The sequence below is a fragment of the Passer domesticus genome, chromosome 3 (assembly GCF_036417665.1).
Source record: "Passer domesticus isolate bPasDom1 chromosome 3, bPasDom1.hap1, whole genome shotgun sequence".
In the NCBI taxonomy this organism is placed as follows: Eukaryota; Metazoa; Chordata; class Aves; order Passeriformes; family Passeridae; genus Passer; species Passer domesticus.
The window spans coordinates 12,080,703-12,196,875 of NC_087476.1; the positions used below are offsets into that span (position 1 = coordinate 12,080,703).

Genomic DNA, 116,173 nt, shown 5'->3' on the forward strand with positions numbered 1-116,173 from the left:
TAGAAAAGTGTCCCAGGGGGTCTGGTGAAAAGCATGTAGCAATGTGCACTGCCTGACAGCTTTGCCACTCCTAGAGTTGTGTCACCAAGGCTGTGCTCCTCCAAGAGCACTGGTGACCTCTCCACAGCCACTCTTTCAGATGGGATTCACTGATTTGCAGAGCACCTCAGCAGTGACTCAACCAATGCAGCCAGGAGGGTCTTCCTTGATGAGTAAATATCAGAATAAGAGGCAGAAATTACATGTTGTAATTTCACATACTAATTAAGCACCATACTAATAGATCTACCAGCATGTGATGGATCCTGAGGGCTCCTGTGTAGATACCAAAATGGCAATATTGTCACTTAATTCCTTGGACATTTTCTTCCTTGTTTAAATCTCCTGGTTTTCTTGTTGTTTTTTGGTAGTTGACAGATCTGAATTAGAGTGAATTACAGTAAGTGCCTAAGACCCAATTGTTGGTCTGTCACTGTGAAGAGTAGCTCTTATCACTATCCATGGTGTTATGCAGCTGCATTTTAAAGCCAAATTCCTCATCCAGTTTTTCCAGCCAAGGCAGTATCTGCTAATCTATTCACTGAAATTAAACTATTCCTAATTTTCTTTCAAGATCTCATTTTTTTTGTATTACCCAATGGCCTCAAATTTTATTTCTTCTAGAGAAACACAGTACCTGCTTTCCTCTTCTTTCCAGGTTTTATGTTTCTGATACAAAAATTTATCAAGTAGAAACAAATCAAACCAACAAAACACTCCTGAGCATTTGACCTGCAAAAAAAATTTGGGTTCTTATGTATGCTTCTATTAAAGAAGTTCTTAGAATTCTTCAAAAACTGTGCATTCTGTTTTACATTTGAGAAGGATATTATGACAAGTAAATCTGCACTACTGACAATGCTCATTAATTTTCTTAACATATTGCCTAAATTCCCACCCTAAGCTAAGAGGAAATAGCAAGTGATGGTTCTGATCTACACATAAATCCAGCAGCTGCTGACAAGGAGCAAAGAGGGTATTTTGGACTCATTTAAATTCTGTGCACTGTCTCTTGGAGCCTCAGGAGTGTTCCCAAATAAGTTTCCCAAAAAGTTGTCTGAGCCTACAAAGACATTTTTAATGGCCATCACTTTGTATGTCTTAATGAGAGTTATTAAGTTTATTTATCCTTTAATTGTATTAGGATCTGTAATGGATCTCTACTCTGTAGAACAGTATTCCTTCTTATTACAATACAAGAAGTAGCCTCTTTGTGACAGTATTTCTGTGTTATACATTCCTATAGCTTTCTTTTCTTTCTTCCACAGGACTGAAGTGAACAGAACAAAAGCTAATCCTTATTTTCATATACCTTAGCATGAAAAACAGTCTTCATTTTATTTTTTTTTTTCTCAAAGAATGAGCTTATTTTAGTTACATTTATTGTCTTGTGCTTTGGTCATAGAGGAAAACATTTGTCTTAAAAGTGAAGTGTGTCTTGGTCACAGTTCTGATGCTTAAATCAACAGCCTAAGAAAGAGACAGTCTTTTGGTAGGAAGGTTAACTTTGCAGAGTTTGCCTGAATGAATGAAGAAAAAGTATGATGTGGAACTGTTCAAGTTGTGAGATGGCATAACCTTGACCATACCAGGGTTGGGCTTTTTTGTAACAATAAGAGAGGAAAAAAGTTCCATTGGAGAGGAAAATACCCAGGGAGTCTCCAATTCAGAGTCTAATTAAGAGCATGAAAAGACAAGTTTCATTTCAAAAATAAGAGATTATATACCTCATTACAGCACTGGAAAATGTCACTGCAGGAAAAGAGACAAGAGAGCAGAAGTTTAGCCTTAAGGTCCTGTATTTAAAAAATCTTTACCAATTTTTTTTTTTTTTTAATTTTAAGGCAAGATTTATACACAAATACACACACACACATGCACACACACAGAGAGAAAGTCTTGATCCCTAGAAGAAATGGATTTTATTATGTGTTTTGAGTGAAAGGTATTTGGAAAATAATTTGGATTTAATTTGACTGTATCATTTTGACAAAACAACTTAAACTCAGTGTACATATACATAAAAAACATCTATTGATATTAAATTTTCCTTCATAGAAAAATAAAAAATTCCAAACACTTTTAACAGTTTATATATTTTAAGTTTTTAATATCTCATCAAGACTGTTAAGAAAACTGATAGATCAAAATATTGATCAGTAATGTAAAAGATTCTATTTTAATTTTGTTTAAATTAAGCAAAATTAAATATGCAGATGAAAACTGCATATTCACCTTTTAAAGCTTCTGCATACCTAATATTAAACACCATAAGAGAATGAACTTTTGTTTTTCCCTCTGCACTGCTTTGACAATAAAAAATTAAAGTCAGAAAGGAAGGAGTATAGTTTTCTCTGAAGGCTCTTGGTGTATTTCATGCCTTGTGATTGATACTTGAGCTCTTGCACCTGAGGTTGATATCTTTGGACTCTGGAGATTCTGCAATGTAGACATCAGCATCGAGGGGAAGGACCACAGCTCCTTATCACACAGTAAATGAACATTCTGAAAGTACCCTCCTTCAGAAACTGTAACTACATCTAAATTTTATATTTTATATTTTTTATCAGTTTGGCAAACAAGCAATATTAATAGTTTTGCTCCTAGTTGCTTGCATTGACTGCAGAAAGGGCCCAGATGACTTAAGGTAGAGGACTCTTTTTAAAGATCCAACCTGTAATGTTTTATCTTTATCCAAGCCGCAAGATATACAGCTCCTAACTTGGATCCCACTTTCATCTACAAAATAGGTAGAGCAGTGAGGGATTTTAAAATACATTAAATTCCTATGATGAAAGGTACTACAGAAGTGCAAAGCTGTTATCACCCCTGACTACACATTTGCAGCTGCTTATAACATATTTGCTATGTTATTATTTTTAATGTCATTGCTCTTTTACTCTCAGATGACATCTTTGATGTTCACATGATTTACTGCCAGTGTTGTTTTATTTATTATTCATGTCTCTGTGCTACCTTTTTAAAACAACTGATTGATTTCACGGCGTTCTTTGATCAGTGTTCTTTTGTCCATAGTTAAACTATTAACTTCACAAACCAATTATTTTTACAATAGTTTTAAATTCCTTCTTCATTCCTGTCTGTATTGACCTATTAAGACATTTTATATTTTCGTCAGAGTATATTTTTAAAAGTCTGTCATGACTTCAGGCTAGAAGGGACAGATGTTACAGTGAGCAGAAACAATCTTTTACTGTATTTTCAACTAGATATTTCAACTTATTTTGAAACTGTATTTATGACAGATAAGAAAAAGGACTGAACATCTTGAAATGTTTTCAGTGCACACAGAATACTCCGTAAAGACAGAGTATGCACTTCTATATTTTGCCCTGGCATTCATTTCTCGTAGCATTTATTAGGTTTTATGCAACTTTTTAAATAGTCTCACAGTAACAAATCAGTACTTTTCAATATTTTAAATGTATGGGACAGTAGCTATTTTCAGGCAAATTACAAGTATTTATAGAGGTTCCATGTACACAAGACTCAATATAGAATATATTACTTTTTTTTTTTTTTACATTAGTTCTGATCTCCATAAAAATAATTTACAATGTGTCAGGGATATAGAAAACCAAAACTGTAAATGAAAAAGTTCATCATCATTGCCCAGTAGTAGATAGAATATTTTTAGACAGTTATTTGAGAGTTAAGTAAGGAGGCTTTTTATGTATTTACTTTACTCTTGACAAGGATACTACAGTGCTGCTGTTTAATATATTGTTGTACTTTAGCACAGTTTGCCAGAGTTTGCTGCAATGTAGAATTTTTAATCCTCCAAATAAGTGGACTTTAAATTTTAACGATCTATGTCTCCAAACTGGGAGAAAAGATCAAAGTAAATTAAATAAACAAAAAACAAACATCCCCAAAACCACCAAACAAAAAAAACCCACAAAAACCCAAACCAAATAAAAAAACCACAACAAAACAAAAACAAAGCAAAACCATAAACAGAATTCCAGTTCTACAAATTTAGTTTAATTTTTCTTGTTGCTTGAATTTCCCTGCCAGGGTGCCAACCTTCAGACACTTGAAAAGTCAGGAAGCATGGAGACATGGATGTATGAAGTGCCAGGAAACTCCAGAGGGAATTCCTGCAAGTGTTTCATTCCTGAGGGTCTGGAAGCAGGTGAATGAGGAACTGCCTGTGGGGAGATGCTTCCATGACACCCCAGGAAAAGCAACAGAAGGCAAATCAACCCAATACCTGCTTCCAAGCAACTTTCAGCATATACTGTGTCCTTCTAGGTCCCTTAATACTATGACATTATTATGCTATGGTGGGAAATAATCAGTGAATATTGAGTTTTCATGCTTGAAAGCTGAAGAACTTCATGATTTCTGAAGCAAGAAGGACAGTTCCATCCTTTTTCCATTAGGAAAACTGTGAAGTCTTTTACCAGCCATGGAGACATGCCTGACTTCTTGGAGACATGGAAACTTCTTACACATAGTACTATCTAATCTATAAGTGGTTACCAAATTTGACATCCAAACCTAACCTTGAAGACACAATGCTCACATTTCATATGTGGAAGGAACAAGATAAAGCAGTGGAATTCTGCTTATGCTTCCCTTGTAGCATTTATTGCCTTTCACTTGAAATAGTTATGAATAAGACATGACTGGACAGATAAATGTTAAGGTGCCTTGGTGAGCATCTGTTGAGCTCAAAAATCACTAGGTAATATTCACTGTTAAAAAAAAAACAAAACCAAAAAAAACCCCAAAAGCAAACAAACAAAAAACCCCACCACTCAAAACAGAAAGATTGCATGCAGGAAAAACAAAAAAGCAAAGGAAAAATGCAATATTTTAAGTAGTGCTTATGGTTTAAAATATTGCAGCATCAAATATTTTGCCCTCAGTGAAGAAAATTAAGAATTAGACCAGGCAATAAGCAATCTCTCATTTGGCTCTTATTCTCCAGATTGCTGACAAGGTCAAGCATGCCCACTAGCTCAGATTTCCACAATCACCGAGAAGTGGGAGATATTTTTATGGTGGACACATTCATTGACACATTTGCAATGTGGAAAGAGGTAACTGCAGCTCTAATTATGAAAGATTACATCAGTCTGTAGAGACATTGGGACCTGGAGTCAAAGCAGCGAGCAGCAAGGAAGAAAAAGGGCTTCAGGACATTTGCAGCACTGTATGACAGTCATTTCACCTTGCTAATATATTTAGAAAACATGTAAGATGATATTGCACAGTTTGGGAATATTGTAGTGCAGAAGCCAGTGGCCTAGGTATTTAAATTGGAATCAATAATTAATTTCCAAGAATGAAGGTCTGATTCCATCTCAGCTAACTGCCCAGTTTTAAAATAGTGCTTATTAAGCATTGCAATTTCTTACAGATTACCCCTACAAATGGAAAAAAGAGGAGCTATTTCAGCTACCATCTGGATATTACCACCCTGTTTCCACAGGGATAGGATTTTCTTAATTTGGGATGCTAACTGAGCTTTCTCATGACAGAGTGCAATGCTGGATAGTTAATCCACATCTGTGCTTCCACTATGAATCTCACACCCACATATCCCACAGCTACCTATGCTTCACTGCAGCACACAGAAACAGAGAATGTCTCAGAAGGGAGGGCTGCTCAAACCCTCAGGGGATTTGTGAGAGCTGGCAGTGGATGCAGGAGAGCAAACCCACCCTGGAGGAGATGGTGATGGTGCCACCAGCATGTAAAGATGAAACCATGTTGGTGTTTCCAGCCTGGGAAGGCTCAAGCCCCTGTCACCTCCTTCCTGGGAGAATGCTCCATCCATCAGGGTGCAGAAAGGACAGGGGGACTGGGAAAAGGGGCCTTTGCCCAGATTCTCAAGGCTTGCAGCCAACAGAAAGCTAAGCCAGGAAAAGCTTGATGCCAGGAAAGCAAAACCAAACCAGAGACTCTGTGGCTTAGATACTGCGCTGCAGCTCCTGCAGAGGGAAAGGGTTTTTCCTTCCTCCAGAATTTAGTATAATTTTATCCATTAAACCAGAGTCCACAACAGACCTGCAATGCAGAATTATGCTAATGGCATAGAGACACAGGGACCTCCTCCTACTTTTGGTATGCAATAGCCATTTTTCAGTACTCTCAAACCACAGAGACCTGAGTTCTGGAAAACTGAAGACTGGCACAAATTGCCAGCACTATGCCTTAATTTTGATTTACATTTCCTTCACACCAGAAATAAAGGGAATTTAAAAGTGATAAATGGTTGCAATATATCAAGGTCTGATTTTCTTTTCTGGAATTCTCTTTGTTCTGTAGAATATTGTGAGAAAAATTACAATTATGCAGGCTTTAAACCTTGCCTGCAGTGAACAGCCTTTTTGAATATTAATGAGAACACACATACACAGTAAAATTTCAGGCAGAAGTTACAATTGGGCTAAAATAAAAGAATAAAACAATTATTTGCTACCAACAATGAACAAGCTGATGATCTTCCACGGCTTATTATAAATAAATCAAATAAGCAAATGTAATAAATGACTTATTTTGGAAATATTATTTAGAAATAAGTAGAAAACACAAGTAATAAGATTATTATATAAAAAGTGATATATTACTCCTACCAGGAAAAAAATGAACTATGAGAAAGAGTTTACTGAAAAAGAAACAGGTTCATAAGGTAAACACTGTGACTTTGAATCAGGACAGCAATAGCACATTGCACAGAGCAGCAAATTTGCTTGTTAAGCAGGTTAATGCAGCTCATTTAGTCTCTTTGCTTTTCCTGTACATACAAATACAGCCTAGGAATCCAAATTGCCATTTGGTGAAACTACAAAGAATATCAATTCCATGGAGCTGCTGAAGAGAACCCTGGGGTTACATTTCCTGTCAGAAGTGCTGAAATTAGTTTTTTTGTGAAATTTCATAAATTTTCATTTCAGTCTGAATTGGACTGGACAAGTAATCCTGCTTTCTTGCCAGTTATAACCTGTGATGACATTCTGGAATAGATCTGTATTTTCTTTGCTTTTTACCAGTAGAGACAACTTAAGGTTTTGAAGCATATGAAAGATAATGCAGGTTAAACAGAATATTCCCATGCCATTTACTGAATGATATCATAGAGATACTGTGTAGTCTGATACATTTATTTTATTTATACAATGTTATACAAGGATTTTGTTAATCCTTGTCTACTGTGGATAAGCACAAAGGTAGTTTGGGCATCTGTATTTTAATGTTGACATGATTACATGTGACTACAGTGAAGCCAAGGGAAAAAATGTTGTTGATATTAAACAAAAGAGAAATCTCTCTAGCAACATCTGGGATAAAGTGAAGATTGCATAACTTAGAGCTGCCCATGGTCACACTGATTTTTTATTCTGTCTGCTAAACACACTTCATCACTCCATAGTGAAGTTTGTGAATACTGCTCTGCAGAGTTGCTATAGAAATAGTTATATATTTGTCAGCACACTTCACAAAGCCAAAGATCTAAACCCAACAGAGACCCCCCTACACCATGATTATCATCTTCAGCAAGTGATTCTAATACAGACAACCAGATATTTTTTATTACTTCATGTTGCTTTAATAATGCAGATTCATATCCCTGAAGATGTGAATAGCTGCAGTGAAACTTGGCTTTCCAGAGCACACATTATATTTTGCAATGTTAAGAGCTACTTCACTGGCTTTGGGCCAGTAAGTTGTGTTCTTTTAGGGAAAATTCCATTTTCCTGGTTTGTTTCTTTTTCATTTCTGAGCGATTTTTGTAAGTATGCAGTTTTTTAAAACAGTACTATACCAAGAAATTAGAAGAATAGTAAAAGTATCATGGAGGGAAAGATAAATATTTAATGTGATGCAAACATATTGCATTTTGAATCAAGACTCTTGGCTTTGAAGAAAGACCCTGAAAGAAGTATTTTTCAGTGTAAATCCAGGAACTTTATTGGCATTATCAAAATAATTTTACCATGGTCCTTGGTTGATGAGATAATTTAATTCTTTCTAGGGAAGAGCAAACAATAGAGTAGAAAGGAAGGATGGAGAGGGATAAAATTCAGAGTTGCAAATCATGGTGTGCATAATGCATAATGTGCAAACCATCATGCTTTGATGGCTTGTGTACCCTGGCAATTCTGGCATGAGAGCAAAACTGAATCTCTCAGTCAACACTGGAGAGAGACTGCTCATTTTACATACTGTAGAATCAAAAAATGGTTTGTGTTGGAAAGAACATTAAAGACCATCTAATTCCAAGCCCCCACGATGAGCAGGGACATCTACTAAACCAGGTTGCTGAGAGCACCATCCTATCCTTGAACAATTCCAGGGATGAGGCATCCACAGCTCCAGGCAACCTGTTCCAGTGCCTCACCACTCTCACTGTAAAGAATTTCTAACCTGAACCTTCCCTCTTTCAATTTAAAAACATTATCCCTTGTCCTGTTATTCTCTGCCCATATATAAGGTCTCTCTCCAGCCTTCTTGCAGGCTTTCTTTAGGTAGTGAAAGGAATAAAATGTCCCCAGAGACTTCTCCAGGCTGAGCCAGCTGAACTCTCTCAGCCTATCTTCATAGGAAATGCCCTCAGAAAAAACCCTTGGAAGGAAAACCCCAGAGGCATTTCAAGGGTCACTAGTTAATATTGAGAGTTAATATTGAACTGTCAGTCTGCTCCAATGAATCTGCTCCAGACCAACTCTTAAACATTTGGGTCCCACTGCATCCAGAAAAAACAGATTTATCACATTTCTGCATGGGAGCTGACAACTACACGAAGGAGGAGCCTCACATTTTTATTCTTTCCCTCACTCACATCAGCGCAGATGGAGAGCCTTTGAGATGACTAAAGGTGCAAAGAGGCATCATATTCCTCACACACTGAGGAAGTACAGAACTCCGAGGGGTCCTTCCTGCTGGGTGGCTTTACTTGTGAGGTGGTCTAACTTCAACATGAAAATGGGATAGTCAAGGCTAGAGGTGCTTCTGCAAAAAAAAACTGTATTAAAAGAACAAAAACTCATAGCAATTATAGTCAGTGATGTAACATTTTTAAAGTTTAATCAATTTTCTCCCCATTTTTCATAGTATATGACAAAATTTATTTTTTTTTATTTGTGTGTGTGAAAAATATTAAACCAGTTGAAGTCTAGTTATATCCCTTTAGTCTGGGGTTGGGAAATATCCAATAACAAGTAGCAGAGGGGCAAGCTAACAAGAAAGTTTCCTAAAATAATCTGTTGCTTGATTTCTTCAGCAGCTACTCATAGTCCAGGAGCCAGCTTTGTGCAGTGTCTGCTCAGCAATGCACAGACCTTTTCCCATGTATTTATTCCATGTGTTATTGTTTTGGGGAATCCTTAAATAGAGAATAACATGTAACGACTTTAGTGATTTCAGAAGGTTGAACAATTGCTTTGTTAAGCTATACTATATTATATTACATAATATACTATACTAAACTATACTCTACACTAAACTAAAGAAAAACCCGTGACACTTTCTAGACAGTCACGACACAGCTTTTGCTTAATTGGTTAATCAATCAAAACAACTATTATTAGTGGCTAATTAACAAATCACTCTCCAGTAAGCAATCTCTATAACACATTCTATACGTGCTAAACAGATCCAGCAAGTGAAGGCAAGAGTTATTTTCTTTCTTTCTCTGAGCTTCCTCACTGCCTTCCCCAGGAAAAATCCTGGCAAGGTTGTGCCTGCTGCTCTCTGTGAAGAGAGCTGCAGCCACACATGTGTTACATGGAAAACAGTTTCTCCCTGGCCTTAAGTGTACAGTGCTCTTAGGTGCTCTTCCAGAGGCTACAGAGGAGGACAAGGAGCAGGGATGATAAATCACAGTACTCTTTTTAGGTGGAAGAAGGAAAATATTAGAGTCAGGCTTCCTGAGGAGAGAGATGGGCTGACTCGCAATGTCACAGGAGCTCTGAGAAACATCCCCAATGCTTCGTGCAGAACCAGCCTCCAGTCTGGGCACTCAGCACATTTACCAACGCCACCATTTAGACACAGCTGTTTAGCTTCCTAAACTAAACTCCCTGCTTTAACTTAGGAGCTAATGCCATTGTAAATATTTGACAGCATCTCTCCCGGCGTTTCAGCAGCCTCCAGGAGAATTCAGGCACTCCACATATTCAGCCCAGGGACGTGTCTGTGCTGCAGCACTTGAATTGAGACTTTTGTCACTGACTGGCTGAAATGAACACTGGCCTGTTAATTTTATTGATCATTGACTGATAACTTGTGAATGCTTCCAGTAGTCCACACACACCTCTGTAATGCCACATGAAATGCTGCAGGATGTGAAACCTCTCTGGGTGGGACCCACATATGTAACACAGGATTTGTGGGAAATCAGCTAGAAGCCAGGTGAGCTTTCTGATACAGAGCAAGTGACAATGTGGCTGTAACAGTGTGCCCAGTAATGCTTCCAGGTGGATTCATAAGGAGCTAAACCCTACAAGACTTGGAAAGAAAAAAGACAATATTATTATTTATATACCTTTTTTTCATGGTAATTGAAAAATTAGACTTTCATCAGCAGTGTCTACATGCATTGTCATTTTAGATGCAGAGTTTGATATCAAGGACTGGTACTTCTGAGTAGCAATGAATTTTTGTCAGGAACTACATGATCTCCTGTTTGAAATTTTTAGTCCACTTTGATATTAATATGAATTAATTATGTCTAAATATATATTTCAAAGTTTCTAGTATGGCTTATTCAGAATAGCAAAATTAATGAGATCAGCAGTACATACTGCAGGATGGAAAATCTTTAACTGAAATGAAGGTCAGTATTTTGTGTTTGAGAAAAACTCTGACTGACTCCTTTTGTATATGTCAAGATCGCCAGAGAGCACAAAAGCTTTTGGTCAAAAACTCTGGGTAAAATCCTGCTCACAGCATTGTATAAAAAAGGTAATACTCAGTTAAACCCTCTTTCTTCTGTTGTTCACTTACAGTTTGCCTAGAGGTCTGAGCTCAAATTATTTGGTTGTTTGCATTTTGAACAGATTAATCTATTATGAAGGTGGGTGTGTTTATTTACTTTGAACTAACATGCACTGTTCAGGTAAATTGAGTTGTTTTCCTATTTAACATTTTAGGATTTTTGGTTTAGTGTTCTCAGACCCCTCTAGGCAATGGAACAAATTGGTGGAAAGTAAATTATTAACATACATTCAGCCAGGCACACATAATCAGCCCAATTTAAAGTCATTATGTCTTATATAAACAAGTACTGTATATATTTAAATATTTATCATAATAATTTATAGAGTGGTTAGGATGCAGAATACCCAAACTCTTTTAAAGAGGTTCTGAAATGTTATGTACAACTTTAGCAGCTGTAAGCACTACAGAGCTCTATGAAGGGAAGAGTGAATAGGTGGAAAACCAATTTGTTAATGGTGAATTGGGTTGTGGTGGTTGAAAAAGGGCATAGTCATCTGTTGTGAAGATAAGGCTCAAAATTATATTCCTCTTCAGGCATTTAATTTCTAATTTGAACCTTTTTAACCACTTTTTCCAAAATGAGGTTAATGACTAGGTGAGAAGTTAGAGACAATGTAGAGCTTCCTTCTCATTTGGTAAAATTTACTTTTGGCTAATATTGTGTCAAATAAAAGGAAAGAAAGAAAGAAAATTTGGCAGAAATTCTCTTTGATATATTACAGGGAAGCATATCAGTTCCAAATTTTATTCCTTAGAAAGATCTTGCAAGGAAACATGAGTACAGTTGTATGGCTGTTAAAACTGGTTTTGAGGTCTTCTCCAGAAACCATATTTTTTCAGAAGAGGTTTAAACCTGTAGTAGAAATAATTTTATTCCAATAATATCTTCCAAAGAAGGAAACCAAATAAGAATCAATACCTTCCAAAGAAGGAAACCAAAATTAACAGAACATAAAACAAGTCAATGCTGGAATCTCACAGAATATTCTGAGCTGGAAGGGAACTATCAGGATCATTAAGTCTAACTCGTGGCCCTGTGCAGGACATCCCAAGAATCAAGCCATGTGCCTTAGAGTGCTGTCCAAAACTTGAATTCTGCCAGACTTGGTGCTGTGACCACTTCTCTGGGGATCCTGTTCCAGTGTCTTTGTCTGGTCTCTAACTTAAACCTCCCCTAGCACAGCTTCAGGCCATTCCCTCAGGTCCTGTCACTGTCACCACAGAGCAGAGATCAGTGTCTGCCCCTCCTCTTCCCCTCACAAGAAGCTGTGACTGCAGTGAGCTCTGCCCTCAGTCTCCTCCGGGCTGAACAGACCAAGTGACCTCAGTCACTCCTCACACGGCTTCTCCTCAGGGCCTTTCACCATCTTTGTTGCCCTTCCTTGGACACTGCAATAGTTTAATGCCATTTTTACTCCGTGGCACCCAAAACTTCCCCCAGCGCTGGAGGTGAGGCTGCCCCAGTGCAGAGCAGAGCAGGACAATCCCCTCAATCCCCTCCCTTGCCCGGCTGGCCATGCTGTCCCTGATGCCCCCAGGACAGGGATGGCCCTCCTGGCTGCCAGGGCCCTGCTGGCTCGTGTTCAGCTTGCCATCAGCCAGGATCCCCAGTTCCTTTCTGCAGTGCTGCTCTCCAGCCTCTCATTGCCCAGTCTGTGCACACAGCCAGGGCTGCCCCTGCCAGGTGCAGGACCCAGCACTTCCCCTTGTGAAACTCCATAGGATTGGTGATTGCCCATCTCTCTGATTTGTCCAGGTCTCTCTGAAAGGCCTCTCTGCCTCTTCTATTTCTCTCTAAAATTCATTAATTCAAAAATATTTTTGAAAATGTCTGTCAAATTTTAATTTTCATATTTCAGCTTTAAAACTGAAACAGAAATAAGAAATCTTTGGTTTGAGGTTTGGGTGAATCTGTCTTTGATCCCTCTTTTCCCTACCATTTTGATTTCTGTTTTTTCTACCTGTGTTTTCTCCTAAAGAATGGACAAAAATGAAAGAAAGAAAGAAAAGGAAATTCATAGCAAACTTGGAAGTAATTTTAATACCTTTCAAACTGACAAAAAGCTGAAAATTGTTAAAGTAGAATACCTAATTTATAACATTAGTTCTTCAATAAATATATTTGCCTCTCTTGAAATACCTGAGAGCTTACTGTTATTTAAATACTCTTAACACAAAATCTAACACAGAAACAGAATGAAAAATCATTATTGAATATAATTTTTTATACTGGTCACAAAATAAAGCTTTAAAAGCCTTCTTTCAAAATGTCTACAAACCTCAGAAAGACAGATATTCATGGAATATTGCTAATATCTCTGAAACCATAACTTTTACTCATGGTGTAAAGCAAGATATCAAAAAGATTTTATGCTAAAGTATAAAATAGTAAAAATGGCTGTGAGCCCTCAGATGCATGAGATATTGCTAACCTGAAGGAACTGAAAGGCTGGCAAAGCTTCAACAGTTCTCCTTTGTCTTCCAAGTGTTATTAAAGAGCTGGAGCAAATGACATGATTAAATAAATCCAGTGCACACCAGAAGACCTCTACGACTCAGGATATGATTGTTTTGCCTTGGATGCCTTTGCTCAGTCAATAACATTAAAGCTTTTAAAGATGAAATGTGGCATCAGCTAATCAAAATATTGGCAAGCTTTTACACTGAAGTATCAACTTTATATGGAAATAATAGAAAAGTATAATTATTAAAAGACATTTTTGAAGATTCTAATGACAATAATATTCTTACATGTCTGTTTTTATTAATGAAACATGGCATACATTTATTTAACTGTCTTCACAGTTTAATTGGGATTGTGTGGTAGCACCTGCAGGTTGGAAATCTTGTACTTTCTCTTCCCTGTATTTTCATATCTAGGTACTTTATTTTAACATTTAACTACATTATATTTATCATAAGTAATTGGTAGTAACTATTATCCAAATTTAAGAAAATATTTTTATAATAATTTAAGACAGCATCAGCAAACCATACTCAAGAGAAATACTAAATTCCTTCCCATGCTCTTTGTACTATTTTCCTGTTAAAAATAATAAAACATGACAGTTTGGACACAATATGTGTGAAGTCAGTTTATGATAACAGCATACATAAGAAGTAATGTTTTAGGAAAGAAGAAAAGAAGCTGTATTTAGATTTCTTGCTACAAATTTAAGAAATACACATCCTTGAGATTTCAGAGCGCTTGTGAAGGATCCTCTCACCTTCAAAGTCTAAGAATTTTTTTTCTAGGGTAACAAAGTCTTTCCTATGGAACATGGTTTGTGACATTTGTTTCAGCTACCTATTTAATCTTCTAGAAATTTTCCTCTTTCTATAGAAAGGTCCCAAATGATGTGGCTTAGACTTGGTTAGCTGAAATTACTTTATTTAGTCCTTTTCATTTTTATGGTGTTTTGCTGAATTTTTAAAGCAAGCCCAAGTAAAGATGGCCTTGAGATATAAAAGTGAGTGTTTTTTCCTTTGCAAAATAAATAGGCAGCATTACTAAGGTTTGGCCCATATTGGGAACTAAATTGTTGTAGTGAGTGGCAGTTTATGGAATTGAAAGGGAATTCTAAACATCACTTACAGGTATATTTTCAGTGGATGCCCTGTCTAATTCCAAATGTACCTCTAAGCACATTTAAAATTCATGTTTCTGTGATGATAAAAATCATGTGATATTTGTAGGGAAGTGTTTATAAAACCTAAAAAGCTTTATTAATATTTCCTTGATCAAGAAGAGTTTAAAAAAAATCTTATATTCTGCCATATATACAAAAGACTTGACACTTAAAAGGAGATACTTGGAAGGGAAAATAAAAATTGTTTGTGAAGCCAGACCAGATAACAGGAAAGCATAAATGGAGACAGGCTTTGGAGATGTCTTTGAAGTTTCATAATGATAAAATTTCCCCATTAGCCTAGAAAGCTCAACTTGAGCAAGTAAACAAAAGCTGTCAATGATGACCATATCTCTCAACCAACAGTAACAAGACTTTGAACAGTTCTCTCAGGAGGACTCTTTGACCAGGCACCAAAAGTTAACATAAATATTAGAGAACCGTGGAAGGTGACAGGGAGGTTACACCCATAATTTTCTGTAAACTCACAAGTGTTCCAAACTATCCTGAAACCAGAGTTCAAAAGCAGAATAAGTACGAGGTCTGTTTGCTCTCCAAACGAGAGACACACATCACATAAGGCCTGGTACTAAACATTTCAGAGTGAGTAAATAATTTCTGCTACCCCAAGCAGATTATGTGCCTGTGGAATAATAAAAGCTGCTGCAGTTTCTCTCTTCTTATTTCTGGTTCTTGTTTATTAACAAAACATGAGAAAGAATCAAATATTAGATTGGCAAAACTGAGTTTGTAATTGCCTTGAGAGTTTGTGCATCAATATTTTACCAAGAGAATTATAAACTCAGTCGATTCTCTCAGATTGCTTAGACATGACAGTCAAGACCTTAAAACAAGTCACTCAGGTAAACCTTGCAAAATTAAACACGACAAAAAATGAGAAATGCTGCTGGGGGGCAAAATGTAATTTCATAATTTCAAATTTAAAAGTACATTCCATTCCCTTGGACAAAGACAGGTCTATGGGTGCTTAATGAGTGAAACAAATTACAACAAAAAATTCTGACGTTGCAAATACTTTGGAAGGCTAAAGAACAATTTAGATTAACCACAAAAGCTTTATTGTTTCAGTAAGGTTCCAAGAAAATATGATCCATGTAAGTCTCATTTTAAAGACACAGTCCTTGTCGTATTTTCTCTCCTAGAAGAAGCAATTATACTTACCCTTAACCTAACTCCTGGGAGCTCACCCACTGAAAATATTTGAGGAAATCTGACAGGAGAGGTAAGAAAGGTTGTTTACTTGTGGGTTATATTGACTTTTTGTTCCCTCTGCATATTGAAAAGAGTGTTTGGAGGTTTATGCCTTGCAAGATCAGAAAGCTGACAGAGAAGGGTAGGCAGTGCATTCATTATCATATTTTGTGAGGTTGTTTGCTCTTGTATTCTTCCTGCAGTACTTGAAGTGCACAGATGAAACACTGATATGATTATCTGCTCATCCACATCTTTTTGCAGTGTAAGCCCTACAGGAATCTGAAAACAAAAGGAAACCTCCCCCCAAAAAATCAAACCTGATAATGTTTCACAGCCCTTGTTGTATATATCAGGTTGCAGTAGCTCTACTTTTTTTCTGAGACCCTATTTTATACCACTGGCAGAAGCTGTGAGAATGGAAAATATATATTCCCTCTAATACACACTGTAAACCTGCATAAAACCAGGGGAAAATTAGGTCTAAGAATAGTGATTCTTTTATCTATAAGAAGAAAAAAAAAATCAAGCATCTGGGCTGTGAAAGGATTACCTGTAACTTCCATACATTTAACCTGATAATTATTAAATTTGTAGCTCACTTTCCCAGGTCACCAAATCTGCATTCCAAAAACTAATTTTTGGGAATAGTCACCTGGGGTGTCTGACAATCTTCCAGTGCAGGACAGCAGATTGCTCATTCAGAGCCTGGACTTTCCTGGCAGGAAAGGGAGACGGTAGCCAAAGGGTAAAACTCAAAAATAGCAGTTGGTGATTGTTCAAAGAATATAAGGATCTCTAAACAGAATTCTTAACTAACAACAGTGACTTCTCCGTCCTCCTGCCCACCTGATATTTCCCCTAGAAATGCCTTATACTGTTGCAATTGAAAATTTCTACACAAAAAAGACAATAAATTATTCAAAAATATCTATTTCCTTTGTTTTGTTTTGGTTTTGGTGTTTGTTTGGGTTTTTTTTTCACATTCCCTTTCAGTTTTAGACAACTGTTCTGTAACTGTGTTACAGAACTGTGCAGGTATTCTCCAAATACTTGAATACCTGCACTTAGGACTTGTATGGTATTAGTTGAATGGAAAAAAAAAATCATTCAACTAGGGCTACGCTGGTTCAAATCAGCAGGATTTACATCTTCCACCAACAAAAACTGCTATAACCTCCAAACACACGAATTGAGATAAATTTCTCTCCACTTTTACTATTACAGCCACAAAACTTCCCAAACTTAGTATAACTGATTAATAGCTTGCTTTTAATTAAAAAGGGTTACTTAAAATGTCTTTTACTTGCTGTGGAATTTTTTCCCATGATAACTTGCATGTCAGTGTGAGAAAACAATCAATCAAAAATTAATCCCTAGCAGCAACAGATTAGTGGAAATAAATTAAATGAAAACAAGTTGCCTGTTAAGTGAAGAAAAGGACTAAAAATGTAGCTTTTCAGGCAGAACAGGAAACATTAGTATTGGGCAAGCAGTATTTTCATTTGAAGATAATGTATTTTGCAAAATGGTTAAGACTAGCAATTATTTTTTCTGTATTAACAAAGCAACATATGCTACAGGAGGTAATTCAAGGGTAATGCCTAGGTAATCCATAATCACTGTTAGAATTTGGCATAAGTGTAAATGCTAGAGCATTGACTCCTTTGCAGTTACTATTACGAAAAAAAATCAATATAAAATTCTACATTTAATTGGAAAAGTTTGTACTAATTCTACTTCCTAGATGTAATTATTTTCAAGGATTTTTATCTTTTGCGAACACCTTGCAAGACAGTCATTGGTTTCCGGATGAGGCAAAGAGTTTAACATTTAAAACAAATGTTCATACTTTTAGATTTATTTTATAAATAGTACATAAATAAATGCCTTCTAAATAGTAATTCAGGCTAAAAAGCTGTAGCATACATCTGCACGGTGAATAAAAAGGGGAAGCTGTGTCTCTTTTTTTTATTCTTCAACGTCCGTGTTGCTCCTCCTGGTTGATCTAGATTATGTGATAAATGTAAGATAGACTTTCAGGCTTCCTGAAGCATTTTATAGGGTCTTTTTTACCTCAGTCTTTAATAATACGGGTAAACTTGGGCTGCTCAGTCCTCCAAGGACCACAATTACAGGAACAGTGATTTTTAATTTGTGGATGCTGAAATTGTAAGGGAAGAGTTGCATCAGTCAAGGGCCTGATGGAATTCATCCCAGAGTACTGAAGCAGCAAACAGAGGTTACAGCAGAACTTCTCTCAATCGTCTGCCCAAGGCTTTGGGCATCTTGGGAGGTCTGCAACTGCATTCTGAGGTGCATCAAACACAGCATAACCAACCAGTAAAAAGAGAAAAAGAGGTGATTTTTTACCTGTATTCAGTATTTGTGTGACCTTTTCTTGAGCACTCTGCAGTTCTGGCTCTCACAACTTAGGTAAAATACTAAAGTGCTTGAATGCCCCCAGAGGAGAGCAACGGAGCTGATGAGGGGCTGGAAGGGATGTCCTGGGAGGAGCAGCAGAGGGCTCTGGGCTTGGCCAATCTGGAGGAAAGGAACCAAGGGCAGCCTCATTGCTCTGTGCAGCTTCCTGGGAAGGGGAGATGGACAGGGCAGTGATGAGCTCTTGTCTCTTGTCCCTTGTTCCCAGTGACAGGATGAGTGGGAATGGCTCAGTGCTGCACCAGGACAGGTTTAGACTGAGATTTTTCCTATTGAGGAAACATTTCTTTCCTAAGAGGGTGTGCAAACACTGGACCAGGCTTCCTATAGAGGTCACCAGAGCTCCAGACCTGTCAGTGTTTAAGTCCTTAAGGATATGCTTTAACTTTTGGTCAGCCTTGGAGAGGTCCAGTTGGACTGGATGATTGCTGTAGGCCACGTACAAAATACTCTAGACTGATCTATTCTGCTCTACTCTGTTCAATCATATTTGTCAATTGGTGTTTGACAGAAACATGATAGTATAAATTCTTTCTTTGGAACATGGGTGTCACATTCATATTTTCTGAAAAATCCCTTTGCCCAGGATTTTTCTCCTGAGAAACCTCAGAGAAAAAATGAAAACAATAATTATCTCACCTGCTTCTCCTGTATTTTTCCCATTTGGAATGTGGTTGGAGATTGTTTACCAACAGGTGGTTGTTTCATTGGTTTTTGCTGTGAGTTGTTTTGACTCAATGGCCAATTAGTGCCAAGCTGTGTCAGGACTCTGGAGACAGTCATGAGTTTTCATTATTATATTTTTAGCATTCTGTAAGTATCCTTTTAGTTTAGTATTCTTTAATATAATATAGTATCATAAAATAATAAATTAGCCTTCTGAGAACACGGAGTCAGATTCATCATTCCTTCCTTCATCTGGGAGCCTGGCAAATACAATACATGGGCACTTCTAACTATACACTATTGCCAGAAAAGGAGGATCTTCTTCCATGTTTGGGAGAGTTACCATTCTGCAGTTCTGATGCATGCTGAATTACAAGTAATTTTAGGAAAATATCAAGTTTGTTTGTCCCTTCTCATAAAATATCATCACAGAAACTGTATTTTATTAATATATAAAAGCATTAAAGGAGTAAAAATGATCTCACTCTTCATAATGCCAAAATTATAAAGCTGCATATGAAGCCAGATAAACATCAACAGTCCCTCTTCATTTTGCCTCCTTCTCTGAAATGCATAACATCCTATATAAACATCCTATATAAGACCTTGATTCTCTACACAATATCTAGATCCAGCCAAAAAAGCCCCCATATCTGCCATAAGGCAGAGCTTGAAGGGTTCCCTTGAAATTGATGGCACAATTCTCTAGGTTTAGAATCAGCTGCCTGAGGTAATGTGACATCTGTTGCTACTGATGTTGAGAGTGTTTGTGCATATATATCCATCTATAAGGTGCATATATTTTGTTTACTTTTTAAGTCAACAATACCAATTCGTAGTTCTTTGAGAAAAAAAAGCAGTCTTAAGTTAATTATTCATGCCTGATAATAAGTTTATAAATTGACAGAAAACAGTACTTCCTTGATGCAGTATTGGAATTTTATTTTTTTTTTTCCAGAAATGTTTTACCTGTAGACACTCCAAGACCCAAGGAGCAGAACTTCAAACATAATTAGGTACTTAATCAACCAGTCAGCTGCCTAGGAGAGGCAGAAACTCCTATGGTCTTTCTCTCACTGAAAGATAAGTGAGTAAATGTTAGCATCCTGTTAAAGCAAGGCATGATAGATCTTTCCCTTGCCCACGGAGGTAATGAGGCACTGCTGGAGGGCTGTTCATCTTGTGGGACAGACATTTCTCACTATGGGAGGAACCTTCCTGTGCACTATTTTATTTATTTTTTCCCTTCATTGACTCAAAAGGAAACCTTTTAGCAGATTGACTAATTGACTCAAGCCTTGAACTAGCATAATTAATGCCAGATCTCACCAAATTCAATGCTTTATCCAATTCTTAGAGGTCTTGGAGGAAAAAAAAAAGTGAACTCCTTTACTTTCCTGTTGATATGCAAGCAGTGTGTGGAAACTATTAACTACAACAGACAAGTTTCCTCAGGGAGGGAGACAGGCATTCCCAACACAAACTTGGAATTAAATGAAATTCAAAATGATACAACTTTGGCAAATATGCAGTTGGGTCTGAAATATTGCTCTTTCTTTTGACCCCCATCCACGATGTTTTGCATTGTCACTGGCCCAGTGATTGTAAGATGTGCTCAATGCTCTGCTCTAAACAAGGAACAACAACAACAATTATCACAGCTCTGTCCAGACAGCTGTAAAGCGTGTGTCCAGCTCTGGCAACACCCATGCAGAGCTAGAAGACCCACAATTTCAAATTTTCACAGGAAATTGATTCATTATCTTGTCTTTCACCACTTTTTTTTCTAATAATAAACAGTTATTTCTTACTTTCTTGGTTTTCTGTATATGATCTCAGATTTTATTAAGAGGGACCAATTTAATCAAAAACCTATTCTTCAAAGCACTAGATAAGAACAACCAAAGAGGAAGTATGCCAAATATATTAAAGACACAAGGACCTCACTGAAACTAATTTTTTCTTGAACATTAAGAGATTTTTCAAGAAGACATAATTTTCACATATATAGATATAAAACATAAATTAATTGTTCTGCATTACATTCAGAAAATATGCAAAAACATCTTATTGCATCTTTAATAAGATTTCTGTTAACTTTCAGAGTGTTATTATTGCAAACATCACAGACATACAGTTCATCTTATGCAACATTCATGAAATATCAGTATGGGATTGATCAAATGAATAAGTGGATTATAGAGAGATCTGGCCTCCAGTTAGTGAAAATGAATATAATGTCTGCAGATATTTGGAACCATGTGTTTTTCCAAATGATTGCTGTAGTTAGTGAGCTTTTTATTGATAGTACTGATGGTTTGAGATTATATTTATTTCTGTGTGACAATTATAAATAGTTGTTAGGGTTAACCCTGGTGGTCAGCTGAGCTGCTTGAGCTGCTTGCTCACTTCCCCTCCATCAGCCCCACTGACAGGGGAAGAGAAAAGAAAGACCAAAAGAAAGAAGTGTTGGAAGGTTTAAAAGAAAAAAACAAAAAGAAAAATTGTTTAATAAGTGCAGGGTAAGAGGAATCAAAGAAAAAAAAAGAGTGAGCAGAAAAGGCACTCACCTATGGGTAGACTCTTGCATGGACAGTTCCTGAGCAAAAGATATCTAATAATCCTAAACTTCTCTCTTTTCCCTTTTATTGCTTGTTAGGATGTTATGTGATATGGAATAAGTCTTTGGTGAGTTCAGGTAATCTGCTCAGTCGTGCTTCTTCCCAACCAACTGTGCACCTCCAGTTTAATCACTGCAGGGGCTGAGAGAGAAACCAAGGACTTGATGCTGTATGAGATAACAAGATCTCTCTGTTGGGACTTGCTGCCTAAATAAAACACATATAAATATTTTCTCTTCTCTTTCAGTAAAGATTTTTTATGTTGAAAATGTGTAATGTTTTGACATTTGTATTAAAATCAAAGAGGTCACCCTGTGACTAAGTAAGTTGAATAGTTAATCTGACATATATGTAATAACCCTCTTGTGGTTGTTATCAGGCTGGAAAAAGTACAATTTATAATCTCAGAAAAGATACCAACATGAGGTCTAGCATTCATTTTCAGTAAAAAGGTGGCAGAAATAACAGGGGCTATGATGAATGTAGTAAAATAATAATTACTTTGTTATGTCGAAGCAAATCCAACTGATCATATTATTTTATTTTACATACCTATAACTGATAAGGCAAGTCATAGGATTGGAAGTGCAATTTCAGATCTGGCAAAAAAATGACTGAAAAGAATTTAGTATATTGACTGTGAATAACTGCATAATGCACATTATGAAGATAGAATCAGAAAGAAAAGGACTACAGAAACAGTCTACATTTTTAAGCACTTCTCTGATCAGAGAGTGAACAATTTGTCATGGAAGTCTCAGACTTACAGAACTGAGCGTGAGAAATAAGATGCCTTTATTTAAACAGGTACAGCAGTGGCAACAGACAAAACCCGTGGATTACTTTTTAATTGTTGCCTCATAAAACACAGCCTGGCAAAGTGGATGTCCTACTTTGTATATACATTCATTCAAAATTTCCCATTCTAGATACATTTTAGTAGTTAGAGCACTGAATACTTATATCCTGTACAGGGGGGTTGGGCTGGACTATCTCTAGAGGCCTCTTCCCACCTGATTAATTCTATGATTCCATTTATTTATTTATTTACTTAATGCTTCTTAACACTCTGTAGAGGTGCAACACAACCTTGCAAGTGACCACAACTAAAAGCATTTCTAGAAAAAGACTCAAACTTCCTAAATTACTTACTCTTTCTGTTTTGACCAGCAAAATTTTCTTCTAATAAGAATAGGATTTCCAACATCTGCATATACATACATTAATCTACTTGTTTCAAAAAAATCCCTTTTCCTCCTTGTTGAAAACTGAAGTGTCAAAAGCATCAACAATAGCAGTTACATTCTAGGGCATCTTTATATGTTTTGCCAAAGGTAATGAAACTGTCCTGCTTCAGCCTGTACTTCCAAGTGACAATGTTCCGCTTGATTTTCCACAGAAAAATGTGTCTGACAAGAGGCTTGGAGGAGGGAGCATTCCCCTAGGTGTCACACTTGTTTCTGTCCCCATATGCCTAGAGGAAAAGCAGCAGAAACCATGAGGACCCTGGAGATGCATCTGGATATTTGTTTTACAGATTACATATGCCGATGGCCAAAAAATTCAAGTGACCACATACTTTTTTAGGTATAAAAAACTAAATCAGAAATCCTTCAGGTTTGCTCTTGACCTTGAGCAGGCAGGCAGAAACATCTAAATTAAGCTCCTATTTTCTCATAAAGAACTCTGTTCTTTTCTTTATTACCATTCATATCAAAATCAAGAGGATCATTTGACCTCCTATTTTAGGCAATCCCTTCTGATGTTGACATGTTGATTTTCATGTGCTATCATCAGAAAAATCAATTTACTGAATATGAAAAACTACAAAATTAAAAGACCCCAAACCTATGAAAGAAAGGATAAATGAAGGTCTCATCATGGAATTTTAATCCTGGAAGACTAACTTTTCTTATCTTTATAATCCTTTTGAGATTCAGATACAGTTTTCTAAGGCTTTAAATCTGATAAACAATGTTCACAGTCTGCTGATGAAATGAAACTGCTGACAGTCATTAAATGCAAGAGAGGCAAAGATTTCTGATTCAATTAGATTGTTTTGCACAGCCAAATTTGAATAGAGGGGTGCACACTGATTTGTAATACTTACACTTTGATTAAGGTTAAAAATGAACACCTAAACTTTTAATATATTTCTGTATAAATACATTAAATTATTTTTATATACAGAGGTGAAGACTATAAATATACACATAAACTATTAATTACACAATTCTAAGTGGAATAAGAGGGTGTTATGTAATTCTGACAGCTAATTGAATGATCCAAGAATTAAATTAACTGCCTGAGTGCACTGGGTATCACAGATATTTTTATTATCCACATGGCTGTTGGATATTACATTAAAATTTAAAATGTATTGATCAAATAATTTTCCATGCAGCAAGGAGTTTTGCTTAGCCCCTTTTTATCTTCCTTTGAGTCTGACTGCTCTGAGTGTGAGCAGTGTTGGGGTTTCTCCACTAATAAACTGCTTCTTCTTCCTTGGATGGATGCTGCCATTTCCACTGAGACAGTGCCAATTACCAGTGTTAAGTGAAATGTGCTTTCATCCCAGAAGCTGCAGCTACTGCAGCAGAAGGACAGCAAATACTTTGGAAGACCTCCACAATTAAGATCTTGGCTACTTGAAGCCCTACATGTCCCATGACATTTTTCCAAAGTGAAATGAGGCCTTAGCTTGATTGCCCAGTTGAACTGTAAACATGAAATGAGATTTGGCCTCATTTAAACTCTTCTGTAGCCACAGTCTGCCATGTACAACATTAGGTTTGTCTGCAGTGAATAAAAATAGCAAAAATGTTCAGCTTTAAATTTGGTATTTTGTAGAAAAATTCAGGATATGTAAGGTGGGGTTTTTCAGAAGGGAATTTATTACTATATTTAAAGTATTGTCAATACTCCCTGTTTCTACAGCAATTTTGCAGTTTATAATATCCAACATATTTCATTCAACATATTTCCCCTTTCAGGAAAATACTTACACATGTGGCCAGGTACAACCTACTTAAGCATAGCTGAAGGCATCTAGCACTCTAAGCACTGTTCAGAGATAATACTTGCATTGAAGATGTAAACAGAAAAACAATGGAGAAAAAACACATTGTGGTAATTTTTTGCATACAAAGTCAGTGCAGAAAATAAATACTGCGTTGAATACAAATGAAAAAAAACCTCTGGGAAAACATGCATATGTTATAAAATATTTGAAGAAGGCAGACTACAAAGCAAGAAGGAATTAACACTTGATTTTAATTACAGCTGTTTGAGCTTTACTTTGAACACTTCACCTTTTGCTCTCCCAGGCTATACAAAAAGAGTATTTGAATTTTGCTCATCATTGACTTGATTTTTGAAAATAATGTGATTAGCCTGCAGCTTTTTTTTTGCTAGTGTATAATAAAACAGGGTTTGTGTACTCATGTATACAAAAGGCAAAGTGCTAGATGAGCCTAAAACAAATTCACATTTATCAATGGCTCTAAATATAGTTTGTTGACAATATGTACTCTGCATGATCCTCCAACACCAGAGGCCAACAGAAGCTGTTGCTGGTAAAGCTGAAATATATTTATGCAGAACAAGGTCAGATATGCAGAGGCAGCATATTCCTCCTCAGGTGATGTTGCCAGAAAGCTAGAAAAGATTGAAAACCACTGACTGAAATATATATTTTTTTCTTTTTTTTTAATGTAATGTCTGCTTCTGTACCTATCTCAGTATCCCTTCCAGCTAATGGGCAATCAAAACAAAGAAAGTCAAAGTTTAAGGTCTCAAACCCTAGTTACAAGTCTTCTGCTTACTAAGATTCATTTTTTTCACCATAACCTAGACCAAAATCTGCTATCTGGTAGTTCAGAAGCACAATCAGAACATTTCAGAATTAATGACCGAAGGATGGTTGGTGAAATTCAATATAATGGTACACAGTTGGTGCTTGGCAGAGACAGCTGTTTTGTTCCAGCTAATCATGTATAATAAAAAACATTGCATGTGAAGAAAACATTCCCAAACTTTTAAGCCATTGTGCTGATATTTGGTATTCAGGGAATTAGCATTTGTGCTTGCTATACAATTTCACCCCAAACTAAAATGCAGTTTACATTTTCTCCTTCATATCATAACCACATATTTGCGTCTTGACATGCAAATTAAGAAAAATATCTCATTTATATGCTTTAGCCTTTGCTAAAGCATATAAAGTAAAGTAATCCTTTGGGTTGTCTCAGAAGAAAAGCAAAGGGAAACTTGACTGATGTGATCACAACAGAGAAACAACAGGTTTGCATCTGGTCTAATGTCATAATCCCCGTAAATATTAAATTCCATAGCATTTAGATAGCTGGGCTGCAGCAGGGTACTATTAAAGCCTTCTCATTACTGCTGACTGGATTCAGCAAATTTTCAAGTGTCCACAGATCACCTCATCAAAATGCAGACAAAGACTACAGACCTTTGCAAGATGGATAAACAGGAGCCAAAGGTTTAAAAGAAAAATAAAATTTTGGATGACACGGATAACACAAGTTTTATAACAGCGACTGAAGAGAATAAGAACCCATTTGAAATAAAAATATGGTACTGTTTTCAGTATTATGAAGGTCTATACAAAACAGCAGAATTATGGGTTTCATCCTTTTTTTTTTCCCCCTAATATCCTAGAACACAGATCTCTTTTTTCCTCCTATCCTAATAAAGAATATTAACCACACAGACACATCTACAGATGGATTTAAGTACAGCTTTTGGAAGGCTGCTGTCTTGTGTGCACATATAACTAATCCATGCTAAGATTTTACATGAGATGCACAACTGTACATATAAAAATTAAGGTAATTTAGGCCCTCACTAAGGTATCATTAGCACATTAATGAAATAGTTGTCGGTTTAGCTTCCTGCCCTGTTTGCCATTTGTCTGCAATGTTGTAAAGACCTCTCTGCCCTGCCCTTTTGCTCCACACAAGAGTGCTCTGAGCCACTGCACAAACCCCTGTGCAAATGTGCCGTGCTTGCCACTTTATTCTGACAAAGCAAGTCAGATGAAGGGGAGAGAGAAGGCTATTATCCTTCTACATAGGACGCAAAATGAAGAAATATTAAGTAGCTAATATGAGGTTTCACAAGAAAACTTTGTCTGGCAGAAACTAAATATAGATCACAAAACCTTAATACTCCATCTCCCTCACAGGGCTGCTGCCTCCACTGGAACCCACAAGTTCTAAGATGCTTTGATGTTCTGTTCTTGCTATGAGAAATAATAAAACAACATTAAAATACATTCAAAATATGTATTCCAGATTCAGTATGGTTCAGGCATGAAATCTACTTCCATAGGAGTTTAGATCTGGATCAAATAAAGCTTTTATTCAATGCTATAAAACAAACAAGGGAAAAAAAAAGGCTTTTGATATGAGAATAACTGGCCTGTTCAAATCTGGTTTGGTTTTGTTTTTTTTTTCCCTATTTGCATGTCTTCCCAGAAGTGGTATAATAAAGTCTCTGATCAAAGTAATTAAAGATGCTAATTAATAGGGAAAAAATCACATTCGCATATGGTATCACTCCAAATTTCATTTAATTGCTTTAGACAAGAATTTACTTCAAATTCTCTTCCTGACAAGCTGCAAAAGTCATTTTGAATAAGTGAACTTTTTTCAAACTTGATATACTGATAGAAAAGTAGAACTGTCATTATTCTAACATCAGATAACAATAAAATTTTAAATTAAATAATGTGCAAGTGACAAACTTTTCATACCTAGGAGTGAGTTTAGCTATCAGTAACTGTTCTGTCATGTTTTCAGATAACTCTTCAATGGAGAATCTGGATCCACTGCTGGAAATCGCAATGCTGTTCCTTGAGAGTTGGAACAAATAATGAATTATTTGTATTTATACAGTCATTTCTACCATAACATTTACTTACCATGGGGTCCCTGGAAATATTCTAAACCTGTTTCCCAACAAAACAGGATCAGTTCTCTGCACCTGTGGACAAATTGCCTTTACAGGAAGTTGTTTGTAAATACAACCTGTTCAGATATTCATGGATCATCCTTTCTGCTTAATAAAATGAACATGTGACATATGAAGATGAGTTTGTCGTTGGTTTTGTTTGGGCTTTTTATCAAGAGAACTGAAATTAATCCCCTGTCAGTTATAATCCCCCCTACATTTCCAGACAATCCTTATTCACTCATGGAATTTGAGGCAGACCAACACAAATGACATTTTCTGTCACTGCTTATGCAAGTCTAACAGACTCATTCACATGACTTATTTTATGGGCCTGCAATTAATCAAATTTGATTGAAGTCATATTATTTTCTTGCTGTGTAGTTTCTGAATGAAACACTGATTAATTGTGATCCATGATATGTTTTTACTTCTGATTCATGCTCAGCCCAAGATACAATTCACTAGAAGCTGTTCCTCAGCAATGATTATAAGAGACTGGGGAGATATAAGGGATCTGTCTGTTCTTTAGCTCTCACAAATCATCTATCACATCTCTGACACCTTAATATTCTGTGACAATCTGCCCCCAAGCATGTGATTCTTCCCTGATTAACAGGCCACAACTAGTTTTCTGATCTCAGATAATCACTCTAAATCACCCTAAATTGCACCACAGTCAGTAGTGAGAACAGGATAACCTAAAACGAGATTTTTCTACCACTGTCCCTTTTAGGTTAAGGGAGATTCTTGTGATTGGTTTAGGTTTTGGTCTTGAAATTACATATGTAATTGGTCTTGAAATACATATATGAAATTACATATTACATAAAATACTTTATTTGAGACTACATCTGTTCCACTGCAGTACCCTTGCAGTAAATAGTGCCAACCATCTGGACTGTTAATTATTACAACACACAGCATTGTCTGTGGGCAAATCACAGTATCCCAAATGGTTTCTGGAAAGATTGTGGTTTAAGTTGGGCAAGGAACCATTCTTAAGAGAAATCCTGCATGCAGCATACCTTTTTCAGGAGGTTAAAAGAATTTAGCCACATGGCTGTGGCCTGCCTCTGCCAGCTAGCCCAGCTCTGGCCCAGCTCTGCTCAGCTCACTAGGATAGATGAGCTGCAGGCCAGTTCTAAAGAGGGATTTAAACAACACCCCAGACTGAGTGCCACAGCTGTAACCTCTCTAGGCTGTTCATGACAATCTTCCTCAGGCAGCTGAAGATGCTGTTGACCACCTTTGCCATGAGATCACACTGCTGACCCTTGGTCACCATTTTGACTACCACAATCCTCCTTTTCTGTAAACATTTTCCAACAGCTTGGTCTCCAGCTTGCCCTAGTACCTGGAGCTATTTCTTTTTATTATTTCATGAGATTCCTATTCATCAAGTCCTCCAGCTTGGCAAGGTCCCTCTAAAGAGCAGCAAAACCCTCCTGTGTATCATCAGATTCTCAGAGTTTTGTATCACTTGCAAAACTGCTGAGGTTTGTAATAAAATTATTAATGAAGCTCTTAAATAGTATTGGCTCCACTGCTAACCCCTCAGGTGCACCTCTAGTGCCCAGATTCCAGCTGAATTTGATGCTGTTGATCACAACCCTTAAAGTAAAGCTGAGTGCACCTCACTGCTCACTTTCCTAAGTTGCATTTGAACAGATTCTCTGAACAATGTTGAGGGAAGTGTCAAAGCCTTAATACAGTGGAGGTAAATCAATTTCTCTCCTGTCCTCCACCAACACAAACATATCAACATAGAGAGAGATCAGTTTGGTTAAGCATGATTTCCCTTTTGTATATCCATGCTGACTACTACAAATCACCTCTGCCAATTTCTTTGCTTAAAGAAATTGCTACTGAGGCTGGCAGAACCTGACCCATCAGTGAGGACCTTGTGATTCCAAAGCAGCTGTGGTATATGCCAAATAATCAGGCAGCAAGCCGAAGAAGGTAAGCAGCAGATAAGGAAGAGACAGGTAAATTATTAGCAAAAATTATAGGAAGGAGTTTGTCATTAGAATTACAGCATGAGGAATACAGAGTACACAGGGGACATCTCCTGTGCACATACAGGCTGTCAGGCACCACTAGCTCTGCTTCTCATAGAACAAATTGTTCTGATAAAAGTGGATGACACTGAAGTTTTTGTGCTGCAGTGAATCTTAGTACTTACCCAATACAGAGTCTTCAGCAGGCAAGGTGTCACTCTGCTTAATTTCTCAGTCTCTGCCCTACTACACAGTGGGATGACTGAGTGTAGCTAGATGGAAAACTACAGATGCCAAGTGGCCTTTCAACATACTCAGTGAGGTACTTTGAGAGCTCACGTACATTCAAGTTTAGGAATTCACATTACAAACATTTTACGGAATACAGCTTTTGGTATAGAAATATATTCTATATATAATTCACCTACATTTTATTGTATAGACCTATTTTTTAGCTTCTCTCTCTTTTTTTTAATTATCATCTCAATACCTTAATTCACATTACATATTTGTAGTAATATCACATTCACATTTGATATTTTGACTTAAAATGTTCGTTCAATAGATTTTGAAGTGGACTTCCTAAACCTCATGAACCTTCCTAAAGAGCCATCTAGTTTTAAAGGGATGTCAGAGCTGCAAAATGCCACACCACACACATTGTGAGGAGCACATGGTCAGGTGGTTCAAAGGACTCTCTTGTATCTTCATTTCTGCTCTATTAAGCATCTACTTTCTCCCCAGCTTGAACAGCTCCATTTCTGTACTGGAAATTTTCAACAGGCTGCAATCCAAGTTCTGCTTATGGCAAGCTTGATCAGGCCCTGCACACAAGAATAATACCACAACATAATATGTGTCATACAGAACCATGTATAGACATATCACACTAAGAGAAAGTAATAAAGACCATATTCAAAACCGACTCAGAAAGAAGGATTAAGGTGCAATTTTGATAGTGACCAACTTCTTGGCTTGCAGTTTGGAACTGTCAAGCTCACATACAGCAAATAATTTGAAAATTCTGGCACTTACTTTTTCTAATGTCCAGAATTTTCAGAAAAAAAAAATAGGAGGAAATAAAAAAAACCTTTTTAGCAATTTTCTCTGTGTCATTCAGTTCTCTGTTTCATTTAATACATTCTTTCTGGCCTTTTATACCTGATTTACAGCACCTGACAATGTTCCTCAGGATAATGTTGTCAGGAGGATGCTGTCAGCTAGGAAAAAAAAAAAAAGAGAGGCTAGGAGGTGAATGCAAACAAATCATATTTGATTGCATGGCTTGCAAAATGTGAATTATCTTCTCCTTGTCTTAATTGTATGGCTTGGAAAACAAAAGCGAAGATATATGGGACAATGGGAAGGAGAAAAATATTTTAAGTATAGGTGTAACTCATCAAAGGGCCTGTGTGTTGGTGACACCAGCTCATAATAAGTGAAGAAATACTGTGTAGAGGTTCTGAAATAATTATGCAGGTTAGTGCAAGTTAGTTCTTAACAATTGTAGAACATTTGTGATGCAGAACAAGAATTGGTACCTAACCAATGGTGTGACAACTGACAGATGTCAGGAGACAACTGCCCCTGGAGAGGGTATGAAATTATCTCTATATATGGATGCAGGATGGAGACCAGAGGCAAACAACAGCCTGTCAGAGGACGCAGAACAGTTTATCTTAAACCCCAGAATTTTTTAATCTATTATAATAAAATATCTGTCCCAGGATTTATTTATTCCCATGCTGGGGAGGTGTTTTGTCCAGCAACAGAAAGCATCATCTCCTACATTTGTTTTACAGTGTCTAACGAAATAATTGGAAAATATTATCCACCATATGCTATTTCATGTCAGTGAATTATAAAATGTACAGAAGCACAGGCATAGAAATTATTAATAGTTAGCCCTGTTTCAATGAATACAGATTCTGGCATGGTAAAATAGAATGATATCAATGCTGCCTGGCCAAGATTCCTTGCAGCATTAGTACCAGTGGAGCAGTAGGATGTTATTAACACTGCAGAGGAGGAACCAGATTTCTCTTTTGGTAGTAGAGGCAATCCTTAAATAACATCTTCTTATTTACCAGCATATGTACAACTAGCTCTTTATCTGATGTTATACCCTTGGTATTTGTTTCTCATTGTGAAATGCTCTCTGCACCAGTTTTGTAACCTGCTCCTTAATTTCAACATGACTCTTCTGAGGCATTTGACTTTAACTGGCCTCCAAGTGATAAAATCTGCCTTCACGTCTGTGGATCTTCACATCATAATTCAGTGGCCCAACTGTCCTGTCTTTGTTAGTTATTGTCCTACATTCTCTTTCAATTTATTTGTAAAAAGAGGCTTTGGGCAGCAATTAATTCCTGTACTGTCTTTAGGCAGCACATAACATAGATGCAGAGGGGTTTAATTCTCATTATATTTTGAGCTCCACTAATTAGCCTGTAATTTTTCAGTTTAATATTAATATATACTTGCTTATGGAGCTAACCTAATTAGAATGTTGTGGGAATGTCTAGCAGAAGTGCAGGCCTGTCTAACAATCTCCACTCCAAATCCCATATGCTCTGTGTTATTGTGAGACTTGCTTTGTTAGTGCAGTCAACAAAAATACTTACTTAGGAAGGAAAGAATCAGTGCTTACATATAAACATAATTGGAAAGTATAGATTAAAAATAATTTTTAAAATCTTCTTATCCGTAGAAAGATAATGGTAGTCCATAATTTACCCAACCACAACTGGAAGCTGGAGCATCTGGCACCTCTTTGTAATGTGATATAAATTAAATTAGATTCTAAACTGGAAGTGAAGGAATCCAGTATAATGCAATTTTATTGTCAAATATCTATTTTGGCATTGCATATAAATAATTATATATATTTTATATGTATCGATATTACATATAATTTAGCAAACCTGCATTGTGTCCATTTCAAAAATACTGGTTTATATTGTCTATAGAAACACATAACTGCTTCATCAGCATTTTTGACAACACTTATTTTTCTTCCACAGGTTCATGAGAAGAAAAGATAAACCAGCTCTTTCTGGTGCTCTGCTCCTGCTATCCATTTCAAGCCAGATACATTATTTACCCTTTACCTAAGAATCTTTCACAGCCTTGTCTCCCTTAATAAATTGAAACAAAAGACATTACCAGAGCTAACTGCTAAGACTGAGCAGTGGGGATGACATCTGGTCACTGTCTAAATTTCATGCAGCTGTACCAGCAATTTTTTCTGTTGCAGCTGATGCTCTTTGTGTCGAGTTGCAGTGAAAAGCTAGCAGAAGGAAGGTGGGACAAAAAAGGTGAGAAATAACCAGATACAGATAGAGGAAAAACAATTCCATTCTTCAGGATCCAAACAAGTAAAATGCTTCTATGTAGATTTAAACACATACAGAAAAAATGAAACAGGAACCTTGCTTATTCCTCTTTTGTAGAACTGCAAATCACTATTCTCTTTGTAATTGCCTTAAAAATATTCTGTGTCATTTTGTTAGTTTGAGAGAATGAATTGCCTCAGAGCTCTCTGCCCTCTTACTTTTGTAGTTTGTTCTTTTATTTTTTCACCTATGACTGCAAACTTCAATTGATGTGAAATACGTGACTCTGAAAGTGACAGAGGATTAATTTCTTTAGTGATTGGCTTAAAGAGAAAAAGAACCAGGAGCACTGAGAGTCAAAGCTAGCTCCCTGTTTCAGGGGACTACTTTTCCCTGTAGTACAAGAAGTATTTCTATGAGCTTTATTTCTTTTCCAAGAGAGCACAAAGAGGTCAGCAGAAATCAGTAGCTAATATTAAATTGCATTTCAAAACCTTAAGCTTCCTGTGCTAAAGATTCATCATTTCTGTGGAAAATTTGGTTCCTTCTGGCAGCATTATACATCACTCTGATTACTGCTGCAGCAAACTGCCGAAGGTATGGAACAAATGAAGCATTAAGGGTGCTGGATATTCACATCTTTTGCTATGGGGAAAATCAATGCTAACAATTCTTCTTTCAGAGGCCAGAAATTCCTCTGCAAATGCCTTCCCTGCAGGTCTCCTAAGACCATGCATATATCTTTGATAGATTTGGGAGTGATGCCTGCTTGTGCCAGTGGGGAGGAGAGCAAGCAATGCTGTATTTTCTAGGCTAAGTGCTGGCACTGGGCTCATTGATTCTGCCACACGAGGAGAGAGAAGAGCTGTCCTGTATTAGCAACAAACAAAAAGCTATGACTATGCATTGTTGGAACAGTAAAGGCTTTAACTCTCCCCAGACATGAGCATCTCAGGGATATAGAAAAACTTTCCCATATTTCATCTCAGGGATAAAGAGATTGTTCAGATGAGAACAGGAGGTAGGAGCTGATCCTGATGGGCTTGGATTATTGTATGTTTCAGCTGATCATTTGCTCTCTGGTGATTTCTAAGTTCTAACATTTATCTTTGTATCCCCTTGGCAATCACAGAATGGGTAAATCCTGTTCTTTCTACCCAGTGTGATTTTATGTGGGCTTGTACAATCATATCGTCTTCTACACTGGATCTTCAACGATTAATGCCTTCATTTACATTTTATTTGTATTAGGGTGATGTGTGAATTTCTACTCTGTCGAAATAAGATTATGGAATTCTGCAGGACCAGAGAGACCATGTAGTTATTTTAATGACATTAGTGTGCTGGGAGTGAGGACAGTATTATTTGTCCCTGTGGAAAAGAGACCATAATTGTGAAGCCTCTTTTTGATCTCTGGTTCTTGTTTTTTTCTTCTTGTCTCCCTTTGTGAGACTGGAGGTGTCAAAATCAGAAACACAAAACATTTATTACTCTCTTGAAATTTCTGGTGGAAACTGGCAAATTTACAAGTGACGAATCAACTCGTTTTGGTATTCCACTGGAGACTACACTACTCAGCAGGCTTTTTACAGTGCTGAGAGAATTTCTGGCCATTCTGAATGAGGAAAATAGGAAATACAGAAACACAGGAAATAAATGCATATTATATGGTGCATGTATTTTTAATGTATCTTGAGAAAAACATAAAAAACCCCTTGAGTTGTTTCTCAGATCCTGGCCTTTCTGTTTTAGCTGTTTGGTCAGGGAGATGTTAACGATACTGCATATTAAGACTATGACTTTATTGGAAAACAGCCTGTTTGAGTTGATACTGCTGTTTTCCAAGAGTACAAGCATCTTTTATTTCATGAATAAATGCTACTTCTCAGGTCATTATCACCATCTCTTCTTAATTACTGAGACTTGGTTCAGTCATGCTCCTTGCCCCTGTGAATGAGCTTCATAAAAGGCAAATCCAGTCTTGTCAAATGCCCTCGGGATTTTGCCAACTTTCTGTTCTGTTCGCATTCAGTCACACAGCTATGAAGGATGATGATGATCTAGAAGACACAAGTGTCTCCTCAGTGGCATCTATTACTGAGCTGCTGTGCTTCCTAGAGCTGCGTTTTCTTTTCCCTGACTGACAAGAAGAGCCTTGGCCTGCTCCAGCCTCTCTTGATCACAAATATGAGGAGGCAACATGGGCTTGTACCTTGTTATTAGAGCTAGACAGTAGTGACACCTGTGAGAACACACACTCACCCAAGAAGGCTGAGCACATGAAGAATTGCAGAACAGATGCAAGGAATAATCTGAAGAAGTTTCCAGTAATGATTATAGCTGTCATTTTTTCTCTCCTCCACTCTTCAGCTTGTAGTATAAATAAGTTTATCCATATTCCAGGTAAATAACAAACATTGTGAAAATAATTCAACTGGAAGAGACCACTTTTTAATTTTTTAGGTTTTGGGGTTGGTTTGGGGTTTTTTGGTTTCTTTTTTTTTTTTTTGGTGGGTTTTTTTTGTTTGTTTTTGTTTTTATTTTTTGTGGGTTTTTTGTTTGGTTGGTTTTTGGGGTTTTTTTGGTTTTTTGGTTTTGGGTTTTTTTGGGGGAGTTTTTTGTTGTTTTTATTTTTTGTTTTTTCCTTCTTTCTCATTTTTTTTGTTTGTTTGTTTGTTTTGTTGGTTGGTTGGTTGGGGGGTTTTGTGTGTTTTTTTGTTTTCTGTTTATTTTTGGTTTGGTTTTGTTGTCTGGTTTTTTCTTAATTAAAAGCTTCTTTTGCCTGGCAGTCACTTGCAATGTTGCTATGTGTACATATTAGCACATTTTTTTCAAGAAAATTGTATACTGCTCCATAAGTATACCCTAAGACACTGAGTCACTGAGTGCCATTTGTCACAGATATGTGCTGTCAAAAAGGGCATCCCAACACAAGGGAACAGAAGCAGTTGAGCTAAATCTTTTGTGGTCCACATTTTTCCTCCATTTTTTTGAGGAAAAATGATAAGGGCACAAACATGCAGCAGTGGGAGACAGTGAATGAATGAAGGAGCTGCTTGTTTTCTGGAGATCTGTGTGTGCTGTTAGAGCACCTCAGCTGAGCAAGGCTGACATTAAGACTGATGTAACTTTATGGGTCTGGAGCTTCCCTGAGAGCTGTTCCCAGTCTCTTTCAGGGGGAAGGTTGCAGTGAATTGTTCCATGTATTTGGTGAGGCGTGACATATGCTTTAATGGGGTCTGATATGCATGTTTCTCCAGGTTCATCCTATCAATGCCTTATTTCAGAATGCCATTGTGGGAATCCATAAAATCAGAGGGTTTTGGGAAAGCTGCAAAAGGCAGGCCTCAGAGAGAGCAGAACTGTGATTAGAGTTAAGCAGTAGCCATAAAACAAGTCAGCAGAAAAAATATGTATAAAGTAGAAAAGTAAGGACAAATGGAACAATGATCTGTGTATTAACGCTGATCTAGAATAACTCCCTAAGCTGCAGAAAAGTATATCTAGCAAGATATTAGGAAGCTCTAAGCTTAATAATGGAGGTCTGTGCATTGTGTTTTAAGGCTTACAAACAGGTATTGTATTTGAAACAAGCAAGCATTGTTTTAACCAAAGGTACGTGTGCTTATAGGGTTTGGATGGAACTACTGTCAATATGCTTTTGTTTTGTGCAATTGGTCAAAAAACTTATAAAGTTGTAACATTAAGTTCTTGGTCTGCTGCCTGGGATGTAAGCTGCTGCCATCTTCCCATTGTCACAACCATGCCATGAGACTGATGCTGGAAAATAAAATGGCTCAAGGCACGTTCCTAGCAGTCCTGTCCCGTTCATGATTTGTACATAGCCCCCGGACGGCGACATGCCATCGTTTTACTTGCTGCTCAAAGTCCTAGACAAGATTAAATCAGTGTAAGGCTGGTTTTTCCAGCACATACTTCTTTTAAGAATGAGAATTATTTCCTCTGCCTTCAATGTTGCTATTCATATATCTCACATCAATTGCATGCTTGCTCATCTTGACCTTTTTGTGAGCACATCTCAATTTTCACTGAAGCTAGTGTGAACTTTTACATTACATTTGATAAAGCTTTGGATAAAGCATTTCATATACATGCACAGGAAATTAATGTCTACTAATTGTAGGGCTTTCAAAATACAGTAAAGGCTCACAGAGCTCTTACAGCTGAGCTAGTTTGACTTAATTATTTGTGTTAAAAGTTTGGTACAAACAAGATGTCAAACTATAGAATTTTACAATGAGCCTGTAGAATTAAGTCCAAATTTAGATTCCCTGTCTCAGGGAGAAAGATAAACATATGTCTCAAACTGCCTTGAAAGCTGGTGAAATTTAAACTGGGTCTCATTTTTCAAATCTGAAAAGAGATTAAATCTTATTAAGTTTTGATTTATACTACACTATTCAGTTCATCTTAGATTAATTTGTCTGAGATAGAAAACTCACACTTTGTAACCTGATTTTATTATCAGTGCAAGACTGCAGGGCAGTCATTTTTAATACTCATATTATTTTTAAAGAATTTTAATGAAATATTTACAGAAAATTATGACTAGTGACTTAAAAAAATACTTCATTAAATAAATCAACCATAACTCAGATAGCTGCATGCAATAAAAATATTTTTTTAATTGAGACAGATAATTATACTAATTAACTCAGTATTAGAGATTAATACCAAATTCTGGTTACAGATAAATTGGAAAGCATTAATCTTAGATTGTAGCATGTATTTTTCAGCCTAAACACAATTTCTGTTACAAATAAAAACTTACTTGATTTGTTGAGCATTTATTTTACTTATAAAGGATTCAGATGAGGACTTTTCTGTACATCTCCTGGGAAAACAAATTTTCTATTTTATGTAAAATCAATCTTCATTTCAAGTTTCAAGATAGTAAAAAACATACTTTTCTCATAAAATAAAATTTGATAAATAACACAGACAAAGTAATAGAATTATTTTTCTTTTGAATTATTTTTCTTTTGTCCAGTTTGACTTTTTAGTTTATAGCATCTTAAAAAAATCTGATTTGTCTAAGCTGTGCAACACTCTTGAAATCTCTTAAAATGCCAGCTTGTAGTACTGAGTTTCTGCATTCAGTCTGAGCACCACAAGACGAAAATGGAATTAAGTATAACATAACAGTATAAAATAAGGCTGCAACAAATTTATTACAATTCTTTTATCAAAAAAAGTATCAGTAATTTTTTCCTTATATTTACAATTACAACATCATTATTATTATTCCTTGAGTTTTCAAATATTTTAAATCAAGATAAGGGTTATTTTAATGTCATACTTGTGAAACTGGAATGTTTACCAATATTATTAGCACATTTCTGCTTGACTTGAAGAATTGTGATGAGAATTTTTAATTACTTTGATTTATTTGAATCCATGTATCTGAACCTATCTGCTTGGGGAATTCTATATCAGTCAGGTACATGAACACAGAAATATACTGAAAATATTGAGACACACAACTGATAAAATGACAAACAAAAAGAAATCCAAAAAGGAGACTTGACAACAATATATATGGCAACAGTTTAGAGTTGCTCACACCTTAAAAAATGCCATGTATAATGGGTAAGATTTCTACTTTCTTGAAGAGATATAAGAGAAACCCAATACTTTATGAAAACATGCTACAAGCACGATTATTTCTCAATATTATATTAAATAGATGACAAGGAGACAATTAACTGATCGAAATAAGCAAGTCAGCTCTATGTAAGGGGAGTCAGCAAAGGACTCCTTAGAAAAAGGCAAATAGCATCAGACATTCCATAGTAGGAAAATCCTGCAGAGTGATCAGTGCTTACCAAGCAAGACCCAGGTATTCTGGCTTCACAACAGGCTTGGAGACAGAACTACTACAAGCCAAAAGCTTTTTTAATAAGGTTAACATGTTTTAATAACACATTTTGTTTGCTGAATCTACAAATGTCTTCAGTCATGAAGAAAACATTTTATGAATATTGCTGCTGTGAAATTTTAGTGTTTATGCAGCAATGCTGAAATGCAGGCATTTGCTATTTACAGGCACTTAACGTTTTGTCTCAAAAATTTTAGATATGCATGCTGTGAAGAATGAAAAATAAGACTTAATTTGGACAGGAAATCTGACAGATTTTTATAAATTCTCATACAGTTTTTTTCACACAACCAAAAAAAAGTAGGCTTTTTGCAACATTGCTCTGTCCAACAAAAATGGAGACAAACAACTGCAGACACCAGACACCCAAATATGAAACTGTCTGTGTGTAAATCATTTCCCATCAAATGCTGCATCACCTGATCAATATTTTTGTCTTTTTTTCCCCCTGACAGTTGGAATCTGGCATCATCAATTTAGTTTTCAGCATTTGGTCTTTTTATTCAGATTTAGGTAAATATGTTCCACAGTGTGCCTGCCACATTGTGGCACACACACATTGATCAGTCAGGGGTTTTTATTCTAAAAGGAATAATTACAGCTTAAATATTGCAAAGCAAATCTCAGATCTTCCAGGGATTTTTAGATACTTATCTAGTGCAAGTACTGGGTGTCCCATGTTAGTCACATGGAAACACACTTTCTTTACATGTGTGTATAAATACCCATGTAAGAACTTGTGTATTTGAAGAAATATACAAATTTCAGGAAAAAAATGGCTAATTGTTCCCAGGGAACATCAGTGTAACACAGAGGTAAGGATTTTACAATCCATGTTTTACCCCTCAGAGTAAGCAGAGGAGCCATAAACCTCTTTTGTCACTGGCTTGTTCTTCAGTCAGTGTTTATTGTTGAAAAGAGTATGGACTGAAATGCCTTTGTATTTCTTGACACATTTGCTGAAAGTTACATGTCATATAGATTACATATATAGATATAGAATATGTATACTCTAATCACAGTATAAGGACTTGGGAAAAATATAATGGTTTCAATCTGAGGTATGACATTCAGTAAGTTATTTAAGATGCTAAGACATAAATTCAACAGAAAAAAAAATGATGTTTCATGTGCTAACAAGTATTTGGAATACCATGGTGATGGAACAGAATCAATAAGGCTTAGACAGAAACTTAATTTCTGCTTTATTTCAGCAATATAAATAATTATAATCTGAAAATGCCAGCATGCTAAAATAAAATTGTTATGTTTATAAGCTATACTATGAAGCAGGTGCTTATAGGCAGGGTTTAAATATTTTGGCTCTGAAAAGTGGCTTAAAAAAGCCACATATGTCAGGTAAGGTATCATTAATTTACACCTTCACCATATAATTCCATATGCATTGTTTTAGGTGTACAAACTGTTGGTGGAATGTCTTAACCAGTGAAGCACAAAGTTGCATAATTGCCTTGATCTTGTTTCAGTCTTCTACAATTTGGAGTCAGCTCCAAATTCTAGCTTTCCTTCTGATATTTGATATTAATGACACATTTTGTAATTTCTGTATGAGTTGTGTGAGCTCTATTACACAAACATTGCACCATTATCTTAGTGTAGAAAACCTGGAATAAAGTGATGGATAGCTTCAAATTTTGCATTCAAATGTTAAAGAAAAAGCCAGCTTCTAGATAGTAAATTAAAATAGACTGCTGCTGTAAAAAACATTTTATATGCTTTGTTTGTTTTAATAAACTAGAGAAATGGCCTAGCCATTACATTTGATTTCTTATTAACCTAATGCATAAGCTCTGAATAATACAAAGATCCCATAAAATACAATAATTAACTTTACACATTGCAGTTTTATAAAATGCTTATTTATATTACAAAAATTAGATAACCATTCTTGCAGGGACTCTCAAAAATGTGCTGAACAAAATGTAAAATAGGCAATCCAAGAGAAAGGTGGTAAACAAGGAACCTACTGAGACTGGAGAAGATGGATCTGACAGTCAAAAGATGCACAGTTACATGAAGTGAGTGACATACAGTTGCAATTTTTGATAGCACACAGCATAATTACACCATATGTCCCAGGAATAAAAATTTTAAAATTTACATTGCCATGATATTAGGAAGAAAAGAAGTAATGTAAGATTACCAAGTCATTAGGCAAATATTAAACAGAGAGAAAAAGTTTGAAAACCTACAAAATAAATACAATACTTCTAGAAAACATAACTCAGGCATGTGAAAAGTTACTAAGGAGACAAAAAATGGAAAAATAGAATCTCTCAGTGCACAAACAGCAAATATGATAGTGAGAGGAAATGAAGTCACCAAATTAATGAAGCAAATGATGCAGCCTACAAAGTTAATATTAAAAGTAACAGAAACATCAAAAACCTTCATAGCTGGCAAAGCAAATGATCATTGCCACTAAAAGGAATAGGACAGTATGCTTGCACTTGTGATTAATGCATAAAACGGGTATTTTTTTTCAAGGGATTCTGAAAAGATCAGGATAATCTTCCCATTGCTTCCCAAATCTATTTATCTGCAAAGAGTGATGCATTACAAAGGTAACTGCAAATCCTACTCAGAAGTTGAATTAACTTCTTATCAATAAGCACAACAAATTTATAAAGGTGACCAAAATATGTCTGTATACACCATTTCTGAAAAAATGTTTGAAAGGAAGAGAAAGTGGGAACTACAGTGGTTTTAAATGTCTTACTGCTGAAGTAAAATACTTGCCAAACTGCAATTGCTGTTATAGCAGAACTTTGCTGACAGATCATTGTCTACAGTGGAAGAATCCAAAGACAAGAAATAAAAATTAAAATGAACTCTCAAAATGGGAAGATCATGTATTTTGAATCATATAGAAAGCTTGGGAGTAAGTTGCTAGTCATCATTACCAGCACTTTGATGCTTTGATGCTACTCACCAGAACATTTTATGGCAGGATAGTGAGCAACTAGAGAAGGAAGTACAGGTTTATTTTTTTTTATTATTAATATAAACACCAGCAGAGTACTCACATGTTGTATGTGTTATTCCATGAATGGCATACAAACATTTTCCAGATAAATTGTACCCTGGCCTGAAATAGAAGATGAGCAGTAATAACAAGTGCAATCTTGCTGCTGAGACCAGTGTTAGACTGACTCACATAAGAGAATCTATGGGATTTGGAGTGACAATAAAAGGCCAAAGATTTGTGGACAGGGTATCTCCTCCCTTAGTTGCTATATGCAGTATATACACAAAATCCTAAAAAGAAAGAAATTTCCAATGACTAATCATGAAAGGTTTCAAATCTAAAATAATAATAATAATAATAATCCTCTTAGAGAAGTTAAACGAAAACAGATGCTGGAGCAAAGCTTGCAGGAATGAATGACAAGTACTGATGAACCTGAAATAAAGTTAACAAACTATTAGCAAGTAAATCTTTGTTCAGGTCAGTTTAATTATATAAATTATCTCTACCACTGCGTCATGATTGAACTGAAATGGAACAGAATTCTCCTGAATGGGAGAAACAACAGAAAATTGATTTTCTTCTTAAGTCTGAAGTTTTTAAAAATATGGCAATAAATAAAATATGGCAACAAGAACTGAACTACGAATACATACCTCTATCAAACACTGAGGATTGCACAAAAGAATAGCAAAATAGATTTTTTGCCTTGTGCTGGTGACAAATTTGGAGCAATGACATTCACTGGTGAGAAAACAGAATGCTGAAGAGAGAGATGGCTCCATTTATTCCAGTCACAAATAAGCCACTGAGGATAACAGAGAAAAGCATAAACTAATGATGGGAAGGACCAACTAAATTATGACACTATGTCTTCAGCAAAGTTTCAACACTATTAATGATTCTTTCACAAAAACAGAGGAATGTTGGTTGGGATGGTGTTTTTGGGTTTCATCCTAGGCCTCAGGATTCAGGAACAAAAGAAAAAAAAAAAAAAGAAAAAAAAATTTGAGGCCCACATCAGTACAGAGAGGCTACACAGTGTCACAGAATTGTTCAAGCCCCAGTCTCATAACATAAGGCTCTGTCCCCCTCAAGGCTGTCTCCTTGAGAACCAGGTGCAGTTTTGGCAACCATAATTTAAAAAATATATTAAGCCATTATAGACTGCCCAGATGAGGTTCACAAGGATGGTGAGGGACCTTGAGGGGAAGCCATATGAGGAGCAGCTGAGGGCATTTGGTCTGTTCAGCCTGAAGGAGACTGAGGGGAGACCTCACTGCAGCCTTCAACACCCTCACAAGCAGAAGGGAGGGGCAGACACTGATCTCTTCACTCTCCTGACCAGGCACAGAACTCAAGAAAATGGCAGGAAGCTGAGCCAGGGGAGGTTTAGGTTGGAAAGTTGGATATTAAAATATGTTCTTCCCCCAAAGGGTAGCTGGGCACAGGCTCCTAAGGGACGCTGTTACATACCAAAGCTGACAGAGTTCAGAAAGTGCTTGGACAAGGCTCTCAGGCACATTGTGTGACTCTTGGGGTGTCTGCACAGAGCCAGGGGTTGGACTTGGTGATCCTGATGGTTCCCTTCTAACTCAGCATGTTCTGTGAATTTATAATTCTGTGATTCATCTTGACATAGTTTGCTTTAGAATGTGGAATAGAAACTGCTGAAGCATGAAAACTGATATTTAATTCTTTTATTGTAAATTGTTCTTGCCTGCAAGTCATCTACCAAGGAGGCATGAAGTACAAACAGAAAAAGAGGGAATGATCAGTTTGTCTTCCAAATGTTAATTTTACAAGCCAAAGAAACAGACAAAGGAAAATAGGATGATAGGAAAAATAACAGCACACCTAGCTGATTGTTAAATACTGGTTTATCATTAGACACTGTGCCTTATCTCAAGGACCCATGTGTACTTGGTGACTAATGCAGAAAGACTGGGAGGTTTGTGCCTCTAAGAAATTTAAGCTTGGGGAAAAATAGTCTGTGATGTGGGTGCCATGTTGTAGAAAATAATGTAACAGGAACAACTTGAATAAATGCAGAGTGAGCTTCCAAGGAACTGGGCAAGTGAACTCAAGCCAAGCTGGGGTTTGCACCCAACAACTGAACATGTTCTGTCTTCTGGGCTGATCACCTGCCTTGACAGATAGGGTCCAAGCCTTATAAACATCTAGGGGAGGGGTGGAAGCTCATGGAAGTGGGGAATAGTATTTATCTGTTAAGGGACAGGATATAGTAGTTGATGAGAATTTATTAATCTGCACAGAGACAGTATAGTGTAAATGTTGGTAAAAAGGGACTACATTTCTGAGACAAATGTAGAATATGAAGAATCTCATTGCATGTTCCTCATGTCCCACACACATTGGTCTCACAAAGGACTTCCCTGACCAGGAACCAAACTGGGACACAGCAACGAGAGTGCCAGATCCTAACTAGACCACTGGGGAGTACAGAGATTTAATCAAAATAAATTACAGTAGTAGCTTCAAATAGACTACTCATTTATGGGTCTCCCAGGGAGGACTGATCTCACATAAAATTAACTATCTAAATTTTGTCTAATTTAGGGATTTTACTTCCCTTAATAGTCCTTGGAGAAAGGGAATTCTTCTCACACTTCTAAAATACACATCTTCATATGACATGAGTCTCTCACCTGGTCTACCTGTTTCGCTACCAATTACTGTCTAGGTGAGCAGGTTAGACTAGTTGTTTTATATTTAAATGTCCAGAGGTATATTAAATTATTCTTACTCTTGGGGTTGATTTAATTCATTTTAAGATAGGTATCTAAAGAGTGAATGCAACACTCCTGTCAGACAAGGGAGTGCCAGAGGTGCCTGGAGAAATCCTTCAGAACACTGGGAGGTTAAATCCCACTGAATACCTATCTTTAGGCAACTAAATTCCATAATAATGTAAAATTAGGTCTTAGCTTGCACAACTGCACTGCTGCTATGGATGGCTATAAACTCTTCAAAAGGGGTATCAAGGTGGAGAGGGATTGTGGGAGAAAATTAGGGAGTGTTTTCATCACCTAGAGCTTAAAGGTGTTGAAGAATAGAGTTGAGTGTTTGTGCATAAGAACTAAGCCAAACAAAGTAGGTGCTGCTTGACCAGGAAGAGAAGGAGGTTGTATGAGATAGGGGTCAGCCTATTCTCCCATGTAGCAAGTGACAGCATGAGAGGAAATGGCCACAAATTGCACCAGGGGAGGTTTCAATTAGATTTTGGGAAATATGTCTTCATTCCAAGGGTGGCGAAGCCTTGGAACAGCCTACCCAGAGAAATTATTGAGTCCCTGGGAGTGTTCAAAAAATGTGTTGATTTGGCACTTAGGGACATGGTTAAATGGTGAACATGGTGTTGATGCTGGATTGACAGTTAGGCTTGATGACCTTAGAGATGTTCTCCAACCTTAACAATTCTATGGTTCTATGTGGCACCTGGGGACATGGTTTAGTGGTAGATGTGGCAGTGGTAGGTAAACTGTTGGACTCACTGGTCTTACAGGCTTTTTTCCAACCAAAATTATTCTATCTTTATTTTATAAAATTAACAGGTTCTGTTTTAATTTAATCTATAGCTTTTCTATATTTGTTTTTCATTAGCAAAGCCAAAGCCAGCTGTAATTAAGATCCTCAGTGTAGCTGAGGCATTCAGACATATTTCAGTGGAAGCTGAATCAAGCTCTCTATTGAGATTTTCTGTGATATCAGTCCAGCCCTTCAGACTGAATTTGTATGGATCTGAAGGAGATATCTTTTTTTGGAATGTTTCAACTCTCATAACTCAAATGTTAAGCTTGTAGGAGTAATCTTTTCAATCTCCATGTGCCTTTACAAATTCATCTGTATTTGCAATATATACTCAAGACAAGTCAGGAGCCATAATTAGGAACACTTAATTTTCTTTCTATGTACATTTGTGACAAGGAAGGGTCAAAAACATTATTCACTTCCCTTCTGAATTTTAAGAACTATTATGGGAGTGATGACTGTAAAATAATAGATAACCAATATTTCCCTTCCATCCCATCAGTCAACATGCTCTTTTCCAGAATGAGTTTCACCAGTCATTGAATACATTTTCTCAAATGGAACAATTCATCTATTTCTTGAATGCTGATTAAAGAAAATTATAAATATTTTACAAGTAACACTAATCCCCTTCAGATTTGTTTGAGATGTATTTGATTAATTTAGTCTTAGTTTAATAAATGTGGAACCACTGGTACATTGCAAAGGTCACCAATCTGTCATTCATACACTGAGTGATTTAAACACTTTCTCTTTTACATTATGACATAAATGAAAACTTCTTTTGGGCTTGAGAGACTGCTTCTGAATACAGCAGTTGCTCTTTTTTTTTATTTATTTTAATCCTACCATGTTTTGTGTTGCAAGAGGGGAAAAAAAGCTGAAAAAACTCAAGCTATATAAATAATTGATCTATGAAGATTTTAAACTATTTCATTTGGAAAAATGTTCCTTTGCATCCTTTGTATAAAACCACAGGCATACTCCAAAGATATGCACAGAAATATATGTAGTCCATTAGCAGTGGTTTTGGTTTTTTTTTTCTTAACTAGCATGAGAATTTAAATTAGTACATTCTTTTGGTTTTAATCCTTCAGTTCTATATATGTAAATACTATTCAGAATACTTTTCATTAAAGGATAGTTAGGTATATTGGAATGAATCAATTTTACAGGTATAACAAAAGAACATATAGTTTATTAGTGGAAATATACTGTGAGGAGGTCAGTAGAGAATAATGTTGCACTGCTCTCAAGAGGCAACATGGTACTAAATGACTTTTTCAGTATTTCATTTCTTGGACATAATGCTGATACAAACTGAGCTATTTAATTTATCTATCTACAAAACAAAACTGTGGGCAGATACAAGAAGATATGCTGTGCAATAGTGACTACTGCAAAACCTCAGTGATTCACAGAAACTCTAAGGGGAGAGTCATCTAAGAACAATTTCCAGCACTGAAAATAGGGAACAATTTCAATGGATTCAAAAGAGATTTAGTAACTACAGTACTAAGATTTAAGCACCTTCTCTAATGTTGCAAGAGGGAACAGGGATTCATCTTCTTTCAGAAACGTGAGATGGGGGTTTGAGTCCCAGCAGGCTCAAGACAGGAATGAAGCAGCACCACTGACATGCTTTTAATCACTGAGTGTATTGGACAAAATATATCACCTTCATTCCAGTAATGTGTGTAGAGACTGTTAGGTGTGGAAGCTCTAAGAACCTTTCTTCACTGAGGCTGTCAGCAGATTTGGGAAGAAAATATACTGATGTTTGTAACTTTGAAGAGGTGGGCATGAAGCTAATGCCCACCATGAAGAGAAAATAGTTTATATGACTTTTATGTAAAATTATGGAAACTGGAGAGCTTCTGCTGCTTCTAGGATTGAATGGTAGCTGAAAATGGTTTTGTGAATATAAATTATGGATATGGGGGTATAAAATGACAGCTGAAAAATTCAAGACAATGTTGTGAATCTAGTTTCCCAAACACTAATTTGATGGTGAACCCCAAATATTTTGAAGTCCATTATTTTTATACAGTTTAAGATACCAAGAACAAATGAATGCAGTCTGACCAGAAACTTTTCTATAATGAATTTTCTTCTTGTCAGAAGAACAAACTGCATTCAACTAAATTTAGACATTTTAATTTGGAACTGAATTCTGCCATTACAGTCTGACACTGAACATAAGGGTATAGAGCAGTATTCATATATCACCTTGCAGATGATATATTTTATTTTTAACAAAAATGTTGCTATAACCCTTTGGGGCTTTTTCCCCTTGGCCTCTGAAGACTGTACTTATCCAGTGGAAGCTAGAACAGATATATCAGACAAAAATATTAAGCATGAAATTCAAAAAATACATCTAAGAAAATAAGAAAACCACATTTAAAATGCCTGTGTTCATTTATGTCTGATGTAAGAATAAAAAGGAATAGTGAATGAAGTGATGATTCAGCTAAATTTAGTCAGTATTTTTTACACCAGCATAAATTCTAAAAAGCATTCATTGACCTAAATGCATGTGAGCATATCAGTTATTCACTGGGGATTGCACTGCAGTCTTTTTTTCCGTCTCTGAATCCTGAAGCACTGCATAAATTAAAAAAGAGAAGTGCTGAAGGATTTTTGAATTAAGACTCTTAAAAACAAGTTGATTGATTTGTCAGGCTTGCAAGATAAAATAAGACTGCCTTTCCATAGTAACCAAATTTTGCTGTTATTGCATAATTAGTGTGTAAGGAAAAGAGAGCTTCAAGAGGATGTACAGCAGTCATGAGAAGACTGTTTTGATATATGGCAGTCATTTGTGCTGCTATCTTCTGCTTGACTGTCTAAATTCATACATTATTCCACCCTTTCATGTTGAAATTATGCAGTCACAGTCTTGCATTTTTATTGTATTTCATCAGACTTATGAAAAATTTTATAAGACGCATGAGCAATTTTATTTTTTTAACTTTTTGAAGAAATTAATTCTTATTCTATCATTCTAGCTTCTCTGATACAAAGGAGATATAAGTATTTTCCAGAGATAAATGCATTTAATGTTAATTTTAATTATAAAAGAAGTTATTCATATAGGAGATTGTATTGATAAATAAAAGTAACATGAATTAAACTCAAAATTGAAAATGCATGAGCTTTACAATTTCTGAAGATTTTGAATAGACTGTAAATTAAAGCTGTGATTATTACACTACCTTTCTACATTGACAGACATTTTTACATGGACAAGATTTTCAAAATGTCCTCAACATTTTAAGACATACAATTATTGGAAAATTGGGCATGAAAAGTGGTAAAAAGAATGTTCCTCATGTGAATAACAGCTTGTTTTTGTTCCTCCTAATAAAACTTATATATTTTATATTTAAATGTATTTTTGTGATGACAGATGAGACCCCCTGCTCTTACTAGGTTATGTTCAAAAAGCTAAACACAGTGGAAACAAAGACTCAGCAAGCATCCAAGGAACAACAGAAGGCCAAGGCACCCAGCAAGTAACCTGGTAAGTGAACATGGAGCACACCAAATCAGATACCTTAAGATTGTCAAAGACAAATAATTAGATCATTATCCCTTGTCCCACCTGCCAAAACAACTCTAGGAAAGATTGTCTTCCTGGAATACGATACAAACCAAGGGGGGATGGTTTTCCAAAGGAGTACAGTACTTATTTTGAGATGAAGGCAGAAGAGAGTTTTGAGGAAGAACAGAGAGAATTTGAAGATGGTATAAAACTATAGGTTGCCTACAAGAGGACTGTAAGAACATGTGAAGCATTTAGAGGCAGGAACAAAAGTAGGGGAAGAGACAGACCAAGATGGGTCAGCAAGAAAAAAGTGGAATCAAAAGGAAAAGTAGACATAAGCCTGGTAAATCAAATGATTGATTACCACAGCCTGTTGTAACTTCATATTAAACAGATTCTATTTTCTGTTTGGGTAACTCCCTGAGCCTCTGGGTGAAACTTGCTCTTGGACTTCAGATTAGACCAGTGTTAGGTAGGAGGAGATCCATAAAGGGAAATACCTAAGGCTGCAGTCTGTGTATGGGAGTGAGCCAGGGATATTGGATGGATTTCAAACGTGTGTTAAGACTCAAGATGTGTTTGTGAATCCAGAGTGAGGGTGTGTATACACCCTGACTGCAATCCCACCTGTCCTGGAAGAAGGAACAGGCGAGGCCATCTCTGATCTCCATGCCAGAGTGAGTGCTGTGGGTGCTTGTGTGGCTGCTGCCACCTCTCCATGCTGCTCCGTGTGCTTGGCCGTGTGTGTGTGAGTGTGTGCAAATGCACCAGCAGGGAAGACATGCTCAGGCTCACTGGGGCAGACAGAACATGGACCTACAGCAGCTTCCTTTCTCTCTCACAGGGATGAGAGGGACCCTGGAATAATTCATATAACCCTAAAATTACAAAGTATGACTAAATATCATATATTGCTAGTCTGCTTCCACAAGGTGCAGATGCAGCTCCACAAGCTCATCCTTAAGTACAACATTTAATTCCTCCTAGTAAGGAAATGAAAGCATTAACTGAAAGCCAGTTTGTCTCAAACTGAAGGTATTATTTCTTTCCATTTCTGAGAAGAGTATAATAAGAAACTTGGTGAATTGGTACATTTCATTGTCAAAAGTGTTGGCAATGAACAGGCATTGAAGCAATGAGAAATTGATCGTGTGGATCTCATAATCACCCAGGGTGCCATTGTGTGTTGCTTTCTCAGATGAGTAGCACAATCTGTTGCACAGCAAAGGACCTGAGAGGCAGCTTGTGTAAGAGAATGTGTTCCCCTGCAGATATTTCTTGCGATGGCTCTCCACTTTATTTTGTAAATCATCCTTTTTCATGCACCAAAGAGATTGGGGATTAAAATGATGAGGGTGTTTCCATCATTGCATCTCTGAAACAAGATTGCAGAGGGATATTTTGTGCAAAGATTGATCAGATAGAATGAAATCTACTGTTTCATTGCACATCTGTTACTGCATCCAAAAAGAGAATGTCTAAGCAGCTGACACCACTGAGTTGAAGGCTCTAAATTCTTTATTAAAAGTCTGTCATTAAAGCACTGTCTTATACCATCCCTGCTTAACTGGGGAAACCAGATGGGATGATATATGTTTCAAATCACAGAATCACTAGGTTGGGAGATCTTTAAGATCATTGAGTCCAACCCATGCCCCAGCACCTCATCTAAACCATGGCACAGAGTGCCACATCCAATCTTTTTTTAAACACATCCAGGGATGGTGACTCCACCACCTCCCTGGGCAGACAAGCAAGATATTCCCAGCACATGCAGTGCTGCCAGAATTAACAAGTGTGTGTCATTCCTGCAGTTACACTGTTGACAGAACACTGACACTCTTGTTAGTGACATGCAGGAAGTGCTCTTGGAATTAACTTACTGACAGAAATCTATCAATTAAAAACAGCAACAGCAATATGTCATAAAATGATGTGGTGCTGACAGTCTACTATTTGAGCTTTAATTGAGAGAAGAACTCCATGAAGTTCTGTAGGGTACATATCTCAGCATGTTAAAAAGAGCCATGGAAATCAATCCTATTCTTTAGATTTCTTTATTTACTCATGTGCTTTATGTTGTCTCGGGGGAGTTTCTGAGTTTAGTATTAATTTGTTCTACTTCATCCCTCAAAAGAAAAGGCCACATGTTATTTAGTTTCTCTCCTCAGAATTCATCTTCTCCACCTGGCTTTTAATATAACTCCTGCAAACCTGGAAATAAACTGTTGATCATTCTGAGTTAAGAGATTTTAGGCGAGTTATCAAACATCTACCAGTCTGGGTTTTTTCACAGACTTCAACACTCCATCAGATTCTTTAAGCTCTATTTCCCACTTCATGAAATCATGATTTTGAGAATCTTCAAAATCTTCTAATCCCTGATTAGTTTTCTTATCTGCTTCCTTTCCTTATTTTTCTTGATTTGCAGGTTTCTTCTCTGGTTTCAATACTAGTGCAGCTATCACTGTAGCAAAATTATGGAGAATAATTCTAAGGACACAGTTATATATTCTCTAGAATCACATTTGTGTAGGGAAACCTCAGTTCACATGGTCTTAAGGGTAATGCTTTAGGATAGGATTGAGCAAGGAGAGAGGAAAATAATATGTGTGTTACAGATAATCAGGAATTTTGTTCATGAACTGTGGCATTCACATTCTCTGAACAAATTTCTTCGCCCAGGGTTTTTCTCCTGGGAAGCTGAAAGGCAATGAGAGGCCTCAGAGAAAAGAAAAATAATTCTTCTCTCATTTTCTTCTCCTGTGTTGTGCTCGCATGGAATGTGTTTGGAGATTGTTTTACCCAAGGTGATTGCTTGATTGGACTGTGGTGTAAGTTGTTTTGACTCATTGGCCAAGCTGTGTTGGGACTCTTGGAAGAGTCACGAGTTTTCATTATTACCTTTTTAGCATTCAGTAAGTATCTTTCCTGTATTCTTCAGTATAGTATAGTGTTCTTTAACATAATATAGTATAATAAATAATAAATTAGCCTTCTGATAAGATGGAGTGAGATGCATCCTTTCTCTCCTCTTCATCGGGGGTGCCTTGCATTTACAATAATGAGCAGGAAATACCAGTGGCAGGTTTGTTTTCTGAATACAGTCACGGAATAGAGAGGCCATAAAAGCTGAGAGAGTAAGTAGAGGCACAGTTCCTTCAGGATCCTAAGCCCTGTTCATGGAGCACAAAACAGCTGCAAGGATGTGCTGGAAGTAAGAAGCAGGTCCATCACTACACTACAAACCAAAACAGGATTTTTTTTGTTTTCCCATGCATCTCTTGGCTATTTGGGTCACCAAGACAAACATCTGTGAGCCTAGCTGCAGATACCCATGAAGTCCCATGAAATGCAGTTGGTGAACAAAAGCTTCTGTAAGCAAGACAGAAGTCAGTATTGAGAATACAGCACAGCAGCAGAACAGAGGAATGAGGAATAGAAAGGAAAAATACAAAAGAATACTCACTTATATTCAAGACACCTTGAAATAAAAATTAAGATTAAAAGCTGCACAGTAATTCACCACACACAGAATGAAAGATTTATTTCATTTAAAAATAAAGTTGATAATGCTCTCTGCAATAACTCCATGCCTCAGCATTTAATCTTGGAAATATGCTCGTTCTCCCAGATAACAGCAACGTAAATAATATCCCACAGCTGGTAGCAGCAAAGTGACTCTCTATTCTCTCAGGTCAGTGGGAGTTTCAATACTTTCTTACAAACCAAAATAAGAATCTTGAGTGTTCCAGGACAGATTTGGTGCATCAGTGGAACCATTTATTAGTTTTTGTAAAGAAAAATCTTTGAAAAAAAGAAAAAATAATATCAAGTTAAAGTTAACAGAAAATTACTCTTTCTGTTACTAAAAATACAAATCCTGGTAGAATTTTGCATTATCGTGAATTGCAACTTGCCAGGTTTAGGTGAAAAGCCCTGCCCAAGAGGAGTTTAAAAGGTAGAATATTAGACTTAATGTAATTGAAAAACATATGCTTTAAATTCTTTACTATTACAAAAGCCTTTCAAGTGTTGGACTTCGAAGACAGACAACAAATTTCACTCCATCAAATATCCTTTACCTTCCTATTGCCTACCACATGCAAATGAGTGATATCAGGGTAATATTTATCTGTCATTAATACACACAGGAAAAAGCTTAAATTCAGAATTTGACACACATTGTGGATACACTGGATGTTGAAAAACCACACCTCACTCTGTAAAGCTATTCTTTGTATTTTACTACCCAAGTTTTACTGACATGATAGTGAGCTTGACTAACTCTAGAACAGATTGAACTCATCAGGATATTTAGGTGTGTGCATATGATAGTATAGGGATAAAATGTTTCTAAAATCCTGGAATATTCAGGGGAGTTAGAAGGGAGGGACAGGTCTGGTAGGCCCTGGGAAAATGTTAGGCTGCACCTGTATAATAATTTAATGACTATGATAAATGATATGATAGATGCAATGATTGTTTGGTAATTGGATATAATTACTGTTTAATCTTAACAAGAATCATGAGAAACTGTGTTGGGGGAGTTTGATGGAAATTACAAAAATCCATGCTTGGATGAAATCAATGTATACAATAGAACTATTTAAGTTTAGTAACTAATATGTAGTTACGTAACAATAAGGGTACAACAAGTGTTCATGCTGAACCCATGTAGGAGTCAGATTTGGGTCTGTATCCCTGACACCCAGAGATCTTCAATAAAAGCACCTGCATATAATCATTCTGTGATTATGTGTTCCTGAACACTAACACACGTACATCTCAAGTAGATTTTTGATGAAAAATGTGGAGTGGGGAACAATCAAGTATCAATGCCTGGCAAAAGACTCCACCCACAGAACAAGAGGTCAAAGAGTTTGGTGAATCATTGTGTTGATATGCAAGAGTCTTGGTAACCAAATCATGACTCACACAGTCCTTCTCATCTCCCACATAGTTTTGGGTTTTCAAGCAATTTTCCCTACAATAAAAGACAGCCAGAGAAAAAGTAAAAAAAGCCAGAGAAAAGTAAGTCAGATCTCTCTAGAGGGAAGAAAACAATGAAACATATCAAGAAAAATGCCACATTTTTTCCCCAAGCTTACTCTGAGGATATATAAGACAGGTAAAACCTTTATCAACCTGCACTGACATTGCCAACTACACAGCAGGATTTATAGCAGGTAACAATTCTGAAAGCCACAATGTGCACCCAAATTAAGCATCCAGCACAGGGAAGTATGTCATCCTTCTCTGCTGAAAAATTCCATTTTCTGGAATAAAGCACACTTTCATCCACATTTCCTTGGCTTAGTGAGAGTAAGAGAGAAAAATAGATGGCAAACAGTAGTTAGGCTTCTTAAAGAACGACTGGCAGGAACTTAGATGCTGACAGTGAGAGCAGAACTAGAGGCAATACAGACATGGTAACAAAACTAATCCTCATTACATGGCCTAACCGTGACAGGAAAGGGGGAAAAGGGTACTGTGAAAATTAATTTCATGATTAATGGAATTCAGCAGCCATTCTGCTTTTGTTCTATTTGCGTTGATTAATGCTATCAGATCTTTCTCTTCAAACACTGTGGCTAGATTCTCCCTGTGCACAGTTAAATCATAGAAGGGCCCATGCTCAGTTTAGTCCTGTGTCTTGCAGCGTGGTGCAAAAAATAATGAAAATGCTGCTATAGGTTACTTCACTGGTATTTTAATTGCAGTAATATACTTCTGCTGCCATAAAATTTTAGATACAATTTAAACTCGGTGGAGCTGTGAGACATAAACTAGATAAAGGAGAAGATTTATAAGTAAATTCAGCACTGAACTGGAGGATTAATGAAAAATGAAGCATTCTGGTTGCAACATTAGTCTCTGGAATGGCATTAATAATGTTATAGAGGAAAAAAATATATTTTATATTATAATCAAAATTTCATTAGCATTTCAATAAACTGAAAGTCAGTGCTTAGAACACCAGCAAAACTAATCATTTTTAAAGTCCACAGTAGGTCTGCAGGAGACTTGGTTCATTTATTCTAAATGTGCATTTTAATGGTCCATTTTGCCTTTGGAAAAACAAAAACTTTGACAATTTCAAGATTAATCTTTGCAATTCAGCGTGCTGTAAATAAGGAAGAAAATGAAACAGAATAAAATGTCCATCTCCCTCTTCTCTTTCTCCCTTTCCAATTCCCCTGCCAGGAACCACACATGAAAACAGGACCCCATTTTATTTCTAATGTAAAGTGCCTGTACATATTTGAAAACAAAGAATAAAGGAGAGAATCCTGATTAATAAATCACTCAAAGAAGAGGTCCAGCATTACTGGGTTACTTTTTAGTGTGTGTTGGACTGACCCTGGCTGGATGGCAGCTGCCCATCAAAGCTGCTCTGTCACTCCCCTCCTCAGCTGGGCAGGGGGGAGAAAATATAACAAAAGACTCATGGGTAGAGATTATGGCAGGGATAAATCACTCATCAGTGACTGTCATGGACAAAACAGACTTGACTTTACAATATTTAAAAACTGATTGCCATGTTTAACTCAGTTTTAGTTACACTTTTCATTCTTCAAATCACCAGCTAACTCATAAATCAGTCAAGGTCTTACCAACAATAACAACAAAAAAAATCTGCTATTGAATATTGAAGTCCAAACAGATTTACCTTTAAATGTAGTAGAAAGAAACAGACATATCTGTTGATGATTCATCTAGTCTAACAGATGTCTCAAATGAGAAAAAGCACACTCCTGGAGTAATTCAGACATCACAGAATTGATGACCACACAGAGAAAGTTCTCTTCAAAAGGCGGTTCCTGACCCTGAGATAACCATCTTTCCTCCCTCACCTGCCTGGAGACAGCCACAGGAAGAGCCTTCATTAGATGTTTACCCTCCTCTATGACTCCCTGGAAATCCTCTTGCATAAATGTCCCTGTGAGTTCCTGTGTGCCCCCCTTCCATCCCTGCAGGGGGTCCTTAGACAAACACGAGAGATTTCCAGCAGCTGAACACCCAAAGGAACATACTAATGGGGAAAAGGGGGGAAAATGGGGCGTGGGGGGTGGCATTTGGGGAAAAAGGCTGCATACAACTGCCATGAAGGCTTGATTGAAAAAGGAAAAGGCTCACCAGGACTCATTCAGGTAATATCCCCAATCAGGAGGAAACTGTTGGAGGACGTGATTTGAGTCAGAGGCCTGATTACATACTGAAGTTCACCAAATTAAGGCCAGCATGTTTCAGATTGATTTTTTTTTCCCCTAGATTAAGTGGTTTTTATGGAAAATATGAAAGTGGGATGGATCAGGACATCATTTACAGAACAAAATGCATTTAGGATACCTCTGGTCTCCAGCATGATCACAGTGAGAGGATTACACTGAAAGACACCTCAATCAATCAGGTGTGTGAGGAATCCTCCTCTCCCTACTGCTTTCATCTATATTTTTCTTGTCACTCCTATATCTTATAACACATTGTACTAAATTAAAAATAAAATTAATAGCATTTATTCTATCTGGTTTTTTTCATGCTTCTCTCTTTGCCTACAGTACATAAAGTCTATTAATCTGATTTATGTTTCTCCACTTTTTCCTCTGTTTTTATCATTTGTAGTTTCCCCCAAGCCAGAGAAGTTACAAGGTGGCAGGGATTGAATCCTAGTTTATTTATGTGGAAGAAATAAAAAATGCACTTCCATAACTGTAATTTTTCTCTTGCAGCTCTGTGAACCCCTGAAGAGTTACATCATTCAAGTTACTAGTTTTCAGTAAACAAGCAGCTGGATTTTGTTGTATTTATTCCTTCCTGATAATTCAATCTCATCTATTATAATGATGTAGAAGAAAAATAAAATCTTGGGTAGTATATTTTTAACAGAAAATCTCATGTAAGAGACCTCTGAGACCATGTTTAGTGTCAACTTTATAGTATTCTCCACAATTTAGTTATGGAAACATCCACATTATCTGTAGAAAATGATCCTAATTTACAAAAGCAGAGCTGCTGTATGTTGAATGTATTCACACAACTAATTTGCAATGAAGAAATATTTTTTCTGGAAATTTCTAGGAAAAAACCCAAGCTATTCTTTTAAATTTCTTATACCTATCAAAAAAAAAAAAAAAAAAAAAAGAAAGAAAAATTTAAAAAGGACAGAGGGAAATAAAATCTGTCTTGCACTTTTTTATCTGAACTTTGCTTCAGACAAGAGACTATAACCTTTGAGTGAGCTGAAGTGATTGAGTGCTAGGGGAAGACCCCAATTAGTGTGACAAGTTACTGCCTTGACCCAGACCCTGTGGGAATCTCCTCCCTGTCCTATGAATGGCTCCTCCACTGCTGCAGTCCAAATAAGCTGAGCTAGCAAAGAGCTGTTTCTTTTTCCAGCCTCTCCAAAGGGCAGCACTTGCTTAGGTCAGCAATTAGCAAGGGAAGGCTACAGGCTGCAGCCTCTGGTGGTGACATATTTGCAACAAAAGGAGTTTCCTCTTCAGAGGAGCAGCCACCTCTAAACCCCAGCTCCCTGGGTGACTACAAGTATAATCAGTGTTCTTGCACTATGCAGTTTCCTACAGCTGACTATCCCAGGTTTTGAGAGCTCAGCCTAAAGAGTCTGTGAAACTTTTGACATGAGTTGACCTTCTGACCACACACTTGAGTAAAACCTATTAAATAATTCACCATAAGTAGTACTCAGTGTGAGTTTTGACAATTTATTGCAGTAGACATACCCCAAATAATTCTACTACTAGATATTTTAATAGTCTAGAGCTTTGACTTTTAATTTTCTTTCAATTCTTTGGCCAGAGTAGGGGCAGGGATGTTCCTTCCATGACAGGAGATTGCCACAAGTTCCAGTGTGTGTCATGACTGATGGATTAGCTGCAACTGCATTTTTCTGGATAATTTGATTGCACTCACTGAGGGCTTTATCTTTGTCAGTACATTTATTCTATATAAAAATAAGACATGGGGCAGAAATACTTCCTTAGAAACTCTGAATATAGAAAAAGCTGGTAATAATATGTGTTGTCTTTAATGCACCTTAAGCTTAAAATACCTCCTCCAGGAATCACAGCTAACTGTTCTCAGTCCCTCAGCTCTTAATTTGGTATTAAACTCAATTTTTCTTACTTTTACTCCAGAATTGCTTAGGTATTTGTAAAGAAATTCCAGATCCATAGGAAACAATTGAGGCTTTTTTTTCCCTGAAAGGCCTCAGATGTATATTTTTTAAGTAATATTGTGTAAAATGTTATTAATACCCATTAGATGAGGACTCTGACATCAAGGATTTTGCTACTTGAAAAAGAAAGATGCTTTAGTATAAATCAAAAAACTGAAAAAACCTCATAATTTTTATTCTGAATGCCGAGGTTTTTGCCTATGACAACTACTTTTTCTAGTGTCTCCTCCTAATATGAGTATGTGATTCTGGAGTTCCTTCCTAATGTTAAACTGAGACAATGCTGGTTCTGGCCAAACATACTCAGAACATAGAAAATAAATATTTTGACAATTTTTTAAAACTTTCTTCCTTTAATCTTTCTTCTTTCTACATTTCTGTATCATCTCCTGCAAATTAAAGTGCAGGTTTAATTATTATTACTGTTACTGTTGTTGTCAGCCCAGCAGTCCCCAGAATGAGGACAGAATAATCACTGGTGTCCTGAGGAAAGTTACTGGATTGCATAACTCTGATATTGTTGTTCCTCTGAACAATTTCTCTGCCTATAATATATTTATCACACAGGTGTTCTCACATCACAAGCGGGAGGGAGAAGGGGATTATTGGAAACGTGGCACACACTGAAGCTGTTACAGAATCATAGGGTTCCAGACTTGTAATGCTAGTTATATAACACTACAGAAATAATCGGCAATCATGAAGAAATTTAAAAGGATATGTAGCAACACTGTGTGCAGTATCATGTTCTGTTTATTTGTTGTGTAGCAGCATTAAAGATTGAAAATAGTTTCTGTAGAAACTCTTCACATATAAGCAGTATTAACACGTTGTTTGCACTTATGAGAAAATCTCGGGGGTTCAAAAGCTGGCTCTGTTTTTTTCTAAGCTACAGAACTTATCCAAATGTTCATCTAGAGACACCTCTGGGGAACTGGCTGAACAGTGGGACTCTGCAAGGGCTTTGACCTTGATGAGACAGACCTCTAGATGAAAAAAAGAATAATAAAAGTTGTAAATTGCTAGTAATTGGAGAAGAGCTAGCTTTGCAGAACTCTAATGAATGTAAAACATAATTAAACCTCTTAAGATAGCATCACTGGCTGCAAATTTCTTATAAGTATAAACATAATAAAGCTTCTTTAGATGGTGTCATTTCTAACAGTGTTAGCCACGGTCTCATGTGAATAGCATGGATATAAGAAAAATTTATGTAGATGAGATTGTTCACATAGCCTGTCATAAAGTCGGTAAGGATCCCAAAATATAGTAGGACAGGTAATGGTATATTTATAAAAACTGATTGGGAACTTGAAGCTTATTAAATGAGAACGCGTGTGTGATGTAAACCTGGAAATCACAAACTGAATTCTGTTAACCAGTCTGATAATAATCTTTTTATTAATATTTTCATCCTATACATCCTATAGCACTAGAAAATTAGAATATATGGGTTACTTTTAATTGAATTTCTTAAGAACTTTAATGGAAGAAACTAAGTTCACAAACGGGACAGTGGTCAAGATTATTTTTGTTTTGTGAGTAGGAGCTTACATACATTCTTAGAGGAGAATAGCAAGTTAGGACCCAGGCTCACAGAAAGATTTTATTTTTGTTTTATATTCTCAAATCAAAGGTTAGAATGAAGACAAACTCTGTTTATCAGAATTTTGAAACATAATTCAATAAAGTTCAGAGAAAGGAGACTGTTGTCACTGTATTTGCTGCATTGTGAAAGTGTTCCTGTTAAACATAAGCTTTGAGCTGGCATTGTTTCATTTTTCAAAAATGAAATAACACATCCTTCCTGATCTTTAAGAGAGTATAAAATAAAAAAGATTTTTTTAAATCCTCTTTCTATCAACTTTCAATTCTTAAAATGGGACATAGGTAATTATTTACATTTTATGATTGAAGGAAGATGGACAGTTTATAGCACTACAATTTTGACTAGATCTGATTTAAATCAGCTAGATGCTGGGATCTAAATGATCATTCATTTGGTGCACCATTTCTTTAATCAAAGTAGAGTTGTGCCAGATTTCAAATGGGTATGTGTTTCAATGGAATATGTTTTTTTCAACATTTGATAATTTTAAAAATTACCATCTCTTCTTTAGTTTTAAAACATTTGGGGGAAGGGGCAGACTAGATGAAATATTGTATATAATTTTTATATAAAATATATATTTTTATATACATATAATTCAATATTATGAAGTCAAAATGCATCATCCAAATTAAACATTTCAAATCAATGGGAGCAGAATTCCTTTTCTAAAGGAGATCTTAGTCTTCCTTTCCTGTGTGACACACCTCATCTGTTGGGTTTGCCAAGTGCAGGACATCGTTGCCCACTCCATGTGTAGCACAGGAATATGTAAGCCAGGCCTTCTAGCATCTCTGTGGGAAAGTACTTGATGGCTGGCAGAACAGCTACAAATTGTGCTCTGACTATTACAGAGCTTCAAAGACTCTCAAGATCATATGTAGTTTGTCTAGGAGATAAAATGCATATGTTGTTTTTCACATCAAAGCAAGTCTTATTTGTTCCCCTTAATTTCCAAACTAAGTATATATATGGATATATATTTTTATATTGCATATTTTTCATTAAAAGTAAACCATTATCAGATAGTTAGCCTCAGTTTTGACCTCTGTGAAGTCAAAAACCATATGTATTCCTTAGAATGTATTTCTGTATATGTTTTATGAAAGCCTTGGGACTGGTACATTGAGTATATACAAATAGTTTTGAAATAAATTTACTAAGGAACTATCTGTTTATTACTGCATAGATTACTTGCTTACAGTAAGCAAGTTTTAAGATAAAAGAACTTCCAGTGAGGGTTAAAACTAATTGACTTTTGTTTGGTTGGTTTTTCATTGTAGATCCTTAGGAAGCTTGAAAACATTGCTTTAGTCAATTTGCTGAAGAAGGCTTTCATTAGTGATATACTGAGCAGTGCTTTAATCAGTACATAAATCCACCAATTTCAGATAATTGGTGCTAATCATCATTTCTCAACATAAAAGGACTAGAGCAAGATTTTTGTCAACAGCCGAGTTGAATGATACACGAAAGCACAAGGCCTTGTGTCACCTTGCAAAGCTCACCCTCACTCCTGGAACAGAGCTGTTCACTGTGCTGAACTTGCGCTAGACTTACCAAAGACCACAGACTCACAGGAATCACGTATCTGGAATTATGAATCTTGGCCACCTTGCAAGAAATCTGTCCAGTGTAGGCACCTATTGGGGTGGTTTCCACACGGGCTATGCCCGGTGGGTGCCTTGGCCAGGATAGTTCAGGGAGGCTCTCAGCACAGCGTCTGAATTACCAAGCAGCTCCCAGCCGCAGGCAACCTTAAGCAAGCTATAGTGATTTCAGCTCTCAATGATTATCAGCTCTTTGAGATTTCAGCTCTTTAGCTTGCTGGTGCCACAGCAGCAGATGCAGGGAGAGAGAAGAGAAAAGCTGTATAAGATTCTGCAGGAATTGTTTATTGGTGTCCCCCACAAAGGTTCTCAGTGACAGCTTCTTCTGCCAAACCAGGAAGAAGTAGGGGGTTTTATACCCTACAGGGGTTTTGGAAATTGTCCAATAGTAAGGATCAGGGGAAAGTGACCTATAGGCTTACAGAGATATAAACAGGGTCTGAAAGTGGAAGAGAGGGGCTTCTAAGGCCCAGTCATGATGACTTGGCATTTCCTACCTCAGGCTTCTGGCCTCCAAGGAGGCCTTGCAGACCCTGGTCCTGCTACAGGCGCCCAGCACTGGGAGAATGGATTATAGAATAATAATAGATAGTGCTAAAGGCAATCTCACCCCTGGGGAGCTGCAGATGTACTAATTACCAAGAATTAGGAACAGGCCTGCCCTTAATAGGCCACAGGTATATCCAGTGGGGCTGAGTGTTATAAAAGGGTGGGCTAGCAAGTTGGGAGAGGGTTGGAGTCAGTTGGCTGTGCTGAGGAGGAAGGAGCTAGCTGGCTATGAGGTGGTGCCTGTGAGAAATCACAGAGAAAGTAGGCAAGTTTTACAGTAAGACAACAACACACCTGCATTTTCACAACAGGAAGACAGGGCAGGTAGCACTGGGTGCCTCATATTCAATTATGCTTAGTCCCTCCTTGCCAAAGCAGGATAATTGCATCCTTTTGGACTCTCCTCAGTCCCTCCTCACCCTTGAGCAGTGACCAAGTGGTGTTTGGAAAGCACATGAGTTTACACTGACCACAGTTTTGCCATGGACTCTGCCAGCAGTTCAGCACCATATTTTTTGTTCTATTACAGATATGACCCCTTTTCACAAAGTCAGAAGTGCCTGACAAATACTGTCCAGCCACTCAAAAAAATGGATCATGGTTTGTAATATAAAAGTTGGGACCAGTATATTTATGCTGTTTTAAAGGTAGATCCCTGCAGTGAGGTTTTTCAGCTGACTAAAAACTGGAATCTGTTCTCTTCTATCATGTAGTAATGGCATAAGGAAGAGAAAGTATTTGGGTTTGTTTTAAATGACTGTTGGCTATCGTGTTTGAAGATATACTAATTATTTCAAAGATCATTTACTTGAAAAGAATATTGGTTAGTTCAATACCTTTATTAGCCCTGAAAAATTTCAAAGGCCCAACTCTGTCTATTAAAGACTATGCTTCCCTCAGGTGATTCTGAAATGAAAAAAAAAAACCAGAGAGGATTATCTTGCCTTACTCTAACTAAAAATGATTTACTTATATGTGACAGAGGAGAAAAAATTGTGTTACTGCACAGAGGGACATCAGATTGCAATAGGACAACTGTGAACTAACCAACTGCTCTGGAATGCAGCCTCACCACCCACTCACAGTGAGAGTCAGAAAGGAGGCTCCAAGCACACCTTGTACCTCATTGCAGACCTTGCTGGTAAGATTTGGGCTATAATTGTCTAAATGCTTCTCCTCACCTGACCCAAACAATAGGCTTTTGGTTAGGATTGCTACCAGCCATGGAAGTATTCTGGGCTTAAATCTCTTCAAGGCTGAAAAGGGAATTCAACAGATCTCTTTTCTTCAGGATAAGTGCTTTAGACCATAGTTTGTAATATAAAAGTTGGGAGCAGTATTTTTATGCTGTTTTAAAGGTAGATCCCTGCAGTGAGTTTTTCAGCCAACTAAAACAAATGTAAGTTTTCTAGGACAGGTAGAAGAGGTCTCAGCAGCCTTGTAAATGAATGCCCAGTTATTAGACATGTCCAGTCCACAAAGTTGTGTTATTGAAAGCACGTTTTTGTAAGCAAATATGTTAGATTTTAAAATGCAAGTATTTTTTCACATGTTTGAGATTTAAATTATTTAAGCCTGGCTTTATGCCTCTCAGATGGCTTCTATGAGAAACAGATGGCTTAAGTCTAACAATAATGTACATGACATGGTCTCTCTTGTTAAGTAATTTTAAAAATGTCTATCACAGAATTCAAAGATTGGCAAATATTGCACCAAAATCTTCTAATGCACCAACAGTTTTTAGATGTTGTTTCACAGGACAGGAAGTATTCTTCATCCACATGTCTGATTTTGAGGCCTTTTTTAACGTTAAGAACATAAGAATCACCTTCTTGGAACAGATCAGTATTCCATGCTGTCTGCCAGGGAGCAGTGTTAGAGGCTTAATGTCATAATGCTGCATCTGAGACATCAATGCATAATCATTTCCAGTGCCAAAGCATGCAGATTTTGGCTATACGGTAATCTGTCTAATATCATATTATGTGTCATAAGATGATGCTCTTATGTATCATCTTATACATGCTTCATTTTTAATTATCCACTTTGTAAAATACAAATCTAGTTTCTGAGCAAAATACTGTCTTCCCCAGAATCAGCTTTTCTTCTGCAAGATGAAGTAATCACCTCTTCACTGCAAATATGTCTGAAATGCTACAGTCAGGAAAAAGATAGGTCAGAATAGATGGTCATTGTGGTGTTTTCTGGTGTAAAAATCTATGCTACATAATACTGGAACCATGCATCGTGTGATCTTAAACTACCTGAAATCCACATGGGCTTAGCTAAATTAATGCACAGGTTTTACAGCCTATGTCATCTTCCATTCTGCAAAGTTCAGCTGGCAAAATATAACAGGATGAATTTGGGGCTTTGTTAGGCATATCTGAATGGAGAGAACATAATGTTTTTTAAGTAGAATGTGGAGCTTTAGCCACCTGTCTCCAATTATACTCAGTGTGACTGCAAGATTAAAATGCCAACTAGCTCACTGTGAAAATATGTCCCATAGCATCTCCTTTTAGCTCAGGAGCATTAATGTTAATAACACCCCAACAGAGAATCAATTTTATTTTGATACTCTCAGTGATTAAATATTTTATACAGAGTTCTGGCAACACTTTCATAAACTCTCAAACACAAAACTGGAGTTGAAAACATGTACTTGCATTGACAAAAACTGTATGTGAAAGAGTTTTTGCTAATTGAATGACTAGCACAAATGGTAGCCAAGAGAAGTACATTCACCTGAAAAATTCATATGAAGCAGAATGTGGAATAAAAAAAAAAACTGAAAATGAAAAAAAGTGAGTATTGATTTCAAGTTAAATTATGAGACTGGAATGATGTTGTTGTTGCTGTTGTTATTATTTTGAGTATATGGCTGCTTGGCCCTTTGAAAAATCTATGCAAAACTGGCCAGGACTTTGGTTACTACTGTACATAAAATTCTGTAACTGGTATTGACGCCAGATTTACTTTCTAGACTTCCTGTATCTTTATTCTGAGTTACAAGACTCCAAAGTCACAAGACCATTGAGAAATCAAGTGAAAGCCATAAAAAAGCCATTCACAGTCTTTCAAGTTGATAGTTAGGTATTATTTCTGATATACTCACAACCGGAAGGTAAAATGATTAGCAAACCTGGGCCATACTGACAAAAATGTTAGCTATGGAGATACTGCTGAAGGTATCATTATTATATTTAGTGTTTAAACATGAATTTCCATTTTAAGTTTCAGGTGTTTAATTTCAAAGTACAAACAGGTACATTTGCATTAACTTCAGCTGTCTAAGATTTTCTGTGCTGTTTAACAAGTGCTCCTCTTTCAAGTCCTTTCTAGAAACAAAGGCCAAAAGAGACTCTGAAAGAGAGAAGCCATTGAATCAGACAGAAATTTCTACCTCACATTTTTCATGAAAGATTCTGATCCTAAACAGGACAGTTTGTCTTTACTACCTCGTACAGTCACATACTTCAGAGATGATAATTCTGGAAAAGGTTAACAAGCCAAGTACTAGACTATTTCACAGCAGGGATCTTTGAATTACCTTTGCATCAATGCTGGGTTTTTTAGATAGTATTTCATAATCAGTTCATAAGTTCATAGAAAAAATCTAACAGTCTGCCTTTGGTATACAAAGCACTAGAGATGCTAAATTTATAGGAGCACTTATATTAGGAAAAAAGTTGTTTTAATTTCTGCTCCTTAGTGCTGAAGCATTTAATGTCTTAACATCTTCCCATTTTGAATGGGGCAGATCAGACATGCAGAACTGAATCCCTGAGTGTCTATAAAGTACAAAATTTGGCTTCAGATCTTGTGATGCCCTGTTCCAGTTCTGCAAACAGCAAAGACTATAGCTTACCTGATCTGTTGAGAGTTATAATATATAACCTCCCCTCATGGTGCAAAAACACAGTGGCAGAGATAGAAGCAGACCTCACATCTTTTCTATACCTTTACATCATGTTTCATCCTTCAGCACTGTACTCTATATAAAAGAATAAATTTCAAAAGGACATAAATGGTCTATTTGTATTACCATTATTTTTCAGAACAACATAAGCCCAATGCCACTCCCTGTTAAAAAGGAAGTGTATCATATAAGCCAGGACAGTATTTGAACAAATGGATCCAAATGATCAAGTGCATGAAATATAATTCATTGCAGCACAATTTAGGTAATTGAGAACACCAAAATATAGAGGACCCTGTACAGATGACTAGCACAGCTGTGTTTTTTTACCCTGATGAATGAAGGAGTTGTCAATATCTTCTAAATGCTAGTGGGGCTATAGAATTGCTCTCAGTGCACTCTGGCATTTTCTTTCAATATGCCTTTGTGTTTGTTGGACTTCTTGTTGTGCCAGCCCACTGCCATCTCCTCTGCCCACTCAAACACCTTTACTCTCATCACTCATCGCCTGAATTTTGTGTGGAATTATCAGCACTGGAAGGATTCTCATACTCTTGTTGAGGAAAGGAACTTTTTATTCTTGTGCACCTGCTTGTTTTTGTTTGCCTTTCTTTACAGATTTATACCAACTCTGGAGAATATTGACACACTCCAATTAAACTACACATGGTCATAAAATATTCATAAAATATTCTGGGTTGGAAAGGGCACAGAAAGATCATTGAAGTTCAACTCCTGGCCCTACACAGGGCACCCCAAAAGCCACATCGTGTGCCTGAGAGCATTTTCCAAACACTTACTGAGCTCTGCCAGTCACTCCCCTGAGGAGCCTGCTCCAGTGCCCAACCACTCTCTGGGTGAAAACCTTCTTCCTGATTCCCAGCCTAAACCTGCCCTCTCTCACTTCATGCTGGCTTTTTTGGTCGTGTCACTGTCACCACAGAGCAGAGATCAGTGCCTGCCCCTCCTCTTCCCCTCACAAGAAGCTGTGACTGCAGTGAGCTCTGCCCTCAGTCTCCTCCGGGCTGAACAGCCTCACACAGCTTCCTCTCCAGACTCTGTCCCATCCTCATTGCCCTCCTTTGGCTACTCTCTAATAGCTTAATATTTTTCTGATACTGTGATGCCCAACACTTCACACGGGGTTCAAGGCAAGGCTGCCTCAAGATGAAGTGTGGAGTTATTTTTATGATTTTTTTTCATAAATATTCCATTAGTTTTATTAATCCACTCTTTTTACTATTATTAAGTTTTCAATACCAAGTGCTCAAATAACAGAGGCAAAAGTGTTACTATGATCCCTCTTATGCTCTTTAGTATTACACCACTATTTTTTCGTGTAAGAGGACAATTCCCCTGGCATCTGTGCAACTCTTGTACTTGACAACTTAGGTAATAATCCTGAGTTTGGACTTATGTATCATGGCCCTGGCTAAGTCACTTGACTCCTGTTTATCCTCCTGTATAACATAAAGAGGAATTTATTTCTCCATTAATTCAGTTGATATGCAGGAGTACAGTAGAGTATTTCTGTGCCACATATACTGGCCAACATCTGTGTCACAACCCTCTTACTGGAACTCAGAGTAAACGTTATTGGTAGACAATTCCTAGACAATTAAAAGATACACTATTCACCATCCTTCAGCTCATACCATTTTTCCACATTCTTGTTCATCTCTGTCTAATCTCATGTTGCTACTTCTCATTGCACTTTCGACCAAACAGTGAGAACAAAAAATTCAGATAATGTCTGCTTTAAATGAGTTATGATAATATAAGGCTTTGTTTAACATAAAGCACATAGAAAATCAGCCTTTAAGTAAAATTCAAAGCTAACTTCAGATGAGAGTCCATATTGCTGGCATCTTTGCAGAATTTCAAACCTACTCTTGCTACAAGTCTCAGGGACTCAATGCTGTGACCATTTCTCTGCATAAGGTTTGCTTTGTGCTTTACCTCACAGTTTACATGAAACATCTCAGGGCTTTCAGATGTTTGTGAAGTAGCTGGCTCACACACTTCTGGAAAAATGTGTCCTTTGCAATGATGTATCACCCAAACCAGGCAAAGAAGCTCAACAAGTTCCTTCATTGAATGGCCTTCAAAAGAAGGAATGGGGTCTGTAGACAGGCTGAGTAAAATCAGCCTGCAAGGGCAATGGCTAGCTGTATAAACCCCTATCTGGCAGCTCTAAACTCATCTCTCACAGCACTGACCTGTTAGAGAAGAACACACAGTAATTTGTTTTAGTTTGAGGTTCTTTTACTAGGATACCTGAGTGTGGTGTATAATATATGTATCTAGCTTGCCAGAAAATAGGGACAAAAGCAGAACTATTTACCATTTTGCTTTTCACTTTTTTTCTGTACTTTTGCTTCAAATTTAAATCAGTTTTTGCATTTACCTAGAAATATCTTGGAAAACACATTTAATATTTTAGATGTTCCAGTTTTTAAAGGGGGAACCAGCCAACCAATTTAAAACCTGTGTGTCAGGCTTTTACTGTTATCTTCAAACTTCAGCAGTCTCTGCTTGTGGAGTCTCAGCTGCAGACATGGGGGAAATGTGTGCAGTCCAGAGACTTCAAGAGAGTTACAGGACAGCTGGTTCTGGGAATAGGATACAAAGACTGCTAATAGCATGGTGGTACATCCAAGGAAAATTTGTAAAACCTATTTCCAGCACCATGGCACCATGTGGATGTCAGAGTGTGGTTGGTTTGATCTTGTTGGAGCAACATTGTGCACTGCAGACATATTTCATTCTAAAAGAGAACTCTGACTATTTTTTATCTTAAATTAGAGGAAATTACAAGAACACAGATAAAATGTGGATATTTTTAGCTTCTCAGTATTATACACTTTAGCAGCCTGCCTATTATGAATAAAAATAGTTCTGCTTTGCTATCCAGCAGTTACAACCAGTCATTCAGGTTTTTTTACACTCAGGAAAAGAGGTAAAAAAATAGCAACCTTTTCAGCAACAGAAATGGCACTCTGACACAGGTTGCTTTTGGTAATGCCATAATCTGAACAGATTTGTCTCATTCAGAGATACATATAAAACCAAATAGAAGATAATTTAATGTCTGGAAAATCTATCAGCTGCCCAAAGGATATTTATAAAATAGACAGGCAAAGACAATTTTGGGGCTTTTCTTCTGATTTTCTGGGCTTTTAGCCATTTGCTTCTTTCTGCTTTCCCTGCACCTTGCTGTGAAGTTATATGTGTCTCAAAGTCAGAAAGGACTGGAAGGTACACTTAAAAGACCCGTGTCTGCTGGATTTCAACCTGAAACTAAAATATCAATTTTTTCTTCCTCAGCAAATGAAATGCTAGTAACAATACAGTTGTTTTCTTAAATCTAAAAGTAAGAAAGAAACATGGCAAAGCCTACTGTTTTAAGTTTTGGTGACAACAAACCTCTATCCAATTAAAGAGGAGACCTCAGTGCTGCAGGGGTCAGGATTTATAACTGTCAGGTAAATGCACGTATCAAAGGAAACCATCAGGTCAGAGTTGGCCTCTGTGTAGAGAATCACTGCTGACAATAGAACAGGAGTTGTTCTTTTTGTATCTGTAATTCAACCTGACTTACATCTATAAATTCAGTTGTACTGTTAAGACTTAGTGTCCCATTGTTTCAGAATGAAATAAATGTTGTGCTTCATGAAACATCTCTGTATAATATTATATTTAGAGATCTACTTATTCCCTAGGCTCAGCCACTGATCCAGGATAGACTTGCAAAATGGATAATATTATCTGTATGTCAAGGGACCAGGAACAATAAAGCCCAGTTTTGTTGCCATTTACTTTATTTTTCTCTGAAACTGAAAGAGAGATACAAAACAAGTGAAAATTATAGACAAAACAAGTGAAAATATCCTCTGTAAGCAAATATACATCATAATAAAATACACAAGATGAGTTAAATATAGAGGTAGATGACTTGAATCCCTGATAACTGGACCATCCACTGCTGGAAGCTGTTCCTGGTCTGACCCTCACATCAGAATAAAGAATCACCAACTCCATTAACTTTATCTAGGCATTTTCCAATTTGTAATTTAACTATTCTTCTGTGTTTAGTGGGCAATCAGCACTGACGCCTTGGCAAGTAAATTCTTGCTGTTTTGGTACTTTTTATATTCCTTTATCAACAATCATTCATGATTTATAAGATGTTTTTGAAAATACAGTGTAATTGAGTAATTAAGTGTTTTCAGCATCTTAAAAAAATAAGCAGCTTTTTCTGCATTGCATTTTCAAGTTCTACAGTTTGCAAACATGAAGGGGACCTTTTTATATGGAATTGAAAATTAATGCTATTGAATGATCTGGGTGGCATAGCATCTCAGGAAAGGGAGATTTATAATAATAGTTAATACTCCAGTGGAGGAAGCCGTAATGGAATCCAATGTTTGAAAAATGAAGCTGCAGGGATCCAGATTAATATTGAAACATAAAAGTTTAATCAAAGACAATTAATTGCACAAACTAGCCCTAAACCATTGTTGTAGTTTTAAATCAAAACTGAACATATTTCAAAAGCTTTCTATGTAGATACAATATTGCAATTATGTGCCTGAGATAGATATTCATCAGTTCTTCTGTCTTGAAAAATCTGAGAAGCAACCACTGGTTCTTACAGTGTTTTACAATTTAAGTACTTAAAACTGTCATTGATATTGTGATAGATGAGGATTTAAAGATTCCATTAATGAAGTAGCATTGTTACACGTTCGAGTGCAAAAGTTGCAAAATGTCATAACCCCGTTTGTCAACATAAAGATTTATAAATTGGACAAATTCAGCTATATTTTTGTACCAGCAATGACATCTCTGAGGCTAACCAGCACAGTGTAATATCATATAGCTTTTCCTGAAGAAGGCAATAGGGATTTATTAAAAACACCTTGACTGACTTATATATATATATATAAAATGGAATATAATTTTGTAAATTTCATTTTAGACATATCCGTTTTTTCTTGGTTGAAAGTTCAAAAATATTAATGGGACATTTCAGCTTATATCATTAAGAGGGACTAAGAAGAAGGTGAAAGTGCTTTTTTACAGAGAAAAATCTTAATCAGTCTGACCTATTAAACATCTACAGAAATTTGTCTTGATTCATACTGAAACAAGACTGGTTATTTTAGCCCACCATGTTTGCTCACTTTCAGAGGGACTGGTCTTACCCACCATCCTCTCTCAAACAGTCTAGTCCAAGCAAGTCATGCATCCTCAGCAGGCAATGATAAAATGCAAATGTCTTCAGTGATTGATTTGTCCTGTTGACATCTAGAGATCAGGGTGGCAAATATACAGCTTCTAAGAGAGCTTCTCCCTTGTTGAACATAAAAACAGCATCAGTGATAAGCCTAAATTGAACTTTCAGCTTTTAAATTGCAAAAGTGATAGGTGAAATTCCAACAGTTCATGATCTTTCTTAACAAGTCATTCATAAGAAATATTTGGCAGATCACAACCCAGACCTACAACACATTTTTATGTTAATAAATTCTAATTAATGCAAATGCTTGAGTACATGAGTGTTTGCAATGGAGCTGTTCCTTCCATAGTGTAATGACAGTGGTGGGTGGCAGAGCCAGGACTGCACCACCAACCAGTTCTCATTTGTCCTCTCAGACCCAACAGCAAGTCCTCTGACAGAGATCAGTGTTTTCTTATGTAAAAACCTTTAGATTTTATGTGCATTCTTCTCTATGAACTAAAGTGTTGATACAGTAAGTTCAACAATAATGACCAGCATCAGATTCACAGTGGATTGTTGGTGTGCTGAGAGCACATTGAGCCAAATGCCTTTCTAAAGTCAAAGTAATTAATCTACACTGTTTTCAATCTACTCATGCTGCTTTGAGTTATCCTGCAATTTTGCGGATAAAATAAATATTACTGTTCTCTAAGTAGATTGTAAAAATAAATAATGGAGTCCTTCATTATATTACTAGCAGCTGCTAGTGCAAATGTGCATTTGTGGAAGTTGTTTCCAAACTTTTTATAGCACTAAATAGAAACTAACTGTCATCTAAATTCGCCATTGGCAGTCACTATATAATACCAATTCACCTATTTGTATACTCAATTATACATGAACAGACTAACAGGTGGAACACTACAAAAGTTAATTTAGGAAATACTTTAAATGCTTTGTGACTGGAAAATTGTGACTGTGATTGAAGCCATTCACTGATAAGATGACAAAAAAAAAAGGTAAGAGGCATGTCAACCTTGGTACCTCAAAAGTATTACTTCCTAACTGAAGGTGAGTCCAAAATATCCATAAAATCCTGTCCTCACTGAAAGGTAAACCTGTCATACCCTAAAGGAAAAGGAATTACTTTGTTTGTATCAAATATCTGTCAGCAAGTGAACTACAAATTAGAATTCAAATCAATCAGCAAAGTACAGAAAAATAAAGGAGTAAGGGGCAATTTTTTCCATAAGTTTTGATCAGGAGTTACCATACTGAAATTTAGCCAACTACAAATTTAAGACTTGATTTAGTAATTTATTATTTCTCTCTAATCAATGTATGGAAATTGGCATTAACAAAGAACAGGAGGGAAGAGAAATTTCTCTCCCTGTGTTGACTTAGAATTCTGATTCTAACAAACTGAATACCTGACTTTGAGATGGCTGCTTCATTTCCTCAGCACCAGGAGTCATTTCTACTGATGAAACAGGATCTTTGAACCATGCCTCATGTGCAGTCTGAGCTCCTCATCACTACCATAATTCCAGAGTTTAAGGTGCCTTGGGCACTGTGGCTAACTCCTGCTCAGGGTCACTGCTCTGCAGCTGCACTCAGCCCAGCTGATCTGCACAGAAGGTCTTTGCCATGGATAACCTGCTGGAAATTTGGCAATGACAGCCAGTCATTGTTGCAGGGCTTGCAACACCACACCAAACAGTGTAAGACAATTACATCTCCTTCACTCCAAACTGTTTTTTCTCCATGTTAACTGTCAGATAAGCTTCAGATGTCTTAGGGAGGAATGAGAATAACTGGGGGTTTGCTTTGATTTCTTGGTCAGCATTCAATACTGTATTTACTGATATTCTTAGAAGTGCTGAAAATGAAGTATCATTACTTTTTCTTTCCTCTGCTAGCATATTTTTTGCAGCTACCAGATTAACCTTTTTTTTTTCCTTAAATTTTATATTTGAAGTTTAATTTTACTCTGTCAATGTATTTTTCTGACATAAAACTCAGAAGTCTGAAAATCCACCCACTTCAGACAGTGGTCCAGAAGGTGATAAAAGCTTAAAGTATCTGCTGTCCTACAACATCAGCTGAAAATAAAAATTACCATCCATGCTCATTCCTGGGTCCTAGTCAAAAGTGACTGCTTCACTTTTTTGATGCTCCCCCAGGGAACGTTAAAGAACATGTTATTCCTTCTTCATTCATGTTAAGCTAGTGAGGAGCATTCAAATGTATCTCCAGTTCCTGTAGGTATATACAATATGCCTGTTCCTGAGTGGGGTTGTCTGTAAAGATAATTGTTGACATTTATTTTCTAAAAAAAATTATTTCCCCTGTGTGAAGTGAGGGCAGAGAATGCATGAGTGATCACACAGAGGGAGATACTGAGATGTGAAGTAGCAAGTATGTATTTGGCAACAAAAATTATCCAAAATTATAAAATATTTACTTTATCCTGTGTTGTTGTGAGTGAGGGAGTTACAGAAACAGATTCAGCGATGGAAAAATAAGGAAGTGAGTAATTTATATTTATTAGGGGGATGATGAAAGGGATGATGTGCATTACTTTGATGAACTGGAAGTCGCCTTGGCATATCTGTTGAGTCATCTGTGTGGTACCATGTTGAGTCATAATGTACTGTTGGGTGGCACTGCAAGCACAGAAAGACTTACTGAGCAGAAGTAGGTTACGTAAGAAAAATTCAGCTTGTGTGCTCAGTGTTTGGAAGAGTCTGGAGTGACTGACAGCCTTGGCATATCATACAATATTTGGGTGCCTCAAGGCTCCCCCCTTGGGGATAACACCACTGTAGGCAGCTCTGTGTCACACAGCCTGAAGTGTGGGCTGCCTGGAGCAGTGAAAGCTGCCCCCTGGAAATCCCCTCCTCTCCACACAGAGCACAGCACAGCCACAAGCAGCAGCGATGTTCACTTGTAATAGTGAGTGAACAAAATACAGCAGCAGGATACTTTATTGTACGTGTTGTAACCCAGTTTAATGCACTACTACCTTGTCTACTGAAAAATACAAGCCCATTTTTTCTTCTGTTTATTATTAAATGTGGATTATGAGTAACTGAGATGATGGCACAAAGGCCAGTCACTAAATTTGGACTAATTTTCAGTGGGAACGGAAGCACAGAGGGAAACAAATTATACAAAAATTGTAGGCGTACCTGCAGCTTTTTATCCTAGGAAATCAATGATTCCTGCTAAATTAAAATGGTTTTATTATTCTCCTTTGAGCAAAGATTTTGTAGAAGATTAAGCAGATGTGTAGGTGTTGCCTCAACTTCTTTGAGGGCAAATTTGAATTCTGACAGTACAGTCGAGACAATTTACCTGGTTTAAGGACAAGAATTCCTGTCAATACTAAATTCAAGACCTTTTGTCTGGATAAAGTAACCTGATTCTTTAATGAAACAGGCCAACAGTATTGGGCTTTTCTGTTATTTGGTTTCAAAATAACTTTGTACAGGCTCTCAGAACAAAATCTTTAAAATCTTAACCATGATTCAGTGAGATCACAAATTAAAAGGAGTTTTGTCTGAAACATAATAATTAGCATATATGTTTCTTCCCTGTTGTATATTACTTTCCTTCTTTTTTTTTTTTTTTGGTTTGGATTCACTTTTATTTGACTGCTGAACAAAATTACCCTAAAGGTTTTGCACATTGTGAAAAAAAGATAATTAGCTTTTTCTGGCTTCTCTACTCACTGAGCCCAGTTGCTATGACAACCAAAATTTTACCACTTTCTTAACATCAGTTCTTATGATTTCTGCAGTTTAAATTAAAAAACAAACCTTTAAACTGTGTAAAAAATTATATCATTTCAAGTATTTATAACATTATTGTTCACCTTCATTAATAGTCACCATACATAAGAATTTTCTCAATATCTGCTAAAAGTCAAAAAGGTCTTTTAAAAGTCAAAGAGGTTTTCCAAAGGCTACTGATAGTGCAGTGAAACAAGTGTTTGTAGCTCACCACTGACCATACATTGATCCTACACTGATCCTACAGCTCACTTATAAAGGGATAATACAGACATTACACTTGAAATAAATAATTGCTGTAGTTCTGATGTCAGAAGATGTCATGCAGCACATCCCAGTCTGTCAAACAGGGAGCTTTTATTATTATTATTTTGACTGCACTTAGGAAATACAGATAATGAGGCATTTTTGTGATGGGGTGATGTGATGCTCATTTTTTCAGATACAGCTTTTCCTGGCTGGGAAACTTTCAATTTGCTTCCAGCTGTTCTTCACACTACTGTAAAAGCAAGTTTCATTTCCTCTTTGAAAAAAAACTCCTTTTAGAAATGACAGACCATGTGATCTTTCACTGAAAGAGAATAAAACATTTATGTGCCGAAGGCTAGAAAATAGAGGATTGTGTTGTTCATCACTGGAGATTTGTGTAAGATCTTGCAGATTTGTGAGGTCCAGATAAAGAAAAAAATTTAGAATGGAGATGTTTCATTCTACTCCGCTCTATTAATCACATGGAGAGTAAAGCAAAGGCTGATGATTCCATGAACATGGTCTGGAAAATTAGGTACTTCAAAGTACAGCTGTGTTGAAGTGCACAGAATCATAAATAATTTAAGTTGGAAAAGACCTTTAAGGTCATCAAGTCCAAGGGTTAGCCCAGCAGTGCCAAGTCCTCCACTCTACCATGTCACTAAGTGCCACATCTACACACCTGTTAAATACCTCCAGAGATGGTGAGTCTGTCATTTCCTTGGGCAGCCAGTTCCAGTGCTTGATGTCCCTTTCCATGAAGACTTTTTACCCAATATCCAGTCTAGCTCATGCTGGCACAACTGGAGGCCATTTGCTTTCATCCTGTCATCAGGCTGACTCCCACCTCACTACAGGCTCCTTTCAGGGAGTTGGAGAGAGTGGTGAGACCTCACCACTCTCTACAACTGAACACCCCCAGCTCCCACAGCTGCTCTTTCACACTTGTGCTCCAGGCACTTCCCCAGCTGTCCCTTCTCTGGACATGCTCCATCCCCTCAATATGTTTCTTGTCATAAGGGGCCCAAAACTGAGCACAGGATTCAAGGTGCAGCCTCACCAGTGCCAAGTACAGGGGTACTGGCAATCACTGGTCAGCCCTGGTCCTGCTGAATTCCTGATACATGGAATGGTTGCACAAGGTATTTCTGAAAATCAGGTCCCTGTGATCTTTTACACTTAAAATAAATGGGAAACTAAAGAAGCTATCTGCCCACAGGGGCTGAAAGTGCTCTGCTCGAAAAATATCTACAAGATATGTCTTTTAAAAAGAGATACGTTTTATGTTTTGAAATGTGGTAGCCCAAAAATGGTGACAATTTGGCAGAGCTGGAAATGTTGCTTCATCTCTTCCAGCTCTCTTTCTGGAAAAGATGGAAAAGATATTGTTTCAGGAGGAACTTCAGGCAAAGCAGCTCTTTGTGAATTTTTAACTGTATTGCAGTAAGTTGAATGCAAGTCTAGAGCTACACTATATGAAGCAAGGGCACACTAGAGCACAAACACGATTGTCCATATTGCTTAATTTGCACCCAGTTTCTGTCAGTTTTGGCCTTTGAATGGTTTCCTCTATTGTGTTTTAATCACAGCAGTCACAGAGAACACAGCTGCTCCTTCTCTTCACTCATCTCTCCTGTTATCTACTTCCTGCCTCCTATACATGATTTCTCAAGCTGAAGGCTGTGATATTTTGTGAACAGCCTCACTGCTTTGCTGACAGAGAGATCAGACTCACTGCAACCTTTCCAAATGCATTGCTTCTTCATTTGTATGCACCACAGGCACCTCTTTCTCTGCAGACTAGATCAATCTCAGTATTAGGGAGATTATGCTGCTGTCAGTAAGCCCTCAGCTTTTGCCTCACATTGCTCTAGCATGAGGCTACATACTGGAGACTAGATGAGCTTGTCATTTCATTTCACCCATACAATATACCAAAAAGGAATTTTGCTTGAGGAAAAAGTGATTCCAACAGAACCGTACGTGGTTTGCAGGAAAAAGTCCCTCCTCTTTCTGATCTAGTTAAAAATAAAGGTTCTTCTTGAGTACAGGTGACCAAGAACTCATTTAGTGTTTAGCCAAAAACAACCTGCAAATGTTATGAAGGCAACATTTGGTAGAGCAATGGAAAAAAATGGGGAAATACAGTCAAGATTTCTGAGTTCTGATCCTCTCTCTGACTCAGTCTATGATGTGGCTTAACCTGTCACAAAGTAATTCTTTCTCTTTCCTTCTCAAATTTTGGAGAAACTTGAAAGACTTTTATTGTTTTTTGATGAAAACCTGCCACATATTTTGATATCAATGATATTTTAAAAAATACAAAGCTACATAAACTTACCAAATTTGTCTCCCCAGCAAAGCTACATAAACCCTTACAGCTTTGAGATTTCTGGTCTATGGTTTGGAATGGATGATATAAACAATAAATTTCAAAAGAAATGTCAAATTTGAAAAAGTACTTTTTCAAAATAAATCACACATTTACTCAAGAGCTGCACACTGGATAACAATGTAAGTCTGTTCTTAGTAATGTCTTTGTGGTAGTTGAACTTTTTGTTTTGGCTTGGTTTGGTGATTTTGTTTGTTTGTTTCATTTGTTTCATTTCTCTAATATAATCTTTCACTCCTGAGGGGAAAAAAATCTAAACATTAATAATCTCAGTTACGTATTTAGGGAAAAAAACCCCTAAAAAAATAGAGAAAGAGCAATGAGAAGATTTGCCCAAAGTAATAAAGGGACTGGATCATTTCCAATGTGATTAAAAGAGAATTTAGGATGTAATTAGAAGAGAAAACAACACTTAATTTAGAGATATTTACTCTGTAAGACAAGATTCTTCTATCTTTCACTGTCTCACAGCACTCCTAATGCCTTAATTTTCCCACTTGCCTTTATCATTGTGTTTTCATTTGAAAAGAAGTTAAAAAGAAAAAGTCACATGCCTGCAGCCTCTCAGGATTTCTGGCTGCATCTCCTGAAATCATGTGTCATCTTTGTTTATGTGAGTGGCTCAATTGCTGCTTTTAATGTGTCTGTTTGGATGTGTAAGAATTGCCGAAGTGGATTCCAGTTACCAGAGCTGCTTGTAAATTTTGCATTCTTGGTTACTTTGGGTGACTGGATGTGAAATAAATCCAGAAATCTGGTGCAAGTCAGGGTGGCTTGTGGACTGGGGAGCACAAATGCACAGTTAAAATTGTGCTGAAGTCAGAAGATGCCAACAGAGGGCTCAGGAAAGGTTGTGATGGACAGTCCCTGAGCTTGTGCAACTGGCAGTGCTGTTAGACAAGTTGTTTTGTTATATTGAGATTAATACTATTAAATGTCTTACCAGAAGGGTTCCTAGGGAGTGTATATCTACTGTCAGATTTATAGTGAGACATATTGTCTTTTGTTTTGTTTTCTTTCATGGGGTGGGATTGGGTTTTTTCCCCCTTCTTCCTTTTACATTTTCTGTTTCACAGCTTCTGTTAGTCCTGTCTCACCCCAGCACTTCCTTCTCTAGAAGAATTCTTCAGCCTTTTGGATGTTCCTCCTGCTTCTTGTTGATTTGTGTACGGGCAGCATTTTAGTAATGCTTGATAGTGAAATTCATTGCTGAAGACTACATGAGACACGGAAATATGTCAGCCAGATGTCTGACCTCCAAAGCACCTGTCATGTGAAGGAGTTTGGGTTTTATTTGTTTTTCTGCATTAGAAAGGTTTTAATTTGTGATGAAATGGCTGAAAGAAATGGGAAAATTTAATCTAATCTTCTCCAGAGAGAGAATTATTTCCAGCAAATATGAACAAGAGTAGGGCCCTGTTATAACAAGGAAATGACCATTTCTGTCATTTTGTCCAGATCTGAGCACGAAATAAGCAATGGAGCAGAGCAGCAAGACCACAGAGCTTCAGGCACAGCCTTGGAAGGCTGGTTTAGCACAGGAGGACAAAATGTGGGCTGTTCTTTTGCTGCAGGCCAAAGTGGGCACAGCAGCAAAACCCAAACCAGGCATACAAGCACAAAGCAAGAAGCAGGTTTTAAGTAGAGACTGGCTTGAGCTGCCAGAGGGGTGAACTCTCTTCCCATACACTTGGTCTTACCTGCCAGGCACATATTTTCTTCGTCCTTACCTTTCTATTGACTGCATGTGACGAGTTTATTGTTAATTTTATTTTAAAATATCTGCAGAATTATGCGATTTTTAATTCTGGGGAGCTGCATATTTGTTATAATTTTTAAATTATCATTAGTTTATACATGGAGATACTTTAATTTCGCCACAATTTTCTCCTAAGTGTTTGTGAAATATAAATAGATTAAATACTCCTGTAAGCTAATGAAAGAGGAAAAAAGATGCAAAACCAGAACTGTAGACATCAGGAAATACAGTTCGTCAGGAAATTTTGGAATAGTTTGGTTTCTGTGCCAACTTGTGCTTTTCTCCTTTTTTATAGATTAAAATTTGATCTAAGAACAGCTAACTAGGCATTGGCTATTTATTTTTTAATTATACACACCTTTTGCGTCATTGAATAGCTTACACATGGCTTTTCTCCTTTTTACCTGCAAGACATTCACAAAAGTCTTTAACCCAGTCATATTTCCTCCACATCTTCAGCCCTCTGCAAAAGCCTGGCTTCACAATCAGGAATTGCAAATGAATTCTCAATTCCCATCCCTGAGCTGGAATGTGAGAAGTTCTAAACCAGGATTTTCTCTTTAGACTGATGATTATATGAGGCAGGAGGTAGCTGGGGAAATCTGACCTGTCATTGTCTGAATTCAATTACTTCCAAGTGGACTGAACTCTGTCAGTTAGAAAATGTTTTTGTGGTAGGTTTTTTTTTTTGAGTGTTGACATTGCAACCCATGATAATAAAGTTGCTTATAGCAGATAGAAAAAAGATGTCACAACAAAAGCGAAAAAAAAAAAATTATCAAGAAGACCTCTGAGTTAAATGTGTTGCATAGGTCTGACTTTCAAAAGAATGGGGGAGCATTGGTTGTTTTTCCCAGTGCACAGCTGCAACAGTGATGTGAAATTAGAGCTCAGTCTGTTGAACTCATATTCACAGTGGTGACTTATTTGTAGGAGAGTTCCCATGCAAATGAACAGGACACATCTGAAGTTACCAGTATTTAATAACAGTACTTGAGATTTGACCTGAGCTTTGGTTGTCCTTCTTTCTGCAAGCAATCAGCTCTTACCCAGATTTCATTCAGAGCATGATCCTTTGAAGGCAGTGATGCCAAATACCTTCTCCTGATTCCCTTTTAAACCATGGCTACTGAGCATGTGACCATCTGTATAAGCTACTACACAAATACAACTAGGAAATTTTCAATTTAAGTGTATATAATGCATTTGGCTTATATGAGCCATTTCAATAAACCAGAAGAATTGACGGAGTTGCATGTGTCAATAAAGCCATTAGCTTCAGGGAAATTACTCACTGAAGCAGGATGTGTTTTGGATTCCACAGGGGAAGGGAAGATATGAGCCACTTGTTTTTCACTGAAACAGCCCTCCTGATACCACTCCCTAAGCTGCCAGTATTAAGCTTGTGTTTTGAAGCACTTCAAAGCTGCAGGGCCTCTTTGAGGAAAGCACATGCTGGCGTTCAATAAGTTATGCTACAGTTAATAATGTGGTTTAAGTTTTGAAATATATACCAGACATATGATAAAATACAAAATGCTTTTTTTTCTAATTAGAGACTGTGCTCCCACAACTACACAGTGATGTTCTTGTCTTTAGTCCAGACATAGGGGTTTTTTTTTTAATTTCTTTAACATAATTAGATGCTAGTCATATAAGATAAATTCATAGATTTAAGTTGGCTGGTTTTGGAAAGGAGCACAAAATATCTTCTTTTATTTGGAAACAAAACAATATTTATATCCAGAGGCCCATCCTATTCCCTTCTCAGCTTTGATTAATTTATTTACACATTAACTTGCAGGTTATCCCTGAGTGGATCTTTAATGTCAGTAGCTGTTGCAAATACTAATCCTCTGATGGATCTGACTGCCACACATGACATTGTGGCCTGAATTATTTCCCATAAAAGTCTGGGCATAGGATATGGCTCACCTTGGACTTCCATGTGGAACAGGATCACTGCTGAGCAGCAGTGGCCATGCCTGCAGGAGCCAGGCTGAGGGCACTGCTGTCACATGTTGACTTTCATCAGGTGGCATTTTGGAGATGGCTGTAAAGCTGCACAATCTCATTCAATTTCTTCCTGCGATACAATATGGGACAACAATGCTTCTTCCTTGCCACAGGGGGAAAAGGAAACTGGAACACTAATTAGCACTTGGGAGCATGTTTGCATCGTGGTAGATTCATAAGCAGCAAACTTTACCATACGATCACTACATAAGATGATTACAACACAGAGACAAACTCTCTATATCCATAAAAAATAAAACAGTATTTCTTGTAACACAGCTCCTCCTAGGCAGAAGTAGAGCAACGGTATGGTTTGGGACAGATAAGTTATAATTTCCAGAAACTTCCAGTATTGTAAAGAAAAAAAGGAGTTCTGTAAAGGTGAAACAAAAAAATTAATAAAACCACCCCAACTTATTACTGTTGCTGCTATGGAAACGGAACAAAGAACAATAACTACTTGCCAATTTCTTCTGTTTCCTACAGTGAATAAGCCTAAAACACTGACATTTCAAGGACAAGAATTGCTGTCAATAACTAAATATTTTGCTATTCTGGGATTTCCCAGCACATTACCTTGGAGGTGTTTCGTTCCTAACCCTTTGTGAAATTCTTTTTTTTTTTTTTTTCTGAAGTACAAGACCTTACAAGTACATGATGCATGTTGTTATGGAAAAGCAAATGATTTTTACATGGAGAAATCAATTAAAGAGTCAATCTAGTCCTGAAATTAGGAATGTATTAACTACATATTATTTCTATTTATAAAGGACAATGCTTTTATAAAAAGAAGAAACACATTAAATTTGCAGGTGTGTCTAGCCCTGCAGAGCATCTGGGAGCCTATGAGGAATGAAACCTCCTCGTTTAGATGTTTGTTGCCACTCAATTATAATATGCACAGTGCAGCTGTATCTGTATAAGAGGCTTCTGCTGAGACTCCCTTCTTCTGACTCACAGGTGGTTTTTCTCTGCATGGGAGAAGCAGCCAAAGCATTTCTGCCCAATAATAATGTAAGGTTTACAATACATTTTTCATAGTCTGCAGTTTGGACTTCATCTGGAAATGAAGATGCAGTTATTTTAGGGCACAGAATAAGACTTTCAGCATGCTTTCACCATGTTTTCCACTTCAAAAACAGTAACTGAATCCTAAACTTACTGAAATGAAATGGCAGCATTCATTGCTTGTCTTGGCAAAAATTTTTACTTGTTGAAATTTAGAACAGACAAAATTAAACACAGGAAAGTTTTTATCTGTGGGGGGAAAGGTATCTAGACTCTTCTGGCAAGTAAAAGGTGAGAGAATTCACTTCTGTTCTCCTTTGCCTAGATTTACAGTGGGTGTTCTTGTTGAAAAATATCTCTTCAGTGAGAGATGGACATTCTTTTATTCAAGTTCCTCAAAATATTCTCCATCTTCAACTTTCTCAGTCTGTGTTTAAGGCATATGGTATTCTTCCAAGTCACTCTTTCTGCTAGATGTTAATTTGAGTATCCTCTTATGTGCACAAAAAGAAATATAACTGAAATATCTTTCAACTGTAATTTATCCTCCAACATCTGTGACAGGAATATTCTTGATGTGGATTGGAGAGAAAGAAAAAAAATGATGAGACAGAATGGGTGAATGGGTGCTGAAGGTCTTTCAAACCTGAATGACCAGATGGGATCCACCCCAGGTGATGAGAGAGCTGGCAGATGAGCTTGCAAAGCCGCTCTCCATCATTTATCAGCAGTCCTGGCTCACTGGTGAGGTTCCAGAGGACTGGAAGCTGCCCAATGTGACTGCCATTCATAAAATGGGTGGGAAGGAGGATCCTGGTAATTGTAGACCAGTCTCCCTGACCTCTGTACCAGGTAAGGTGATGGAACAGTTTATATTGAGTGTAATCATGCAGCACTTACAGGACTGCCAGGGTATCAGACCCAGCCAGCATGGAGGGATAGGTTGTGTTTGACCAACCTCATCTCCTTTTATGATCAAGTGACCAGCCTGGTGGAGGCAGGAAAGGCTGTGGATGTTGTCTACATGCACTTCAGCAAGGCCTTTGACACTGTCTCCCACAGCACACTCCTGGAAAAGCTGCAGCCCACGGCTTGGACAGGGCACTCTTTGCTGGGTTCAGAATTGGCTGCATGGCTGGCCCAGAGAGTGGTGGTGAGCACTGCTGCATCCAGCTGGGGCCAGTCACCAGTGGTGTCCCTCAGGGGTCTGTGCTGTGACTAGTTCTGTTTAATATCTTTACTGATTACATGGATGAGGGAATTGAGTCTTTCATTAGTAAATTTGCGCATGTCACTAAGCTAGGATCACGTGTCCATCTGTTGGAAGGTAGGAGGGCTCTGCAAGGAAACCTGGAATGGTTGGATGAATGGACAGAGTCCAATAGGATCAAGTTTAACAATGTTCCAAGTGCTGAGTCCTGCATTTTGGCCACAATAACGTCCTGCAGTTTGGGAAGGACATCAAGACGCTTGAGCACATCCAGAGGAAGCAACGAGGCTGGTGAAGGGCTTGGAACACAAACCCTGTAAGGAACAACTGAGGGATCGGGGGGTGTTTAGCCTGGAGAAAAGGAGAGTATCACACTCTACAACTTCCTGAAAGGTGGTTGGGGTCAGGTAGGGGTCGGTCTCTTTCTCCAGGCAGCAATTCACAGAACAAGAGGAACTTAATTTTAATCTGCACCAAGGGTTAAATATTTGATTGGATATTAGGAAAAAGTTTTTTACAGAAAGGTTGATAAAGTTCTGGAATTGTCTGCCCAGGGAGGTGGTGGAGTCACCACCCCTGGATGTGTTTAAAAAAAGACTGGATGTGGCATTTAGTGCCATGGTTTAATTGAGGTGTAAGGGCATGGGCTGGACTTAATGATCTTGAAAGTTTCTTCCAACCTAGTGATTTTGTGTTTGATTCTGTGTGTGACCCCTTAATTAGGAACTCTAAAAAATTTTACACAATTGTCCAATATCATTTCTTAAGGATCTTTTCAAGCACAATGAATGTTTAAAAAATACTCATAGAAATCACAGATGATAGGGAAGGCCACTTACTGTCAGCAACATTGTCTAGAAGAGTCAGTGATTTTCCTATAGTATCATTTCTAAATGGTTTTGCAAGTGCACTTCAGTTATAATGAGTGTGATAATCTGGAGGAGGAGATGGTATCATTCAGAATACTAGCAGCTATAAATACCAAAACCCTCAAACACCTAAATTCCCAAGCATTTCCAACTCAATTAGGTTCTTTTCTACAGAAGAGTTTCATAAATTCATTTCAGCCATTTACAGGAGCCACTGGAATTTCTAATATGTCCTCCAATGCAAAACCTTCCTGAATATAATATTAACGCAATACATCATCACCAGTTGTTACTCTGTGCTTTTACTGCATATTCTTTTTTAAGATGGACAACTATAAATCATTTTCCTGTTGAGAGTGCATAATTCTGGAAATCCCTTGCTGTTACAGCATATAGCATCAGAAGCTTCTGCCTTGACTTAGAAGGAGTTTCCAGTTGTATTTTTCTTCATAGTTTTCCCAGTATAGCAGTGAATACAAACGACATTTCTGCCTGGGGCTTTTCAGTGTGCAATCCACTTATGACACAAACCTGCCTCTCATTTGTCACTTTCTGTCCACAGACATTACTCAGTGCTTCAAATGTGGAAATTTAAATTATCTATAGTACCTTAGAACTGTAACACTGTAGAACCACTACAGAAGGTGGGGAAAAGAATGTATTTAAATTACAGAATTATTATCTTATTATTTAATATAACTACAAAGTATCTGTCTATCAGATATAAAGCTATATTCTAAGCACATTTGCTTGTATAGCTTGTCTTTGTCTTGTATTTCTTAGTAAAGAGCTACTTTCAAAATTTCTGATAATTTATTTACAACTTAAATAGAGAGTAAGGAAATATTTGCAACTCAGATCAGCTGAGTTTTGCCATACCCTGAGTGGAGGGGAATAGATAAACTCTGCAATCCTAAATATAGGCCCATTAAATTTGTCTACAATTATATCAAGACTAATCAGAATTTTGTTTACTATAAAACTTGTCCATCGCATGGCAGCAGCTCACTTCAACACTTAGCAATGTAACAGGTGGATTTTTGGCTGTATGAAGCTGAAGGGCACAATGCTTGTTATTTATAGAGAAGCTGAGATTACACACTGCATTTTTAGATGTTTGCAGAATAAAGACATCAGGAATGTTCATCTGCAAGAAGTGATTTCCCTTACACCAGACTTCCTTTAAAAACATGTCACAGCTTGAAGTGAAGTCACAGCTTGCACTGGTAAAGTTGTGTTATTCAAGGAATCATTAGTACCAGAATTTGTGGTCTGTAAAATGGCTTCACGACTATGTCAGCATATTACACAAGCTGGTGTCAGCAATTTTGAATACATTTGAAATTTGATGCATATTTTACATACACACACAGACATAGGATTTGTACTCTATAATATCCTAGAATGGTCATTCCTTCTCCCCAAACCAAAAATAATATGAAATTAAGCAGGAGTGGCACTTTCAGTTAGAAGTGTTCAACAGTTTAAATGCCACTCCCATTTGCTGGATGACCCCTCCTTCTCTCTGGAGGAGATATAGTGGAACCATGGAGGAAACATTTTAACAGAGTCCTAAAAGCGTTAATAAAAACTTACCAAATAATTTTCTAATGAAAACCAGGGAGTTTTGCATAAATGTTTCTATTTCTATTCTTCTACAGAGAATGCGCAATACAGGTATTTCTAGGGTTTTTTCCAGACAAAAAACATAGTTGGCATTGTTGCTTCTGCACTGGTAAGCTGAGCAGGAATAGACCTGAGCTCTGTCATTCTGCCATGTGATTATTCCAGCTCTTAAACCAGTAGGATCCATGGCACAGGTCTTGTTCCAGCTCACTAATGCTTCCTCAGACAGTGCCTGGATGTGCTGCAAGGTCAGCACCTGCCAAGACCATGACCAATAGAAAGTCTGGGTTTAAACCCTCTGTTTTGTGGAAATAAGGAAGATCAGCTGTAAGGACACAGACTGTATCATGATCACAAATGTGCCTGCTCTATTTCATTCGCACAGATGTTGAAAATGAGAAGAGAGGGAAAACCTACTCCTGGAAATGTTTTTGTAGAAGAATAACATTCACTAGGGGAAAATTATACTTCTGTGAGAAGACTTGCAAATATTTCATTAACAACAATCAGGTTTTGTACAAGATTAAACTAAATATCACTAGATCAGCTTCTGCTTTCATGCCACATTCCCTCACTGCAGCCTGAAAGAAATGACGAATATTTGAGCTACTTGCTGGTGAGACCAGAAAGACACTTGGTCTTCTGTTTGTGCTTGAAGCCAAAAAAGAATGGCAATATGGGTATGTGTACTGCTAGACAATTGATTTGTCACATCAAATAACTAAGAAAAAAAGGGAATCAAGAACAAAAGAACATTGTTGTGTTTTAAGTAATTATCTATTTATTGCTTGTGTTTTGTTTTGCTTGCTCGGTTGGTTTTCATTGGTTCTTCCTAGATACTAATCTTTCAGCTCTACTTCTTTTATTTTTTGCCTCCTACCTGTTGATTTTGCCTTTATGTTTTGGAGGAAAGTTGTGAAATTGTTGATTTCTTATTGGCAAGCATGAAAGCTTGGTATTTTATCATCAGTATTCACTGCACCATTCAGATAAGAATTCACTCTGAATACAACCCTGTGTGAGGAGATTTACTGCAAATTACTGATCTCTGTGCAAGGTTACAAATGCCAATAAAATACTGGAGGCTCAGAGATAGTGCTCAGCCAACACATAAGGGTCAACTAGATAAGTAAAAGGCAGATTGCTTTCCATCACACTGATAATTTCAATTTCATTTGGCATTTTGTCTCTGCTTAATTATACACTTTATCTAAGTCAAGTAGAATCTGAGAAACTTTTCATTAAGATTTTTGCATTTAAATAAAAAATAATTAAAATCATTTCTATGCAAAAGAGTGGAAAATTTTGAGTTTGTATTGAACAGATCATGCTAATGCAAGCAGCCACATGAAAAGATGTCTCTAAATTGTCTTTTCTTTCTCTCAAAGTGCAAGCAGTCACAGTGTCAGCACATTTCACTTGCAGATTTCTCACTCACATCTGAGAGTTTTTCAACAGTATTCACATCCAGAAAGAATCAAAGTGGTGAATAACCATCCATTTCCTGTTTCTAAGCTGCTAGAGCTTGCAGTTGTATTAGATTTGCTTCCACTGACTCCCCCTTTTCCTAAGTACATCAGACCCTGCATATGTCAAACATGAACACAAATAACTGTGTGGACAGTAAATATATTTGGATACTACAGCACTTAAATAACAGATATTTGCAGTTTTGTTAATGAGATAACTTCCCTGGGCTGCTGTGGAGATGGTACAATGGGGAAGAGAAGCCAGCTGGGCTAACACGGGTACACAACCTCTTTGTCCTGCTAGGAGCCTTGGTAGTGAGCACAGACTCCTGCTGGGAGGCTTTCATGGGCTCTTCCCTGCTCCATGAGCCACCCAGATGGAGAGATGATCCCCAATCCTCGAGCATGGCTGGGGGACTTTCCTCCCTAGAGCTGTTTTTCAGACACTTTTGGTTATCCCAATACCCCATCACACTTGAGTGTCCTTATCTTTAGTATTGGTTAAAGAAAACCTCAGTGAAGATCAGATGGCTTCAGTTTTGATTTGTTGTTGTTTTCTGATTTGCTTCACTATTGCTGGTGCTCATGATATGTTTGTTCTGGACAATATGAGTGGGACTTCTTGAAGATTTACAAGTTGTTTTGCCAGTTTGGCTACTTTCTTGGTTATAGCAAAACAGTCCTGCTGCCTGAGACAGGGGGATGATCATGTTTTCAATCTTTTTCAAATATCAGATCTCTGATTTATGAAGAATCCGACTGGGATTCAACACATAAATAGATTTTTATCCTGTTCTGGAAGGAGATCCAGAAATTCAGTCTGGATATATTAACCTGTATTCTTTTAGTCTGCACTTGACCTTCAAATTCTAATGCCTTAAGTAGAGAAATTTGTAACCAAGGAAACATGAATTATTTCCCTTACTGTTCAGTAAATTTGACACAAACTGGAGAAAATATCCATCCATTAGCACTCTAAAGCTAGAATGTTGTCCTACTTCCTTTCCTGTAATTTCCTTCTGTCTTTGATAAATGACTTATAGCTTCAATGTCAGATATCATGGATATACAGACCATAGCAGAAGAAATAAAAAGAAAAAAGCAATTATGCTCCTTGACAAATATGAAGAAAGATTTATGATTTCTCTTTCCTCTGTAGATAAAATGTTTCTTGCAGAACTATAGTACATTTCCCAGCAGTTCCCTTTGAGAAGGGTTGTGCTGGGAGGGGGTGGCGGTTCTATCAAAGATCCCAGATTGTTATGATTATCTCTGGTTTTAATTAACAGTTTTGACACCTTTCAGACAGACCTAATCCTGAGAAAGTGCCGGTAAGAATACTGATAATGTTATGATTAATGCATATAATCAGGACTAGAGAGACCAAAGTTAATACTGTACGTTGGCTACAGAATTCTCTGCTCTGTTTGAAACAATGTTCAGGATTTCCTAAGCTTACTTAGACCCTAGCCAGGCTAAGTATTGGAGAAAATAGGAACATGGTTTGTCACTGAACAAGAAAAGGTGATTAGAAATAATCAGTTAATGCCAAACAAACTCTTTGGCTTCTACTGCAAAAGTAAAAATTACATCCCGCGTGACTTTTAAAGATAATACTGAATTTTCTATTCTTTGAGTTATATTTTCGTCTTTCTCTCTCTCTGCAGCCATTTGAAGTGTACCAAATAAACAAATGCGCACAAATCAGGAGAGTTTCCCATGTTGCTATGTATACAGATTTGCTGCAGGCAGGACTCATCCAACTAAAAACTTGCAAGAAAACCTTCTTGTGAAATTTCTGAAATTTCTTAACAATTTAAGCTGAAAATCAAGGTGTGAAATTGTGAAGGTGAAAACAGCAACAAAATTGTTCAGAGCCTTTTACTGTAAGTACACAATTTATTATTTTTTGTCATAGTACTGAAACAATTGGTGACTGGGGAAAGAGAAGGATACTTGACGTGGTATGCATGCAAAATAAGATTAGTTCAAAGCTTTCTGGTGTAACTGTATCTCATTGGGAAAATTATATGATTTATGGACTGTTAATTAAATCTCCCTTCTCTGTGTCATTACAAATATCTTTATGCAGACAACCAAGCCATAATTATCTGATGACTGTACATGACATACTGATGAAAAAGTAGACTCAAACAACTCAAAACTTGGCAAATATGACAATAAAACACAACCACAAGCAGAATACTTGTCAACTGGAAAAAGCTTCCCAGGAAAATAGGGGAGTCACCATCTCTGGAAGTGTTCAAGAGGTGTCTGGATCTGACATTTGCAGATATGTTTTAGGGGTGATTTTGTTGGTGCTGCGTTGACAGTGGGACTACATTATCTTGAATATCTCTTCCAGCCTCGATGAGTCTGTGATGAGCACTGTGACCAGTCGGTCCAGGCTCTCGTGAGCCCTCACCTGGAGTGCTATGTCCTGCTCTGGAGTTCTCAGCATAACAAGGTCCTGGATCTGTTGGAGCAAGTCCAGATGAGGTCACAAAGATACTCAGAAGGCTTGAGCACATCTCCTACGAAGACAGGCTGAGAGAATTGGGATTGTTCAGACTGGAGAATAAAAGGCTTCTGGAAGACTTTATGGGGTACCTTTCAGTACCTACAGGGGATTCCAATGAGCTGGAGAGAGACTTTTTAGAAGGACGTGTGGCACTAGGATAAGGGGAAATGGCTTCAAACTGACAGAGACCAGATTTACATCAGATACAAGAAAGAAATCCTTAATTATGGGGTCGATCAGACATTGGCACAGGCTGCCCAGAGAAGTTTTGAATTCCCCATTCCTGTCAGTGTTCAAGGCCAGTTGGATGGGGCTTTGAACAACCTGGCCTAGTGGAAGGTGTCCCTGCCCACGGCAGGCGATGGAACTTGATGGTCTTCACTGTGCCTTTAAAGCAAATCTATTCTACAGTTTTATGGTTCTACATTCAAAGTGTTTTATTAAGGTAGAACCACCTATGGTAGTTGCTATAATAACTTTAATTCCTTTATTCTATCAGGCTGATAAAGTTACCAAAGGTAGGTGTTTTTATTTGAGAATAAAAAAACAACTCCTTTTTAAAACAAAAAAATATAATTATTGTTACTATATTATGATTGATCTAACGACAATTATATGGGAATTAGCTTTGCCCAGAAAACAAAAGCTCTATCTGTGGCAGTCAAGTCTATACATTATAACACATGCAATGTCTTTCATACAATGAGTTGTGCAAGGATGCGTTTCTCATCACTACATCCATAAAATGAAAATACTTTCATTAAATAGCTTTGAGCTCTAGCAGCTCCAGATAAAAATTCAGTACTCTTAGAACAAAGTTGGGTTTTTTCTCTTTATAGTCTCATTATCTGGTCCATAACTTCTAGTATGCATAGCACTATCGGACTCCATTACAAGAAGCATTGACATGGAGCAGTAGAATATTTTAATAATTAACATGCAGAAGAATATGATGTTAGATTTTTGTGCCTCTCTAAATGCTCACTAAATCTTGATCTTCTTATTTGCTTGAGTAAATAAATTGTAATTGTTATGAGAGTTCAGACAGCTAAGATGACTTCTTTTTGGTGTAGTATTCTGTATCTGCATAGCAGCTCTCCTTTAAAAGGTGACTGCATGTGACACGTAAGCATTGCTTGTATTTCTGTCTTTCCTTTACCCTTCAGCCACATCATCTTGACCTCTATTTCTTGCTGTCTACTATGTTACATCCTATTAGCATTATGGAAGGCCTAATACTGATGGAATTACTATTGTAGTATTTATCAACAGAGAGTAATACTGAAATGGGAATAATATCAACAGAGAACAAAGTGAAATAGGGAAAATTACTGAATATCAGAAAAGGAGACAGGTGAAAGCATTCTATAATTCTGATATTAATGACATATTTTTCTGGAGAAAACAAAATTGAAATTATTTTTCTTCACAATATTGACTGGTTCCAGTGCTATCACAACTTATTTTGTAATAAAATACAAGTAAGCATCTTGAAGTAATCAGATAATTAATTCTGGGAAAAGTACATGGAGTAGGAAGGAGAGGTTTTGTCTAAAGTACAAAACTTTTACCACATCTACACCACATTGCCGTCCATCACGCCAACTTCACTTGATTGTCTATGCATTTAATTTATTTTTCCTGACTTCTATCTCTTGCTGTCTTGTTTTGGACACCTACCAAAACCACTCTAACTCTGGCCTCCTCACGTGGGCAGGGGAGAGAAAATGTGACAAAAGCCTTATGGCTGAGGTAAGAGCAAGGAGAAATCACTCCCTAGCGACTGTCATGGGCAGTACAGACTGAGTCTGGCTAATTACTTACATTTATTTAAACAATCAAAAGCACAGCAGAACAGTAAGAAACAAAACAAGTTTTAAGACACCTTTCCCATACCCTCTCTCCCTCTCTGGCTCAACTTAATTCACAGTTCTTTATTCCTCCCCTCCAAGCAGCTGAGGGAGGTGTGGAAAAGGGGTTATGGTCAGTTCATCACACATTGTTTCTCCTGCTGCTTCCCCCTCAGGGAGACGAATCCTTCCTCTGCTGCAGCATGGGGTCCCTCCCAAAGTAGACAGGCTTCCAAGAACTTCTGCAACATGAGGCTTTCCCATAGGCTGCAGCTCCTTGTGAGCAGGTCCCTAGAGTGGATCCCTCCCAAGGCATGCAGTCCCTCAGGAACAGGATGTTTCAGCATGGGTCTCCCATGGGGTCACAAGTGCTGCCAGCAAACCTCCTCCAACGTGGGCTCCTCTCTCCACAGGGCCACGTGTCAGGAGCCTGTTCCAGGGTGGGCTTCCCACACAGCCACATCCTCCTTCAGGCACCCACCTGCTCTGGTGTGGGTGTCCACCAAGGGCTGCAAGTGGAACTCTGCTCCCCCATGGATCTCCTTGGGCTACAGAAGCACAGCTGCCTCACCAGGGGCTGCAGGAAAATCTCTGCCCGAAGCACCCATCCTTCTGCACCAACCTTGAGATCTTCAAGCTCATTGCTCTCACCCCCTCTACTCTTCTGAAGCTGTGCCTGTCCAAGCGTCCACTCGGAATGTCCCAGCTACTTCTGACACAGCTACCAGCAGGGGCCATCCTCCTGATCCTCAGAAACCCAGGAAAGTGGCTAAGGCTTTCGCCTTCCATGGACGAGATGCTTTGCAGTGCTGGTAGGAGAGAATACAGAGGACTCCACCTGGGGACAAAGTCCAAATTTATTTCACTCCCCAAAGAAAAACCCAAACCAGCAACACCAACCAACTAAAGACACAGGCCTGGGCTGTGCAAAGGGTTATAAAGGAGGGAGGAAACAGGGGAGGGGGTTTGCCCACCTGCCAATGGGATGCAGGATGGCATGGGAATGGGGAAGATTGACATCTAAGAGTACCAATGGGAGTATCTATGGGGAGCGACCCTGGCCCCTGAACCAATCACTCAACGCTCAAGGTAGAAGTCTCTGGAAAAAGGGGATGGGTTGTTGAGTGACGGACACGGCACTGGGGAGGGATCAAGGGAATGATACATCAGTTTCTAGGGAGACAGGGGGAGGAGGTAGGGAGATTGACATTAAAAGAGAGGAGAAAGCAACGGGGGCAGAACCATTTTAACAGGGGGGGAAGTGGAACAATCCAAAGTACAACTTACTACAACTAAAACATACAAAACCACAATACAACACTCTTCTATGTCCACAATTACTTCTGCCCAATAAGATTATTTTTCTCTTCTTAAAGATGTTATCACAGAGCTGTTACCACCACTGCTGATTGGCCTGGCCTTGGCCAGCAGTGGGTCCATCTTGGAGCTGGCTGACCTTGGCTCTGTTGGATGTGAGGAAGCTTCTGGCATCTTCTCAGAGAAGCCCTCCCTATTGGACCCTCTGCTATGAGAACACTGTCACGCAAGCCCAAAACATTTGCTCTCTATCCAAAACAGAGAGACAACAGACGATTCAGCTGTCTGAGCATAAGCATTCCTGTCCATTTGAGTTAGCCTAGAGATGCCTCCAGCTGCTGCTACAGAACAGTGCGTGATGTGCCAAGATGTGTGTTGCAATTATCAACACCATGCAGGTGTTTGGGCTGAGTGAGACATCCCAAATCATGTGTTTAGGGGTCTGAGTTGAGACCACACATATGCACATTTTCAGAATAATTCATCGTCTTTGTTTGAACCACGTGGCTCACACTGATGAAGCACATCAGGAGAAACCTACTCTTTCTGTCCATTTACCAGAGGGAGTTCCAGGATTTCATTCAGTTGGCTTCTGTGGCTATGTTTGCCACTAAATATATTTTAATCATAACAGACAAAACATAGAAAAACTTAGTCAAACAGTAATATTTCATAATATCAAATTCAAAAATTGAACACAATTAGAAGCACCACCACCACCCAGTCTCCCCAAAAGTGTCAGTAGACATTTATGTTATCCTTCCATTGTGAAACTTAATCTTCTACTAGGAAAAAGCCATTGGAGATTAATTAGGAGCAATGACCTGTGGGAAAGTGTTTAAAAAGAGGACTGGAATACTTTTTATGCTGCTGTTGATATTGCTATTGTCAGATATATCAATAGAGAAGATAATGGATTTTTGGGGAAGAAACCTCTATTGGGTGTTTTTGCAAATATGTTAATAAACCACACAAAATGGTATCTTCCATAGAATCTGAAGCTGGCACTGAAATCCCAGCAAATAAGTATTTCAAAAGTTAAAAATTTAAACAGTTAGGTGTGTTCAGTTTAGGCCTTTTTTTTTTTTTTAATTTGCAGTAATATCTTGGCCACTAGTGTACAATGTCCTTCTAATCTTTCCTGACTGATGTGTTCAGGTTTGTACAAACATACCTTAATGGTCTTTGGAGCATGGATTAGAAAGCAGGTGTCTGACTTCTCAGGGGTCTGTCCCAACCCCACCCTGCAGAGTTGGTCAGGTGCCCCATCACAGACTATAGCTGCTTCCAAAGAAGCTCCAGAGTCAGGCAAGGATCCAGTACAGTCACTGAAGGTGAATCCTAAAATTATTCTTTTAGATTGTATGAAAAAAGGCAAAAGATTTTTGAGAAATCATCATTATGCTGAATCCAAAACAATTACTCACACAGCTAATAATCCATTGCTTATTAGTACAACATGTTTTTTTCAAGCATCTGGATGTGGGTGTTAAATCCCAAACAGCTGTTAGTGATTCCCTGCTGTATTCCTGTATTTTCATTATTGTAATCCATGTATCTCTTGAATATTAGAAGCATTTTAACACATAGAGTTACCAAGCAACTGCTCAAGATAGCTTTATTATATGCACATTTCTTGCATGCTTCATGAGGCTGCTCTGTGAACAGAATTATCAAAGCACAGGAACAGAAGACTAAGCTGGAGAAAGAGACCAGCTAAAGGAGACAGCAATTTTAGAGGAGTAATTCTATGAAACTCACTCTATTTAATAAACATCAAAGACTGAAAGAGCATAGAGGCTGTTAACCTTCTGCAGTTCCAGGCTTCACATTCTGACATGTGAGTCTGGCTGCAAGCTTCATGGCACAAACAGGAGTTTCAAGACTTAGGTCTTTCTATCTTGGCTCTAGAATTATACTGTGTAGAGGGTATTCTCAAACATTCAACCTTAAGTACAAACCTAATGACCCCAACATAAATGAGCAGCTCAATATGACAGTTTGTATGTGGTAGTAGTGCTCCTACAAAGCAGTGTCAGTATTCCCCATTTTATTTAGTCTAGTTTGTGCATCCTTTAGTTGCACCTCATCATATTTTTCGGCCTTTTCTCCAATATCAAGGGGGTCCAGACCTTACATATTTTATAAAAGCCAGATTTCCTGTAATCACATGAGTTCTCAAAGCTGCAGTGCTTGGAAGCAAGCAACTACTTATTTATTTTCTATATTGGTCAGCACACTTTGATTACGGTAAGATTCTAAGAAATTGTCATGCCGTGGTGTTTTTAGTGAACTGCAATTTATATACACATTAATGCTTAAACTGTAAAAAATATACGGTTTAATTAGAGATTTGAGGAGAAGATGGTAATAATGTTCCTTTCTGGAAAATTAGGTGTTTCTGAGAATGATGATACCAAACAAGACTAGACCATTAACAAAAAGTGAATATATGAGACATGAAATGTTGCATTAACAAAAAGTGAATATATGAGACATGAAATGTTGTTAATTGAAAGGATTTTTAGTTTAAGGCTAAGTACTTTATTAGAAAATATTATTTTTTCAGTCTGAAAAAGACAATCTGTTTTTCTTTCCTTCTATACTTCTAACTCCAAGTGCGCTATAGCATTGTAGAATGAATTTTCTGTATTTTTTTGCTATCAGTAACGCCCACAAGAGGATCTGCAGGAGTTAGCACATCTCCTGCAGAGCTTGTGTTCAGGCAAAATTAAGAAATCTTTCTGGATAGCAGGTGACATGGAATAGAGCTATTTGTCTTTTCCCTGTAACCTTGAGAACTCCAGCTTCCAGAAACACATCTTACTGCTATGCTAACAGGTCTGTTACTGACAGGCAGTCATCTTAGGCTTTACTGCTTGCTTTGGAAGCAAAATAAATGCATTTACTTGCTACTATGCTTGGACTCATATTGCAGTTCAAGCAGAGCAAGCACCAGTGTCTGATCTACAAGCTGGGTAAACTGTTCTTTATAAATGAGAGTTTTCATGTAGAAATGCAGTATGCTTTCACATAGCTAATCAAATGGGATGAAAACATGCTGAAAAGCTGTAACACCCATCTTTCCTATTAAGAGGATGCTCACCTTAGTGTTATGAAAAGCTCTACAGGATGACTTGAAAAAAATAGTTGCACGTTATAGTTGCTAATGTGATAGTTTTTCCAAAGTATACTTTTGGGTCAAATTGATTTCAGATTACCTGGAATATAAATCCACCTCAAAAGCTGTGGCAATCCTTTCTTGAGCAAGTCTCATAGCAGCACTGACGTAGTCGTTGCCATAAATTGCCACCAGGGGAAGGGAGCACTGAAGAAAGGATGGGACGACTTTCTGTCCCACACCTAAAGCCATGGTGGGGCCATAGCAACAGCTGAGCAGGAGACTACAGCATGTTTCACATGACATAAAGAGCAGGGACACACACTGAGACCCTTTAATTTTTTAAGTGGTTTTTCACAACGTGTGAGCCCTAGTTTTATGCTGAAGAAGAAGGAGGTTTGCTTATGGGATGCCTTATTTGGTCCATTGGCCACACAATTTCAGACATTAATATCTGCTTCTCTTCCATTAAGCAGCTCTAAAGTTAAACCTGCAGTTGTGTGTCATAAAGCATTAATCCCTCAACACTATCTGAATGACTCACCTTTGTTAAGAAATAGGTCCACTGATTTTTGAAAATGGGCTAGCAAAAGTCAACACTAGAATGGCACAAAGTATTATAATGGCCGTGCTGTTTCAGGCATCTTCTCCAGAAATGCACTCACCAGCCTTTCCCCACTCACCTGAAGAAGCAGGCAGGATAATAAAGATCATTTAAGCATCCCTTCTTCCCACTGCTCCATTTTAGCTGTAGAAGGAACATGGCATTGTCAATAGAATATGCTCCTACTAAACTGCTTTTGGTGTGTAATATCTGGAAAAAGAAACCAGCTTTGTATTTCCTTTTGGATAATACATTAACACCCTGTCACCTATAAACACTCAAACTCAACCTCCTGTCAGATTCCATTTGTATTTCTATTTAATATTTTCTTCCCCTCCTTTCAGCACACTCTTTGATACTCTTTGCCTTTTTGCTGGTTTCTTGGGACCATGTCTGCACATGAAATTAATTTAGCAACTCCTTTTGAATATTCCTGTTTTTAAATCTTACTTTTAGGTTGATTTAATTTCTGCAGTAATTTAAATAGGTGATAAAATACACTAATGAAGATTTTTAAATGTGTTGGTATTCAGGAAAAAATACTGCAGATTACAATCATTCTCTGCCTTAATCCAAAATAACATTTTATTTCTGGTCTTAAAATAAAGTCTATTGCAATTGAGACTCTCCCTAGTGAAGTGAGACCATGATTGATGTTGAGAATATAATTAAATGAATAATATAATATAATGTAATTTGTAATTGTAACATAGTTCTACCATAGCAGTATTTTTAAATTCTACTTTAATCATATTTGATATAGTTCCTATATATGCTATGAATGATTCTGGGAATAGAAAGCTTCTTATTTGATAGACTTCTACTTTCTGCATGACCATTGCAATACAGAAGTGTCCAAAGATCTTCTACAGTGAATACTTTTAATTTGATTAATATGGTCTGTTTAACTGATTTTGTTTCATCTATTTGTTGTACCTCTCATCACTTTGAGCCACTAACAGGGGGGGTCCCACATAATTCCATTGGCTATGGATGGAATCTGGAGGATTTAAATAAGGAAAATTTGTCTCTCAATTTCTGACTTCTTTTATCATGCAGGCTGCCTCATCTGGACATCTTCTCAGCTCTGGTGGATCGACCTCATTATAGGGATAATCCACAACTGCCTCCTCTTCATTCTTGTCCTCCTCTTCCTCCTCCTTCTCCATGGAGTCTTCATATGTCTGCACGGCAGAAAGAGAAATGTCCCAGGAGGGACGCTCAGCACTGGGACCCTTTTCATACTCTCAGCACTGTTATTTTCCCTGCCTGTTTCTGGAAATTTCCAATATGTCTCCAAATCCTAGGGCACTCTTGGGGAACAGTCTGCCTGCTGGGAGGTAATATCATTAAAGCTACCCATTTCCCAAATGCAAGCATCCCTAACTCTAACTCATGCGAGGCAGCAGGCAGGTTGCACCATACCTGCAGAAAAACTGCAAAAATAGGGGTTTTGGGCCCTAAGGTCATCAGATGTGGACATGTGGCTTAGTGCTGTGCTGTACAGTCACATGCAGTCTGTCACAGAGGCAGATAGATCAGGACTGGGCGTTGTTTTAAATAATGAGTTTAATTTACTCATTATTCTTACTCCTTTGCCATCACCCCCCCAAAACAAAGAAAAATTTATTATTATCCATTTCTACCAGTGAAATTCTTCTTAGAATTGGTCTTAAAGACACAGAAAATTACCTCAGTGCAATTATATAAACTGTTGATGCCAGTCCTGGAAATCTTATAATTTCTTTTTGTTTAAAAAATACATATGTGCTTGTATACATATATTGCAACTGAGAAAATCTACTGCTTAGCAAATAAAAGCATATTGTCAATGGAAAATTTGTCACAATCCCAATTTTCTACAGGCTCTTACAATGGCACATTTTTCCAGCAGCTTTTTTATGTCACCAGTGCACTTGCTGTGAGTAGACAGATTCTAGGGGTTTACACAGGTTAAATTACCTTATGACATTGTATGATTGCTTTGGAACACAGCAATATATCTACTGCATCCAGTGCTTGGGTCCTAGGCACTAGCAACATTATTTAAAGCAAGGAGCTGTCATGAAGATTCTGCACTCACTCTTTGCCCCAATTCAGTTCAAGAGGAGAGCACAGCTGCTTCATGCTTCCAAAGATTTTAGCAAAATTTTTTGTTCCACAATTTTTATTCTGCTTCTGTTATTTACATAGTTAGGATACAATCCAAAATAAAGATTTCTTACATTTAAAATGTTGTGAGATCTGAGCTCCCATTGAAGGGAGAGGGTTCTGGAGCTGTAGTTTTATTATCAGTAATTTTGGACATCTCCCCCAGTCTGGGCCTGGAATTATAACAGTTATTTTCTGCATTGATCAAGGAGGAAAAAAAAATAAAAAGAGGAACAAATGTCAACACGGTGATGTGTTTAAAAGGTCAGAATTAAACAGGAAGTTAGATCTGCCATGGGACAGGATTTTAGCAGTGCACTAAAAAGGGAATGACCATCCCTGAGGAAGTGTCCTGGCAGTTCTGCACCAGGGCAACAGCCAGGAGTTTGCACTGGGTTTGCCAGCAAGGGCACAGCTCCCTCCACAGCACCATCAGGGACAGTGAAAAGCCAGTCTGTGTCCTCTGCATGGACTCCACAACTCTGCCCAGCTGCCAGTGGCTCTGCACTGTCCCTTAGGCATGGAGAAGTCTCAGGTTTTCCAGCCTCTGGAAAATCTGCTAGGCGGTTTCCAAGCCATCATCAGATCCCATTGACAACAGACCTCAAGGCTCTTCTTTCTTGTATGGAAGCAAAACAAATATCTGATATATTCCTTGTTTTACTTTATAATGTCTAATATGACTGGAAACATGTCACTTGTAAATATGGACAATATTTGACTTAATTTTTATTTTAATCAATATCTCAAAGAATATTCCCAAGGATTTTTGTTAATACTGACTTTAAGAAATTAACAGATGTGATTCTTCTGCCAAATGTTAATTAAGGTAGTATAGTTAACAATCTAGGACTAAATCTCTAAAGATTGTGCAGAAATTCTCCTTAAAAATCTGGTGCTTTTCCACAGCAGTTAACAATCCTTTCCAGTCATGTTATGATGAAGCCTATGGGAATGTATTGGCATTTCAAAGCAGTCTGGACCCCAGAGGATGCCATTAAGGAGCATGGAGAGGACCTGTCAACAATTAGTCAGTGCTCCCTCTCACCCATCCACCACCTAAAACTAATTATGAACAAATGTCAGTGAAATTATATAATATTTGCTGCAGGATGATAAATCACAAAAGAAACAAACAAACAAACAAACAAACAAACAAACCAAAACAAAAATAAATTTTAAAAAAAACAACCCCCCCCAAAAAAAAAACAACAACAACAACAAAAAAAACAAACCAAACAAAAAAAAAAAGGAACCACAAGAAACAACAACAAACAAAAAAAAACCATAAAACCCACCAAGGTAGTTGTTTGTCACAGGGAAATATAAACAAGTTTTCCCTGCTTCTTCTTCTTCTTCTTCTTCTTCTTCTTCTTCTTCTTCTTCTTCTTCTTTTTCTTCTCCTTCTCCTCCTTTTCTCTTAATATATTTCATTTTGTTTGTTCTGAGCACCATCTGCTGGATGTTGCCAGCTTGCACTAATATCCCTCCCTGGAGTGAGAAAAGGTTATTCACATACAGAAGCTGAGTGAGGCAGACCCTGCTGCCACATACAGACTCCACCTTTTACATAAATATCCTCCCAATCCTCATAAAACATAGGCAACTGACATATGCTTTATAATTTTAAACACACAACAGGCACTCAGTTAGTCATGGATTGCACCAGTGTTGGAAGTGCTAAAATAAATTAGTGGTCAGTGGCAGAGCTGAGTGTTCCTGTATCAGGCACTAATCTGCTCTTACCTCCAGACAGGCAGAGTCTGCCTGGACAAAGACAAGCTCTAATCCTAATTATCAGACTCATGTTTACTTGGTGCTAAAAGGTGTAAAAAGAGAGGTTTAACCTTCTGTTTTGTTTTAGGCTTACCACCCTGCCTTGTGACCACAATCTGTGTTTGCCCCTTAGGAAATCCCAGCTGAATTTTTCCAAAATGTCTGGTTTCACTGACTCTAGTACCTTCCCATTAGAGACTACTAGACTTGTATAAGGAAAACACAATCTGATCTCATCTTGTAATCCTCAAGACACCTATTTTAGAAACCTTTCAAATTATGTGTATGTAAGCTGTGATATTAAAGTGTCCACACTGGTCTTTATTAGCTGCTGCTTAATTTTTTTTTTTACATTAATTTTGCAAATGTTAGGGGTTTTGGCAGGTGTTCATGCAAATCCTGGGGGAAATATAGCAATCTTGTACATTGTTATCTGCGCTGAGTCACTAAAATACAATTATTATCTGTGTGGACCTGTTACAGTTAGGAAGAGAACAAAACACTATTGAGCAGAGAAGTATCCTTGACAGACCTATACCTTGAAGTCGGAATGAGATAAAGAAGGAACCCTCTCTTCCAGAATTGTCTATTTTTTGCCACAAACCCTCTGATTTCTCCCTGAAAACTGGGGCAAATGTAGATGTTGCTAAGGGCAAAAGCAAAACTAACTAAAGTGCAGAGGGAAGGAGCAAAACAGAACATGTCTTGAATCATATTTGAGAGGGATTCTATCCATGCGCCCTAAAATGCAAGCCATTTACTGCATAAAGAGCACATGCCAACAGAAACCACTTTAGGACAATTTCCACTTGTTAGTTTTCCTTTGGTAGAACAGGATGTATAGGCCAAATCAAATACACCGTCTACAGTGTTTACAATAAATTCCTGCTACTTTGGATTTTATTGTGACTATATGAAGAATATGGGAGTCTAGATAATAGTATGTGTCTGCAAAGGGTACATCAAGAACCATCACTGTGAATGTTAAAACACCCTCATAAGTTCCTTAGAGACTTTCTTTTCTGAAATGAAAAACATTAAGAAAATGTTGCTTGCTTTGTTTTTCATTCCTTAGTCCCATTGTGATTGCTCTAGCATTCCAAAAGATAATATTCAGGGGTTTATAAGCAAAGAAATAGATTGCTGGGGGTCAAAATAAAAAAGTGAGAAATCATTTTATGCCATCATCAAAAGATGAAATCAAGAGCACTATTGTTAATAATTTACTCCAGATGGCACAGCACTATTGCCACTGTGATCCAATTGAAGTAGAAACAAAAATATTTAAGATTTATGGAAAGATTGAGAAAGGTGATGTTCTTATTGCCTAAAAATGTTTTTGCAATGTCTGATAACATTAAACCACATTTACTGAGGTAAAATCAAGGAGTTGTACCATAATATAGGTTGAAATGGATCTTTGGGAGTAATGTATCCAACTCCCCACTCAAAGGAGAGCCTGCTGCCAAGCTGAATCCAGCTTTGAAACCATAAGGTGGTCAGGGCTTTGTCAAGCCAAACTTTGTGTCTAAGGATCAAATCCCACAGTCCCTCTGAATAACCCATTCCAGCAATTTATCACCCTCATTATCGTAATTAGCTTTGTCTTACTTCTTAATTGGGATTTTAGCTGTCTGCAGCTTGTGCCCATTTCCCCCATCACTGGAGGCTGTGCATCTCTAAGAGGAACCTGGCTCCATCCTCACCGTAAACACTCACTAAACTGTTGGAGAAAAAGCAGTTTGTTTGCTCTTCTGTGGGCTGGACAAGCCCATCTCTCTCCAACTGTCTCCATGTCTCATGTGCCAGTCCTCCAGTCATCTTGATGGCCCTCTGCCACACTCAGCTCAATAATCAGTGTCTTCTTTGTGCTGAGAAGCACAAAATTGGACGTAGTACTTTCAAGGCAGTGTTGGGACTGCTACACTGAATAGCCAGCAGCAATCACATCCCTCTTCCTGTGCCTGTGGTCTTACTAGTACAGTCCTTGATGTTCTTAGGCTTCACTGCAATACGTACAAACCAGTTGCATATAAATCAAACACTGCTGTGTATTGTGTTGCTCTAATATAATTTTAATGTTGTTGTGTTGGACTGTAATTGAATTTCCAGACAAAATGTGTCATTAACTGCAGTTGTTATTTAATTAATAAATGTAACATGTAGGCCATGTTATCGATTTTAAAGATAATATCTTAACAAAGTTCTGCAAGCTGGAGAATCCCTCCTACAAGCTATACAACAAAATACCATGTGGAAGACACAGAAAATGCAACTGCAGTAGAAGCACACACCCCTTTGCACTGCTGCAGTCAGTTTTATCCAACACTAATGGAGTTTGTAGAACTCCTACAGAGCAGATAATTATTACATTATGCAAAGGGGAGGAACTGAAGCATAAATAAGCAACTGAACTAATTTTGAAGTCCGCAGTTATGGCCTAAATGACCTCTTACTGAGTGGGAGTTTGAGGAATGATTTAATTAGAGGAGAACTGGGTCAAGGCTAAATGCTTTTGAAAATCTCAAGCTACCTTTTCTAACTCAAGGTCAAGCAGAGAACAGAAGTCAAAGGAAGGCTCCACTCCTAATCCTTTAATTTATTTATGCATATCATACTCATAAACAGTGAATCAGATTCCTCCTACCCAGGTTCTAACATTCCCATTGGGAGCAACACAGAGTAAAAAAAGGGGGAAATTGGTTAGTTCTACAGTTCTGGGGAATAAAAATTCTGGGGAATAAAAAGCTAGAGAGTGGATGGATGTCATAGTATATAGGGATTTTTAAAACCATTTTGTAATTCAGGTATCTAGAGCTTATGTACAATACAATGGTATCCAGAACACTTGTTGCACATTGCAAATAAATTATACCCCATGAACACCATTTTTATCAGGGCAACCTGTCAAGCTACCTTCTTGACCACATATTTTCACAGCATGATAAGACAGTTTGTTTGTCTTCAAAACCTGAAATATCTATTAGAAGCTGTAAGGACTTTTTATTTAATGATATGAATTTTTTTAAGTGAAATAAATTATCTCAAAAATGTTCCTGTATGAACAGGGACAATTTATTTTATTGTTTTCTTAGACAACACTTCAAGAATAATCTTAAAGACCATAAAATTAGGAGTGTTTATTGTATCACAACAAAAATTAACACTATTGAAAATGTCCTCTTTATAAAGTAATAGAACAGAAAAATCAGGAAATAACCATACAAGTGATGAGTGCCACAAGATGGCACTGCTTCATGTCGGCTCGATTTTAAGTGTCCTAAAACTACTAATAGATTAACAGAGATGATAAAATAAAACCAGCAAAAGATACATGTATAGGCTTATAAATATAAAATTATGTTAATAAATGAAAAAAATAATAAAAGTTTGCTAAATAGCAAGTTCCATAGAAATAGGCTAGAACTCATTCAGCAATGACATATTTGCCTCAATGTTATCCAGAGGTGGAGAGGGCCTGGAAGTAAAGAACTGATCAAGATTGTCTAGTATTAAAGCTTTCATTGTAAGACTTAAGATTGAGGAAATATTTGTCCTCACAGCATTCCTCAACCTTTTTCTTTCCTTTGGAAGGCAAAATTCATCTACACTGGTTTCTCTGGTCAGAAAAAATATTTTGCAGAAGAAAGGAATTCTGTTGTATGGGCACTTAGGTATTAGTGTGTATTAACATTATCGACAGGCCTAAGAAGAATTGTACCCAAGCTTCCCAGAAGAACAGCATGACTCAGAGCACTGTGTTTCCATCACAGAGAACAGGAATTTGTTTCAAGTTGGGAGAAAGGTGGATCAAAAGAACTTCTTGGGCACACCCAATACATTCAATTTGGTATTGTTGGTTGAACCTCAAGACAGCTGATGCTTATTCAGACCTAAAAAATTGTGCCTCTTCTATTTGTGGGTTGCTCCATAAAGCTCAGGTAGCTTTATTACCCACATTCCTTCATGAATGTCAAGATCAATTTTACCTGGAAAGTCTTGTCCTAGACCTTCTTTGCATTTCTCAGGGAACGTTCTGTTCCCAAAGGCCTAGGGAAGAAGGCATTCATTCCCACTGACTTCACTGGGAAAATGTAGGCCATTAAATCTTTGCCTGGTTGGCAGCCTTAAGTCCTGTGTACAAGTCCTGCTGGGGAGCATGTCACCCAATTAATGTACAGTCATAAATGTCTTTATGTCAGTGCAGGGGAGGGCAACTTTCTCTCTTGTGGGAAAATGTCAATTTACAATATTTCTCAGGCATGTCTTAGAAAAACATGCCTGGAACATTTGACTGAGTTTTGAGTTGCAATTCATCACAAGTAGAGCTGTGTCTTCAAATAAAACCAAAGATAAAAGGAAAATCTATGCTGAATTTAAAGTAATATCTGAAATTCTTTCCTTTTTGGATTATTTAAATATTACCCATATTTTTTTCTACCGCTGTATTTGGAACATGCAGGAAAAGAGAATATTTAGCTATGAAATGCATGTCTGTGTGAAATATTACCTCAAGTATGAAACATTGAATTTGATAAGCATTGCTAGAAGCCTTTCTAAAAAGTATTAATTTGCTATTCTAAAACATTTCCCAGCCCTTTCTTAATACTGCAATCATTTAGGTTGGAAAAGACCTTAAGATTGAGTTCAGCCATCAACGCAGAACGGCCAAGTCCAGCACGACACCATGTCCCTGTGCTTAGGGACACATCTACAAGCCTGCAGGGATGGTGACTCACTTCCCTGTCCCAACATTTGACAACCCTTCTAGTGAACAGATTTTCTCTAATATCCAATCTAAACCTACCCTGGTGCAACCTGAGGCCATTTCCTGCCATCCTGTTGCTTGCTATTTGGGAAAAGAGATCGACACCCACACCACCACCCACCCACCGTGGTGAAGTGCACTGGCACAGTCTGTCTGGAAAAGCTATGACTTCGTTGATCAAAGCCCACTCCCCTCTACTACTGGAAAAAGGATTTTCAGGCATTATTTTAGCAGCCTTCATGGAGAAGGAAAGCAGAAAAAAAAAAAAAAAAGCGGGGAGTAGCATCAGGGGTTTGGAATACTTTAATCCATTAAAGACAGGAAGAGAATTATAAGTGAGAATCTTGGCAAAGGTTTCTCAGTTCAGATCTTTCTGTGTTTGCTGGGAAGGGAGGGGAGACAGGAGGGGGGAAAACAGACATAGTGTTTGGAAGATTGGCTCAGGACCCTGAAATATGTGTTTGTAGAGAGTTCCTATTCTGCAGATAGTCCAGCCTTGTCATGTCTCTAAGCAACAAGATCTATAAAATGCACTTGCAGTAACAGAGAGTAAATTGCCTCAAATGTGCATAAATTTTAAGCCAGATCTGAATCTTTATTTAATAATTGCTTTCTTGTCACAGTAAATGGGGGAATAAATATTGTCATGGCTTTAAGATCTTCATAAAGCTTATTATTTTTCAATATTCATATAATCTAGAAAGTATTTATATTCAGAGTTCTAAGTAATGCTCAAAATTCTGGGCAATGCTCTTTACCTGAAAAATTCACCTCTTGATATTTTGCAGAGGATAGTGCTGGCAGAATGTAGAAATCTCTGGATGATGGAATGTTAATTTGTGTTATACCTTTATGTAAAATACATATTTTTCCAGTGTATGTGACCTAAATGACATGAAACATTTACATAAATAGTAATAAATGCATACTCTAAATCTAGAAATAAACTGAGCTGAATTATGAAAAAAACCATTTCCTAATTCCATTAGAAGTACACTTCTAAATTGCCACATGCAAATATGAAGTATGTTGCATCTATTCCATGTATATTTATATATTTACATAATTATATTTATTTTTTAATTTAAAATGTCACAAATTAGATTTAAATCTTTCTGGTAATTCACAACATTCATTAAAAACTGTACAAGAAACAGAATAATATTTTTAAATGGAAAACCAAGGTTTTGAGGATTAGGAATAAACCAGTATGTATTGGACTTGAAAATTGGACTTTTTTTTTTCTTTTTCACACCTGCATTAAGGTAACTGGTAAAATTTCAATATGACCAAATAAGTCTACTGTAATTGATTGACTTTTACAGCACAGAAACAGCATTCTGTAGCACAGAATAGAGAGAAGATAGTAACAGCTCAAATGATATATTAAAAAGTGTGAATTTTGCCATCATGATAAAGTTGGTCCAATTGATGATAAGGGAGTTTTATTTATTCATTAAATATGCCAAGGTAGGTGTTTAGCAACAACATTCTGACTGGGAACACTGGAGGTCATTGTGTAGTCAATACAATTTGCTATATAACTTTATATAGAAGAATACAAATTAGCTCAGCTGGACAGGAACTTGGGGAGGGTTCAGTATCTGTACCTCACTTGATAAAGTCTCTTTCACTGATAACATCCTTTGGACTGGATAGTCTTGTTGGACAATAATAAACACCAAGCACACGTAGAGACTCCTACAGAAGCTGAATTCCATCCCAGATGTATTTCTAGAAGAGCACTAAAGAGCTGATGTGATTGTCCACACTGTGACTTCTAGGATTGTTAGATAGGTGGTAGTGTTCACTTGGTCCCTACCTCCCACTGCAGAATGGCCTGGATCACCTTTGTATTTGACACATCTCTTCAAGGCTCCTAAATGTCCAAGGCATCCAAAAAAGCAGTGGATATTTATGTGTGAGCAAGTGAACAGAGGATATTTTGAGTTTCAGTATTCTTTTACAGCACAAAAATGGCTCAGCAAGCACCTAACATCTATAACTTTCCTGGCACTGAGTAGCTTTAGTATCCTTTTTCCCTCTCTGCAAGACTATGTCTTACATAGTCTGGTCTCTGCTTTCAGGTAGTTCAAATGGCATTCATCTGCCCTATTTTGCACACTTTTATATGGTCTGATCTCACAGAATAATTTTCTAGTCAAGGAGGCCACGACACATTTTTAGACTGCAATTAAATGTGTCCTAAAGTACATGGTCAAAATAGGCAGATGAATCACATGCCCATTTCTCCTGATTGTTTATACAGTATGGCTAACTCAGGTGTACACATCTAAAGTCAGGTCAGATGAATCATACAATGTGGTATCCCTCAAGAACAGAATTGGAGGGAGAAGCTGCATTCCTTCCTAAGCAACTTGTTACCACAGGGTTGTCAGAAGTCAGAAAGATTAATTTCATTTGCATATTTGTATGAAGTATGATCATCATTTTGCATGTTATTGTTTGTAAGTCTCAACAAGTGAAAAGTTTTACCGTGGGAAAATAGGTATATCATCATCAATACTCAACTGAGCATTTTAGAATTATTTGGCTTAAAAAGAAGCAGATAATCATGCTTTCAGAGCATTAGTCTCAAACATATGGCACAAAATTTGTTGGCTTTATGTCTTTCTGCCATTCTGAACACAGGAGAACAGCAAGCATTTTATGTAGCACAAAGGGGACCAGAGAGACAATGACTTACTATGCATCAAACCTAGCAGTGCAAGGTCCATGCCTCACATAAATTAATCATTTAAAAAGGCTTGAATTTACACAGCTGGTTTATACCAGAATAATTATGATTATCATGTGATTATTTTGTTCTGGTACTAGGAGTCCTAGAACTAAATTTACTCTGTCCTCTAAACAAAGACTGGGAGCTGAATAAGGCCTTGCTGGAATGAATATTTTAGCAAATGCTTTGTTCAGCATAGAATAATTCTCTTCACTTTTGATCCAATTCATCAAATCTTCCTTTATGTAAATATAATTCCTAGTGAAACTGGATTGTACACAGATCAGTGAAATTATGGAAGTTAAAAATAACTGGCAGCATCTAAAAGTTCAGCAAACAGGAGCAGAAGAAAGTGTAGAAAGCAGGGATGAAGGGGATGAGGGAGCTTCATTGTCAAACTGCCTTTGGTGTCAAGAAAATGTCACATGTTTACTGCTAGGCAAAAAATTGCTGCATCTGGCCATGACATATGCATATGCAAGTTGCTAAAGCACAAGGGGCTGAACAACCACAAAATGACAGGAAAGTTGAAAACACCTTCCTGATGGAGTGGAGGACCAAGAAATCCTTAAAGAAGGAAAAGACATGGAGGACTAAACCTGAATGTCCTTCAATGGCAGGTCAGAAGAACTTCATGAGTTCAGATTTGTGCCAGTTCTTGTGCAGCATGGAGATTTAATACTGAAGGAGTTATACACATATCCTTAGCCAGAGGACTGTGAAATATCTATTAGTTAGTCAGACAAAGGATGAGAGAAATCTTCAGAATCTAAGTATTGCATAAATGTTACAAAAATGTTACATAAATGCTACTAGTATTTACATGAAAACTGTATTTTCTAAGCCTTTATGGCAGTATTGTTTACTTGTAAAAAGGCTTGTATGCCTTATTAATAAGAAGGCTTCTTGATTTAGCAACTCCCAGTTGGATGACCTGCTTCTACATCCCCAAAGCCTGGAACTTGCAAGATTTGGACACCGCAGTAATGGATTAAAGTTATGTTTAACACCTTGCTATTGGTTTCATGTGAATGGAAAACTGAGAGACCCAGAAGAAAAAAAGCTTCATAAACAGGAAAAAGAGATAGCAAAAATAACCTGTGGTCCTGTGGTTTGCAGTAGTCAGGGAGATGTGAGTCTTTATTAAAAGGGATGTTATGATCCCTAGGAATTCTTTTTGGCTCTATCTGTAAAGCACATTGATGAATATTGTAACATGGCATTTTTTGTTGCACCTCCATGCATTCTATATTATCTATAACTGTTGTGTCTCTGGGAAAGTTGTGAATATTGAATTTATTTTGCTGTCCTAAATTTTGCATCGTAGCTTTTTTCACAAAAAAAATAAAGGGAAAAAAGGGAAAAAAAAAGGTTTGAACATGTATTCATATGAAAGATAGTATCTATAAAAAAGATCATCTTGAAATAAGCCAGTAGACCTCCCAGGAATGTTCTATTACAAATATTGTCACAGTTGGAATGAATACCTCCTGCAGCCTAAGCCTGCTACCATAACTGGTCTGACTCTGTTACAAGGCATCCCAAAGGGAAAAAAAAAAAAAAAAGGAAAAAAGTAGCGACATTTTAACAACGTGCAATGACTCTTAAGGGCTGTCCTCATTGACTATGACACAGACATCTAATGTTCCTAGTGTCACTTCCTACAATCGGCACTTTAGTATGTGCAGTAATTTTTTTTTTTTTTAAGGAGATCCTATTTCACTAGATCTTTTGTAAGGGCTTTTTAGAACTGGTTGCACAGAAGCTGCCAAGACCCATATTTGCCAGTTCTTTGAACAGTTAAGCTTTCTCTCAAGTGACCTCTCTGGTCGCAGTTGGGCCACCGGCCCTACACTCTGTTCCTTTTATTTTAGCATGCTTATAAACAAGAGTAACTGCAAGTGTGTATCTATAAAGAAGAAAAGCCATACAAGGTTTGATCAAGAACCAATCTGTGCCTTTACAACTGCCTACAAACATTTGACTTGTGACAGACCTCACACTACATTCGAATATCTGTAGTGCATATGGACCTACGGGGCAAAAGTGATTAAATGCTGCTGCAGGCATTTGCAGGTCTGACAGAAACACTGGCCTCTGATGAAGATTTAGAACAGACATGTACAAAAAAGAGCTAGGAAAAATAATTACTACTTTCTGACATAACCAGTGGGAAGACAGAATTTAGGAGTTTTGCTTTTCCTAGAAAACTTTTGCTTGAGCCTAAGAGACACTAAATTCCATTAAAACTCATCTTTCTAACAAAAATATACTGTTAAATAATTATAACAGCACTGCATTTTGCTGGCCCTGGCCACGTGGCACCAGGGCAGGGGCCATGACTGACCCTGTTCCCCCATCCTGGGCTCTGGCACTGGGGAGTGATGCTGGCAGAGCAAGGGCACCCTTGGTGCTCCCCAACCCAACTCCTGCCCTGCACCCTGCTACTCCATGACACTTCATTTGAAACACAGAGACCCCCAGCCCTCCCCACGGTGCCTTCTGCAGAAAATGAATGAAGAAGCTCAACATGCTGTGTCCTTTGCAGGGGACCTGCAAGGGCAGCTTCGATCCCAAGGAGAGGCTGAGCTGGCAGGCAGAGCTCTGCTCCCACCCTCCCTGGGCACCAGGAAGGTGTTGACAGTTTGTGCTCATCACCAGGCTGAAGCAGAGAGCCTCTTCCTGGTTCCTAAAATGGGCTTGATTTGTAAATGCTTGCTATAAAATTATAGTAATTTTAGAAGGAAAGGTTTAAACCAAGGCTATAGGAAGCACAACTGATAAAATATTGTGGTATCTGTGAAATAAAGTGGGGATTTTGAGAACTACTTTCCAGATTAAGATGTCTAATTTCAGCCTCAGTCACAAATACAACTTGCACTTATCACGACAAGCATGATCTCTATGTTTTGGGGTGACAGCTGCTACAGAAAAAAATATTTCTGTAATCACAATACGATTTTGTGAAACACATTGTGAAATTTCTTCTTTTTCTTTCCTTCATAGCACATATCACTGCTATAGCTATGTCAATTATCCCAGCCCTTTATTGCTGTTCTTAGCAACTTATCCAGGCCATGATAGCCATTATGACTTGCTGAGATGCACATAGCACAGCACAGTACTAATGCTCCAGCTGTGAATGGGAAATCAGGGATGGAGTCACAGTTTTCCTTACTGCCTGCAGGTAGTAATTAAAGCTACCAGAGATTTTCTTCATTGGATTCTCCCATGGCTCCCTGAAGTTCCACTCCCAAACGTTATTAAAATACAATGTCTGCAATGTTTTTCTGTGCAAGGTATAAAGTCCCCTTGAGAACAATTGTTTGTGAAATGATGGGCTTTTGCTGTGCTTTAAAGTAGTTTTAATATTTCTGTATATACAAGAGCACACGTCACTGTACACATGCAAGTACTTTGTTTGCAGTTTGGGTTTTATCAGCCTGCACTAACATAAACATACCCTTGACAGTTATGTGTCTATGTACATACAGTATCATAACATTTTAAGACTTCAAAGACGAATTCTCACTATTAGAGGCTTTTTGGGGTTCTGTTATATGCACAAGAAATGGTTACAACCAGAAGGAAAGGGATTCAGAATGCTCAGGTTTATTTAAGAAAATCTAATTAATATTACTGCTCATTTTCAATTCTTACTTTACAACTTCATGCTTTATGTTTTCTACATAAAATCTCCTCATGTTATATTTGTGACTTTTCTAAACACTGCAGACTAAAAGTTCAGTGCCCGCTAACTTTGCCTTCTATCAGTTTTTTCTATGACAAGAATGTGTGCACATGTGTTTCCTGCTTGAGGTGAGATTCATATTTACAGGATATGGAAAGTTAGCATGACAAAAGTAATGACTGTGTAGAAGGAAACTCACTTTCGTTAGCAGGCATCCTATTTACTCTACTGTCACCTCCCATGATATGCCACATGCCATTTCAGACACCAAAGCTCTTTTAATGAAAACTTCCTCCACAGAAAATGGAAACTTTGACCAAAAAAAAAAAAAAAATAAGAGTTTACCCTGGGGAAAAAAATGTATCAGTGAGATCTTTCCTCAGATCTACCCACCCAGCTTCTACTGAGCTCACTGATCACATATGAACTTGATCACAGAAGATTATGAAGAATTATTGGGTGTAATTAAAAAAAGCCCACTTTTTTTTCTTTTTTAAATCCACTGCATTCTACTCACTGAGAAGACTGGCTGTCTTCAAAATACTTTTTCCAAAACCTTTTAATTATGACTTAAGATGAATTTTTCTGGCAGTGGCTGAGGAAGGATTCCTGGACACAGAAGTAACATCCAGTAGCATTGGGCAATGATCCTCAGCAGCTATCTACAGGATTACTGTGGGATAAAGAAGGACAGCAGTAAGTCTGCATTCATAAATCCTCATCAAATGGATCCAGAGACACAATCACTGCGTTGGAGACACCACATTCAAGCCAGTGGCTGGATTCATAACAGTGGGGGAACTGCAGGGCTCACAGTTACCCTGCCTACAGATGGGCACCAGAAGAACTGGAAATTTAAGGGAAATAATTTTCCATGCACTTAACTCTCCTACAAGTCTTCTGCACTTAAAAACCGGGCTCCATGTGATTGTAACTCAAAGCACTGAAATTAATACAAAACCAGGAGAAATTTCCATGAATTGGTGCAAAGACTATTTTTTAAAAATTTTTTTAGGCTTTCTAAAAAACAATAAGAAAATATCTATTAATTTGAGAGTTGCAAGAAATGGCAAGCTTTGCATCTTTGTTTTAAAAATGAAAGTTTTGGATGCTGATTTCACCCCAGAATCACCTGCAACTGTTCTTTTGCAAAGGCTATAACACTAAAATTTAAAAGGATGTCATTTACCCACATGATAAATTATATTCTGTGAAGCAAGATTTGACCATAAGTCAGCTCATATGAATGACTGAATTTAGAATCATGGAATAATATTCTTCTCTGCTCTGTGATGCATGAATTTAATTTTGCGCAGTGGTACGGATCACTGAAAATGACCATTTCCAGAGTTATGGAAGAGCTTGCCACCAGTTAGAAACCATTGAGTGCACCTGAATTTAGGAACAAAAAGGCTGAGAATCAGTATAAAGATGTGAAGTTCTAGCTTTGGAAAAAAAAAAAATGTGCGAATGGTTCACTAGTTACTAAAATAGATCGAGTGTTACAACAGCAAGAGCTTGTAGACGTTACTTGTGTAATAAAAATATGGGTGGTAGCAAATTATATTGCTGTGAAGAGCAGATGAGGAGAGACGCCTACTGAAACCTGATGCTGCCTTTGAACTTTAAAATTTTGACTTAATAAGCTTTGCAGTGGCGCTGCTTAGCAAAGAGCTGTCACGAAGGGCAGATTTGTTTCACAGCAGAGTTGCTTTATTAAAAATCCTCAGCATTTCCATAAAGTCCTGATTCAGAAACAGAAGGAGGAGTTACACTGAACTTGACTGCTGACCTGATAGTGAGAATGGAGCTATTGTGCCCAGGACTGAATATGCATATCTGTGTTTTTCCCTGATATTCACAGGGCAGTTCCCCTCCAAGGGAGAGGAACCCTTTAGAGATCTGAAAGCTGCTACTGCCAGACACTGAAACCCTGGAACAGACCCTAAACTCTGTAGGTTTCATGGCCATTAAGAGGTTAAAATACAACTTTTAACCTTCTTCTTTTTTCCCCCTCTGTTTGCTGTAGCGTAATCAATGGACTGCAAGCCATGTGCAGCAGCGTGGCCCATGGCGTCATCTTCGTGCTATTCAGCAAACTGCAAGCTAGATGTGCTCACTTAATAGTGAAGACTGTCAGGGAAGCAGAGCTGGAAATGCTTATTGGGTACTGCATGAATTGAATCTCCTTGTTTGAATAAAATACTAATTACCTCACTGACTCTTTTGCATTAAGCCTTCTCTTTATGCTGTGCTTTATTTGGTGGGAAGGAGTTGGTACAATTCAGCACAAAATGTGATACAAACTAATGCTTGGGAAGGAAAAAACTCTAATGGCACATTAAGTGTTGTCAATTGCATGGCTTTCTCTATTATTGCTGAGCTTTCAGGATAAAGAAAATACCATCTGTAATCATGGCTGCACAAATAGAAAACACACAGAAAGGAAATTCATTCCCTCATCTTGAACCTCAGAAAAAGGCAGGGCTCTTTTCTGCTTTGCATGTGTTACTAGCAAGACTAGCATGCAACTAAATAATTTTTCCCCAGATTTTAACTGAATTTCAAACTCTGTGCTGCAGATAGATCTGCTTGTGATTTGATCTGGTAATGATGACAAGAAAAGCTATTTTACTTGACTTCTTCTGTGCCATCCTTGAGACATAGAGGCTGTCTTCTCTAGGAATTTTTTTAATCCTTTTTCAATTTTCATCGTGATAGAAGCTGTGGTGTAGTTAAGCATTTTCTTGTTAAGGCTGCACTGAGACAGAGCTCTTGGTTCTAACAGATCTTTCTTAAAGGGCTACCAGCAGCAGTAACCACTAATTTTAAGCAAAGACATGCAGGAAATACTCCTAAAGACTTAAAGAATATGCTTCATTCCATTTTTATGCTTCATTTGTTATATAATATTATATATTTATATATGCAAAATCAATTGTTCCATAATTCAGGGCTCAGTTGCCCCTTAACAACTGTATGAACAGAATTTTTGTCATAGGAGAAACAGTTTTCTACTGCCACTTATTAATGAGCTAAAAAAGACTTTACACAACCTGTTGTCTGAAACATACTTTATTTTGCAATGAAGTGACAAACTGAAATCACTCTACAAGGCAGAACTGCTGGATGTCTAACTAGGACCACTGCAAGAAGCAGTACCAATGCAACAAGACCCTCTGAGCTCTTGTCACCAGTAGTGAGAAGCTCCTCTCCCTAGAATGAAAGCTCAAGACAACATCATCATGGAAGATGGCTTTGTGGGCTTTGGTATGAATGGATCTCCAAAGATAAAATGGGGAGGGGGATGAGATTAGGAAAGGTGATGTTGTTGGATAAACAGAAGAAAGTGAGATGGCATAAGATATTTATTTCTTAATCATAGCATTTGATGGGGAAAATGAGGCAAACATTTACCATCAATTGCTTATCTCTACTACTAGGAACTAATAGCAGCTCTCTAAGGCCCTTGAAAATATTATCAAGAAGACCCATCCCTTCTGCATCCCTGGAATTTTTCAAGGCCAAGTTTTATGGAGTCCTGAGCAACACAGCCTTGTGGAATTAGCTGATTTTCAAGGTCCCTTCCAACCCAAACCACTCTGTGATTGATTCTAAGAGAGGGACAGGCTCTCCTGAGTGCTGTGTGGCAGGTGGAGAAGTTTCAACACATGTATGCTGAAAACAGAAGTTCTGACTGGTTGTAAGTGTCCTCAACACGAGGACAGTCACAAGCAGAACAGCTTTCACACAGAGGCTGTGCACTTTACTTCCTTGAGGGTTTTCAAGATCCAATTGGATAAACACCAGAGCAACATGATCTTAGTTGGCCCTACTTGGAACAGGATGTTGGACTAGAAGCTTCCTGAGGTCCCTTCCAACAGGAATTATTTTATGATCCTGTGAGCCTAAGATTTTTCAATTTTTTTGTGGACACAGGTCTGTTTCCACACATATAAATGAAACTTCCATTTATCCTTATAATTGACTCAGAATTCACTATGTTCATTATAAACATCCGTTTGACTGCTGACTATTGACTTACATAATTACTGCTGCATTTACCTTTCAGTTTAGTGAGATTTTATTTCATTTACATATAGACTCAGTGCTTGTAAGAAGAGATGTAAGGTTATTTAGAGAACACAGAAGAGCATATTCAGCTTTTCTAGTTCAGATGCCAGAAAAGGCCAAAATACTAAGAATAAGGATATTTGGTTTTTTTTAAGATCATCTAGCCAAAGG

The 116,173-nt window shown here is 37.4% G+C and overlaps 7 long non-coding RNA genes across 10 annotated transcripts; 3 read left to right on the top strand and 4 right to left on the bottom strand.

Moving 5' to 3' along the window:
* Positions 1-15,573: 15,573 nt before the first annotated feature.
* Positions 15,574-27,696, top strand: LOC135296000 (uncharacterized). The gene is made up of 2 exons (XR_010358043.1): positions 15,574-15,885; positions 27,409-27,696. It is a non-coding gene; the product is annotated as an uncharacterized LOC135296000 (long non-coding RNA).
* On the bottom strand, positions 20,820-30,770 carry LOC135295999 (uncharacterized). The gene is made up of 4 exons (XR_010358042.1): positions 30,595-30,770; positions 28,588-30,383; positions 27,363-27,461; positions 20,820-23,057 (listed from the first exon to the last, which is right to left on the bottom strand). It is a non-coding gene; the product is annotated as an uncharacterized LOC135295999 (long non-coding RNA).
* Positions 30,771-55,903: 25,133 nt separating this feature from the next.
* Positions 55,904-56,698, top strand: LOC135296003 (uncharacterized). Its single transcript, XR_010358049.1, has 3 exons — positions 55,904-56,038; positions 56,160-56,298; positions 56,618-56,698. It is a non-coding gene; the product is annotated as an uncharacterized LOC135296003 (long non-coding RNA).
* A 2,013-nt stretch (positions 56,699-58,711) lies between these two features.
* Positions 58,712-62,078, bottom strand: LOC135296001 (uncharacterized). 2 transcript variants are annotated; one of them, XR_010358045.1, is made up of 4 exons: positions 61,800-62,078; positions 61,253-61,519; positions 60,400-60,581; positions 58,712-59,069 (listed from the first exon to the last, which is right to left on the bottom strand). It is a non-coding gene; the product is annotated as an uncharacterized LOC135296001 (long non-coding RNA). The 2 variants fall into 2 exon arrangements; XR_010358044.1 differs by lacking the exon at positions 60,400-60,581 and having other exon boundaries at positions 58,724-59,069; positions 61,800-62,075.
* Positions 61,401-91,405, top strand: LOC135296002 (uncharacterized). 3 transcript variants are annotated; one of them, XR_010358047.1, is made up of 4 exons: positions 61,401-62,175; positions 62,834-62,992; positions 89,057-89,275; positions 89,755-91,405. It is a non-coding gene; the product is annotated as an uncharacterized LOC135296002 (long non-coding RNA). The 3 variants fall into 3 exon arrangements; XR_010358048.1 differs by having other exon boundaries at positions 61,401-62,112; XR_010358046.1 differs by having other exon boundaries at positions 61,401-61,979.
* Positions 91,406-91,717: 312 nt separating this feature from the next.
* LOC135296004 (uncharacterized) lies at positions 91,718-93,027 on the bottom strand. The gene is made up of 2 exons (XR_010358050.1): positions 92,735-93,027; positions 91,718-92,598 (listed from the first exon to the last, which is right to left on the bottom strand). It is a non-coding gene; the product is annotated as an uncharacterized LOC135296004 (long non-coding RNA).
* A 1,284-nt stretch (positions 93,028-94,311) lies between these two features.
* LOC135296005 (uncharacterized) lies at positions 94,312-100,516 on the bottom strand. Its single transcript, XR_010358051.1, has 4 exons — positions 100,252-100,516; positions 97,739-97,986; positions 96,882-96,946; positions 94,312-94,429 (listed from the first exon to the last, which is right to left on the bottom strand). It is a non-coding gene; the product is annotated as an uncharacterized LOC135296005 (long non-coding RNA).
* Positions 100,517-116,173: the final 15,657 nt, after the last annotated feature.